Source organism: Ahaetulla prasina, chromosome 7, assembly GCF_028640845.1.
Source record: "Ahaetulla prasina isolate Xishuangbanna chromosome 7, ASM2864084v1, whole genome shotgun sequence".
Classification (NCBI taxonomy): domain Eukaryota; kingdom Metazoa; phylum Chordata; class Lepidosauria; order Squamata; family Colubridae; genus Ahaetulla; species Ahaetulla prasina.
Window position 1 is genome coordinate 2281022 of NC_080545.1, and position 121114 is coordinate 2402135.

The 121114-nt window shown below is 43.7% G+C and overlaps 3 protein-coding genes across 16 annotated transcripts in view; 2 read left to right on the top strand and 1 right to left on the bottom strand.

The window, feature by feature from the left end:
* FRMD4A (FERM domain containing 4A) overlaps window positions 1-32387 on the top strand; it is a 342273-nt gene extending 309886 nt beyond the window's left edge. For 8 of the 10 annotated variants that reach the window (XM_058191964.1, XM_058191962.1, XM_058191968.1 and 5 more), the window contains exons 15-23: window positions 3118-3251; window positions 9482-9604; window positions 12803-13031; window positions 14927-14983; window positions 16705-16942; window positions 17887-18048; window positions 18987-19846; window positions 24925-25024; window positions 28684-32387. In XM_058191964.1, the coding sequence (XP_058047947.1) occupies window positions 3118-3251; window positions 9482-9604; window positions 12803-13031; window positions 14927-14983; window positions 16705-16942; window positions 17887-18048; window positions 18987-19846; window positions 24925-25024; window positions 28684-28786 (2006 nt within the window). In that variant the 3' untranslated portion in view covers window positions 28787-32387. Of the gene's footprint in view, window positions 1-3117; window positions 3252-9481; window positions 9605-12802; window positions 13032-14926; window positions 14984-16704; window positions 16943-17886; window positions 18049-18986; window positions 19847-24924; window positions 25025-26344; window positions 26591-28683 lie in introns of those variants that run through there. The other 2 variants (XM_058191970.1, XM_058191963.1) reach the window with 2 other exon arrangements.
* Window positions 32388-35567: 3180 nt separating this feature from the next.
* On the bottom strand, window positions 35568-53375 carry PRPF18 (pre-mRNA processing factor 18). 3 transcript variants are annotated; one of them, XM_058191971.1, is made up of 11 exons: window positions 53244-53375; window positions 51547-51624; window positions 51410-51436; window positions 49189-49293; window positions 47630-47743; window positions 46401-46547; window positions 42885-42953; window positions 42169-42309; window positions 41266-41337; window positions 37287-37442; window positions 35568-36999 (listed from the first exon to the last, which is right to left on the bottom strand). In XM_058191971.1, the coding sequence occupies exons 1-11, from the start codon at window positions 53307-53309 to the stop codon at window positions 36919-36921; spliced, it is 1056 nt and encodes a 351-aa protein (XP_058047954.1). In that variant the 5' UTR covers window positions 53310-53375; the 3' UTR covers window positions 35568-36918. The 3 variants fall into 3 exon arrangements, with proteins under 3 accessions (XP_058047954.1, XP_058047955.1, XP_058047956.1); XM_058191972.1 differs by lacking the exon at window positions 51410-51436 and having other exon boundaries at window positions 53244-53327; XM_058191973.1 differs by lacking the exons at window positions 51410-51436; window positions 53244-53375 and adding an exon at window positions 52237-52586.
* An 8813-nt stretch (window positions 53376-62188) lies between these two features.
* BEND7 (BEN domain containing 7) lies at window positions 62189-110767 on the top strand. 3 transcript variants are annotated; one of them, XM_058191328.1, is made up of 9 exons: window positions 62189-62649; window positions 70801-70884; window positions 87150-87455; window positions 92660-92797; window positions 94317-94582; window positions 99535-99760; window positions 103731-103850; window positions 108110-108157; window positions 108930-110767. In XM_058191328.1, the coding sequence occupies exons 1-9, from the start codon at window positions 62589-62591 to the stop codon at window positions 108971-108973; spliced, it is 1293 nt and encodes a 430-aa protein (XP_058047311.1). In that variant the 5' UTR covers window positions 62189-62588; the 3' UTR covers window positions 108974-110767. The 3 variants fall into 3 exon arrangements, with proteins under 3 accessions (XP_058047311.1, XP_058047310.1, XP_058047313.1); XM_058191327.1 differs by having other exon boundaries at window positions 62191-62649; window positions 108107-108157; window positions 108930-110766; XM_058191330.1 differs by having other exon boundaries at window positions 62193-62649; window positions 94320-94582; window positions 108107-108157; window positions 108930-110766.
* Window positions 110768-121114: the final 10347 nt, after the last annotated feature.

Sequence of the window (121114 nt, forward strand, 5' to 3'; positions counted from 1 at the left end):
TCACTCCATGTTCAGCAGTTATTAATTTTGGTCTGTTGCAGGGGTCTCCAATCTTGGTCCCTTTAAGACTTGTGGACTTCAACTCCCAGAGTCTTTCAGCCAGCAAAGCTGGCTGAGGAACTCTGGCAGTTGAAGTCCACAAGTCTTAAAGGGACCAAGGTTGGAGACCCCTGGTCTCTTGGACTCCCTTAGAGTTCCCCAACAGAAAGGATTTCAAATTAAAATACCCACATCAGTTGACAAGGGCTTAATGATATGGTAATACTGAAAGGGAGGCATCTTTTTTGTCGTGCAAAGGCGCATTAGGAGTGTGATAGCAAGACACAAGTGGACTCACACAAAAAAATTGATGGGCCTTCACAAAATTTGATCTGTCAGTTCATTCTCGAAAGTCAACTATTTTTAAACTATTTAAAATCATTTTTTAACGGTAGATGGTTAGGTAGGTAAGTAGATACGTGATAGGTGGGTAGGTGGATGGATAGATAGGAAGGTAGATAGAGACATGATAGGTAGGTAGGTAGATTTAAGGGGAGGAATATTTGTAATATATACCGTATATACTCGAATATAAGCCGATCCGAGTATAAGCCGAGGTCCCCAATTTTACCCCAAAAACTGGGGTAAACTGGGGACTCGAGTATAAGCCGAGGGTGGGAAATGAGGCACCTACCGGTTGGGGAAACCCTCCCTCCCTCAGCTGAGGAGGCTGGCGGCTCCCCACCCGCCCTCTCACTGCACCGGCAGGGCTTCAGTCAGTAAAATGTGAAAAAAGAAAAAAAAAACTCAGTATAAGCCGTATATACTCGAGTATAAGCCGAGGGCTTAAAAAAAAACTTGAGTATAAGCCGTATAGACCCGAGTATAAGCCGAGGGGACGTTTTTCAGCACAAAAAATGTGCTGAAAAACTCGGCTTATACTCGAGTATATACGGTAATCAATCCACATTTTCCATTCTAAAATATATTTTTCTTGTGTATAGTCTTTCAAGTAAGCAGAGATTTTTGCCATTTCTGCCAGATTTGATACTTTAACAGTCCATTCTTCAATTGTAGGTAATTCTTCTTTCTTCCAATATTGAGCAATCAAAAGTCTTGCGGCTGTTATTAAGTTCAGAATCAATTTAGTCTCTATAGCTGTACAATCCATAATTATTCCTAGTAAAAAGAACTGCGGGGTAAACTTAATCTTCTTTTTCAAAATATTCTGCATGATCCACCATACTTTAATCCAAAATGCTTTAACTTTTTTGCAAGTCCACCATATATGATAATAAGTAGCATCTTCACAATCACATCTCCAGCATTTAGCCTGTACATTAGGATACATACATGACAATTTTTTGGGGTCTAAATGCCATCTATAAAACATCTTATAAAAATTTTCTCTCATATTTTGCGCTTGTGTAAATTTAACATTCCTCACCCAAATTCTTTCCCAAGTTTCCAACATTATTGGTTGCTGAAAATTTTGTGCCCACTTAATCATACAATCCTTAACCAAATCAGTCTCTGAATCTATTTCTACTAATACATTATACAACCTCTTAATATGCTGTTGACCTTGATCTCTCATTTGTTTTAACAAATTATCCTCAATTTGCTTAACACCTATTTTTTGATCTAATTTCCATCTAGCTTGTACGAGTTGCAAAACATTTTGATGTCAAAGGATCACAACTCCATCTTGCTGAATTCTGACCTTCTTGAAAAGCTGCTGATGAGCTTCCGGTTTTCCCGTTTCCTATTTTGAGCTTGGCGGAAGCATTGCTATCTCAGAATGGAATGCTCCTATGTTTGTTTCATCCCCATTCTGCACAACTCAGAAAACATAAAATACAAAATGGTTTTTTTTATGTCGGGGAATGCACGCCTAGCCTCCCTCGGGATTCCCACATTCCTGGTGTGCGAATGCTTGAAAGTGCCAGGTGGTTTTCCATGTGCACGACATCCAACGAGAACACCCTCCTAACTCCGTGGTCTCCCTACACTCTAGACTAGACTAGACTAGACTAGACTTGAATTGAATTGAATTGAATTGAATTGAATTGAATTGAATTTTTTATTGGCCAAGTGTGGTTGGACACACAAGGAATTTGTCTTGGTGCATATGCTCTCAGTGTACATAAAAGAAAAGATACCTTACAACACTTAATGATAGTTATAGGGTACAAATAAGCAATCAGGAAACAATATCAGTATAAATCGTAAGGATACAAGCAACAAAGTTAACGTCATACAGTCATAAGTGGGAGGAGATGGATGATGGGAATGATGAGAAGATTAATAGTACTTCAGATTTAGTAAACATTTCGACAGTGTTGAGGGAATTATTTGTTTAGCAGAGTGATGGGAAGAAACTGTTCTTGTGTCTAGTTGTTCTGGTGTGCAGTGCTCTGTAGCGTTGTTTTGAGCGTAGGAGTTGAAACAGTTTGTGTCCAGGATGTGAGAGGTCTGTAGATATTTTCACGGCCCTCTTCTTTCGTGCAGTATACAGGTCCTAAATGGAAGGCAGGTTGGTAGCCACTGTCTTTTTCTGCAGTTCTAATGATCCTCTGAAGTCTGTGTCTGTCTTGTTGGGTTGCAGAACTGAACCAGACAGTTATAGAGGTGCAAATGACAGACTCAATAATTCCTCTGTAGAACTTGGGCAACTGACAATGATGAATGCAGTTGTTCTGAATCTTGGGGATTCTGTTAGCCAGGTCTCTCCTCACCTTCTCATCTTGCACTCTTGCACTGTTGTTCTATGTTCCGGCCGGTGTCAGCATTGATGGTGTCCAATGATCGTGGTCTCTGGCGGCCTAGTTTCCTTTTATTGCTAACTCTTCCAAGCATAATTGCTTTCTCCAGTGAATTCCCTTGCATGACTTGGCCAACGTAAGTGAGACTTTTGTGATTTTTGCCTCCCAGTGACATGTCTGGTGTTATGCGCTCCAGTGCTTGCTTGTTGGTCACCTTTGCTGTCCAGACACGGGAACCTTCTCCAGCATAACAGCTCCATTGAGTTGATGCAATACCTGTCCAGTTTGGTTGTCCCGCTTCTCATACAGAAGCCACCCGCCTGGCTGCAGAGATGTGTCAGCTGCCTTAATGCCGTCATTGTTTCCCCAACAGGTTCTCAAGAATCCGACAGTTCTCAGTCTGCCAAGAAAGACATGCTGGCCGCCTTAAAATCCAGACAAGAAGCCCTGGAGGAAACGCTGCGCCAGCGCCTGGAGGAACTGAAGAAGCTGTGTCTCCGGGAAGCGGTAGGCAGCAGAGATGCTTCCTTTCAAAAACTTGTTATTAAAAATTACCTTGATCTAAAACACAGGTGCAAATAAGGATGATAGGAAACTAGGGAAGGGGAAGAGAGGGGGAAGAGAGGTGTAGGTGCAGAGGGAAAGGGAAGGAAGGGAAAGGAAAGAGGAGAGGAAAGGGAAGGGAAGGGAAGGGAAGGAGGAAAAGGGAAGGAAAGGAAAGGAAAGAAAAAGAAAGGAAAGGAGAAGAGAAGAGAAGAGAGGAAAGGAAAGGAAAGAAGGAAAGAGGAGAGGGAAGGGAAGGGAAGGGAAGGGAAGGAAAGGAAAGGAAAGGAAAGGAAAGGAAAGGAAAGGAAAGGAAAGGAAAGGAAAGGAAAGGAAAGGCCCAACTTTTTTCAGCGTAGCAACTACAGAATAAAATTACAACCTCAATTTTTTAACTTCACCAATTTAACAAATACTAGCCATTTCGGTAACAACCAACTGTGCTAATCAAACTCAATGTCGGGGGTTTTTTTCCCATGTCTCAAGCACGAAGTCCAGAAGTGGTTTCCAAGTAGAAGCAAAGCCGGATGGGTTCTTTTCTCTAATTAAAGCAGCTAACTCCCATCACTTTCCATCCATTCTTTTATTGGGAGAGTTAAGGGCAGCAGAGATGCTTCTAATCCTACCCTTAAGGTCCAAGGTTAATTGTGCCCAACATAATCCTTTCAGAGGATGTGGATGTCCTTTGTAATTCCTTCTGTTGCTCTTATTAATTCATTTGAGTAAAATAAAATAAATTGGAGCCCTTCCACTCCAGAAAATAGAAGAATGAATCAACTCGGGAATCCCTTGCGTGTTGAGTTAAAATAGGCAATTTAAAAAATAGTGCGGGAAATGAAGGGCCGTGGGTGGCTCAGGCTTTAAGATAGCCTGTTATTAAAAAAAAAACACAGCTGCTTGCAATTACTGCAGGCTCGAGTCCCACCAGGCCCAAGGTTGACTCAGCCTTCCATCCTTTATAAGGTAGGTAAAATGAGGACCCAGATTGTTGGGGGGGGCAATAAGTTGACTTTGTATATAATATACAAATGAATGAGACTATTGCCTTACACAATGTAAGCCGCCCTGAGTCTTCGGAGAAGGGCGGGATATAAATTCCAAAAAAAAAAAAAAAGCTTGTGACCCCACCCATGGGCTCAGTCCTGTTTCCTATAAATAAGGCGGCCAAAGGCCAGATTTGGCTCTTAATATACTGCAGGCCTGGATTTAATTGAAATGGATCCAGTTTTATTAGCTGGCTGCAGATGAGTGTGACATTTTTTTGTTTATTTATCTGATTCATACCCTCACCTTTCTCCTTAAGGGACCGACAGGTGAGCAAATGCTTGAGTTAGAACAGAAAGGAAAATTGGTTGGACCGACGACGCATGGAAAAACAGTTAGATGATCCTTAATTAAATACGCATTTCACTAAGTTGCAATCATTAAATTTCATTACGCTTGCAGACCAACGTAATTAAAAAGGTTGTTTATATTTATTTTAAAGGATCGTCCGGACCATTTACATTTTGCTTTTAGCATGAAACTCAACAAGTTGCCTACATCACGAACGTGAAATCTATTTGTCTCATCTTGCATAACTTTTTTTCTAAAAGGGAAATCGGCAAAGATCAGCCAGCTCATGATTCCTGAAAATCTTGTTCAGTCTCTTATACTTCTGAGATTTTTCAAGGATAGGGAAGCATATATTTTCCATGACTGGTTATACGTAATCCTCAACCTACGACCGCAATTTCTTAAGTGAGTTTGGCCCCATTTTTCTTGCCACTGTTGTTAAGCGAATCACCATTCATTAAGTTAGTAACCTGGTTGTTAAGTGAATCGGAAGTGTCACAAGGTCGCAAAAAGGGGATTGCGTGACCTCCGGGGCACTGCAACTTTCTAAAGCAGAGGTCTCCAACCTTGGCAACTTTAAGACTTGTGGACTTCAACTCCCAGAATACCTCAGCCAGCAAAGCTGGGAGTTGAAGTGCACAAGTCTTAAAGGGACCAAGGTTGGAGACCCCTGGTCTAAAGTACATGTCAGTTGCCAAGCCTCTGAATTTTTGAGAGCGTGACCCCGGGGATGCTGCAGAGGTTGTAAGTGTGAAAAACGGTCGTAAGTTGCTTTTTTTCAGTGCCATCGTAACTTCAGACGGTCACTAAACGAACTGTTGTAAGTCAAGAACTAGCCGTATTCGCTCTTTCAAAGATCGGACAATTTTCCAGAGGTTGAAATTCTATACTCAGAGGAGTGCAGTGTGACGTTCGTTGCACCTTTAAACAGAACACTATCCAAAAAACAGGATCTTTCCGTTGGTTTTCTTTTCCTAAATCCTTTCTAACCCTAAGCAAAAGAATGGATGGAAATTTCAAAAAACAAACAAACTAGGAAATTTCAGCAGAAATGCTTGACCAGTTCAACCTCACGGGTCATTTCTTTCTTTCTTTCTTTCTTTTTTCTTAACTCCTTCTTTGGTTGGAAAGTCCAGAGGTAAGAGGTCAGCAGAGGTGATTCAAAGGAGATATCTTCACATTTTTGTTTAAAACATCCTTCCTCGTATATAAGTAAATTAACCCTCCTCTCATCCCGCTCTCAACTTCTCTTCTTACTTGGCCATCAATCACTCCAAAGACATTGATTTTCCTGTGGGAATCGCTGGCTCAGGAGGGGGCAATTAAGTCTGGACCTCCCACCCCCTGACTATTTGCAACACTCAAGCATCAGGTTTCTGCAGGCTTCGCTTCGGTTCGTTACCGGCTCTGCTTAAATTACAGGAGCCCGAATGCTAACAAGCTTTGCATTGTTTGGCTCTTCTCTGGATCTTTTTAAAAGACAGAGCCTGTGAGAGAGTCCTAGCACACACACCAAGGCCAAGTTCAAGATAATTAATTTACTCGCAGCCGTGTTTCTGAAACCGGAATGTGAAAAGAGCCTGTGAATTTTAAGACCTTGAAGGAGGGGATAGATGGGGAACTCATCAAATTTGCAGATGACTCCAAGCTGGCAGGAATAGCCAACACTCCAGAAGATAAAGGCTCAAGATACAGAAGGATCTGGACAGACTTGAACATTGGGCGCTAGCTAACAAAATGAAATTCAACAGTGAAAAAAGGAAGGTTCTACATTTAAGCAAAAAAACCAAAATGCACAACTACCGTATATGTGGTACCTTGCTCAATAGTAGTAACTGTCAGAGGGATCTTGGAGTCCTAGTGGACAACCATTTAGATATGAGCCAGCCGTGTGCAGCAGCTGCCAAAAAAGCCAACACAGTTCTGGGCTGCATAAACAGAGGGATAGAATCAAGATCACGTGAAGTGCTAGTACCACTTTATAATGCCTTGGTAAGGCCACACTTGGAATATTGCATCCAGTTTTGGTTGCCACGACGTAAAAAAGATGTTGAGACTCTATAAAGAGTGTAGAGAAGAGCAACAAAGATGATTAGGGGACTGGAGGCTAAAACATACGAAGAACAGTGGCAGGAACTGGGTATGCCTAGGGGAGACATGATAGCAATCTTCCAATATCTCAGGGGTTGCCACAAAGAAAAGGGAGTCAAACTATTCTCCAAAACACCTGAGAGTAGAACAAGAAGCAATGGGTGGAAACTAATCAAGGAGAGAAGCAACTTAGAATTAAGGAGAAATTTCCTGACAGTGAGAATAATTGATCAGTGGAACAACTTGCCTGCAGAAGTTGTGAATGCTCCAACACTGGAAATTTTTAAGAAGATGTTGGATAACCATTTGTCTGAAGTGGTGTAGGGTTTCCTGCCTGGGCAGGGGGTTGGACTAGAAGACCTCCAAGGTCCCTTCCAACTCTGTTGTTGTTGTTTAGTGATTTTATGTTAACTTCAACAATCATTCCATAGAAAAATATAAAAAGTGTAAATATAGACTGTTACTCACAAAGGGGAGGGGGGAATGGATTTGGTTTTGAGGGTGATGTAAACTGTTTTAAACTGACAGATTAACCGAGAGAAGGATTGGAGGGGGAAGGACACATGACAGCAGTCTTCCAGTATTTGAGGGGCTGCCCCAAAGAAGAGGGCGGTCCACTTATTTTCCAAAGCACCAGAAGTCAAGATAAGAAACAATGGATAGAATTTAATCAAGGAGAGAAGCAACCTGGAATTAAGGAGAAACTTCCAAACAGTGAGGACAATCAATCAGTGGAACAGCTTGCCACCAGAAGTTGTGAATGCTCCAACACTGGAGGTGTTTAAGAAGAGACCGGACAGCCACCTGTCTGAAATAATATAGGGTCTCCTGCTTGAGGTGGAGGTTGGACTAGAGAACCTCTAAGTTCCCTTCCAGCTCTATTCTGATTGATTTTATTTGGTCCTCTTTCTATTCCCCAGCTTGGCACCCTACTAAATGATTCATTTCTGGTTGGCACTTGTTCTGTATTGTTCTCATAATACGTCAGCCTGGTCTTCGGCCCTTTGCTTCTGATCCTCCCCAACCTTCCTCTGTGCCAGCATAATTTGGAATTTAGCACTTGATCAAATCAGACGTAAAGCCAATTGTTTCACACTGAATGAAAGAGCACATGGCAGACAAATTTATGAAGCTATTGTTTTACTTGTCACAAAAATTGCTCGAGAGGGTTAGGAAGGATATAAATTATTTTGAAAGTATAAAGCAGATGTAAACTTATAGAGGTACGTACATACCATCTGGGGCTGCAAACAATTGATTTAGACCAAGCGTGAGTCAAGAATGGGAAAGCTAGAATCAAATGAAACCATATAAATTTGACAGGCAGACAAACAGGTGGGTAGCTAGATATGAAAGAGAAAGAGAGACCTGGACTTAGAAGAACTTAGAAGAACTTTATTGTCACTTTGAACGTACGCTATAATCGGCATACGTTAAAATGGAATTTTGTTGCATATAGATCTCAAAGGGTCCCCACCTTAAAAGGTGGAAAAGGCAGGCAGGCAGGCAGGCAGGCAGGGAGGGAGGGAGGGAGGGAGGGAGGAAGGAAGGAAGGTGAGAGAGAGAGAGAGAGGGAAAGAGAAAAAGATTGGTGGTTAATAAATTTTATATATTAAAGAAAGAAAAAGAAAGAAAGAAAGGAAAGAAAGAAAGAGAAAGAAAAAAGAAAGAAAGGATAGAATAGAATAGAATAGAATAGAATAGAATAGAATAGAATAGAATAGAATAGAATAGAATAGAATAGAATTTTTTATTGGCCAAGTGTGATTGGACACACAAAGAATTTGTCTTTGGTGCATATGCTCTCAGTGTACATAAAAGATAAGATACATTCATCAAGAATCATAAGGTACAACATTTAATGATAGTCATAGGGGTCAAATAAGCAATCAAATCATATTAGGAAACAGTCAATATAAATTGTAAGGAAAGAAAGAAAGAGAAAGAAAAAAGAAAGAAAGGATAGAATAGAATAGAATAGAATAGAATAGAATAGAATAGAATAGAATAGAATTTTTTTATTGGCCAAGTGTGATTGGACACACAAAGAATTTGTCTTTGGTGCATATGCTCTCAGTGTACATAAAAGATAAGATACATTCATCAAGAATCATAAGGTACAACATTTAATGATAGTCATAGGGGTCAAATAAGCAATCAAATCATATTAGGAAACAGTCAATATAAATTGTAAGGAAGGAAGGAAAGTGAAAGAAAGAAAGAAAGAAGGAAGGAAGGAAGGAAGGAAGGAAGGAAGGAAGGAAGGAAGGAAGGAAGGAAGGAGGAAGAAGGAAAACGAAAGAAAAAGGAAGGGAAGGGAAGGAAGGAAGGAAGGAAGGAAGGAAGGAAGGAAGGAAGGAAAGAAAGAAAGAAAGAAAGAGAGAAAGAGAAAGAGAGAGAGAGAGAGAGAGAGAGAGAGAGAGAGAGAGAGAAAGAAAGAAACTAACTTATGCACAATTACAGATTATTTCAGTTGGGTCTTTAAGTTGGGCATTTAAGTCAAGCATAAATAAAGGGGTAGTAGGTCCCTCATCATTCAGTTTTACCCAGCATCTTGGGCCCCCAGCCCACCCCAGGATTGGCTGCAGCACCTTGGATCTGGGTGGGAAGGTTACCACCACATTCCTTTCCCTCCTTCACAAACACATCCGTGGATTCCTGAAGGGTATCGGCATGGATTGAACATTGTTGAGCTTGTTAATGTCTATTCGAGGCAGGCTCCCAAAGATCCCTGCTAATTAACTCCTGGCTTTGCTGTGTGATTTCAGGAACTTACTGGAAAATTGCCGAGGGAGTACCCCCTCAACCCAGGGGAGGAGCCCCCAATGGTGAGAAGAAGAATTGGTACTTCTTTTAAACTGGATGAACAGAAAATGCTACCCAAGGGAGAGGTAAATGACCCGATCTGCATTACCAATGTCCAAATAGTTGGTTACTACCAGGCTCTGGAAAATCCAGTCATCCTCTCGCATCTGTCTTTTTCTGTCCTTCTTTCGTCTCTCTATTTATTGCTATGAACTAAGAGTTCATATTGGCTGGTGAGGGAGAATAAGCTGACATGGAACCAATGGTGGGATTCAAAAAATTTTAGCAACCGATTCTCTGCCCAGTTGCTCAGTGGCCGTTGCCATGGGGGTATGGCCTGGTCAGTCTCCTGCACCACAGTAGGAGGGGCGTTTTTGCCCTCCCCAGGCTCCAGAGGCGTTCCTTGAGCCTCTGGGAGGGTGAAAATAGCTTACCTCAGACTCTAGAGGCCCTGGAGGGTGAGATGGATGTCTTTAGCCTCCAAGGAGCCTTACAAACATTACATTTTTTAAGCTGCACCTCAAAACTGGGCTTATAAATGGGATTGTAACAAACTCGTATCCATTCTTGCAGAATCAGAACTTTGTTCTCTAACTTTTTTCTTTGCTTGGAACATGCAACAGTTGTGAAGCTTTTTAAAGCCCCTTTCGAAGCTTCAGACTCTTAGAACTGGGGTGTGAACTTCATCTACAGTTCAAAGATCAAACGCGCTTTTTCAAAAACAAGGCTCGAGCGGTGCTTTTCATCCTTCCTCGCTTTTCATCCTTCGGCTTTCTGTGGATGTGGGAGATTTTTGGGGGGAGGAGGGAGGTAGAGCAGAAGTGTAGGAGAGGACGGGAAGAAGAAAAACGGGCTTGTAGCATTTATGTATTGTGTGAAATGCATATTTAATCAGCTCGCTGTTGACAGAGATTATCAAATCTTCAAAGCGAAACCTTAAGCTCCCGCAAATAATAGCCTTTTGGCCAATTGCAACAAGAGAAGAGCTGTAGTTACGGACTTAAAATAGTGCCAAGTCCTCTTAAACATCAAAAGAGCTTTTTGAGATGAGCCAAGGACAGCCATATTACCTTGATGAAGGATGAAGTCAAACCAGGTCCTCCTCTTCACCTGCACGTGGATAAACTGAAATGGGAAATATCTCTTTGATGTGCAAAAATCAGCTTCTAAGCTTCCAAAACCCACAGCGTGGTTAGGAACAAAGGAATCATTCCCAGTCAAGGAGAGAAGCAACCTTAGAACTAAGGAGAAATTTCCTAACAGTGAGAACAGTCAACCAGTGGAACAGCTTTTCTCCAGAAGTTGCTGGTGCTCCATCGCTAGGTGTGTCCAGGTCTGGAATGGTGTAGGGCAGTGATGGCTGACCTTTTTGCTGTCGTGTGCCAAAATCAGGGGGAGCATGGGGGGAGGGGTGCATGTGTGTGTGCCAACACCCATAATTCAATGCGCCCCGCCCTCCCCCCATGCAAGCACGCGCGACTCCCCTGTGCTCCCCCTGCTTTTTGCACGCGATGGCACAGTGGGCCTGGTAGGCCCATTTTTTGCCCTCCCCCGGCTCCAGAGTCTTTCTAGGAGCCTGGGAAGGGCGAAAAACGGATCTTCCGCTCCCACTGGAAATCAAGAGTCTTTCTAGGAGCCTGGGGAGGGCGAAAAACGGATCTTCCGGTCCCACTTCCAGCTTCCAGAGGGCCTCCATGGTGGGATGAGAAAGCCCCAAAAATCATCTGCTCAGCACGCACATGCGCACTGGAGCTGAGCTAGGGCAACACTCACGTGCCCACAGATACGGCTTCACGTGCCACCTGTGGAACTCATGCCATGGGTTCGCCATCACGGGTGTAGGGTCTCCTGCATGATCAGGAGTTGGACTAGAAGACCTCCAAGGTCCCTTCCAACTCTGTTATTCTGGATAGAAGCAGACGTGGTTTTTAATAGCTGTCAGTTTCTTGGTGGTTTCACTTATTTTTTGTTGTTCCGGTATAATTTCAAGATGGCACGGGAGAAAAATTAAGGTGACCTCTGGAAATACTGTTGTAAGGGTGGTCAACCCCTAACCGGTAGTCCTCTTTGACCAGGGTTTTACCAAACACAGAAGGATGCCTTTCACATTCCTGCCTGGGCAGGGGGATGGACTAGAAGACCTCCAAGGTCCCTTCCAACTCTGTTATTATTATTATTACATACAGTAACTAGCATCCCAACTGTTCAGTGAGATTGGTGATGTAGATAAGACCTCCTTCCGCCAGCTAGTTGTGATAATTGTCAACTCTGGCATCATTCGAAAGTTCAACCTCCCTATATATTTGTTTTTTATTTGGACATCACTTCTGGATTTTGTGCTAGTGATGAAAAAAGAAATGAAATGTTGACTTTCAATTTGCTGATTAGATAGACTGGTTGTGATAGAAATACCTAGTTATATACCCCTGTGTAAAAGTTTTTTAAAAATGAGGTAGTAATGTTATTATCTTGTACCCTGCTAAAAAGAGTCGGAAGTCAACGCCTTTTTCTTTCTTCCCCTGTAGCTCATATTATCTTTCCCCCTTTCTTTTTTTTCTTCCTTTAATTTCCTATTTTTATTTTTCTTTGTATTTTATCCAAGGAGAGGAGAGGAGAGTAAAATGGAATAGGAATAGGAATAGGAATAGGAATAGGAATAGGAATAGGAATAGGAATAGGACTAGGAATAGGACTAGACTAGACTAGACTAGACTAGACTAGACTAGAATAGAATAGAATAGAATAGAATAGAATAGAATAGAATAGAATAGAATAGAATAACAGAGTAGGAAGGGACCTTGGAGGTCTTTTAGTCCAACCCCCTGCTTAGGCAGGAAACCCTACTCCATTTCAGACAAATGGTTATCCAACATCTTCTTAAAAACTTCCAGTGTTGGAGCATTTACAGCTTTTGGAGGTAAGTTGTTCCACTGATTAATTGTTCTGACTGTCAGGAAATTTCTCCTTAGTTCTAGGTTGCTTCTCTCCTTGATGAGTTTCCATCTTGTCCTGCTTCTTGTCCTGCCCTCAGGTGCTTTGGAGAATAGTTTGACTCCCTCTACTTTGGGGCAGCCCCTGAGATATTGGAACACTGCTATCATGTCTCCCCTCATCCTTCTTTCCATTAAACTAGACATAGTTTATATGATACATGATAGAAGTTTGAAGAAAAGTTCAATAGAGGACAGTCCAGTTTTTTTCTGTTGATCCAATGCCGATCTATTGAAACTAGCCCAATGGAAGACCTTGAGACACATTGACCGTTGAAACTTCTTCTTTTGCAGGAAGCTGAGCTGGAACGCTTGGAAAGAGAATTTGCCATCCAGTCCCAGATCACGGAAGCTGCTCGACGCCTGGCCAGCGAGCCCAACGTCAGCAAGAAGCTGAAGAAGCAGAGGAAGACCTCCTACCTGAATGCCTTGAAGAAGCTCCAGGAGATTGAAAACTCCATCAACGAGTACCGCATCAGATCTGGGAAAAAGCCAACCCAAAGAGCTTCGCTGATCATAGATGGTAAAGACAGTTGACCTTCTGTGATATCCTGGAACTTTCTTTAGACGGGATGGGGGTTTAGAGGTTGGTGGATTCCATGGGTCTTGTAGGCCGCGTGAAGAAATAATGGAGAAATGCCTATCTGAAGATTCTCAAAAGTAGGAGTTACGGAAGGCCACCGGGTGACCCTCTCAGGTTCCTGGCCCAGCACCTCTTCAACCCCTCTGCAACTAGCCACTTGAGTATTAAATTCAGGAAATGACAATAGGAAACGGGACTCACTCGAGCGCAATTACGGATTGCAAGCCTGCATTTTTGTGGGTGTGTAATCTCACACAAGAAGCCCCAAAGAAAAATGGGACTAGGAGAAGCAAAGCCGTGAATGTGATTTCGCTGAGCTTAAGCATCCCTCAGTACCGAAAGATTTCTGTGGAAGAGCATTTTTGATCAGGTTTGCACCAAGGGTTGTGGTAATTACGACATAGGCTAAGAGGAGTTATAATTACACACAAAATGCCAATGATAAATATATACGTACAGTACTTCGTTTTGGACTCTTCAAAATTTTATTTTAAGATCCCCGGTTGATTTTACAAACCTGTTAAAAATTCATTTAGTCCTTGGCTTATGACCACAATTGGAACTGCTAAGTGATGTGGTCATTAAATGATTTCTAAGACTTCTTTTGCCATGGTCTTTAAGTGAACCACATGGTTATTTAACAAACCTGGGTTCCTCCGTAGGCTTTGCTCGTCATAGGTCCTCTGGAACAGAGGTCTCTAACCTTGGCAACTTGAAGACTTATGGACTTCAACTCCCAGAATTCCTCAGCCAGCTTTGCTGGCTGAGGAATTCTAGGAGTTGAAGTCCATAAGTCTTCAAGTTGCCAAAGTTGGAGACCCCTGCTCTGGAAAGGTTGTAAATAATGACACTTGTCATGTCGTAACCATCATAAAACCAGGCTGGTCGCTAAGCATGCAAATTCTGATTATCTGAATGATCATAAGAGCGAGAACTGGTCCTTAACTAAACCTTTTTCAGTGCCTCGTTAAGTTTGAACAGTCGCTAAATGGATGGACCTAAGTCAGGGGTTACCTGTGGTCAAATGAATAAAAAATAGGCCCATCAGTGGCTATTTATCGCCAGTGAATTTCATTGTTTAGGGGCAATAGTCAAATTATTGCCAGCATTTCCTGGAAACATTGTTGATGAGAAATAGGATGCTGGAGAAACGATGGAGAAATACGTAGGTGGCCTTCCATCTTTGCTGTCCTACATCCGCTAGAGTCCCTGGCCACCGGCAAGGCTTGCTAGGGCTGTTGGGAGTTATAGTACAGCAACATTCAGAGGTTACTCATCGGGTTTCAAAAATTTTAGCAACCAGTTCTCTGTCCGGTTACTGGGTTGGAGAGCCTACTTGGCCTCCTGCACCAGGACAAGGGGGGAGGCGTTTTCACCCTCCCCAGGCTCCGGAGGCTTTCCTCAAGCCTCCAGGAGGGCAAAAATAGCATTCTCCGGACTCCAGAGACCCTCCGGAAGCCAGAAACAGGGCCGTTTCCAGATTTCTGGTACTTCCAAGAGGCCCATTTTTCACCCTCCGAGCCTCTCCGCAGGCCCTGCATTTACCTGGCATTCAAAATGGGCTGCGTGGAGACTCCTGGGAGGGGCAGAGTGGGGTGGGAGGGCGCAGCCAGTCCTTGCAACTACAGGTTCGGTGAACCAGTTGTAAAATTAGCATCCGGTTCACCTGAACCGGTCCTAACCGGCTGAATCCCACCCCTTGTTACCCATCCTTCAGCTAATAAGATGGGTCTGAAGAAAGGTAGCACATCTTTCATTATCTGACTTTTGGGATGTCGATCCCAATTCCACTTCTTTGTTGATGGGTTCTTCTCTGTGGTCTCTTGGCTTCCTAGATGGAAACATTGCCAGCGAAGATAGCTCCCTCTCGGACGCTCTTGTTCTAGAAGACGGTACGTTAAAAAAAAATGTTGGAGTCTTATCAACTTTTATGTTTGATAAGAATGCTGTTGTTGCAAAAAAAAATTAATTAAAGGCAGTGGTATGTCAAAAGAATAAAAGAGGGAATCTTTATTTCCAGCCACAACAGTGCTGGGCTAAATGATTTTGGTCCAATGATTTAACTGTCTCACCCGTTTTGGTGTGATCTGTATCTTGAGTTGGATTATAGGAAGTGAGGCAAGGGCTTATCTGCAGATCTCCTATCTGGGGTGCACTTTGTCTCTGGGGGTAGTAAGGAGTTTTACCATATTTTTCATAGTACAAAACGCATCTTTTCCCCCCAAAAAAGGTGACAATCTGGGTGCGTCTTATACTCCGAATGTAGCCCCACCCAGCTTCTCAAACGGAGATTTCAGAGGCTGAAAAAAGCATCAGAAATGGAACTTCCGAAAAAAAGCTACAAACGGAGCTTAGAAAAAAAGCCACCAAACAGCTTCCGAATAAAAGCCGCCAAATGGAGCTTCCGAAAAAAAGCTGCCAAATGGAGCTTCAGAAAAAAAAAAACCAAACAGAGCTTTAGAGGCTTTTTTTCAGAAGCTCTGTTTGGGGGCTCTTTTTTCTGAGGCCTTCAAAGGCAGAAAAAAAAAGGTTTTTTCTGTAACAGTTTCAGAAGTTTCAGAGGCAGAAAAAAAAAGCAAGGCACAGAGCTCACAACCAAGGAACCTGTTGCTAAAATTCACCTCTGGGAACAGCTGATTGGGGGTATTCTGGGAGGCCGATCCACCTGCCAATCAGCTTTTTTCTTATTTTCCTCCCCAAAAACTAAGGTGCATCTTACACTCCAAAAAATACGTAAAAATAGTTTAGTTTTGGTTTACTTTATTGTCATTGCCCCTCATACAACAAAATTAGTATTATGATTAGTATTTGTCTTCCTTAGTTTTAGGGGTAATGTGAAAATGTTTGGAAGGGGGCTACTTGGAGCTGGATTCATTTTAAATATACTCCAGCGCTCTGCGTTTCAAGTAATTTTTCTATCTACTTTAATTGGCTGATCTTCTTGCTCGCAATGTCATTTTTTCAAAAAGGTTTTAGCTTTTCATTTGGATGTCACTGGGATGGAACTCTCTTTTTTTTTTTTTTTTTTAACTAAAATGATGATTTCCTTAGTTCATCCAGAAGGTGGTATATGATGTCCATATTTTATTTATGCACAGGGTGTCTGTTTCCACGAGCATCAAGACCCTTTGACTCCATTAAATGTATCTTTTTTGACATTTGATAAGAAAAAGAGGTGCCTTGATGGCAGTCAAGTAATTAAACCAAAGACTTGGGATGAACGTCAGATGGGCTTAAAATCTTCCCTTCTTGTAGGACAGGGGTCTCCAAGCTTGGCAACTTTAAGACTTGTGAACTTCAACTCCCAGCTTTGCCAGCTAAGGGATTCTGGGAGTTGAAGTCCACAAGTCTTAAAGTTGCCAGGTTTGGACACTGCTGTTGTAGGAGAAGAGATGGCAGAACTAGGGGGGTGGAGTCAAGAGAGGTATCAGCCTAGAATCCTTACGTAGCCACAAACAAAGTAAACCCAATTCCCTTTGAGTGATGTTGGCCCTTCTCTAACTCTAACTAGTTAGTTGTTAGTTGAGAAGATTTCTCTGTGTAGACTTTTAGCAGTAAAATCAGTTTGATTGGTCCTTCGTGCCTGACCCTTCTTCTTCTCCTTCCATTCCAGAAGACTGCCCTGTTACCAGCACAATATCCCCTTTACAGTCACCTCACAAAGGGCTCCCTCCTCGGCCCCCCTTGCACAACAGGCCTCCCCCTCCGCAGTCCCTGGAGGGTCTCCGGCAAATGCACTATCACAGGAATGACTACGACAAATCCCCCATTAAGCCCAAGATGTGGAGCGAGTCTTCCTTGGATGAACCCTACGAGAAGGTGAAGAAGCGTTCTTCTCATAGCCATTCCAGGTGAGTCAAGAGCAGGAGAGGCGGGCCTTCCGTCCGACATTGGAAGACTTTATAGTTGCCCTTTTGTAGAAATGAAGCAAAGGTTTGACAGCACATTCCAGGGTCGTGCATAAAATTATACATTAATGTGCCGACGGACATTCTGTAAAGCTTCTGCATAAATTTCTCAGAATAACAGAGTTGGAAGGGACCTTGGAGGTCTTCTAGTCCAACCCCCTTATCAAGCAGGAGATCCTATGATATTGCTGACAAATGGTTGTCCAATTTCTACCTATAAACTTCCAATGATGGAGCACCCACAACATCTGGAAGCAAGTAGTTCCACTGGTTAATTGTTCTCACTGTCAGGAAATTTCTCCTTAGTTCTAGGTAGCTTCTCTCCTTCATTAGTTTCCATGGTTCCTTGGTTAGTTTCCATCCACTGCTTCTTGTCCTGCCCTCAGGTGCTTTGGAGAATAGCTTGACTTCCTCTTCTTTGGGGCAGCCCCTGAGATATTGGAACACTGCTATGATGTCACCCCTAGTCCTTCTTTTCATTAAACTAGAGAAACCCAATTCCTGCAACCGTTCGTCATAACTTGAGGCTTTAACTCTGGAAGAAACAAGGGAAGTATCTATTTTCTGCAGAGGTTCAGTTAACCTGGCTAATTTTATATATTAACATGGTTGCGCCTTACCCAGAGCAAAGCAAAAAATATTATTAAGCAAGGACATGTAGCATTCAGCACTGAGTCATGCTGGCCACATGACCACAGAGACGTCTTCAGACAGCGCTGGCTCTTCGGCTTAGAAACGGAGATGAGCACCGCCCCCTAGAGTCGGGAACGACTAGCACGCATGTGCAGGGGAACCTTTACCTAAAGGTTGTTCCATGTGTATAGGTAGCGACATGCGTAAAATAAAGAGCATGTTTTGAATTCTTCGTCGTCTTTTATCTGCGTTAGTCACAAGCGGTTTCCCAGCACCGGAAGTTGTGTGGAAGGTGGAGGAAGCAACTCTCTTCAGAACAGCCCAGTGAGGAATCTTCCCCATTGGAATACCCAATCCAGCATGCCATCGACACCGGATCTACGTGTACGCAGTCCCCATTATGTCCATTCCACCAGGTGGGTCCGTTTCCTCTCTTTCTCTTTCTTCTGCTGGTCTTCTGGCATAAACTCTTTTAATCCAGGTTCATAGAAACAGGGAAGAGAAGTTGCACTTGAAATGTTTTGAGATCAACGTGGGCTGTTTCCATCCGGAGCTATCGTGGTGCAGTGGTTAGAATGCAGCATTGCAGGCTAATTCTGCCAATTGTCGGCAGTTCGATCCTGACCGGCTCAAGGTTGACTCAACCTTCCATCCTTCCAAGGTCCATAAAATGAGGATTGTTGGGGGCAATAGGCTGACTCTAAACCTCTTAGAGAGGGCTATAAAGCACCATGAAACAGTATATAAGTGCTATTCCTTCCTTCCTTCCTTCCTCTCTTATTCCCTTACTCAATCTCCTTCTTGGTGGCGCAGTTGTTAGAATGCAGTATTGCAAGGTAACTCTGCCCACTGCTAGGAGTTCGATCCTGACGGGCTCAAGGTTGACTCAGCCTTCCATCCTTCCAAGGTCCAAAAAATGAGGGTTGTTGGGAGCAATTATGCTGACTCTGTAAACCGCTTAGAGTGGGCTGTAAAGCACTGTGAAGCGGTATACAAGTCTAAGTGCTATTGCTATTGTCCTCCCTCCCTCCCTCCCTCCCTCCCTTCCCAGTGATTAGAATGCAGTACTGCAGGCTAACTCTGCCCACTGCCAGCAGTTTGATTCTGACTGGCTCAAAGTTGGCTCAGCGTTCCCTCCTTCCGAGGTTGGTAAAATGAGGACCCAGATTGTTGGGGGCAAGAGGCTGTTCTGTAAACCACTTAGAGAGGACTGTAAAGCGGTATATACGTCTTAAGTGCTATTGCTATATGCTGGAATTACCCCAAGGGCCAATTTCCACCAAGAGATTTCCCTCTTGTAGTGGTGTTGAAAATCTTAATTCATTTTCCTTCATTCTATTTCTCTGGCTTACAGATCAGTGGACATCAGCCCTACCAGACTGCATTGCTTAGTCCAGCACTTTAGACACAGGAGTTCTAGTTTAGAATCACAAGGAAAGCTTCTTGGCTCGGAAAACGAGACGGGGAGCCCTGACTTCTATACCCCAAGGACTCGTAGCAGTAATGGGTCGGACCCCATGGACGACTGCTCCTCCTGTACGAGCCACTCCAGCTCCGAGCATTACTACCCAGCTCAGATGAATGCGAATTACTCCACCCTGGCAGAGGACTCGCCTTCCAAAGCTCGCGAGCGGCAGAGACAGAGGCACAAGTCAGCTGGAAACCTCGTCTGCTCCAATTCGGGAAGCATGCCCAACCTGGCTGCCGGGAACGGGAACAGCCATCATGGCGTCTACCTGCACAGCCAAAGCCAGCCTTCTTCCCAGTACAGGATCAAAGAGTACCCGCTATACATCGAAGGGAGCTCGACGCCGGTGGTGGTGCGCAGCCTCGAAAATGACCAGGAGGGACACTACAGCGTGAAAGCACAGTTTAAAACATCCAATTCGTACACAGCGGGGGGCATGTTTAAGGAAAACTGGCACGGAGACGAAGTGGACTCCATCCGGTTGACTCCTTCCCGGTCTCAGATCATAAGGACTCCTTCATTGGGGAGAGACGGCCATGAAAAGGGATCGGGGAGGACTGGGGTCTCAGATGAGCTCAGACTATGGTACCAGCGCTCCACAGCCACCCACAAAGACCACAGCCGATTGTCGCATACAAGCTCCACTTCATCGGATAGCAGCTCCCAGTACAGTAGCTCCTCTCAAAGCACCTTCGTGGCGCACAGTAAGGTAACCAGGATGCCTCCCATGTGCAAAGCAACGTCAGGTAAGCGGGAGAAATTCTGGGCCCAGGTGGCATTTAAACCAGGTTGAAGGAATAAATCCTGGGTCTCTCTGACAGGGCAGGGAGACATAATGTCAGGGAATTGTGCAGCAGGTATCCAAATGGAGTCAAAGAGGCTGTTATGAACTTGTAGTCTATATAAATATTTAATATCCATATTAACGTAGTCAGGCACATCACTCCACTGTGATGTAAATCGTGAGGTAAATCGTGAGGTAAACAACATACAGCGCACACACAGGAAAAAAAAGGTGGGGGGGAGGGAAACTCCCGCCTTTTTTCTTAATGTGTGCTCAGTAAACTGTACTGTGATTTACCTCACAATTTACCTCATGATGGAGCGATGGGTCTCCCTGCAACCAATCATAACATAGATTGCCTCAGGCAGCAACCTGCACTCTCCAACCAATCAACTACGACGGTGTGTTTTGGCCCATTGTACACTTTACTGTTTCAGCTATTAAATATCTGAACGCATAAAGAGTTTCTTTTCTTTTCTTTTTGAATTTTTTTATTTTGTTTTTTATAACAAGATAAAAAGATTTTTATTTGTAAATGTACATTCTCTTATTCATAACTGATCACACATATACATATTTTTTCTTAAGAAAGCATTAAAAAAAACATTTTTGATTACATTCGGGGTTGCTCTTCTACCCTTTCTTTTCCCTCATTTTACCTTTCCTTCTTCTTTCTTTCCCTTCCCTACCTTCTTCTCTCCTCTCCTACTTTCTTCCTTCTTCCTCTTCCCTCCTTCCCACTCCTCCCCTCTCTTCCCCCTTTCTAACCTTCTCTCCTACTCTTTTCCCCTATCCTTTCTTCCTCTCCTTTTCCCTTCCTTCCATTCCTCTCTCTCTCTCTGTCTCTCCTCTCCTATCTTACCCTCTACTCCTCTCTCTCCTTTCTTTCTCCTTTATTGTCCAATATTTCCCCTATTTGGTATTTTTACATAAAGAGTTTCTCATGCTAATAGGATGTTGATGATGATGATGATGATCTTTAAACTGGTTCACCATCCAAACTCTCAATGACTCTGGGCGTCTCGCAGTTTCAATCAATAAAATTGAAATTGACATAAAATCAATATGTCAGCCACAGAGAACCAGAACAACTCAGTGAATGGGCCAGAGTAATTTCTTTTTTGTTGATGTTTACAAGAATCTCACCCTCCTCTACATTCTCTTGGGAACAGGCAGATAAAGGTTTCCCTGGTCTGGCTTATGCCGTTCCTCCCACAAAGCGACTCCATTTTGGCACCTCTCTTTGTTCCCTTCTCTCTTTTAGCCAGCGATTCCGCCACACAATATAACATAAAAAGTAAAGTCTGTGGAGATTCCCGATCAGTCAAATTGTGGTTGTCCCAAAGGCGCTTTTCCAAAAGGCAACTGGAATTTCTTGGGGTTTTTTTTTTCTTTGAAAACCTTTTGCTTCTCATCCAAGAAGCTTCTTCAGTTCTGACTGAATATGTTGTGTCTGCGCCCCCTGAGCCGGGCCTCCTGCCAGAAAGTGACTTGGGAAGTGAGGGGGAAGGGCCATCAGGACTTACCCCGGGAGCACCGGCTTCCCTGGCTCAGCTCCAGGAGCCAGAGGCAGGCCAGGTGGAGGAGATAACGAGGCCTCCGTCCCCAACTCTTTCCCCGCCCAGGCCACGCCTCCAGACCCAGCTGATGGCAATCAGGCCTGGCTGGACCCTAGGTTTCATAGGCAGGAGGCGGGAACAACAGAAGCAGGGGTGGGGCAGGCCTAGGAAGTGCTGAGTCATGGAGCCACACCCCACAGGATATAAAGGCAGCAAGAGCTGCTGTGCCTCTTCGTAGCAGGCAAATCAACTGCTTAACTAAGAGCTGAAGTACTGTTTGTTCTTGGGTGACTCATCGGCGTCGAGGGAGATAACAAGCATTTGGCAGACGCTAGCTATTTTGCAGCCAGAGCTGATAGTGCCGGCTAATTAAGCCATCACTCGGACGGAGGCGAGGTGGGACAGAACAGAATGGTAGAGAATGGAAGGATATAGTATATTCCTTGCAATACTCCAGTCCACAGAGTGCCAATGAGCAGATGAGTGCAAGGAATATACTAAATCCTTCCGATCTCCACCATTCGGTCAGAAGCTGAAGAAGCTCCTTGGATGAGAAGCGAAACGTCTTCAAGCAAAAAAACAAGAAAGTCTTGAAAAAAGCACCTTTGGGACAGCCATGGCATTGTTTAATCCAAGGAACTTGTAGGGCTAACTCTGTGGGGGTCAAATCGGATGTTATGGGGACAGGCAGTCCCTCAACAAGCAGACCTGTGCCATATAAGGCTTTATAGGTGACAACCAACACCTTGAATCGCACCTAGAAATGAAGCAATGGCCAGCACAATGATTTTACGAAGGCCTGTTGAGGCATGCCCATCGTTGCTTGTGCCATTGTACGCTGGACTAGTTGAAGCTTCTGGGTGGTCTTTCAAGGGCCCCTCCATTGATAATCTGCCCCGCCTTTGGTATAAAGCAGAATGTGTCAGCGTGAAGCAAGCAGTGAGTCCCTACAAAGAGGTTACTCCTTGGATCAAACGTCAGGGCGTTGCAGAGGCCAGGCGACTTCAAATTCTGATTTTAATTCTGATCTCAAATAAACGATTTTGTCTCGGCCCATCGTGTATCACGTAGATGATATATACCCCACTCAGAGTGTTCTTTAGATAAGAAACTAAGTGTTCAGAGCAGTGATTTAAAGCTAGAAGTAGATTAAAGATTGGTGCCACCACTGTAATTAAGAGTTTCTCAAATGTGTAAGAACTTGAAGCTGTTTGAAAGTCACCCACCAAGAGCAATCTCCAAACATAAGCAGCAACTTAGCTAATAATTACATTCGGTTAATACTTTATATATCCAGTCTTTTATTTACACAGGCAATTAGGGGCTGAGCACGCCAGCTGGGGCGGAAGGAATGAGGAGGGAGTTAGAAAAAAAAAATAACCTAAAATGCCCACATTAAACGTAGGAATTAGTCCACAAGCATGTAGTATGTCTGGAGTTCCAGGCTGCGTTAACGGAGGGATAGAATCAAGATCACGCAAAGTGTTAGTATCACTTTACAAAGCTTTAGTAAGACCACACCTGGAGTACAGGTAGTCCTCGACTTATAACTGAGCCCAAAATTTCTGCTGCTAAATGAGACAGCGGTTAAGTGAACTTTTCCCCATATTATATGACCTTTCTGGCCAAAGCTCTTAAATTAATCCCTGCAGTAGTAATCCAGTTGTTAATGAATCCTTAACTGAACTCGATACGGCCTGGTATCGATTTAACATCATCATCTTCTTTTAACCAACCCCATAATTCCTTGCGGGGTGGAGTCTGGGCAACTGAATGGAGCTAACAGAGTGTTTTAATGGCCGGATGCCCTTCCTGTCGCCAATGCGGAGTTTTGTTTCAGCAGATATAGTCTAGTGTCCAGAAAGAAAAATATCTGCCTCAACCAAGGATCGAACTCACAGCCTCCTGATTGTGAGGCGGGAGCTCCACCTCTAGGGCACCACTCAGTATCGATTTAACAATTCGCACACATTGAAATATTGCATGAATCGAACACCCGCTCGGGGCTACCCACCTGGCCTCAAACGTGCTGGACCATGAAGTGTGACACATTAAATTTGAAACGCTGAATCACTGAGGGACTTGCAGAAATCAAATATGAACTTTTTGTGACTTTTATTTAGCTACAACCAAATTGGTGCGATCGATCGATCCGAAGAGACGCTAGGTGTTTTACATAAGAGTGTTATGTTTTGTTTGTCCAGAAGGCAAATAAGCTTTTTGCTTGTCAAAGGCTTCTAAAAATCCATTCTTTGCTGATCAGATTATGCTCTACTAATTCCAGAATGCAAGGCACGGCTGCTGCCTCTTGGCATGCATTAAACATTTAGTTATGCCCGTCGTAAACCCGTTGGATTCGAACCTCAGGCAGCATGTCTCTGCTGAAGAGTTTTAACAGGATCTCAGCTGCCTGAAGTTAGGAGATGTGGCTTCTGCTAAAAATAAAGCCACTTCAGTGAGAAATTCGGCCCTTTTATTAAAATTGAGCAGATGCAAAGAGACCCAGAAATCACACAATCAAAGCCTTTTGCAAGGCGGGGGGACTTTGAACGTAGTCACATCTGCCATCTTGACTTTTCTGACCTTCCCTGAGTGCCTGGAATCTCTGTTCTCCACCCATCCATCCTTTTGGTTATTGTATTGATGTATTTATTATCGTTGTGTTCCTTTGTCACTGTCAACTTTATTGCCCTATTATTTTAGTTCCCTTTACCCAATAATTTTTATTGTTGTCGATCACCTCGCATTGTCCCATGGGGAGATAAGCAGTGAACAAGTCTAACAAATAAATACATACAGGTGGTCCTTGACTTACGACCACATTTGAGTCCCAAATTTCTGTTGCTAAATGAGACCGTTAAGTGAGTTTGATCTCATTTTATGACCTTTGTTGCTACAGTTGTTAAGTGAATCCATGTGGTTAAGTTAGTCACACGGTTGTTAAGTGAATCTGGCTTCCCCCTGGTCACAAAAGGAGATCATGGGACACTGCGACCGTCATAAATATGAGTCACTTGCCAAGCGTCTGAAATTTGATCACACCACCACAGGGACGCTGCAACGGTCGTGAATGTGAAAAATGGTCACTTTTTTCAGTGCAGTTGCAACTTCAAATGGTCACTAAATGAACTGTTGTAAGTAGAGGACTATCTGTAAATAAAGGCGAGAGGTTGGAACTGCACTGGCTGTTATTTAGTTGAAAGAAAGAGAGAGAGGAAAAGAAAGAGAGAGCGAGAGAGACGAAAGAAAAGGAAGGAAGGAAGGAAGGAAGGAAGGAAGGAAGGAAGGAAGGAAGGAAGGAAGGAAGGAGAGGGAGGGAGGGAGGGAGGAGAGAGAGAAAAAGAAAGAAAGAGAAAGAAAGAAAAAAGAGAGGAAAGAAAGAGAAAGAAAGAAAAAAGAGAGGAAGGGAGGAGAGAGAGAGAGAGAAAGAAAGAAAGAAAGATATTTGCCATGAGTCAAGTTTGTTTGTTTGTTTTTCCAGCTGCCTTACCTCACCATCCGAGGACTTCAACCACCACACCGAGTGATTGTGGGTCGTTGACCCCCAGCTGTCCACACCACATCTTAGCTTGGCAAACTGGGTGAGTTTGGGGTCCCTTGGGAGGAGGGCAAGAGCTGGGCAGGGATTCCCTTCGGAAGCCCACCTCTTGGTGATCCTGTCTGGGCCAGTGGATCTATCTCAATCTTTTCTTCACCACGGTCCCCCTCTAAATACCTTTCGTGGTCCCTGCTATGGAACCCCAAGACTTAAGCCTTTGCAGACCCCCCTGTGACAAAATTGCACCCCCTCCCAGGGGTCCACGGGCCACAGGTTGAGAAAGTCCGGTGGAGGCTACTCAGACCTTTACAATATTGTTTTTATTTTTACACCGTGCACTCTCTGAATTAACGGCTAGCGTCTCCATAGACTTGTAAAGAGGAAAGGGGAGAGGGGTAAAAAGAAAGAAAGAAACCCACCAAAATAATGTTCCCCTTCGCATTTTTGTGAGCTTCACTGATCTCCACAAATTGTCACCCTGCGAAAAGCCACCATGTGGTTGCATCCGGCACGGATTTAGATCCACGGTGACGTTTTGAAGCGAATGGGGATATTTTGCACGCTGCACAGATGCTGCTTGGGCCATCAATCTCATGTGTCCCAGAAGGAGGGCCATCTCCCGAGCTTTTAATCGGTTATATACCATTTTGCTGGAGCTTTCCGAAGGGTGATCCAGTTCTCTGAATACTGTGATCCAGCTCATGCGCAAAGTTTCTGGAGAAGGGATTTGCGGGTGAACGTTTCCAACAGTTGATCTGGGTTATATGTACAGCTGATTGCTTAAAAAAAAAAATACATGATTTTGCACCCTTGGTGGAGAAAATAAATAACAACCCAGGAATATTTGATCTCTTGAGAGAGGAGAGCTTTTTTTGTTAAGACTAGGAGAGTCTTTTTCAACTTTAAGAAGCGTGAACTTCAACTTTAAGAACTGGTTAAGAAGCGTGGACTTCAACTCCCAGAATTCCCCAGCTGGGGAATTCTGGGAGTTGAAGTCCACGCTCCTTAAAGCAACCCAGGTTGAGAAATACTGTCCTGGGAACCGCGTTGTCTCGTCTGCCAAAAAAAAAATAATGTCCTTTTTTTTTCCTGCTTCTTATACCCTTCCCCAATTCTTCCCGTGCAACTCCCAGCGTCCCGAAGTGTCTTTAGCCAATTTTCCTCCGTCACTAACTCCCTTTTGTCTTTCTGAAATGACTCCCCAACTCGTTTCCCGACGGGTGTGAACCAGCTCTTTGCGAAGTCATGTCTCTGCTTTTCTTTTTTAACAAGGCTGATCTGCTGTTTCTTCTCCCTTTCCTCCCTTTCTCTCTCTCTCTTTCTTTCTCTCTCTCTCTCTCTGCTTTGGTTCTGCTTTGCTCAGAGATGCCCGAGGCAGCTCACCCACTATGGATGAGTCTCAATCTCCAACTCAGCCGAGTACTGATGATGATTAGAGGTATAGTGAGGGGCTTGGGGGATTTTTTTTTTCCTACTCTAAACCCAGGTTTCATCTCCAGTGTGTTGTTCCTTGTTCCTTGTTCTTTGTTCTTTGTGTCTTGGGCTTTGCACCATTTCTCTCGGGTGGGACAGGACCTCCAAATAACATTAGGGAATTAGAGCAGAGCAAAGTTTCTTAACTTTGGCCGGGTGAAGGTGGGTGGACTTCAAGTCCCAGAATTCAGGGGAGGCTGGGGGATTCTGGGAAGTCAAGTCCATCCATGATGGCTGGAGAATTATGGGAGTTGAAGTCCACCCATGCTGGCTAGAGAATTTTGGGAGATGAAATTCACCTATGCTGGCTGGAGAATTATGGGAATTGAAGTCCATCCATGCTGGCTAGAGAATTATGGGAATTGAAGTCAACCCATGCTGGCTAGAGAATTATGGGGAAGTCCATCCACGCTGGCTGGAGAACTATGGGAATTGGAGTCCATCCATGCTGGCTGGAGAACTATGGGAATTGAAGTCCATGCCTCTTCAAATATCCAAGGTTGAAAAACACTGAATTAAGAGATTGCAACGCAAGAAAGCCGAAGCTCAAAGAAGTGAGCAAAGGTTTGGTCAGCTATATAGTCCAGAGTATCGAACTGTACTAAGAGCGTCACAGTTGGCTCTTGGCTCTTGTATAGAGAAATCACAATTTCCTTCTCTTATCCCGAGTAAACAGCATGAAGTATGTGGGATTGGCCTTCCCCTGGTAAAACAACCAAGGTCACCTAAGATTGGCAGAAAGAAACGTAGCGGGCGAAATGTCACACGTAGCGGGAGAGCAAGAGAAGTGAAAAGAGAGTGCTCCAGATTTGCTCTAAATGCCACAAGCGAGCTGGTAGTGAAACTGTTGGTGGAAGTGAACCAAACCAACTGTGAAACAGCGCTCCTATATGTATGCCTCATCCTTGACGTGAATTTCTTCTTGCATGCCTCTCTCCGTCCTTGCTTTCCTTTCCTTGGCGTGTCCTTCAGCTCATGCAACCGTCTCTGGTGCTTCTCCAAGCTTGGCGGTTTTCTTGCACGAAGTTTCATTTCCAAGCTAGGTAACATCATTCATGTTAGTACTGATGATGTTCCCTAGCTGGGTCATGAAACGTCTGCAGAGAAGACTGCCACGCTCGTACAGCATCAAGGACCCCACCAGTCCAACGCTGAGCTACAAATATTATTTTTTCTTCTATTGGTGCAAATATCTCTCCCAAAGGCCGGTCGTGTCTGTGTTTATGTAAGACCAAATGGGATGGAGGGGTTTCCTAGATCAGGGGTCTCCAACCTTGGGAACTTTAAGACTTGTGGACCTCAACTCCCGGAGTCCCTCAGCCAGCAAAGCTGGCTGAGGAACTCTGGGAGTTGAGGTCCACAAGTCTTAAAGTTCCCAAGGTTGGAGACCCCTGTCTTAGATGAAGGGCTGGTAGGGTGGAATCCTCCAAGCCAAACAAGATCTCTTCCCACCCAGGAGAGGTACCGGTGTCCAGATGTGAGGACGATCTGAGTGCAACATCTGTCACTCCACTGATCGCCAGGGTTGGGTACCAGCGTTCCATCTGTACCCCGTCTTGGCTTTCTCCCGTGTCTCTTTCTTAGCTTGTTCTTAAGACTGCAATTGAAAACATAAACCCTTCTAACAATTTTGGAAGTCAGGGCCAAATAGTCTGTAGAGATTCTCCGGTCATCCAGGTCGTGGTTGTCCCAAAGGTACTTTTTTTTTTCAGGAGGCAACTGGGCTTTCTTGCTTTTTTCTTTTGAAGACGTTTCGCTTCTCATCCAAGAAGAGCCTTCAGCTCTGACTGGATGGTGAGGAATGGAAGGGTTTATATCAGGGGTGAAATGCTCCCAATTCAGACCGGATCGCCCGATCCGGTAATGATAGCGGCAGGAGGTTCGGAGAACCGGTAGCAAAAATCCCTGCCCCCCACCCACCCATGCCCAGCTGAGCCACGTGATCATCAGAGGTTTTTTTTTATGTTTTAAAAGCGAAGCCCCACCCTAGCTCTGGGGATAAAAGGCAGGGGGTGGAGATGAATAGGTGTGGCAGACAACTATTCATCTTCCGGACAGACGGACGGACTTATTAGCCTGCAGTGAGAGAGAAACTTTCTCATTGCTTCAACTACAGAGAGCTTGTCGTGTTTGGGGAGCTGGGTCAGAACAGTCACTAAGCGATCCATTCGTAAGTAGAGGACCACCCGTAATGGACATGGACTAACGCAAACTTCCATCTCTCTGTAGGAGCTACAGCGATAGCTGCTACCTGGATTCTGCCCTTTATCCAGAACTCTCTGACGTCCAGTGGTACGGACAGGACAAAGCCAAGCCTGGGACCCTAGTCTGACCTCAGCTGTCCGGATGCATCCACGCCATTTTGGGGGGAAAAGAAGACGAAGAAAAAAAAATCACCTCACTGCCTCTTCATTTGCCTTATCCAGCTGCCCGACACCAGCTTCAAGCGAAAAGCACTTTTTTTTGGCCATCAGACAAGTGAAGATGATGATCACCGAAGGAGCAATTGTGTCAGTAGTGCAAAACACACACACACACACACACACCCCACCATTCTTCAATCCCAGTTCTGCACACTCGTTCCTTCCCCCCTCCCTCCGCAGGTCTCAAGGCGAGATAATAAGGGTGGGCAATCCAAAACCTTCCTGGATTTATCCTTATCCTTCGAGCGGGCAAAAACATATTCTGGCGCGAAACGGTGGAATTGGAACATTCGGATTTGAAACGTAAAACTCAAAGCGGTCGGAAAGAAGGGTGGCAAATGCCCCTTTTGGGTTCAAAGGCAGGAGAGCTGGCAGCGCTTGGTCTCCAGAGACGAGCCGGAAGGTCATCAAAAGCAAATTTGTGGTGGCTGCCCAAGATTTTGGTAACTTGCCAGAAAGATTCGCTTTCCTCTAAAACGGGGGTATTTTTTTAAGAAGCAGCAATAGCCTTTGTGATGCTCTTTTGAGAGCCGACAAACCGTGAACCATTTTAGATCAGGGAATATAAACCCGGGATACAGTGGTGGGGGTGGCCTAGAAGGTGGAGCCCTCGCCTCACAATCAGGAGGCTGTGAGTTCGATCCTAGGTAGAGGCAGATATTTCTCTCTCTCTGTCTGGGCACACTATATCTGCTGAACAAAACTCCGCACTGGCAACAAGAAGGGCATCCGGCCATTAAAACACTCTGCTAGCTCCATTCAGTTGCCCAGGTTCCTCCCCGCAAGGGATTACGGGGCCGTTAAAAGAAGATTAATAATATAAACCCAGGATCTGTTGGGAGAAACCAGTTGGGAGAACAGGGAGGCAGGCCAGGTTATAAGAGGAAGGGGAAATTTAGTAATTTTTGCAACATTTCCCAGGGCAAAAAAATTGCAAGAGCACACCGTGATATTGCTTGGAAAAACCTCATCAGATGATGTGAAAATGCTCCCAAAATGTTCAGGGTTACCAAAAAAAAAAACCCATACAAGGGAAGATCTCAAATTAAGGGATGGATTAAGGGAACGTGGATCGGGATATGTGGAACATGATCTCCAAAGTCTATTATGTATTACTAATTGCAGGAAAGTGGTTTGTGACTTGCCAGGGGAATTTTTTTCTTACACGAGAAAGAGAGAACGTGGCCGAAGTCATTTGCCTTCCCTTCATTCCCAAAACGAAACGTCCACCGTTATTTCACCCACGCTGAATTCCAAAAAACGTCGTTGCTGAGGCAGAAAGAGGGAACAAACACTTGAGCCATGATTTCTACGAATCTAGAAAGCCATCCGACTTCCAAAAAGCCTCAATGTTTTTTTATAAGAAACCCAGACGCCAGCTCCGTGACCCATGACCCATCTTCGCGAGCCCACGGGCTTCCCCACAAGCCGCCATTCCTGCCCTTCCCGACGTTCTCCCTCCTCTTGAGCATTATTAACAAGAGCCAGAATCCGTCTTTTGGGAGGAGTAGTGGGGGGGGCTTTCATTAGCCCCCCCCCCCCTTAATAATCTGGCCAGATCTTGAAGGAAGCAGGCTGAGTCTTTGCCATGGTGCTACTTCGATTTTTTTTTATGGCCACTGGGACAACCAGGGTTTTCCGGCCTTTCGTTTTGTGTGTGTGTGTGTTTGTCCGTCAGTTTGGCAATAGCAAAAAATGAAAATTCAAGAGAGAGTCCAAAGAGCAAAAAATAAATAAACAAATACCCACCAACTGCTTCCATTCATAAATGGCGAGGAATAATCGGGAAAAATCAAAATAACTTGAAAGCGGCTGGCTCTGGAAGCAAATGGAGAATGGTTGAACTGCAGAGGGCGGACAGAAGAGAAAGTAGAGGCACGTTGTTGGATAATGTACAGCTAGTCCTCGACTTACAACAGTTCGCTTAGTGGCCAAGGTTACAACGGCACTGAAGAGAGAGTTATGACCGTTTTTCCACACCTACGATCCCCGTGGTCACGTGATCGAAATTCAGATGCTCGGCAACGGATTCATATTTATGACGGCCCCGGGGGAGGGGGGGGTGTCACGTGATCCCCTTCAGTGACCTTCTGATGAGCCAAGTGAAAATGGGGAAGCCGGATTCACTTAACTGGGTTAACAACTGCAATGATTCACTTAACAAACGGGGCAGGAAAAGTCCTAAAATGGGGCAAAAACTCACAGAGCAACCAGGCTCCGCTTAGCCACGGAAACTTTGGGCTCTGCCGTTACGACGCTGCAACCGTCATAACTGTGAGTCAGTCGTCGAGCGTCCGGATGTCAATCACGTGACCACAGGGGTGGGGGGTGGGGGGAGGCTGCAACATAAGTGTGGAAAAACAGTCTTAAGTTCCTTTTTTTCAGTGACGTCGTAACTTCGGTCACTAAATGAACGGTTGTAAGTCGAGGACGTCCTGCATTTAGGCCATGGACAAACAACAGAGAGCTCCAAAAAAAAATGGGAAGATGGCAGCTGCCCACCCACTCCAGACAGCCATCCCTGGGAAAAAGCAGGCCGTCTAATCTGGAATCGGGGAGTAATTCTAGCATTTCATTCTATGTTGATTTGCACCCAGCTGGGCTATCAAAATGTTTTCTTTTAAATCTGGTCAATCATTTACTTACTCGCTTATCCAAACCAGAAAATAAGCTTTTCGGTAAAGTTTGAACCGCCCTGCTGTGTCATTAAGACATTTCTTTAAGGTTAAAATAATCATCTCTCCATATGCTCATGTCTTTATGGTTTAGGGTGTTTTCCAAGCTCGGCAACTTTTCAGCTGCGTGGACTTCAACTCCCAGAATTCCCCAGGCTTGGGGGAATTCTGGGTGTATGAAGTCCACGCAGCTGAAAAGTTGCCGAGCTTGGAAAACGCTGAATTTTATAGCATCCTTTTGCTTGTCCTCTTATTAGGGGACAAAAAGAACCAGGGTATCGGAGAGCAAGAATTAGCAAAAAAAAAAAATACAATTCTCAGCTTCTCCATCAATCTGTAATTTTTCCAGAGGGAGGGAAGGGAATTGTCTACTATTTTTAAAACATGCAACACACTTTGAAACAAACCACTTCATGGTTTAAAAGGAAAAAGAAAGGAGAAAAAAAAATACCGATTTTTCAGTTCAATCAGCAGCTAGAAATCTTGATTTCTTCTTATTATTTTTAATTTGTATGCCAAATGATAAGCCAGAATGCTGGCAGATGACCAGGGTCAAATGGGAAAGGAATAAACCAGAGTTTCAGGGAGTTTTCCGACGGCCTACAGAATTGCCAAGGTCTTGGGAAGGAACCCAGCAAGCAAACTCACCCACCCACCCCCAGTTCACAAGTTGATGGCGTCCAATGTAACTTTAACAATGTTGGTTCACAGCCAAAACTTCATCCATCTCTGGACCTTCTAGATCAGGGGTCTCCAACCTTGGCAACTTGAAGACTTGTGGACTTCAACTCCCAGAATCCCTCAGCCAGCAAAGCAAAGCTGGCTGAGGAATTCTGGGAGTTGAAGTCCACAAGTCTTCAAGTTGCCAAGGTTGGAGACCCCTGTTCTAGATCTAGTCTACAACGTCAGGTTTTTGGCGTGTGACTGAGCAGAAAGACAAGACAAAACTTAACAACCCCCACACCCCTAACCCTGGCTGCAAAATTGTTTTAAAAAGAAACAAAAAAGCTCACACTTTTCAGCTAGTTTGCAAATTGGTCCTGGGTGGGTTGTTTGCTGGGGGAGGGGGGAAAAAACGGTGTGGGGGGGGTTGATTCCCAATGTTATTTTTATTTCTTTCGATCAAGGCACTTGTGAGCCAGTCTGGTAGTAAAGACAGAAGTTAAGTAAAACAGGTTTTACTGTTTAAACTCGATTCAGTTTGACGGGGAAAAAAATGAAAATAATGTACATAAGAACATTAAATCGAGAGATCGGAATATAACACGAAGGGGGTATTCCTGGTTACTGTATGGCCCCACTTAGCCCCCCTACTCACCCTTGGAATTCTGCTTTTATATAGAGGAAGAAGAAGAAAAGGGTCCTACTAGGTCTAAAAATGCTTTTAGTCTGTATGTAAAAACCTTCCCTCCCTTCTCCTGCTTTGTATATGCATTCGCACCATGTTCAATGGTGGCCAGGGTTTATTTTTTAAACGATATTATATGCAGTTGGGTGTTGAAAATGTTGGGAAGAGAAGAAGAAATAAAAGGAAGTTGGTTTTGGTTTTCAACTCAATGTTAGTTTTGGAAACAGCAGACTCATTCAGGTGCTATTATGATGACCAGTTATACTGCTTAGTTAATTCGATATAAAGAAAGGAACATATGTGTATGTGTGTGTGTGTGTATATGTATATATATATATGCACACACACACATATATATACACACATGTACATACATACACACGTATATATATAGATATGCATATGCATATGAGCTCCCTTCTTTGTATCTTTTATATATATATATATATATATATATATGATCAATTCTAGTTCAACATTTTTTTAAAAGAAAAAAAAAGGACAGAACTCTTCGGAAATTGACTGTAAAGCATGTAAAATGATTTAGACTCCTGTACAGCAGTGATCAAGAAAAACGAGATACGCTGTTAAAGAGTTGCAGAAATTTGTTCTTTTTTTTTTTTAATCCGCTTTTAATTTATTCTTTTTGTATTAAGAATTTGTATAGTTCTCTTTACATTTTGCAAAGACAGTGTTGTCGACACTTCCTTATTAAAGCATTTTCAAGATGAAAACAAAAAAATCTGACCCCGCGTGCAGCTTTTTTGGAAGCCCTTCGACCTACCTGATCGTCTTATTTTAGCCAATTTTGTCTGAAATGGGAAAAAAACCAGCGGGACTGAACCCGCTCAGTCCTAGAGCAATGAAAAAAACACTTCCATATTCCTGTCCCCCCAAAAATAATATGGACATATCCAGGAGGTTTCCAAGAGTCAAGGTGGGGAGCTGGGGAATTTATTTTATACACTATTTTTAAATCTTGCACAAGTCACATTTCTAAGTTTTTATGTTTCTATGTATGCAGGTTGGAATCTAATTCGTGGTCATTTAAATCTAGGACGTTGATGTTTTTCAACCTTGCTGCCTGGGGAATTCTGGGAGTTGAAGTCCACACTTCTTCAAGTGGCCCAAGGTTGAAAAACACTGATCTAAGAAGGACCCACACAAGGGATGTGCCGTCCTGCCTCCAGAAGTTGTGGGTGCTCCACAAGGTTTGTAAGAAGAGATTGGACAACCATTTGTCTGAAATGGGGTAGGGTCTCCTGCTTGAGCAGGGGGTTGGACTAGAAGACCTCCAAGGTCCCTTCCAACTCTCTTAAGTCTATTCCTGTGATGGCAAACCTACGGCACGCGTGCCAGAAGTGACATGCAGAGCCATCTCTCCAGACATGCAAGCCATTGCCTGTTGCTCTTCGGGTTCCGGCACACTGGCCAGCTGGTCTTCAAGTGCACGGGAGCACCGGAAATGAAGAGCAGCCACCCGGCGCGCACATGTTGCACCAGCCAGCTGGTCTTCGCGTGCGCATGCACGCCCGAAACCGGAAGACCAGGTGGCCGGTGCGCATGCACGCACCGGAAACCGGAAGATCATCTGGGAACTCCGGGAAGTGGCCTTTGGCTTTCAGCAGCGAGTTTGGGGAAATGCCGTTCCTTCATTGTACACGTCCCAGAGAGTTGGCTTGCTTAGATATTTCCATCTCGTTGACTTCCACCTTTTTCTAAATAGCAATAGCTCTTAGACCAGGGATCTCCAACCTTGGCAGCTTTAAGCCTGGCGGACTTCAACTCCCAGAATCCCCCAGCCAGCTTTGCTCACTGGGGAATTCTGGGAGTTGAAGTCCGCCAGGCTTAAAGCTGCCAAGGTTGGAGACCCCTGTTTTAGACTTATATACCGCTCTCTTAAGTGGTTCACAGTTGTCATATTGTACCCCAAAATCTGAGTCCTCGTTTTACCGACCTGGGAAGGATGGAAGGCTGAGTCAACCTGGAAAGGCTTGAGCCGGTCAGGATCGAACTGCTGGCAATGGGCAGAATTAGCCTGCAATCCTGGATTCTAACCGCTGTGCCACCTTTCCAGATGGTTTCAGATTGGCCTGACCAGTGATGGGTTTCAAAAAAATTTTACTACCGGTTCTGTGGGTGTGGTTTGGTTTGGTGGGTGTGGCTTGGTGGGCATGGCAGGGGAAGGTTACTGTAAAATCCCCATTTCCTCCCGATCAGCTGGGAGTTGGGAGCTGGGAGGCAGAGAATAGATGGGGGATGGGGCCAGTCAGAATTTTTATTACTGGTCCTCTGAACTACTCAAAATTTCTGCTACCGGTTCTCCAGAACTGGTCAGAACCTGCTGAAACCCACCTCTGGGCCCAACTCAGTCTTCATCCCAGCTATTGCATCTAAGAACTTAACTAGTTTCCATCCAAGTCCAGACATGGTCAGTGCAGTTCTGCCACCCACTGATAGCAACAAATATAAACTTCTCTGTCATTTCAGGCAGCCTGAAAATTCCCTTTGCAAAAATTATTTCCTGAACACATGGAGGATAAGCTTACATGATGCAAAAATATTCAGCAGAAACCAAAAAGCCCCAGTGGTGTGTTTTTTTTCTACTCCAGGCAAACCTGAATCTGATCTTTTCAATCTTTATTCCAACACTTTGATCGCTCCGACTTAATTTTATATATATATTTATTTAGTTTTATCGTAAAAAACAAAACAGAAAAAAGAAAAACAAAACGGAAAAAACCCACCATACTTCCAGCACTGACAACAATGAGAAAGAAAAAAGACTGATGCACGAAAAAGGAGGAAAAAAAATGATGCAAGCATCAAACAAACATTAAACAGAGAGAATCCAACCCGGGTGGATAGTGGAAAAAAAGAGAAATTGATAAATTCGAACTCTTTACATAGCAGGTCTACAAATAGTTATAAGCTTTCCCATCCCTGTTGAACAAAAATACTATATTAAATAAACAAATTCCAAGTGAGGGGGTTTCTAGCTAATACTTAAATTTAACTGCGGCGTTTTAAGTTAGTAAAGTTATACCCTTTTGTTTCATCTACCTTCCAAAATATTTGCCGACCAAAATCACCTTTTTTTCAGCCTTCGGTGTCACAGAAATAATTCTCCAGACTTAATAGGCAGGAAAGTAACTTTATAAATTAAGAAATGCAGAGCAAATGCAAATTTGTCAGTTCTTGAGAGAGAGAGAGATGAGCCAGATCCCTGTTCCTAGAAGGTGCTTCTTCCTGACCTAATAATCAAATTATTATTGCCCATAATCCGTAATAGCTATTTTTTAAAAATCAAGATCAGGACTGCTATAATGAACTTTCGTGACAATATTTGAGGCTCCTCTTAAGCTGGCATTCCAAGTTTAACAAACCACGATACAAATCAGTAGGTGATCGAGGAAAATAGAGAAGGAAAGTGGAGGTTTTAGATCTGAACCCAGAATCGGAGCCTGTCCCAAAGGATCAAACCTTCGAACAACGTGGCTTAAATTTACAAGTTGCACTAGACATTAACGAATCTTGATTTGTTTCGGCGTACTTATCCATAGCTTTGGTTTTTAAAAATGAAATTAACCCTTCCTTTTAAGTCTATTTTTCACCCGCATATGATCATCCTCTGCCACTAACATGAGCTCATGCGCACCGTTTCTCTAAACGTGACCCCCTACCAGATTTTTTTTTAGAGACGATTTCCTACAAAGACTATACAAAAAAAAAAAGATATATACAAGCTGATAGAAGCTTTAAGCTGTGGTGACTGATTGCTTGGGCACGACGTCACACGGTGTTTGTAAGTCTGGCAGCAGGAAGATCCGTGGACTTCAACTCCCAGAATTGCATGGCCGGCTGGGGAATTCTGGGAGTTGAAGTCCAAACAGGTGCCAAACTTAACCAGCATTGACCTCAGCTGTTTCTTCCACGCTTCAGAGGCCAAGTTCGCACCAAGGCTGTTCCGCTCCCGTCTTGCCTGGGTTCCCAAGAGCAGACACAGGTTGCGCCGTTGTCACAAGGCGTTGTACTCCACACATTTGGACGGGTCGGTGGAGAAGTGCTTCTGGCAAATGGTCATCAGCCTCTTCAAACCCTGCGGAGACAGGTGCAAAGAAGGAAGTGGGTCCTTCTCCCAGAGCCCAAGACATCCTGGAGCAGGGGTCTCCAACCTTGGTCCCTTTAAGACTTGTGGACTTCAATTCCCAGAGTCCCTCAGCCAGCAAAGCTGGCTGAGGGACTCTGGGAATTGAAGTCCACAAGTCTTAAAGGGACCAAGGTTGGAGACCCCTGTCTTGGAGGACTCTACTGAGATGCTAGGATTCACGTGGCTTGAATTGCAGAGTCTCTGAAGGACTCGTCCACAATATGGTCCCTCTTTACCTGGATGTATTTCCTCTGAGTCTCGTCGTTCAAAACGTGGGCCACGTGCTTGGAGAAGATCTTCTCGCGACCGGTACGGGCATGGATGCCAACCATGGTGACGCCAATGGGCCAGGGCGCATTCCCAATAGCCATCTGGAGATAGGCGTCATTGGCCTGCAGAAACCACCCAGTTAGTATCATGTAAGGCAAGGCAGAGACTGGAGGTTGGACAACCGTTGGTCTGAGAGGGTAGATAGGGTTTCCTGCTTGAGCAGGGGGTTGGACTAGAAGACCTCCGAGGTCCCTTCCAACTCTGTTATTTTGTTAAGCAACAGCCATTCCACTCTTCAGAAACAGGTGGACAATTCTAGACTCTTAAGAGCTTTCTGCCCCTTGTTCTAAACTTACATTTTTTAAATATGCATATTTATATTTATTAATTTGTTTAAATATTTATATTGTTTAATTTAATCAGTGCCTAAATTCTGAACTTTTCTGCCCCTTATTCTAAACTTACCATATTTCCCCGAAAATAAGACCCTGACTTATATTTTACTGAACCCTGAAATAAGCGTTTGGCCTTATTGCCATGCGTTCAAAAGCCCAGCTGGGCTTATTATCAGGGGAGGTCTTATTTGGGGGGGAAACAGGGTATATTTTTTAAGTATTTAAGTATTAATATTTATATTGTTTAATTTATATTGTTTAATATAATTAACGAGTGGAACAGCTTGCCTCCAGTAGCTGTGGCTGCTCTAGAGCTGGAGGTTTTTAAGAAGAGACTGGGCAGCCATCTGTCTGAAATGGCGTAGGGTCCCCTGCCTGAGCAGTGGGTTGGACTAGATGATCTCCAGGGTCCCTTTCCAACTCTGTTATTCTGGTATTCTATTGATATAAATAATATTGCTCTGAAAAGCACGCTGTTTAGACTTTCAACATCTTAATCCAAAGAAGCTCCGTGTTTTGGTCGACCAGCAGCCTGCAGAGCTGGCAGTGGAGTCAGAAAGTGAGGAGGCTGGGGCGGACAATGGGCCAGTCCTGGAATCTGGGGAAGGCCCGGACAAGGAATCTGCGTCTGAGGCAGAGATGGGGCCAGGGCCATCTGGGAGCAATGCACTGACTCCAGAGCCTCCAGAGGTGGAGAGCAGAGAGGCAGAGGAACAGGAGGAGCCTGTTTCTAGTGCATGCATGAGAAGAGCTGCCAGAAGGCAAGAGCAGCTAAAGTAAAAAGGACAACTCAGGAGTAAGGCCAGAAGATGATTGGCTTCTTTCTGACCGCTACCCACCACCGCAGGGAGACGGAACCAATACGCTGGTTCCGTCCCAGGCGCCTGATGGACCCGGAGAGGTTCCTGACGGAGCTTGGGCCGTTCCCCGAGCACCTGGCCCACGACTCGACTGAAGAGCTAGTTGCGGCCTGGGAACGGGCCGCGGCTGGAGCTTTGGACCGTGTCGTGCCTTTGCGGCCTCTGACCCGGCGTCGGTCTCAACCAGCTCCTTGGTTCTCCGAGGAGCTGAGGGAGATGAAGCGCCGGAGAAGACGCCTAGAGAGTGCCTGGAGATCCAGCCGCTCTGAGGCTGACCGGACACTAGTTAGGTCCTATAGTAGGACCTACCTAGTGGCAATGAGGGTTCTGAGCGTTCTCGTTCCTCCCTCATTGCGTCGGCAGATAACCGCCCGGCTGCCCTGTTTGGGTGACCGCTCTCCTTCAACAGGAGGGGCGGGAGGACCCCCTACAAGGGCGTGCCGAGGAGTTTAACGGTTATCTATACGACAAAATCGTTCAGCTTCGGGACGGATTGGATCAAAATTGGGTAGATCCAGGCGAGGGTTCTGAGGCCCGTCTTGTTGAGGTGGTTTGGGATGATTTGATCCTGTGACTCCCGAGGACATGGACAGGTTGCTGGGTAGGCTGAGCATACCACATGTTTACTGGATCCGTGTCCCTCCTGGTTAGTACTGGCTACTCAGGAGGTGACGCGAGGCTGGCTCCAGGGGATTACAAATGCTTCTTTGCGGGAGGGGGTCTTTCCCGCAGCCTTGAAAGAGGCAGTGGTGAGACCCCTCCTCAAGAAGCCTTCCCTGGACCCAGCTGTTTTAGGGAACTACCGGCCAGTCTCCAATCTTCGCTTCACGGCGAAGGTTGTTGAGAGTGTGGTGGCATGTCAGCTACCCCAGTACCTGGATGAAGCTGTCTATCTAGACCCGTTCCAGTCCGGCTTCCGGCCCGGATACAGTACGGAGACAGCTTTGGTCGCACTGGTGGATGGTCTCTGGAGGGCCAGGGATAGAGGTTACTCCTCTGCCCTGGTCCTATTAGACCTCTCAGCGGCTTTTGATACCATCGACCATGGTATCCTGCTGCGCCGGTTGGAGGGGTTGGGAGTGGGAGGCACCGTTTATCGGTGGTTCTCCTCCTACCTCTCTGACCGGACGCAGACGGTGTTGACAGGGGGGCAGAGATCGACTCAAGGTGCCTCATGTGTGGGGTGCCGCAGGGGTCGATTCTCTCACCCCTCCTGTTCAACATCTATATGAAGCCGCTGGGTGAGATCATCAGTGGCTTTGGGGTGAGATACCAGCTGTACGCTGATGATACTCAGCTGTACTTTTCCACCCCGGGCCACCCCAGTGAAGCTGTCGAAGTGCTGTCCCGGTGTCTGGAAGCCGTACGGGTCTGGATGGGGAGGAACAGGCTCAAACTTAATCCCTCCAAGACGGAGTGGCTGTGGATGCCGGCACCTCGGTACAGTCAGCTGCAGATGCGGCTGTCTGTCGGGGGTGAATCATTGGCCCCGATGGAGGAGGTACGCAACTTGGGCGTGCTCCTGGATGGTCGGTTGTCCTTTGGAGACCATTTGGCGGCCGTCTCCAGGAGAGCATTTTACCAGGTTCGCCTGATCCGCCAGTTGCGTCCCTTCCTGGACCGGGATGCCTTATGCACAGTCACTCATGCTCTCGTTACCTCTCGCCTGGACTACTGCAATGCTCTCTACATGGGGCTCCCCTTGAAGAGCACCCGGAGACTTCAGCTAGTTCAGAACGCGGCTGCGCGGGTTATTGAGGGAGCGTCTCGGAGCTCCCATATAACACCTATCCTGCGCAGACTGCACTGGCTACCTGTTGTTTTCCGGGTGCGCTTCAAGGTATTGGTTACCACCTTTAAAGCGCTCCATGGCTTAGGACCGGGCTATCTATGGGACCGTCTACTGCCGGCTTCTATCTCCCATCGTCCGGTACGTTCCCACAGAGAGGGACTCCTCAGGGTGCCGTCAGCCAAACAGTGTCGACTGGCGGCCCCCAGGGGGAGGGCCTTCTCTGTGGGGGCTCCGACCCTGTGGAACGAACTTCCCCTCGGACTTCGACAATTACCTGACCTTAGGACCTTTCGCCGCGAACTTAAAACTTATTTATTCCGTATGGCTGGACTAGCCTGATTCTTATTTTTATTGGATGGGTTTTTAAAATTCTGTGATTTTATGGGGAAGTACGTTTTTTAATATTTTGGGCATTTAAATTAGTTTTTTAAGGGATGTTTTTAATTATTGTATGTATGTATATTTTATCTGCCTGTTCACCGCCCTGAGTCCTTCGGGAGAAGGGCGGTATACAAATTAAAATATTATTATTATTATTATTATTATTATTATTCTCCCATAAGGCTTAAAAGAACAGCAACGGCTGTTGGGTTCTTGGTAGAAAAGCAACATTGATTCCATTGCTTCTTGTCAGCCTCTCTTGAACTTTGGGGGGGGGGGTTGCCAAGAAAAGCCTTTGGCAGGTTGCCAAAAACATCAAAGGTTGGTGATAAGGTTGATGGGACCAGTTATGAAGAATTTTGTTTTGGACGAAGCTGAGAATGAATGAATTCTCAGCTGTTCTAATAAAATAAGTTGGTTGAGGACTGAATTGTGTTTGGTAATCACTACTTGGGCCTCGGCCACAACACTCCAGAGTTCAAATGTCGTGAGACTTTTTCTAAAAACCAGGCGGTACCTTCACGTATTCCCTTTGCAACATGAACTTGATAATATCTGTGATGGATTCCTTGATGTCGGCAGGCAGAGTCTAAAAACAGAAGAAGCACAGACCCCAAGTGAGGCAAAGCAACATATGGCATTATGGGAGGGCTGTTTTTTGTTTCTTTTAATTTCTGATTGCCAGGGCCACGTTTTCCAAAGGGGGGGGGAAACTGAATTAGACGCATGGCAATTCCAGCTAGTATTTTAAGCAGGTAAGAAGAAGAATTAGCTCTTACATTTGCAAAAAAAAACACTCCACAAAAAACACTCGTTTAGTGACTGTTGGAAGTTACAACGGCACTGCCTTAGGATTGTTTTTCACACTTACGACCGTTGCAGCATCCCCGTGATCAAAATTCAGACCAGTTTGGCAACTGACTCATATTTATGACGGGGTCACAGTGTCCCGGGTTTACGTGATCCCATTTTGGGAAACTTCCGACGAGCAAAATCAACAGGGAAGCCGGATTCACTTAACAACCGCGTTACTAACTGAAATTATTGCAGGGATTCATTTAACCACTGTGGCAAGGAAGGTCGTAAAATGGAGAGAAACTCACTTAACAACTGCCTCGCTTAGCCAACAGAAATTTCGGGCTCCGTTATAAGTTGTAAGCCTAGGGTTACCAGCAAAACGGAATAGGGCCTACAGAATAAAATATGGGTTGATTTTCAAGTTGCCAGAGGTCAATTTGACACAAAACACCCCAGGAACAATTTTATTTCATGATCCAGTACGTTATACACCAGCTGTCAGTTCGACTGACGGCTATACTTTTTACGAAGGAAAAAATGATAATAATAACGGTCGATGTTATGCAAGAATGCCAGAAAAGAGAGGGAGGGAAGGGGGGAGAAATAATCTGGCAGGCGTTACCCTTTTACGGAGTTTTCTGAAGAGAGGCCTCAGGTACGATTCCGTCTGCTTCTGGGTCGCGCTGTTCAATTTTCCCTGGACGCCCCGTTTCAAATAATCTTCTCTCGCATTCAGGTCCTTTGCCCAAACTCCGAGGAGAAACTGAAATCAGGCAAAACCTGGTTAAGCTACCTTTCAACACAGACTAACATAAGCCTCGGTGTGTTTAATCGGCAAGCCAATCCAGAGCTCCCTTCCCCAAGTGGGGGCCTCGAGAGGTGTGAATTTCAACCCCCATAATCCTCAGCCACGTGCATGCTAACTCAGGAGCCCTGGAAGTCAAAGACTCTGAAAGGCACCCAAGACTGGTGGGGGGGGGGGGGAAGATTAGCTAGGGCAGCGCAATAAAACCCACGTATTTTTGAAAATGCCTGGATCTGTTTGGCCTGTGAGTCTTTAACCAAGCCCAGTTAATAAAATTCTTCATATCAGCAGAGGCTAAAAAATGCCAATTGAGGGCCAAAAAAAAATCCCAGGAAAAATGTTTGTATATGACATTTACTGTAAAGATCCCTTAAAAAACGTTCGTTACCAGCAATTTCTGAATATTCATCCCAATTGAAATCGCTAGCAATGTCAAGTTCTTAACTCTACAAATCACACAGGGATAAAATCAAGATTCTCACAGTTTATCAGCAAGCTTACAGTTTTGAGGGGTGTCTTGTTTGGCTTTTTACCTTCAAGAATTTAGTGATGATATCCATATCTTTATGGTCGTCACCTCGACCTAAGGATTTTCCCAATGCCTGAGACAGAACGAGAAAGAAAACAAATTCAGATTTATTTCCAACAATAGACTATGATACAAATGTACTAAATTCAAGAACATTATATTTTAGAGTTGATAGTTAATGCAAGCAAGGATGTTCTGGGACTGGAGAAGACATTTTTTTCAGTTCTGGTACTACTTAAAAAAGTTGGACCCTTTTTTCCCAATGTTTATACAGTACAGTATGAGAGCTACAAAATAATTGAGGGGGGCGAAGGCTAAAATGTCAGAAGTACGGTTGCAGGAATTGGGTACGTCTAGTTTAATGGAAAGAAGGATTAGAGGAGACATGAAAGGAGTCTTCCAATATTTGAGGGGCTGCCACAAAGAAAAGGGAGTCAAACTATTCTCCAAAGCACCTGAGGGCAGGACAAGAAGCAATGGGTGGAAACTAATCAAGGAGAGAAGCAACTTAGAACTAAGGAGGAATTTCCTGATTAATGAGAACATTAATCAACCGAATTACTTCTCTCCAAAAGTTGTGGGTGCTCCATCACTCGAGTTCTTTAAGAAGAGAGTGGACAGCCATTTGTCTCAAATGGTACAGGTCTCCTGCCTGAGCAAGGGGTTGGACTAGAAGACCTCCAAGGTCCCTTCCAAGGCTGTAATTTTGTATTCTGACATGATACCCATCTTTCAGTATTTGAGGGGCTGCCTCAAAGAAGAGGGGGCCCACCTATTCTCCAAAGCCCCTGAAGGCAGGACAAGAAGCAACAGATGGAAACTAACCAAGGAGAGAAGCAACCTGGAATTAAGGAGAAATTTCCTGATAATTAACCCAGAGAACAGCTTCCCTCCTCAACCTCCATCACTGGAGGTTTTCAAAAGAGACTGGACAGCCATTTGTCCAGAATGGTATAGGCCAGTGGTTCTCAACCTTTATAGTGCTGCGACCCCTTTAATACAATTCCCCGTAATGTGGCGACCCCAACCGTAAAATTATTTTCATTTGAATTTATCGCGCCTGAAGCCATATTGGCTAGCGATCTGAACTGCTTGCGATTGCCTTGAGGACGGAGGCATTAAAGCGGAGACTCCTCCCCTATTAAGTTTATCGCGCCTGAAGCCGGATTAGGCTAGCGATTGGGAGTGATTGCAGCTGGCTTGAGAGGGAGACATCAGAGCAAAGATTTCTCTCTTTTTTAATTCATCGCGCCTGAAGCTGAATTCGGCTAGTGATTTGAAGAGCCTGCGGCTGGCTTGTGGAGTCAACCATTGGAGCGCGATTCTTCGACTCGCAAGTATACTTCCCATATTTCCGATGGTTTTAGGCGACCCCTGGCAAATCGTCATTTGACCCCCAACGGGGTCCCGACCCACAGGTTAAGAACCGCTGGTATAGGGTCTCCTGCTCCAGCAGGGAGTTGGACTAAAAGACCTGCAAGATCCCTTTCTGAACCAATTACTCTGTTTTATTCTCCAAAGCAACTGAAGGCAGGACAAGAAGTAACAGGTGGGAAAATCAATAGACATCCAATGTTGAACTGAGGAGAAACTTCCTGACAGTGAGAACAATTGATCAATGGAACGGCTTGCTTTCAGAAGTTGTGGGTACTCCATCAGAGGAGCTTTTAAAGAAGAGATTGGACAACCAGTTGTCTGAAATGGTATAGGGTCTCCTGCTTGAGTAGGGGGTTGGACTAGAAGACCTCCAAGGTCCCTTCCAAGGCTGTAATTTTGTATTCTGACATGATACCCATCTTTCAGTATTTGAGGGCTGCCTCAAAGAAGAGGGGCCCACCTATTCTCCAAAGCCCCTGAAGGCAGGACAAGAAGCAATGGGTGGAAACTAATCAAGGAGAGAAGCAACCTGGAATTAAGGAGGAATTTCCTGATTAATGAGAACATTAATCAACCGAATTACTTCTCTCCAGAAGTTGTGGGTGCTCCATCACTCGAGTTCTTTAAGAAGAGAGTGGACAGCCATTTGTCTCAAATGGTACAGGTCTCCTGCCTGAGCAAGGGGTTGGACTAGAAGACCTCCAAGGTCCCTTCCAAGGCTGTAATTTTGTATTCTGACATGATACCCATCTTTCAGTATTTGAGGGGCTGCCTCAAAGAAGAGGGGGCCCACCTATTCTCCAAAGCCCCTGAAGGCAGGACAAGAAGCAACGGATGGAAACTAACCAAGGAGAGAAGCAACCTGGAATTAAGGAGAAATTTCCTGATAATTAACCCAGAGAACAGCTTCCCTCCTCAACTTCCATCACTGGAGGTTTTCAAAAGAGACTGGACAGCCATTTGTCCAGAATGGTATAGCTCAGTGGTTCTCAACCTTTATAGTGCTGCGACCCCTTTAATACAATTCCCCACGATGTGGCGACCCCAACCGTAAAATTATTTTTGTTTTGAATTTATCGCGCCTGAAGCCATATTGGCTAGCGATCTGAACTGCTTGCGATTGCCTTGAGGACGGAGGCATTAAAGCGGAGACTCCTCCCCTATTATGTTTATCGCGCCTGAAGCCAGATTAGGCTAGCGATTGGGAGTGATTGCAGCTGGCTTGAGAGGGAGACATCAGAGCAAAGATTTCTCTCTTTTTTAATTCATCGCGCCTGAAGCCGAATTCGGCTAGCGATTTGAAGAGCCTGCAGCTGGCTTGTGGAGTCAACCATTGGAGCGCGATTCTTCGACTCCCATATTTCTGATGGTCTTAGGCGACCCCTGGCAAATTGTCATTTGACCCCCAACGGGGTCCCGACCCACAGGTTGAGAACCGCTGGTATAGGGTCTCCTGCTCCAGCAGGGAGTTGGACTAAAAGACCTGCAAGATCCCTTTCTGAACCAATTACTCTGTTTTATTCTCCAAAGCAACTGAAGGCAGGACAAGAAGTAACAGGTGGGAAAATCAATAGACATCCAATGTTGAACTGAGGAGAAACTTCCTGACAGTGAGAACAATTGATCAATGGAACGGCTTGCTTTCAGAAGTTGTGGGTGCTCCAACACAGGAAGTTTTCAAGAAGAGGTTGGACAACCATTTGTCTGGAATGGTATAGGGTCTCCTGCTTGAGTAAGGGGTTGGACTAGAAGACCTCCAAGGTCCCTTCCAACTCTGTTGTTCTATATTCTATTCCGTGAACGTGAGAATAAATACCTTTCCAGAACAAACTGATGACAATTTTCTTATACAGGTAACAAAATGTTCCCAGAAGTGAACTGTGAATAAAGCTGTGGGCCACTTCCTTGTGGATCCTGAAACCTGCCAAAAGTTCAAGGCTCTGTTGACATGAAAGGCTGCATTCAATTCTTGACTTGCTTTGCGGATGAAGAGATAACTGGAGGAGCGCCTGGTTGCTCCTTTGGACTGAACCCCAACCAAACAAGGCACACCTTGTCAACGCAGCAGGAACAGGAATTCCTACAATGCGTAGATTGTGTGGTCCCGTTCGGCTTGTGCATTGTCCAAAATGTCATGCCGTACCTCTAGTTCTTCAATAGTCGTGTTCTCCTCGTGGACTTTGAGGTCATTCTGCGCGTCGTCCTCTCCTTGTTCCTGCCCCCCTACAATCTCGTTCAGGTATTGCTGGTCGATCTTATCCAAAGCCGCCTTCAGGTCGTTCCTCAATCCCTAGGAGAAGGAAACCATGGAAGGAATGCGCCAAATTAACGAAAAGATCTACCGAAGTCCAGACTAGATCACCAAGCCGGTGTACAGGTGGTCCTTGACTTACAACAGTTCGTTTAGTGACCGTTCAAAGTTACTACGACATTGAAAAAAGCGACTTGATGACCATTTTTCAGTTACCACTGTTGCACCATTCTCATAGTCACATGATCAGAATTCAGAGGCTTGGCAACTGGCATGTACTTATGACTGTTGCAGCGTCCCGGGGTCACGTGATCTCCTTTTGTGACCTTCTAACAAAGTCAATGGGATTCACTTAACAACCGGGATACCAACTCATCAACCGCAGTGATTCGCTTAACAACAGTGGCAAGAAAGGTCATAAAATGGGGGCAAGCTCACTGAACAAATGCCTCATATAACAACAGAAATTTCAGGCTCAGTTGTGGTCATAAGTCAAGGACTGCCTGTATTTCTAAGGAACTCAACGCAGGTCTTCAGCTTCAATCAAAATCCTGGAGCTACCCAAGATGAACTGCATCAGTTGGCAGGACGGCGTAAAATACGCAATATACAGGACTCTGGCACATCACAATCTGCACAACTGCAGTGTTCCTGTAGCTCTAAAGTCCAACACAAAAATCTGATGGACACACAAACTGGCCCCAGGTTTTCATGCACTAATACATCTAAACATTTGTCGTGTCAAACCATAAATCGCAACTTAAAACATTCATTCTTTTTTTAAGATTTCCACTAAAACTGTAAAGGATGAAAAGGAGCGTTCAATTTCATGTAAGCTTTTCATCTCAGATAATCAACCTACTCATGATGACTCTGTGTACCTTTCAAACAAACCAGTCCAAATTGAATCTCTGTTAATTCGGATCCTAAAACTTTCTCCCCACCAATTCACAAGCAGAGAAAAGATATTCTGTCTTTCACCAGGGAAGCAAAAATATATTATAAATAAAGTATTGTTTTGGTAATATATGGACAGATCTTTTAAAACAATGGGGAGAGGAGACAAGCTGTCGCTTTATAGGGTTCCTGTATAAATCATTTCAGCCTTTAATCTCTCTTACCTTGTTCACTTCCGGGGCCAGAATTTCTATTTTTCGCAATCGCTGAAAGGCATCATAATCTGTTTCCCCAAACAGTCTGATGGGCTCCCCTCTTTCTCTCAGTCTCCGAATGACCTGAAAACAGTCAGCAAAAGGCTCCGATTTATCAACCGGAAAACACCGATCTCTGAGTTTCTGCAAGGAAGGTGGCTCCGTCTAGGTGAAGGCTCTAAACTGAGGAACATCAAAGGCATTCAAGAAACATCACAACTGGGGGATTTAACTCAGGAGACGTTTCACCTCAAACATAGCTAGATGGATGGATGGGTGGATGGGGAGGGGGGAGGGAGGGATAGTTAGATAGATAGATAGGTCGATAGGTCGATAGATAGATAGATAGATAGATAGATAGATAGATAGATAGATAGATAGATAGATAGACAGACAGACAGACAGACAGACAGACAGACAGACAGACAGACAGACAGACAAGATAGGTAGGAAGAGAGAGAAGGAGAGAGAGATGATAGAGATAGACAGATAGACAGAGACAGACAAACAGACAAAGTAGGTAGGTAGGTAGGTAGGGATAGATAAGATAAATGATAGATATATAGATGGCTAGATGGCTAGATAGATGATAGATAGATAGATAGATACCCTATTTACCCCAAAAGAGACCTCCCCTGATAATAAGCCCAATTGGGCTTTTGAGTGCATGGCAAAAAGGCCAAGTGCTTATTTCAGGGTTCAAAAAAAATATAAGACAGATAGACAGACAGACAAACAGACAGACAGATAGCTACTGTGTTTCTCCGAAAATGTCTTATATTTTTTTTAAACCCTGAAACAAGTGCTTGGCTTTATTGCCATGCACTCAAAAGCCCAATTGGGCTTATTATCAGGGGATAATAATTATTTTTGGGGAAATAGGATAGATATAGAGAGACAAAGAAAGAGAGAGACAAAGACAGAGAGAGAGATGATAGAGATAGATGACAGATGGATGGGTGGGTGGTTTGATGAGTGGGTGGATGGATGAACAACAGAATAGACAGATGAGATCATGATGAAGATAGGCAGGTACTGTGTTTCCCGTAAAATAAGACCCTGTCTTATATTTTTTTGATTTTTTTTTGATTGGGCTTATTATCTGGGGAGGTCTTATTTTTGGGGAAACACTGTAGGTACTAGGTAGGAAGATGAAAGGTGAGAGAGAGTGATGTTAGATATGAGAGAGGGAGAGGGAGGGAGAGGGAGAGGGAGAGGGAGAGAGATGGCCGCAAACTTAATGTGGAATTTCCAATGCCACCTCTGGGGAACCAAGGCAATCTTAATAAGTTGAAATTGGGGGCGGTTTCAGCCTCCTGCTTCACCTTCCTCCTGACCTAGGAGGCGTTGTCCCAATGCGTCCGCTGGACCACAAGATCGGCAACTTGTGGCCCTCTGAAAACTCTCCGTCCCCTTTGAGAGCAGAAGGATGGGCAAGACCAGATTCTCAAGCGTGACAAGTGGCATCTACCAACTACGACGTGATGGTAGCTAAAAAACCCGAGGACGTACAAATCGTTTGGCTTTACCTCTTGCCTGGAAAGAGTCATGGGCAGCTTCTCCTCTGCCAGTTCCAGCTCCAGTACCGGATTGGAAGACGCTGGGTTTTCATCCTTTTCGGCTTCATCGCTGACCTAAATAGTTGTTGAAGGAGCACAATATAACCCACAGCTTTCAATACGAATGCACAACACAGATCTCCCACATCTAACAATCTACAGCCAGGCAGAACAGCACAATCTCCTCTAGAACGCCAAATAAAATGATTTCGTTAGCACTTCCGTTGTTTTTAGGATTGCACCGTTGTTCCAGGCTAACTGGGCCAGGTACAAACCCCATCCAGTTAGAAGGCAACACAACTTCACAAAGAATGTAGACTATCAAACAAAACTAAAAGGAAACTTTTTTAAAAATGTACATAACAACTAATCAAGGAGAGAAACAACTTAGAACTAAGGAGAAATTTCCTGACAGTGAGAACAATTAATCAGTGGAAGAACTTGCCTGCAGGAGTTGTGAATGCTCCAACACTGGAAATTTTTAAGGAAATGTTGGATAGCCATTTGTCTGAAACGGTGTAGGGTTTCCTGCCTGGGCAGGGGGTTGGACTAGAAGACCTCCAAGGTCCCTTCCAACTCTGTTATTGATTTACATATTTCACGTTGGAGGAGTCACATAATTCAGAAAATACTCTCAATTCTTGCTTGCAGGCAAACTCTTGCTTGCACAAACAAAGCTGGCTAGTCCCAAACTAACAACAATCTACGGTTTAATTAAAGGAGGAAGAGAGGGAAATACAAGCAGAGGAGGGGAAAGAGACTGCCTAACCATTGAGTCCATTTCTGTTGCTTTTTCAAGAATTAAAGTACAGGTAGTCCTCGCCTTACGATCACAACTGAGCCCAAAATTGCTGTCAGTAAGCGAGACCTTTGTTGAGTTTTGCCCCTTTTTACGAACTTCCTTGCCATCGTTGTTAAGTGAATCACACCGGTTGTTAAGTTAGTAACGCGGTTGTTAAGTGAATCTGGCTTCCCCTTTGACTTAGCTTGTTGGAAGGTCGCAAAAAGGGGATCACGTGACCCCAGGACACAGCGACCGTCATAAATATGAGTCACTTTTGTACCCTGAATTTGAATTTTGATCACATGACCATGGGGCTGCAACTGTCGTAAGAGTGAAAAACAGTCATAAGTCACTTTTCTCAGTGCTGTTGTAACTTTGGTCACTAAATGAACTATTGTAAGTCGAGGACTATCTGTATCCAACTGAGGCAGAAATACCTCTGGGTGCAAATAATACGACAACGACCCTTCCCAACTCAAAACCACTGGAGAAAATATTGAGTGCATGTTTGTATTAGGCTAACGCAAAGCTGGTACTACAACAACCATCAGTCCCACCTACCAAGTGAATCCAAGACCATTTAAAAAAACTTCCAAAAGGCAATGAGATCTTCAGGATATGTAACAACATCACATGTTGCATTAGTGTGTCGCAAATATAACACGTTCACCCTTGGAAGAGGGAGGCGGCTATGAAAACAGTGGATTTAAGCCCAAGATGGAAAGCAAAGTTGCAAAATCCTTCCATCAGCTGGAGCTAGTTGCAAGCAATGGGTGTTCACAGCAAAAACACAAAAGGTGCGGTTCCACTACTTTCTGTTTTGTAAGCCAATCAAGACATTTATAAGCTAAGGCAGTGTAAGCGAAGCGAAAGCATTTATGATGGTATAACATTATCAGGTGTTTCTGCACTGGGTAACAAAGGTATGAATAGGTGAGGGATTCTGCGTCATTCAGATGAGCTGCAACATCTCAAAAACAAAAAAATGCTTCTTTAGAACATTTTTCTCAGGAAATTTGATTTTGTCCATACCGCTGACAATCTGGGCTAACTTGTTTTCCCCAAACTGAACTCAGAAGGACTAAACCAACTAAATCTTTGATGTTATCTTTCAAGGCATGAAAATACCGATCGATACGAGATTCGTTTGCTGGGTTCTGGAGGGTTTGACAGGCAAAATAAATCAAGCCAGCAATTTTAACAGCTTCCGATCTTGGCTCAAGAGGATTAAATCAGATCCACCCAGCATGCCCAGTGGGCACAACGTAAAAAAAATAAGAGCAGCTCCATTCTCAAGCAGCCTCATGCCCTGGACACAGGAAGCCAAAGTAAAAATAAAGAACTCAAATAGCTGCATATTCATGCATGGCTCTTCCTGCATTGCAAACTTAGCTCGGGAATTCGTACCTCTCTCGGTGGCGCCTCACTTACTGGCTAAAGAGCAGAAGTGACAGAATGAGAGAAATAACTGGGATTAATATATTTTAATACAGGACCAAAGAGAATCTAGATTCAAGTGACTGACTTGAATGGCAAGCCAATACCTTGTATCCGCATCTTTTGAAATACGCCTCTTCCTCCTTCTTTGCTAACTCACTGCGCTTGAAATATTTCTTATTTCCCTGAGAGAGAGAAACGACATCATGTTAAGAGAACTCTTGCAATTTTTCCCCTCAATTTTTTTTTAACAATGCATGTTTAAACATGGAGCGATCAATAACCCCTCCCCACTACGCAATGCATATAAAGTGAGCTGTAACATTTTAGATGTTCATATTCAATCATTCTTATCCCAAAATATATTTGAATAAAAGATACTCTATTAGGAACTGTGGTTTTTTTTAACCAAGTAAATTTATAGGTGTTGCAGTATAAAATGTGGTGAAGACTAAGTTACAATCTGCTTCTGGCATAAACATGTGAGGGGTGTTTTAAACAGGAATGACAATTTTTCAAACAATACCCATTCCTCTGGGGTCCTCGGAGCTCTCTGACCTTGGTTGTTTTCTCACAGACATTTCATGACCCAACTAAGTAACATCATCAGTGCGAGAAGGAAGGTGGGGGAAGAGGTGCTCTTACTAATTTGGTAATGAAATGTCTGCAGGAAAACCATCAAGATCAGAAAGCAACAAGGACCTCACAGGTCAACCCTGAGCTATAAATATCCAATTCGCCCACTGCAAATTTCTGACCCATACCCAATAACCGTTACCAAAACAGCCTGGATTTACCAATAAAGGAGAATATTTGTAGCTCAGAGTTGAAAAGAGGGGTCGTTGATGCTCTCTAAGCTTGGTGGTTTTCTGGCAGACGTTTCAGGACCCAACTAGGTAACATCATCAGTGGTAGAAGGGAGGAGAGTTTGCTCAGAGATCTGAAGCGTGGGGTCCTCGGTGCTCTCTGAGCTCGGTGGTTTTCTGGCAGACGTTTCATGATCCAAACTAGGTAACATCATCAGGCTGGATCTGGACACCCTACTAGGCTAGAACCAGATGGGTTAATTTGTGGATTCATTCGCTGCTGGAGGTCATCTTGAGTGAGTTTCTGATTTATTTTTTCAGACAAAACAATGCTGAGCCTTCGATGGTTAGCTGGCCTGGACTTCGGTCTCTGAACATTTTTTTTAACATTTTAAAAAATGTTTTTTTTAAACATTCTTTTAACATTTGTATTTTATCATGTTTTCTTAATCGAGAAAATATTAATCTACTTTGTTGTATTAGTCTCATTTGCTGTCCGATATGGGAGGATCTAAGGGTAACAAAATAATTAGCATTCTTGGCTATGCCATACCTTAAATAAACCCCTAAATATTGGTTTAATTTCTTCTATGGGGAAATTGAATTCCGGCCTCTTCCTTCCAGGGTTTTCTCCCCCCAAAAAACAGCCCTGCGAGGCAGGCCAGGATGGGAAAGGGAAGCAGGGAGGAGGGACGAGCGGTTCCACACACACCCCACTTTGATAGCAACCCTCGCTTTTAATTAATCCGAATTCCCTCCTCCAAAGGGCCTCCTAAGGCCATCTCCAATAACAACAACCCTGCAAGGCAGGACAGGCTCCATGCACCCCCCCCAAAAAAAAGCCATGGAGGTAAAAAAAAAAAACCCGGTTCTTCCCCCTTTGTTGGCATCTCTTGCTCTAAATAATCCGAATTTCCTCCTCCGGGAGGTGTGGGGAGCCTCCTAAGGCGATCTCCCAATAGCAACAACAACCCTACGAGGTAGGCCCTTCCCCTCACCGCCAGCAGCTCCTTCTCCTCCACCAGCTTCCGCTTCCGCTCCACCTCCGCCTTGAGAACGTCCATCTCGCCTTCCCCGCGGGAGGAAAAGAAAAAAGAAAAAAGCAGCCCAGGGCCGCTTCCGGGTTTGACCGGAAGCCCCGTCGCCAAATAATGACGTCATTTCCGCACAGGAGCGCCGGGACGCGCCGTTCGGGACATAGAGTTTAAAATGTTAGAGGGGGCCGCCGCGTTCCGCCAGGAGCGACTTCCGGGCCCCTTTGTGCCGACACCCTTTCTTTGCCGGAGTGGAGCAGTTGCGATCCTCCGAATGAACTAAGAGATGCGCCGCCTTTGGATCGCAAACTGAACGTTTTAAATAGTTAACATTTTGAAAACTTTGCTATGGGTTATCCTGTTATATTAGGGGCAGGGGAAAGTGGAAATACCCATCAATCGGAATAGAGCCAGAGGGGGACCTTGGAGGTCGTCTAGTCCAACCCCCTGCTCAAGCAGGAGACCCTACACGCAGACAGTCCTCAACTTACAACAGGTCATGGAGTCACGGTTCAAGGGAAAAAAAGGGACTTATAACCATTTTCCACACTTACAACCGTTGAGGCATCCCCGCTATTTGGATGCTTGGCCACTGACTCGTATTTATGACCGTCGCCGTGTCGCTGAGTCACGTTATCCCCTTTTGGGACAAGCAGAGTCAATGGAGAAGCCGGATTCACTTAACAACTGTGTTACTAACTTAACAACTGCAGTGGTTCACTTAAGGACCGCGGCAAGGAAGGTCGTAAAATGGGGCAAAACTCACTTAATAGCTAGATGCAGACATCCCCTAAAACAGGGGTCTCCAACCTTGGTCCCTTTAAGACTTGTGGACTTCAACTCCCAGAGTCCCCAGCCAGCAAAGCTGGCTGGGGAACTCTGGGAGTTGAAGTCCACAAGTCTTAAAGGGACCAAGGTTGGAGACCCCTGCTCTAAAAGGATGCAAATGACCAGTTCTGTCTGCAAGGAATATCAATCCTTCCATTCCCCACCATCCAGTCAGAGCTGAAGAAGCTTCTTGGAGGAGAAGCAAAACATCTTCAAAGAAAAAAACCAGAAAGTCTTGGAGGAAAAAGCACTTTTGGGGTCACTTAACCACTGTTTCACTTACCGACAGAAATTTTGGGCTCAGCGGTGGCCGTACGTCGAGAACTACCGGTGTTCTCCTTAGGCCGCAAAGGACTTCAGCATGCTTTCTGTCACATTCAAATATTATCACAATCCCAGCTTTGCTGCCCGGTTGTGTTTCCTTAGAGAAATGCAACAATGCAGACACCCAAGACTCGATTTGCGCTCTCGCAGATGCAGTTCAGCACAACACGATGCGGGTTGCATAAATATTGCATGTTTCTCAATTTGTTTTTAAAAAGTCATTGCCCCCCCCAATCTGGAAACCAGACAGGCAAGGTAAAACTCTCCAACCCCATCCACATACACACCCCTTAAGATCTTAACATAACTCATGGGTCAGCCCAGGTCAGTAAATAAATCCTGCATTTATTTATTTTCAAATGTGCTTATCTCCCGCAAATCAGGTTTTATTCAAGTTGCTTTGCCCTGCTGCAAGAATGTGGATGGCCCCTAGGGGGTAGCGGGGAGTTGGCATTTTCTCCATCGCTCTTCCGCCCCCTGGTGGCCCCTTGAATTTTTGCAGTCTTAACTTCTGCTCTCTTCATAGCCGAGTCCATGCAATTTTTGGATATTTGGAACCCCCTCAAAAAAAAATCACTCTACAGTTCACTTACAAAAATAATCAGAAGGGAATTAAGATGAGATGCCTCTTTCTTATATATTTTATACACTTTCTTCCTCTTCCTGTGATTGAGAGAGAAAGACTGGCCCAGTGGTGAAATCCAATTTTTTTTACTACCGGTTCTGTGGGCATGGCTTGGTGGGTGTGGTGTGGCTTGATGGGTGTGGCAGGGAAGGATACTGCAAAATCTCCATTCCCTCCCCACTCCGGGGGAAGGATACTGCAAAATCCCCATTCCCACTCCACTCCAGGGGAAGGATATTGCAAAATCTCCATTCCTTCCCCACTCCAGGGGAAGGATACTGCAAAATCTCCATTCCTTCCACACTCCAGGGGGAAGGATATTGCAAAATCTCCATTCCCTCCCCACTCCAGGGGAAGGATACTGCAAAATCTCCATTCCCACTCCACTCCAGAAGGATATTGCAAAATCTCCATTCCTTCCCCACTCCAGGGGAAGGATACTGCAAAATCCCCATTCCCTCCCAATTCCTGGGGAAGGATATTGCAAAATCCCCATTCCCACCCCACTCTAGGGCCAGCCAGAGGTGGTATTTGCCAGTTCTCTGAACTGCTCAAAATTTCCGTTACCGGTTCTCCAGAACCTGTCACAACCTGCTGGATTTTACCCCTGGACTGGCCCCAAATTACCCAATTGGCTTTCATGCCTAAGCATCACTGCACAGATCTCCCTGCTCCTGGCCTTGAACACCACACCATCCTGGATCTCGCTTGCCTGCCTTTACTGCGCATAAATACTTCGATTGCAGAATACACTTTGCACATGCCCAGAGTTCCACCCCACCGCATTCAATTACAATTCAATTCCCACCAAGCCATGAGCTTCATCACTGGAGGCTTTCAAGAAGAGATTGGACTGCCATTTGTCAGAAATGGTGTAGGGTCTCCTGCTTGGGTGGAAGGAGGTTGGACTAGATGACCTGCAAGGTCCCTTCCAACTCTATTAATCTGTTATCGTATCTGATCTGCAGTGCCAGTTTTAATGAGGCATGTTTTTATTCCTTGGCAATTCTGGGAATTGAAGTCCGTTGGCTTAAAATTGCCAAGGTGGAGGAACACAGAGTTAGGATATGTGTGCACAGTTGTATTAAGATTATTGGCCTGTTATTTTTTGTTGTGATTTTAGCAATTGCATCTATTTTAATCTGGAAAGTGCCCATAAGCGACAGTAAATTGGCCAATCTTATATATAATATTTTAAATGTTCCTTTTTCTTGCTGTAGCCATTAGATTTGAATAGGGTCAGCAATTAAACCTTGTAAAAAAAAAAATGAGATTTCCATTTCCAAAAAGCAGATGGTCATTTTAAAAAGTAGTTCTTCTTTCCTTCAAAGGCTTTTTTTTACCAATCACCCAAAATAGGATATGGTTGCTATGTTCATTTAAGGAACTGCATTTAAAACACCGCAGAAAATATAGGTTTTCGAAAAGAAAAAGAAAAAAGCAGTCAGTCTCTTTAAAATGTTATCCTTTTATTGGTTCTGAAGCAGCTCAAGCTTTGCTTGATATATTCATTTCAGGGAGTGTATTTACACCAAAAATCTTTTTTAAAAAAACCTTAGGCAATGACCAAGATTTACTCATAAGGAATATAGTACAGACACAAAGGTCTGTTAATGGCTAATTTTAAGGTTAGAAGGACGTGCGTTTCTTAGGGCTAATAATGTAGTATCTGGTATCTGAAGGATGCTTTTGTTGTTTCTTTTTTAATTTGTTTACTTGGTAATACAGACTATGGAAAAACATGATAAATAGCAACATATTAGTAGATAGATGATAGATACATAGAAGATAGAGAAATGAGAGATGGATGGATGGATAGATAGATAGATAGATAGATAGATAGATAGATAGATAGATATATGATAGATAGATAGATAGATAGATAGATAGATAGATAGATAGATAGATAGATAGATAGATAGATAGATAGATAGATAGATAGATAGATAGATAGATAGATAGATAGATGATAGATAGATAGATGATAGATAGATAGATAGATGATAGATAGATAGATAGATAGATAGATAGATAGATAGATAGATAGATAGATAGATAGATAGATAGATAGATAGATAGATGATAGATAGATAGATAGATAGATAGATAGATAGATAGATAGATAGATAGATAGAGATAGAGGCCCTTGGTGCTCTCTGAGCTTGGTGGTTTTCTTGCAGACGTTTCATGACCCAACTAGGTAACACCATCAGTGCTAGACTGATAATTTGTGGGTCATTAAATGTTTGCAAGAAAACCACCAAGCTCAGAGAACACCAGGGACCCCATCCTCATCCCCACCCCTCCTCCTCCTCTTCCCTTCTAGCACTGATGATATTCCCTAGTTGGGTAATGAAATGTCTACAAGGAAACCACCAAGCTCAGAGAACACCAAGGATCCCCTCATTTCAACCCTGAGCTACAAATCGGTGGTTCGAATCCCTAGTACAGGTCTCCTGAGTAAGCAGGGGGTTGGACTAGATGATCTCCAAGGTCCCTTCCAATTCTGTTGCTTTTAAGCTGTTAAATATTCTCCTTTATTAAATATAGAGATACAGAGATGATGATAGATAGATAGATAGATAGATAGATAGATAGATAGATAGATAGATATATGATAGATAGATAGATAGATAGATAATAGATAGATAGATAGATAGATAGATAGATAGATAGATAGATGATAGATAGATAGATAGATAGATAGATAGATAGATATATGATAGATAGATAGATAGATGATAGATAGATAGATAGATGATAGATAGATAGATAGATAGATAGATAGATAGATAGATAGATAGATAGATAGATAGATAGATAGATAGATAGATAGATGATAGATAGATAGATAGATAGATAGATAGATAGATAGATAGATAGATAGATAGATAGATAGATAGATAGAGATAGAGGCCCTTGGTGCTCTCTGAGCTTGGTGGTTTTCTTGCAGACGTTTCATGACCCAACTAGGTAACACCATCAGTGCTAGACTGATAATTTGTGGGTCATTAAATGTTTGCAAGAAACCCACCAAGCTCAGAGAACACCAGGGACCCCATCCTCATCCCCACCCCTCCTCCTCCTCTTCCCTTCTAGCACTGATGATATTCCCTAGTTGGGTAATGAAATGTCTACAAGGAAACCACCAAGCTCAGAGAACACCAAGGATCCCCTCATTTCAACCCTGAGCTACAAATCGGTGGTTCGAATCCCTAGTACAGGTCTCCTGAGTAAGCAGGGGGTTGGACTAGATGATCTCCAAGGTCCCTTCCAATTCTGTTGCTTTTAAGCTGTTAAATATTCTCCTTTATTAAATATAGAGATACAGAGATGATGATAGATAGATAGATAGATAGATAGATAGATAGATAGATAGATAGATAGATAGATAGATAGGAAAGAAAAGGAAGGAAGGAAGGAAGGGAGGGAGGGAAAGAAAGAAAGAAAAAGAAAGAAAGAAAGAAAGAAAGAAAGAAAGAAAGAAAGAAAGAAAGAAAGAAAGAAAGAAAGAAAGAAAGAAAGAATGAATGAATTAAAATGTAAGGTGATTTTTTTTTCCTTTTGCATAGTTCATTTTTCTCCCCATGGGAGAAGGAAGTGGGCCATCTGCTTTTGTGCTTCAGAGCCATGTTGCTTTGCTCATAATGTACAGGTATAAAAAGTTACCCGATCTTATTCTCCTTAGTCCCCTAGGAAGGCCAATTCTCATGAGAAATGAAGGCTGGCCTATTTTAGAAGGGATGAAGTTGGGGCAATAAAATTATGACCCGGGAAGAGAGTTACTAAACTTGCAGCAACCACACAATGAAAACAGGGAAAAAAATACATTGAAGTTATTGGGTAAGAATATAAGATCTGGTTCCTGCGGTAGTAAAGAATTCAAGTTCCCGGAGGTCATTACTAATTTAGTTGACTTTGATGTATTATTGTCTTTGATCTTTTGAATCTGATTGTGTTGAAGGCAATTATGCTCCTTACCCAATTTTATCTTAGCGGCTGCTCTAATGTGTACATTTCCCATCCACCCCTTTTTCCGTGAAAATACTATCTCTGAAAATGTAACCTTTCCTTGCCATTGGTTCCTGCTGGATTTAAAACAATGTACAACTGTGTTTCAAGCTCGATGAAAAATTTGAATACACTTTCCATGTGACAACTTCATTATTTATCAAGTTTCTGACTTGCACCCTTTAATTCTGGATTTGTAAAATGCCTTTATAGAAAGCTTTCTTGAATACAACTCATCTGTTTGGAATCCGCACTGCATACCGGACATAAATACAATCAAATGAGTCCAGAGATATTTCATAAGAAGAGTCCTCCACTCCTCCGCTCCCAACAAAATACCTTATGCCACCAGACTCCAAATTGTGAGCTTAGACAATTTAGAACTTCACCGTCTTCGGTCTGACCTAAGCATAGTACATAGTACATCATCTGCTACAATGTCCTACCAGTCAATGAATACTTCAGCTTCAACCACAACAATACAGCACGATAGATACAAACTCAAGATAAACCGATCCAAACTAGACTGCAGAAAATACGACTTCAGCAATAGAGTGGTCAACACATGGAATGCACTGCCTGACTCTGTAGTTTCTTCCCCAAACTCCCCAAACTTTAACCTTAAGACTGTCTACTGTTGACCTCACCCCATGCCTAAGAGGTCTGTAAGGGGCGTGCATAAGCGCACCAGCGTGCCTACTGTCCCTGTCCTAATGTTTTCTTTTATTTGTATCCTTTACATGTATTTATAATTAAGTTTACACTTGTACCTGTCATAAAATATATGACGAAATAAATAAATAAATAAATAAAAGCAAATTCTTTAGTAAGTCGTAAGATGACAAGCCAATCCCCTTTTATCTTTCAAACTGTGGAGTCATTCCTTTTTATTTTATTTTTTTCAAATGTGGAAAATAGGTAGGTATTCCAGTTTCTTCAGAGAAATGTTGATTGGAAGAAGGGATTAAAAAAACCGAGCTACATTTATCTCTTAAGTCAACTGACTCAAACGTTTACAGTGTGTAACTGATGACACACAGATCAATGTATTAGTTTTGATTGACATAAGATACATTGTTTCCTTCAATTTCCTTTCTCCCCTGTTGTTTTGTTTGTGTATTGCTTGGATGTTGTTTATTTCTTTAACAAGAAAGAAAGAAACAACATACAAGCAATACTCTCTCTCTCTCTCATCTGTCTCTGGCTCTCTGTGAAAATGAGACAGAGAAAAGGATGGGAAATTTTCAATGCCTTTCAGAAAATGTGCCTTTTATTTATTTATTTATTTATTTATTTATTATTATTCGAATCTTTATACCGCCCTTCTCTGAAGACTCAGGGTGGTGTACAGCCTTCCGAGTGCAATTCAAGGTTTTGGTCATCATCTTTAAAGCGCTCCATGGCTTAGGACCGGGGTATCTACAAGACCGCCTCCTGCCGCCGATGGCCTCCCAACGACCGGTGCGCTCCCACAGAGCGGGCCTCCTCCGGGTGCCCTTGACCAAGCAATGCAGGTTGGCGACCCCCAGGGGGAGGGCCTTCTCTGTGGCAGCACCGGCCCTGTGGAACGAACTTCCTCCAGGGTTACGGCAACTCCCAGACCTCCGGACCTTCAGGCGTGAACTGAAGACTTTATTATTTCAACGAGCTGGACTAGCCTAAGAATAAAATATTTTAGTTAATTTTAATGGGTTTTAACCGGTTTTTACCGCTTTAGTCATTTGGCGATTGAAATATTTTGTTTTAATTGGGTTTTAAATTGCTTATTTATTATTGTTGTATTTTAATATGCCTGTGAACCGCCCTGAGTCCTACGGGAGATGGTGCGGTATAAAAGTATAAAAAATAATAATAATAATAAATAATAAATAAAACATAGATACCAAGACACTTAAAATCCAATATTAGTTAAAAATCTAATTCAATATGCTGAGTAATTAAAATAAATATGTAAAAATTCTAAAAATTTCTAAAAAACCCACTAAAACCCTCAATAAAATCGTTAGGCCAGCCCTGCTTGGTGAAAAAAGAAAGTTTTGAGCTCGCGCTTAAAGACTTGAGTATTTTGGACCCTATTTCGATTTTCTCTCCCTTCTGTGTATTCCAGGGAGTCGAAGTCAGACGGAGAAGTGAATTTCAACCTGCTTGAAAAAGCACCTTTCGCATCCCCAACAGGAGTCCTCCCCCCAAAAAAAGGAAAAGAAAAGAAAAGAAACGCCCGCCCTCTTTGCGCGTATGCTCAGGCACGTGTAAAAAGGGGCAGGGCTTCGAGCACGTGGGCACGGGCCCCTCCTTGGGTACTTTGCACCCCCTTCCCTACGGACCCTCTGCTGCGTCCAAGCCCCTTTCTCCAGAGACCCTCCCCTCCAGCCCAGTCTCCAAAAAAAAAAAATTCCCCGAGGTTTCCCGCGTGGGCCGTCTTGCAAGGACTGTTTCAGGAGGAAGCTCCCGTCCTTTGGACTCTTTACACGTGTACACAATTAAAAGAGAGAGAGAGAGAGAGATGGGGAGGAGAGGGGAGAGAAAACCCCAGGGCAACGTAGTCTCCGCATCCAAAGTGGCCCGGGGGATGGGCGTGGGAGAGGCTCTTTTTGGCTCTCGGTCGCTGGGAAAGGGCAGCTTGGCAGAAAAGTGGGGGCGGCGTTTTCCGGCGCGTGGGCCCCCCTCCTGCTAGTGCACCCCCAAAGCTCCTTCTCGGGGCTCGGCTCTCCCGCGTGGAGCGCGCCCCGTCTCCATCTCGCAGCCAGCAAGGCGCTCGGGCTTTCGGCCAGCCGGGGAGAGAGTGGATGGGAAGGGCGCGCCTGGGTCCCGGGCAGCCCGAGCGAAGAGCCTCCCCGGCTGGTCCAAGCGAGCGGAGGGAGGCTGCGGTCTTTGCCAGGTGGCCGGGATGGAGAGGCCAAGAGCGCAAAGCGGCGCGCGCCCCTCTCCATCCTTCGCCTCGCCTTCTCCCCTCGTTTGGCTTTGCCGGGCACGGCTCGTCCTTCCCGGGGGTGGCGGGCGACCGGCCCTCCCTCGCTCTGCCCGCCGGGCTCCGGAGCCGCCACGGGGTGCGCTGTGGTGCCTGGCAGGCCGGCTTCCCCCAGCAGGTGGCACCGGGAGCCCAGGCGCAGCTCCGGCAGGGCCACCCGCGAGCCATTGCGGCGCCCTGCGCAGCCACAGCCACAGCCAGCCTCGCCTCGCCAAAGCCGGCCGAGCCGGCGCTGCCCTTCGCCTCCTCCTCCTCCTCCTCCCCGAGCAGGGCAAGAGGCTCCCGCAGCATCGCCCCGGGACAAAGTTTGGATGCCACGGCGGGGAAGGCGGCGCTGGGAAGAAGTCCCGAGCCAAGTTGCCGGCGGGGCGCCCAGCAGAAGCCCCGGGGCGCCTCGGCCCTTTGCGCGCCGGGGCTGATGAGAACCGCGCAGGCGGCGGCGGCTGTCCCGGGTCCTGGCGGTTCCTTCCCGCGATCCCTCTGAGCCTCCCTCCCTCCTTCCTTCCTTCCTTCCTCCTTTCCTTTCTTCCTTCTCCTTCTCCTCCGGCGCGCCATGGAGTTCTCGGCCAGGAAGCGCAGCAGGAAATCTCAGAGCTTCAAACTCATCCCTCCAGGTGAGTCCTTGCAGGGCCCGGAGAGAGGGAGGGGGAGGGGGATGTGGGGAGGGGAGGGGAGGGAGGAAGAAGGGGAGTCCAGGATTAGGGGTGGGGTCCCCTGATGCTGCCTCTCGGGGGTCCTCCTGGCAATTCACCCCAAAGGGTAGGTGAATTTGGAAAGGGCTGTGTCCTCCCCACCCACCCAAGAGATGCGCACCCTAAAGTTTCAAAGGCGGAGAAATGTAGCCTCTCCCCGCCCAGAGTCGTGCAGGGGGAGATCCGCTTTTCTTTCAAGATCTGCTCTCCCGGAAGGATCTCAGATCGGATCCCCGGCGCTCTCCCTCCTCCTCTCCCACCGGAGCTTGGCACAGATCGGCATCGCCCCTCTGCAAAGCGCCGATCCGAACCGGCGAATTAATTTGGGGAGGTGGGGCCGTTAAATGGTGACAATCTGCGCCCCTGGGGAGGGGGGTCGAAGGGAGCCCGCTTTCCAGAAGATATTTCCCCAGCAGGAAGCCCCCGGCTCACTTCTTTTTCTTGTGTTGTATAACAGGTGTTCTTGTTGGGGTGGGGGGGTGTTTGAAACTCAGTTTAATTTGATTTTAAAACATGGCTGGGAAAGGAAGGGCTGAGAGCCCTGAGACAAATAGCTCCAGGAACTGTCTGTGTGCCTTGAATGCTAAGTTCAAGGCAGGTAATCGTGAGTTTAATGTTACCAAGGATGGTTATTCTGATTATTGTTACTCATACTTAATAAGCCAGGGTTCTTTCTTGGAAATATTTCATAGAGAGGAAAACTGTGACCAGGATCTTCACAAAAACAAAAAAGGGAAGAGGGGAAAAAAAAAAAGAACATTATTGTTAGGAATCAAAAATCGGCTGAACTGTTGGCTTTTCTGTGTTTTATAACACAGTTGCTACGTTGTTGGGTGTTAATGATCTAGAAATGACACGGAAAATCTTCCCGGAAGGAAAGCAGGACTAATGTATTTCTGAACTTTCTGTTTCCTTTTACAACTTTTAAATGAAGTGGTGTAAGTTAAAGGTAGATTTAGAAAGATCAGGTATATTTTCAGGCTGAAAATTTATGCTGCTAAGCGAGACATTTGTTAAGTGGCTTTTGCCCCGCTTTAAGACCTTTCTTGCCACAGTTGTTAAGGGAATCACTAGAGTTATTATTTATTTATTTATTTATTTTTATTTATTTTTCAGATTTATATACCGCCCTATCTCCCTAGGGACTCACAGGCAATTAAAAACAAACATATAAATACAATTTAAAATCAGACATAAAAAACTTATTCAATAGCCAGATTGATAAAAAAACAATATAAATACTAAGAACCCCATTAAAACCAATAAATTTAAAAACTAATTAAGTTAGTAACATGTTTGTTAAGTGAATCTGGCTTCCCCATTGACGTGACCCTGGGGACCCTGCAGCCGTCGTAAGTATGAGTCAGTTGCCAAGCATCTGAATTGTGATTGTAAGTGTGAACAATGGTCATAGGTCACTTTTTTCAGTGATGGTGTAACTTTGAATGGTCACGAAATGAACTGTTGTAACTCAAGAACTGCCTTTACAGAGAAAGTGCTGTGATTAATACAGTATATGATTCTTTAAGTTCCCATCGTGTAAGGCCCGAGGAATCAACTCTCAGTAAGAAAAAAAATTAATGCTCAAATTAAAATAATTTACGTCCATCTAGCATTTCATCTTGCTTTTAAATTTTCTGCAAACGGTTCTTGTTGTCATAATCTGAGTGAAAATTCCTTTTGAAACTGAAACTGAGTGAAGACTCAGCAGTTGGAGGGTTTTGGGTTTTCTTTTTTAAATGAGGCTTTGAAAATGTGTGAGATGGATTTGACATTCTGGGCTGCCCCTTCTTGTTCTCCTGTTCTCCTCCTCCTGTTGTTTCTCTGTGTCATGTAATATATGTGGGTATATGCATAATTTTGTATTTATTTTGTCATGTGACCCTTTGAGGGCTGTATGCCACAAAATTTCATTTTAATGTATGCTGATTAGTGTACTTTTAAAGTGACGATAAACTGAGTCTATTTTATTCTGTTCTAATGTGTTCTGTCCTGTCCTGTCCTATCCACTATTCTATTTTCTATTCCATTCCATATTTTCTTTTCTATTCTGTTCTGTCCTGTCCTGTCCACTATTCTATCTTCTATTCTATTTTCTATTCCATTCCATTCCATTTTTTTCTTTTCTTTTCTTTTTTTCTTTTCTGTCTTGTCCTGCCCTGCCCACTGTTCTATTTTCTATTCCATTCCATTCCATATTTTCTGTTCTGTTCTGTTCTAATTCTAATTCTACTCTATTTGCACAAACGAGCATTTGTTTTTCTCATAACTGTGCATTAATGAGCATTTCCTTAGCAGAGGGAAAGGCCAGGCCTTTCTCCTTGAACCGTAACCAGAGTATCCAAGGCCATCCTTGCTTGCTGTCACTTCCACAGATGCACATGGCCCTGCAGGCCCCGAGCTGTAGTATCTCTTAAAAATAAGAGGGCCATGCTCTACTCATTTACTGACTCAGAAGTTACAGGGAGTGTGGCACGCATAGCTGCAGCCTTAAATGAAACAGCCACATTGTTTAAAAAGGTTCATGGCGGGTGAATGAGTGTCTGGGTGGTAAATAAATAAACAGACTCGGTTAATGTTTTGATGTGCATCCTGAACCAACCTGAATTGCTCGTTTATTTTTTATTATTTCTGTATAGGTCCCTTCTTGGAAATAATCTGACATGCCATGACAAGGGAGGGGATTTTGGCTTGAAATATACTAAATAATAGCCTCTCTGGAACGTTACCCAGGTAGCCCTTGGCTTACGACCAAAAGGTTGTGTTTCCAAGTGAGATGGTTGTTAAGTGAGTTTTGCCCCCTCTTACGACTTTTCTTGCCACCGTTGTTAAGTGAATCACTGCAGTTGTTAAGTTAGTCACAGGGCTGTTAAGTGAATCAGTTAGTAATTAGGATGCATCTGGCATTTATGTCGGTTTCATGCTGTTCGCACCGTCACCTCTTGCGAAATTTCATGAATGGATGTCAGTTCCCCAGTTTGCTCATTGATCCGGCCTGTCACTCAGGTCATAAATCATTTCTTCTGCATTCAATGGTGGCTCAGTCTTGTGCGTTTCCTTAGGACGCTAAAATAATAATTTTTTATTTTTATTTTTTTTGCATTTATATCCCGCCCTTCTCCGAAGACTCAGGGCGGCTTACATTGTGTTAAGCAATGGTCTTCATCCATTTGTATATTACATACAAAGTCAACTTTTATTGCCCCCAACAATCTGGCTCCTCATTTTACCTACCTTATAAAGGATGAAAGGCTGAGTCAACCTTGGGCCTGGTGGGACTTGAACCTGCAGTAATTGCAAGCAGTTGCTGTTAATAATAGGCTGCATTAGCCTGTTGCGCCACCAGAGGCCCTATAATAATAATAATACCATTAATTTTGACTTCTCTTCAAGAGGTTGGGTGCAATACTATGACAGGTAGTCCTCCACTTACAACAGTTCATTTAGTGACCGTTCAAAGTTACAACGGCACTAAAAAAAGTGAGTTTAGGACCATATTTCACACTTATGACCGTTGCAGCCTTGCCATGGTGTGATCAAAATTCAGACGCTTGGCAACTGACTCATACTTATGACCATTGCTGTGTCCCGGGGTCATGCGATCCCCTTTTGCGACCGTCTGACAAGCCAAGTCAATGGGGAAGCCAGATTCACTTAACAACCAGGTTACTAACTTAGCAACTCCTCCTCCTCCTCCTCCTCCTCCTCCTCCTCCTCCTCCTCCTCCTCCTCCTCCTCCTCCTCCTCCTCCTCCTCCTCCTCCTCCTCCTCCTCCTCCTCCTCCTCCTCCTCCTCCTCCTCCTCCTCCTCCTCCTCCTCCTCCTCCTCCTCCTCCTCCTCCTCCTCCTCCTCCTCCTCCTCCTCCTCCTCCTCCTCCTCCTCCTCCTCCTCCTCCTCCTCCTCCTCCTCCTCCTCCTCCTCCTCCTCCTCCTCCTCCTCCTCCTCCTCCTCCTCCTCCTCCTCCTCCTCCTCCTCCTCCTCCTCCTCCTCCTCCTCCTCCTCCTCCTCCTCCTCCTCCTCCTCCTCCTCCTCCTCCTCCTCCTCCTCCTCCTCCTCCTCCTCCTCCTCCTCCTCCTCCTCCTCCTCCTCCTCCTCCTCCTCCTCCTCCTCCTCCTCCTCCTCCTCCTCCTCCTCCTCCTCCTCCTCCTCCTCCTCCTCCTCCTCCTCCTCCTCCTCCTCCTCCTCCTCCTCCTCCTCCTCCTCCTCCTCCTCCTCCTCCTCCTCCTCCTCCTCCTCCTCCTCCTCCTCCTCCTCCTCCTCCTCCTCCTCCTCCTCCTCCTCCTCCTCCTCCTCCTCCTCCTCCTCCTCCTCCTCCTCCTCCTCCTCCTCCTCCTCCTCCTCCTCCTCCTCCTGTTGTTTCTCTGTGTCATGTAATATATGTGGGTATATGCATAATTTTGTATTTATTTTGTCATGTGACCCTTTGAGGGCTGTATGCCACAAAATTTCATTTTAATGTATGCTGATTAGTGTACTTTTAAAGTGACGATAAACTGAGTCTATTTTATTCTGTTCTAATTCTACTCTATTTGCACAAACGAGCATTTGTTTTTCTCATAACTGTGCATTAATAAGCATTTCCTTAGCAGAGGGAAAGGCCAGGCCTTTCTCCTTGAACCGTAACCAGAGTATCCAAGGCCATCCTTGCTTGCTGTCACTTCCACAGATGCACATGGCCCTGCAGGCCCCGAGCTGTAGTATCTCTTAAAAATAAGAGGGCCATGCTCTACTCATTTACTGACTCAGAAGTTACAGGGAGTGTGGCATGCATAGCTGCAGCCTTAAATGAAACAGCCACATTGTTTAAAAAGGTTCATGGCGGGTGAATGAGTGTCTGGGTAGTAAATAAATAAACAGGCTCGGTTAATGTTTTGATGTGCATCCTGAACCAACCTGAATTGCTCGTTTATTTTTTATTATTTCTGTATAGGTCCCTTCTTGGGAATAATCTGAGATGCCATGACGAGGGAGGGGATTTTGGCTTGAAATATACTAAATAATAGCCTCTCTGGAACGTTACCCAGGTAGCCCTTGGCTTACGACCAAAAGGTTGTGTATCCAAGCGAGATGGTTGTTAAGTGAGTTTTGCCCCCTCTTACGACTTTTCTTGCCACCGTTGTTAAGTGAATCGCTGAAGTTGTTAAGTTAGTCACAGGGCTGTTGAGTGAATCACTGCAGTTGTTAAGTTAGTCACAGGGCTGTTAAGTGAATCACTGCAGTTGTTAAGTTAGTCACAGGGCTGTTAAGTGAATCGCTGAAGTTGTTAAGTTAGTCACAGGGCTGTTGAGTGAATCCGTTAGTAATTAGGATGCATCTGGCATTTATGTCGGTTTCATGCTGTTCGCACCGTCATCTCTTGCGAAATTTCATGAATGGATGTCAGTTCCCCAGTTTGCTCATTGATCCGGCCTGTCACTCAGGTCATGAATCATTTCTTCTGCATTCAATGGTGGCTCAGTCTTGTGCGTTTCCTTAGGACGCTAAAATAATAATTTTAATTGGGGTATTTTAACCATGGGTCAAATTTGACGGTTTTAATCTGGCTGTACACTTGAGTCCTTCGGGAGAAGGCGGTATAAAAATCTAAATAATAAAAACCGACAATACAATATACAGATTTAAAATACGATTTAAAAAACTTATTTAAATTAGCCCAGTGATTAAAATTTACCATACTAAAACCCCGTTTAAAATTAATAAATTTAACATTAAAATCCCGATTTAAGCCAGCCCCGCGCGGATAAAAAGATGAGTCTTGAGTTCGCGACGAAATGTCGATTATGATTATTCCTTTAGCGACCGTTCAAAATTACACCGAGCAAAGGGACTTACAACTGGTTCTTGGACTTACAACCACCGTGGGATGGAAATTCAGGCACTTGCAACCTTCCGAGGGGCAAAAATCAATGGGAAAAGCCAGATTCGCTTTGTGACCGTGTGGGTTGCTTAACGCCCAGAGCAAAACACTTGTAAGATTGGGAGCAACTCACTTACCGACTGCATGGCTTAACGGGGGAAGTCCCAGACCTGATTGTAGTCCTAAATCAAGGACTAGCTGAAGGGGAAGGCTGCTATTTCAACCCTAACTCAGTTTGCCCGGGTTTGCTCTAATTTGCAGTCCTAATTTCTCCTGCTTGGATTGCAATTTGCAAGGGGTTTCAGTGGGAATACTAAATGCCGTATAACCCCATTAAAAGGAAAGCAAAATGTGCTTTCCAGAAGGCAGTGCAGGTAGTCCTCAATTTACGACCCCAATTTATGCTGCCAAGTGAGAAATATGTTAAGTGAGTTTTGCCCCGTTCTACGACTTTTCATGCCGTGTTTCTTAAGTGAATCACCGCCGCTGTTAAATTTGGCACACGGTTGTTAAGTGAATCGGGCTTCCCTATGGACTTTGAAGGTCGCAAAAGAGGGGGTCACATGACCCCCCAGGACACTGCAACCGTCGTGTATATGAGTCAGTGCCAAGCCTCTGAATTTTGATCAGGGGACCTTAGGGATGCTGCAACGGTCGTAAGTGTGAAAAACGGTCACAAGTCGCTTTTTCCAGTGTCGTCGTAACTTTGAATGGTCACTAAATGAACTGTTGTAAGTGGAGGACTACATTTATTCCCAAAGACAGATTCCTAAAGAAGCACGGGGATTTTGACATGGAGAGTCTCAGAAAATAAAGTTTTAATTGTCTTCTCTGCCCTGCTATCCCTATAACTTATCCAGAGAACTGCTGCCCGATATCCCTCTATTTTAAAATATTGTTCTGTAATTCTGTAATGCGATTGGACTTCTAGGAGATGCATTAGTTATGATTTATTACAGACCTTGCATCTTTTAAAAACACTGAAAGTTTAACGTAACTGCTGCAGCCTGCAGCCAGAAACAAAATTCCAGAAGAACAACAAAAAAAGTTTGCCTAACACTTGCCTGTCATAATTCTCCTTTGTCTCTAGTGCGTGTTACTGTTAATTATCCAATTTAACTAACAGTAACCCGAATACTTTTCCTTGGGTGGAAAGGAAGTCTTGACTTTGCCCTTGTGTGCTGAGTTTTATTTGAAATTGCTGTTAATTTCCACTGATGAGCTGCCCCCCCCCCTTAACGCTCCTTGGCAACCTTCCCAAATTAAAAAAGGCAAAGAGATTCTTTGGGACTCCCACTGAGTTTTATTGCAAAGAGAGATTTGCAGAACTCTGCTGGTTTTTATAAGTGCAGCAAAAAATACGAAGAACGGTTGCAGGAATTGGGGATATCTAGTTTAATGAAAAGAAGGACCAGGGGTGACTTGATAGCAGTCTTCCAATATTTAAGGGACTGCCCCAAAGAAGAGGGGAGTGAAGCTATTCTCCAAAGCACCAGAAGGCAGGACAAGAAGCAAGGGATGGAAACTAATCTAGAAATAAGGAGAAATTTTCTAAAAATGAGAACAATTAATCAGCGGAACAGCTTGCCACCAGAAGTTGTGGGTGCTCCATCATACTTTTTATGCAGAAATACGTAAAACATTTTGAGTTAAAGGCTTTATTTTTATTTTTAAGGAGAACTGCCACCGTGGGTGTTTTTCTTGATTTGCATCAAATAAAATACATGTGTAGGTTATGTGATATAGTTTGTCCTCGATTTATGACCGCAACTGAGCGGTTTCCAGTGCTAAGTGAGACATTTGTTAAGTGAGTTTTACGATTCTTTTTGCCACGGTTGTTAAGTGAACCACTGCAGTTGTTAAGTCAGTAACACAATTGTTATGTGAATCTGGCTTCCCCATTGATTTGGCTTGTCAGAAGGTCACAAAAGGGGATTACGTGACCCCAGGACACTGCAACGGTCATAAGTATGAGTCAGTATGTTCAGGTGATCATGGGGTTGTTGCAACAAATCGAGGGCTTCCTTTTATTTTTAATCAGAACTGCTTTGGTGTGTCTTCTTCTTGGCTCCCCCAATTTGCATCGGATAAAATGAAGATGCCTCTGTAACTTGTGAGTTAGATATCCAGTTGTGAGCTCAATGTTCATTTTATTTCCCACACTCCTTGCTCCGAGTTACTTTCTTATTTCTTTTCATTTCTTTCTAAAATTCCAGATTATCATCCGGAGGTTTACAAGATCTCCGACTACAGCAACGATGTGAATGGCAATGCCAAAGAAGCACAACCACTTTATTTAGGTATGTTTTCACGGGGCTTAATTTCCAGACCTTACGTTGGCACGGAGTGAACGACGTGTGTGTGTGTGTGTGTGTGTGTGTGTGTGTGTGTGTGTGTGTGTGACAATGACACAACCAGAAGCATTTCCTGCTCTTCCATAGCCAGACCTTTCCAAAGGCTTGGAGTTATTATGATCTCTTTTATTCATTAAACATGAAACTCAAGTCAATGGAACATTTAAAAATGTATCACAAATATCATTGACTAGTGTTAATGGTTAATACAGCTGCCAGCATCCTAGGTATCGACCAAGCATCCTGTTAAAACGTTGGATGTTCCGAGTAGCACAGTTTTTGCAGTTCTGCTGGTGTTATTGCAGGAAGCAGTAATATTGTTGTTGTTGTTGTTGTTATTTTTGCAGCTTGCCAGCATATCTTTTATTAACATTGGCTAAAAAAAAGTAGTTCAAATGTAAGATGCAAATGGTGTTAATTATCGCTCACCCGGAAAACCAACGCAACCAACGCTGAGTGTGCATTTTGCAGCTCTTGGCTTAACCCATATTTATTTTGCATTTTTGCTGGCGTGCTTCACTTAGCAGAAGTCGGTGTAATTGGGGGTATTATGTCTTTGACATCTGGAGAACAGGAATTCAATTTCCAAGAAGTCGCTCTTGGTTTGATTTTTGCCACGGCCATCGAAGGGATTAATGTGTTGTCTCCATGCAGTGTGCTTTCCCCTACTGCTTATCTCCGTTGCAGCAAAAAATTAAATTTAGTCAGCTGTCCGAAAGCGGCGAAGAAAAATATTAGACCTATTATATGGGTGATCCTTGACTTACGACCGCAGTTGAGCCCCAGATTCCTGTTGCTAGGAGAGACAGTTGTTAAGTGAATTTTGCCCCATTTTACAACCTTTCTTGCCGTTGTTAAGTGAATCATTGCCATTGTTAAGTGAGTAACAGTTGCGAAATGAATCTGGCTTCCCCATTGATTTCCCGGGACCCAGCAACGGTCCTAAATAAGGTTCTGTTGCCAAGCGTCTGAATTTTGATGATGTGACCATGGGGGGATGCTACCATGGTCGTAAGTGTGAAAAATGGTCGTAAGTCACATTTTTAAGTGCCATTGTGTGACTTCAAACGGTCATTAAATGAACTGTTGTAATTCAAGGACTATCTCTGGTTTGCCTGATTGGATCTTGGAAGACGTATCGATAAATTCCTGGTTGATTTTTACGATTTATCTCCTTCTCCACCTCCATCTTTTTTTTTAAAAAAAAATAGCAATTGTATCCAGCATCACAGCGATACATGGAAAGGCTAATATCGACTGCAATAAAAAAATAAAAAATAGAAAGGGCGAAGGAAAAGGGAGGGGGGGAGTCCTTCGGGAGAAGGGCGGTATAAAAATCAAAATAATAAAATAAATAATAAATAAAAAAGAGGAAAATCCAGGAAGTCCTTGACTTATCACACAGTTCATGAAGTAGTGACCGTTCGGAGTTACAACTGCGCCGGGAAAAAAGTGACATACCCATTTTTCACACTTATGACCGTTGCAGCCTCCCCATGGTCACCTGATCAGAATCCAGCTGCTTGTTGACTGACTCGTATTTATGACGGTCGCTGTCTCTGGGTCCTTCTTCCATTCGCCCTTTATATTTTCTCAGGGTCTTCTTTTTGCCTTCGCACCCAAAACATTCCAGCTTTTTTATTTATTTATTTACACATTTTTCTTTAACATGTAGTGTATAAATATTTAGTAAACAGTGTATTTTCTGGATCATTTGCAGATACATAATTGCATATACATAATCCTCGTCATAATAATATTCTTTACTTGTGTATAATAATGTTCTTCCAACTTCTAATTTCCGCATTTATTTTCTAACCATTGATAAAACAAATCCCAAGTTAGAAAATATTGTGTATCTTCTTCGTCCTTTATCTTTAATGTTAACGTACCAAAATATTTCCACGTGAGCTTAGGGCTTCCAGTGTAGGAGGAGTTGCAGAAACTGGGGGCGGAGTCAAGAGAGGCCTTAGCCTAGAATCCCTACGTAGCCACAAGCAGATTAAGCTCAAACTCCCTTGAATTCCTTTGACCTTCATCTAACTCCTAGCAGCTGCTTCAGGTGTAGACTTGGCCTTTCGCACCTGACATCCAGTGAGCAACCTGGTGGTCCTTTGTTTACTATTGGCTGGTTGGATTCTCTTGCTGTCTGAAGTACTTTCTACAGGTAGTTCTCGACTTACAACAGTTCATTGAGTGCCCCTTTAAAGTCACCATGGCAGGTGACTTAACGATAGTTTTTCCCACACTTACAACCGTTCCAGCATCCCCATGTCATCAAAATTCAGATGCTTGGCCACTGACTCATATTTATGACGGTCGCAGTCGTTGATCCCCGTTTGCCGCCTTCTGAGCAGCAAAGTCAACTGGGGGGGAGGGGGGGGAGCCAGGTTCCCTGGCTTTAACAAGCTTAACAACTGTGTTACTAACCAAACAACTGCTGTCATTGGCTTAAACACCGTGGCCGTAAAAAGGGGCAAAACTCACTTAGCAAATGTTACTCCAATTTCATTTTAAATTGTATTTTCTCCAATTCCATTTGAAATGGCTTTTATCAGATTTTAGTAATAATTTGTTTCTGGAACTCTGCACTTTGATGTGGCCCAAGGGCTAATCAATCAATAAAGATAGATAAGATACTTAGCAAACGTCTCACCCCAATGGCTCAGTTGCGGTCGTAAGTTGAGGAAGATCTGCATAATGTTCTCAGAGCTGTTAACTTGTTTTTCCCTCAGAACTTCCAATGGTCCAGGTGTCACCCCCGTATCTTACAACAGGGAAACCTTACACACCTTTGTGTCAACGGGATGCCCCTACCTGTAATATTTCGTCTGAATTTTCTTTTTTCCAACGTTGTTCTACATCCAGTAACAGATGTCTCTTTATTTTACGGAGTCTCTATGGCCAATTAGCAATCCCTACAACGGTTTTATCTCCATTATCCACCAAGTCTCAAAGGAGATATTACATCTGCTTCGAAGAATAATATTATATTAAATGGTAACGCCGAGCGTATTAATGTAACAGGATATCTCCTCATTTTAATTTATGAATAGCTATTATATTCTAGTCTCCCACCTCCGATAACGCCAAAATAGATCTTACAGTCCTGGGGGGGTGGGGAGAAATCAATGCACTTTTGTCGTTGCTTCTGTGTTTTTAGGGTTGCGTTACTTTTCACAAGCACAGAAAGGCATAGCCTTCTCGTACAGATAAAATGAACTTACAACAGTTCATCTAGGGACCATTCGAAGCCCTGAAAAAGGGGACTTGTAACCATTTCTCACACTTACGACCGTTAAAGGATCCCCACGGACGCGTGAATGAAATTTGGACACTTGCAACCTTGGCAATTTTAAGCCACGTGGACTTCAATTGCCAGAATTTTCCCAGCCACGTTCAACTTATCGAAGTTGAGAGATGCTGTCTTACAACAACCTTCCATTGTAGGCCCACCACAGCATTTTCAGGGAGTCCTCAACGTATAACCATTGTTTAGCGAGGGTTGGAAGTTACAATAGCACTGAAAAAAGTGACTTAACGACCGTTTTTCATACTTTTATGACCCATCGCGGCATCCTCACAATGATCAAAATTCGGCTGCTTGGCAATTGGCTCGTATTTATGACGGCTGCCGTGTGCTGGTGTCAAGCAATCCCCTTTTGCGACCTTCTGACAAATTCACTTAACGACCGGGTTACTAACTTAACAAGTGCGGTGATTCATTTAATGACTATGGCAAGAAAAGTCATAAAATGGGGGGGAAATACATTCAATGAATGTTTCACTTAGTGATGGAAAGTTTGGGCTTGCATAAATCGAGGATTTCCTGCAAATGTTATTTTACAACGGTTCTTAACGTGGGATTCAGGGTGCTTCTGAAAGGTTCATGCGGGAAAATCATTAGGCGGGTCTGGTATACAAATTGTGTGAGATCTGTGGAATTAAGAATGAAAAGTTTTAGGGTTTCGTAAAATACAATGCTAGGCGGTGAGCAGCCTTCAGTGGGCATTTTATTTCAAGAACTGCTGAAAAATATGCTTTTATTAGGGATATAAAGTGAGAGTCAGGTATGCTGTGGCACAGGTGTCTTGTGTTTTACAACATTTTTCTCCTGATCAGTTGGACTTTGCCAGGCCATAATTTTGCTTTGTCTTACAAGGAAGGCGTGTATAAAACAACTCTTGCTTAATCTTCTAAAACGTATCATTTTAGAAATCGGCCCTCTTAAATCCACTGGCGTTTGGCTCGTAATGAAAGATAGAAGGCGGCAGAATATTGTGATATTTTTAGCCATCCTCAGAAAAGAAAAGTGAACAGATATCTAGATCAGGGGTCTCCAGCCTTGGTAACTTTAAGACTCATGGACTTCAGGTTTGCTGGCTGAGGAATTCTGGGAGTTGAAATCCACAAGTCTTAAAAGTTTCCAAGGCTATTCTGTGTGTGGTTTTTACCTGGTGCCTGGTTGTGTGTGGCTTTTTAGTTGTCGATTAGAGTGCTGATGGCTGGCTTTTAAGTTGTTTCCTTGTGCTGCCCAGCCCTCACCTCCTAAGTACTTGATAAGCTGGTAGTAAATCAGCATTCCTGTTGACTGTGGAGGGGCCCGTTTCCCAGGCTTCGATCATTTCTCCGGCTGTTTTTGTCCCTGCTCGTCCAACAATCTTCGTAGCAGCAAAATTGAATGTGTGTCCTTATTCATTGCTGTGCGAGGCTACCAATGAGTTCGGGTCTCCTCGTCTGACTGCTCGCTTGTATTCTTGCAATCTGGTGGTTAGCTTCCTCCCCGTCTGTCCTACACGGTCACAGGAGCAATCATTATTTGTAATGTTATTTGTTATTTGCTGTTGCAATAATGGCCTGAGCTGTTAGAACATGGAACTAAGCTGGCTTTGAGAAGTTGGGAAGGCTTCCTTGCTGTTTACGTCTTTTTGAATTCTTTCCTGCTCTGCAAGAGATGAGAAGAGGGAGGAGACTGGACAAAATTAATTGAATTGTTGGGTTCCCAGATCTATAGTTCTGTTTGTCCTACAGCCCGTGGGGCATCTAGGCCCAAGATCCTGTCATTTGTAGCTAAAGCCTCTCTAATTCCTTGCTAGCTATATTGTCACTCTTGTTGACTCCAACTTCATGGCGTTTCATCAATATTGGATGACGAAGGTGACTTCACAGAGTTGGGAGGGGCTTTGGAGGTCTTTTGCACCCCCACATAAATATAGCTTGTTAACATATATCCAGTGGTGGGATTCAGCCAGTTCGCACCACTTCAGGAGAACCGGTTGTTAACTTTCTGAGCAGTTTGGCAAACTGGTTTTTGGAAGTAATCATTAGGGCAGAGAACCGGTTGTTCAATTACTTGAATCCCACCACTGCCTATATCCAATATATATTAAGAAGAGACCGGACAGTCACTTGTCTGAAATGGTATAGGGTCTCCTGCTTGAGCAAGGGGCTGGACTAGAAGATCTCCAAGGTCCCTTCCAACTCTGTTCTATTTTGAATTCTGAATACAATAAACAGCAGTGGTAGTGACGGGGAAAAATTGTCCTACTCGTCACACCAATCAATGCCAGTCTGCCTGCATTATAGGTGCCACATTCTAACTTAATGTTCCGTGTAGATTTTCTTTATTTGTTTGTTGTATTTGGAATAAATCAGCGTCGACCATCTAAACAAGAATTTACATCTGTAATTTCCCAGGCACACATATTTCATTGTACATCAGCTTTGCATAAATCGTGGAACGTTTGGGGTGCTAGTCTTAAGTATGGAAGCTCTAAAGCTTACCTGAGTTCTGCCCCAGGAGGTACCTATTTAAGAATATAAACCGTAGCTGAATGATAGACAATACAAAATAATAACAGAGCTGGAAGGAACCTTGGAGGTCTTCTAGTCCAACCCCTTGCTCAGGCAGGAGACCCTATACCAGAGGTCTTCAAACTTGGCAGCTTTAAGACTTGTCGACTTCACCTCCCAGTGATGGAACACATACAACTTCTGGTGGCAAGTTGTTCCACTGGTTCATTGTCCTCACTGTTAATTGTCCTCACTGGAATTAAGGAGAAACTGTTAGGAAATTCTTCCTTAATTCCAGGTTGCTTCTCTCCTTGATTGGTTTCCATCCCCAGGTCCATTTCTTCAGGTGGTCTGGAGAATAGCTTGACCTTCCTCATCTTTGCCCCATTGGGGAAGCGGTTTGAAAAAAAACCACACGAGGCAGTGAATCTGCAAAATTATGAATTCTATTTCCACCTTCATTTTCTCCTGCCTCCTTTTAATGCGATGCCTGTTTTTCTTTCTAAAATATAGTGACCCTTTTTCCTGACAGCCTAAACAGAGGCCCAGTGTTTGAATCAGCCTTCGTTTTTCTCTTGGACGGCTGCGATTTCCATTCTTCACTTCCTAATTCTTTGGAAACCTTTCTTGGGTGTTTAAATCTGCAAGGGATACGGCCGTCTGCAAGTTTGCTTTTAAACTGTAATGGAATATTTGTTTATTACATTTTTGCTCCGCCTTTAATACAGGTAGTCCTCCACTTACAATAGTACATTTAGTGACCGTTAGAAGTCACAACGGCACTGGAAAAAAAGCGACTTATGACCATTTTTCACACTTATGACCGTTCAAGCTTTCCCCGTGGTCAGGTGATCAAAATTCAGCTGCTCATATTTATGACAGGGGTCATGCGGTCGCATTTGCATCCCTCTGACAAGCCAAGTCAACGAGAAACTGAGGTTCACTTACTGACTTGTTACTGACTGAATCACCACGCAGTGATTCACTTAAGAACCATGGCAAGAAAGATCGGAAAACCCACAACGGCCGTCTTGATTAGCAATGGAAACTCGGCTGCGGTCATAAGTCAAGGACTGCCGGTATAATCCATGGCTACCCAAATCACTGTCTGAGTAGGTTTTGCGTTGTGCTGATAGGCCACTGTTAATTGATTATTCCACTGGGCTTGATAGACTATAAATATGGCAATAAATACATCGGAATAAGCCAAGCAAATAGAGGCGCACTGTTCAGGTTTAAAGCTGTTGCTTCCAAAATTGTAAGAGACTTCCCAGCATGCATTTGCTAGAACAGAATAATAGAGTTGGAAGGGACCTTGGAGGTCGTCTAGTCCAGCCCCCTGCTCAGGTAGGAAACCCTCTACCATTTCAGACAAGTGGTTGTCCAATCTCATCTTAAAAACTTCCAGTGTTGGAGCATTCACAAAACTTCTGGAAGCAAGTTGTTCCACTGGTTAATTGTTCTCACTGTCAGGAAGTTTCTCCTTAGTTCTAGACTGAATCTCTCCTTGATTAGTTTCCATCCGTTGCTTCTTCTCCTGCCCTCAGGTGCTTTGGAGAAGAGCTTGACTCCCTCTTCTTTGGGGCAGCCCCTCAAATATTGGAAGACTGCTCTCATGTCACCCCATCGCCTGGACGTCCAATTATGCAGCCACTGTGATACCCCCATAGATGTTTTACTTATAATTACATATAATATATACATACATACATACATACATATACATACATACATATACATTTACATTTACATATACATATACATATACATATACATATACATATACATATATATATATATATATATATATATATATATATATATATATTTGTTGTTCGGGTTTTCTCCCGTGTAAAATTGGAAGTGTCTTGGTGACGTTTCGACGAAATCCCATTTGTCATCTTTAGGCTATGTTTTCTCCTAGAAGCACGAAGCTGTAAACACCTAGCCTGAAGATGACGAATGGGATTTCATCGAAACGTAGCCAAGACACTTCCAATTTTACGTGGGAGAAAACCCGAATAACCAAAGACATACATATAAACACCCGCAAAAACCTCAGAATATATATATATATGTGTGTGTGTATTTCCTCCTCTGTTATGTTCTCATCATATGCCAAATAATAATGGTGTCAACCCCTGGTCCTTCTTTTCATTAAACACTACATTGTACCAAGAGAAATTCGCTGTTTGCGAGTGTGAAGAGGCACGCGGATAGAGTCAGCCCAATTTATTTATTTGGACTTTCAAAGAGCATTTCCGGCCCCTTGCTCAAGCAGGAGATGTTCTGTCTATGTGTCTAGCGATGGCTCATGTATCAGAGGGAACATGAATGAAAACGAAAGAGGAAGTCGGATTTGACTAACTCGATATATATCCTTCTCGTGTTTCTCTAGACGGCTTAGCAATTCCGGTGAATTTTCTGTCTTCGCTCTTCCTCGCTGAGCAAGGCAAATATTGGCTTTTGTGCTGACGCTAACACAACTGATGGGGTGGGGATTTTTTTTCCAACACAGTCGAGCCTTTTTTTTTTTTTTTTTTTGCGTTCAGGTTGTCTAATCCGGGAATCGTTTTTAATCCAGGGAGCGGTGTTGAGGTGCAGAAAAGGAAGACGGATTTTGAAGATGAGCTGGATGGATCCAGCTGGAAGCTATGGGAGAGAGAAAAACAACCCACCAGATTCTCCCAGTGGGTCTCTTGGGGGTCAAGGATGGGGCTAAATCCCCCTTTTTAAGTCCTTTTCTGGTGACACATAACCCAGAGAAGAACTACCTTAAGGGCTCATCAAACAGCCCTACCATTGAGCTCAAAATTTCCGTTGCTAAGGGAGACACTTCTCAAGTGAGTTTGCCTGATTTTACGACCTTTCTTGCCACGGTTGTTAAGTTCGGGTATTGACGAGGCAGGAGACCAGGTTAGTGACAACAGCTCTTTAATATAGTGTGACCCAGCAAAACTCTGGAGAAAAACCTCTCCTTATATACACTTCAGCCTGAGGCTGCAACCAATCAGGAACGAGATATTTCCCGCCTAAAACTCCCGCCAAAACTTACAGTAATACATTACACTCCTTCCCTCCCAGAAGGCACTTTGCCAATATTTGCATATTACTTCTCTACGTAGTCCTGCAGGTACGTGGGGCGTCTCCTGACTCTCCCGGACCTGCGCAGTTCACTTTCTGGAGTTGAGTCGAGCTTGCCGGAGGGACTTTTCGTTCCTCTGAGCTCCTCCTCCCGGCCATCCGGCCCTGGATTATTCGCCGGCTCGGACCTGCTGTCCTCTAGAGGGACCAGAGGGTGTCGCTGGACCTCGCCTGACTCAGATAAGTCTCTGTTTGGTTCTATGCTTTCTGTTTGTTCTCGGCTCCAGTCAGCTGTGGGGTTAATTAAATCATAGTCAGGGCTGTCTCGCCTAATTCTGCCTTATCGCTCAATCTGTTTCTTAATTGATCTATGTGGCGCCCAAACTCTGCCATCGCCTATTTCCACTAGATACGATTTGGGGCCCGCTTTGTCTATGACTATCCCCTCTTCCAGTTTGGGCCGTCGCTATAATTATGGGCCCACACTGAGTCTCCTATGTTTAATTCCCGGAGTCTATCTGGTTTTGTTTTGAACCCGCCCTGCACGTAGTTCGGTGTAGCCGGTCTAGCGGGCACCTTAGCTTCCGCCCATTAATAGCTCGGCTGGGCTGCGGCCGGTGGCCACACAGGGGTCCTGTGTTGGACGGTTAGGAATGCGCCGATTTGTGCCTGCCAGTCTCCGGGCCGCTTCGTGATAGCGCTTCTTGCACTCCGAACAAAACGTTCAGCAAGGCCGCTCGACGAGGGTGGAACGGGCGCTGAGAGGGCATGTCGGATGCCCTCTTCAGCCAGGTACCCTTCAAATAATGCTGCAGTGAACTGTGGGCGTTATCGGACACGAGGGTGTCCGGTAGCCCGTGCGTGGCGAATAGGTGTTTTAGTGCTGAAATGACAGCTCCAGCGGTTGTGGATTTCATTAGGATGATCTCCAGCCATTTGGAGAATGCATCCACCACAATTAGAAATGTTTGGCCGTGGAAGGGCCGCAAAATCAATGTGAATGCGGGACCAAGGGCCTTGGGGTTTCTCCCACTCCAACACTGGGGCCGAGGTGGTAGTGGTCTGGATTCCTGACATACCTGGCATCGCCAACCCTGTCACCGATTTCCTGTCCATTAGGGGCCACCAGACATAGCTCCTGGCTAGCCCTTCATCCTTACAATTCCTGGGTGACCTCATGCAGTAGTTCCAGGACTTTTTCCTCAGCTTCTCTGGAACTACCACCCTATCCCCCAGAGCAGGCACCCCTTGCACAGACAATTCCCTCTTTTCTTTACAAATTCTCTAAAACGGTCGCCCGCGCAGCGGCCATCCCTTGAACCCAACTGATTACAGTTCTTAAGACAACGTCCCGGTAGGAGGCCGAGCCACTTCCTGCGATGTGACTGGCCCAGAGTCCCAAGAGTCAATTAGTAGAACGGGGTGCCCGGAGTAGGGTCCTCGATTTCCCGGCAATGGGCATCTGCTCAGTGCGTCCGCATGCCCCAGCTCTTTCCAGGTCGATGCTGTAGTTTGTAAGAGTAGGCGGCCAAAAGATAGTCCATCTGGTCAGCCGGGTGATAGTGCCACTGGCGTTGGGCGGTCGCCAGCCAGTAAGCCCAATAGTGGTCTGTGGTCAGTGATAATGTCAAAGTCTCCCAAAACGTATTCGTGAAATTTTTCACCCTGACACTATTGCGAGAGCCTCCTATCTAGCTGGCTGTAATTTCTCTCAGCCGGGACATCGCTCGTGAATAGAACGCTATAGGGGCTTCAGTGCCGCTTTGGGAGTCTGTGGCTAAGTACAGCTCCTACTCCATAGGGGACGATCACAAACCAATACTAACGGCAGCCTGTTATTGTATTGTATTAACAGGCTATCGCTTGATAGCAAACTTTTACTGCCTCAAATGCCCTATTCTCTGACTTCCCCACGACCAAACAGTGTTTTTCCAAGCAATTTATGCAACGGTTCAGCAACGGTTGCCTTGTCTTTTAAAAACACGGCGTAAAGTTTACCAGACCCAGGAAAGCCTGGAGTTCTGTCTTGTTTTTGGGTGCTGGGGCTCTCTTTATCGCCTTGACTTTGCTCTCAGTGGGTGAATCCTTTTGTCTATTCTATAGCCCAAAATTCAACAGATTCGACCCCTATCTGACACTTGCTTGCTTTGACTTTTAATCCTGCCGACCTAAAATGGCCAAAACTTTCCTTAATCGCTTCCCAGTTCTCTTAAATCTTCCCTGATACCAACACATCATCGAATAGGGCACGACTCCGGTAACCCTTGTAGGAGTCGCTCCATCAAATTTTGAATAGCCCGGGCCACACTCACCCCGAACTGTAACCGGGTGCACTTAAAGGCACCCCGGTGCGTTACAATGGTCTGGGCTTCCGCTGTGCTAGCATCTACGGGTAGCTGTTGGTACGCTTGTGCCAAGTCTAATTTGGCGAAAACTTGTCCGTGCCCTAGTGAGTGCAATAAGTGTTGCACTACTGGAACTGGGTAGGCGCTTTTGCAATGCTTTGTTCAAAGTAGCCTTGTAATCGGCACAAATTCTTATGGACCCGTCTGGTTTCATAGGGGTGACGATTGGCGTCTCCCATTTGGCATGGTCAACTGGCACTAGTATCCCCTGGCTGACTAATTTATCTAACTCTTTGTCGATTTTAGGTTTGAGTGCAAAAGGAACCCTCCTTGCCTTTAACCTAATGGGAGCTATTTGGGGGTCTAAATTGAAGGAGATAGGGGTCCCTTGTACTTGCCTAAACGGTCCTCGAATCGTCTGCGAATTCCTCCATTAGGGCGTTTTGCAGGTTGCATCCGCTCCGGTGGACGCCAGTCACCCCATTCCCAACGCCTGAACCAGTCTAGCCCCAGCAAGCTTGGCAAGGTTCCTCGACTAACGTGATGGGCAGGGTCTTTTCGTATGTCCCGTACTTGACCTCGACGGTCGTTGTCCCTCGAACAGGGATGCGGTTGCCCTGGTAATCCTGCACCCGGAGCCGTTGTTTCTGTAGCTTGCGCTTTGCGATGTGCGGCAAGGCTTTCACAAAAGTGTCCCAGGACATGATTGTGATAGCTGATCCTGTGTCTACTTCCAGTCGGCACGGTACGCCTTCAATTGTCGGGTTTGTGAAGATCTTTTCTTCGATGCGGGTAGCTGCGTGGTCTATGGTAACAGTCATTCGGTTTGACTTCGCTTTTCTTTCCTGGCCAATCGCGGGTCGCCTTGCCGATCTCGCGCTCTGATTGGCTGGTTTGAAATTTCGGAATGTGGGGTTTGCATCTCTGACTCAGAGCCGCTCTGATTGGCCGATTTGAATTTTCGGGGAAGGTTGGGGTGCTCGGCAGACTTGGGCCAGGTGCCCTTTCTCTCACACCGCCGCAAATGGCGCCCTGAACTTACATCTTTGGCGCTGATGTCGCCCGCAACTTCCGCATTCCTCCGGGTCTTCCTTGTCGATTTTCCGTGTAGTGGACTTCTTCCTCCTCTTCGCTGGTTGACTCACGATAGGTTTCTTCGTGGTGGACTGTGCTCGCTTTGCGCCCGCCATCGGCGTGAGTCGCTTTGTAAGGTGTCTGCTGCATGGTTGGACATCTCATGGGCTCTGGCTTCGTCCAGAGCGTTTGCCAATGTCAGGTTGCTCTTGGCTAGCAACCGTCTCCTCAAACGGATGTCTCTGACCCCCCGTATAAGTTGTTCCAGCAGCTCTTCGTCCAGATCGCGGTACTCGCAATGCTTGGAGGCTTGTCTCAGGGCTGCCATGTAGTCGCTGATAGACTCGCCTTCTTGTTGCCTGCGCCCCAAACTCGTGCCGTCGAACGTATTTGGACGGGCTGGTGCGAAGTGATTCTTCAGGAGGGTCTGAAGGGTCTGCCACGACACGGAGTGTAGCGGTGTTGGCTCCGCCAGGGCTTCTGCGACGGCGATGACTGCGGACCCACAGTGGCTTATGAAGTAAGCCCGTTTGCGGTTGTCGGAGGCTCCCTGTAACTCGGTTGCCTCCAGGGAACTTTCGAAACGGGTCATATATATTCCCCATGTTTCCTGGGCAGGGTCAAACGGAGTGGGTGGCGTGTAGCCGGTCATCGCTGCATTCGCTATCACCTTGCTGGGTTTGATTCTCGTAGTGAGTTCAGCTCTGTTCTGGTGCTCTGCCTCAAGATCCCATCCTCGTCGCCAATGTTAAGTTCGGGTATTGACGAGGCAGGAGACCAGGTTAGTGACAACAGCTCTTTAATATAGTGTGACCCAGCAAAACTCTGGAGAAAAACCTCTCCTTATATACACTTCAGCCTGAGGCTGCAACCAATCAGGAACGAGATATTTCCCGCCTAAAACTCCCGCCAAAACTTACAGTAATACATTACAAGTTTGCCTGATTTTACGACCTTTCTTGCCACGGTTGTTAAGTGGATGCCCGTAATTGTTAAATTGGTAACAAGGCTGTTAGATGAATCATGAGTCAGGAGGTCACAAAAGGGGATCATCTTCTCAGCCCAGGGCACGGCGGCCGTCATAAGGGTGAGTCAGTTGCCAAGTGCCTGAATTTTGATCATGGGGATGCTGCAGCGGTCGTAAGTGTGAAAAACGGTCCTGGGTCATTTTTTCTCAGCGCTGCTGTAACTTTGGTCACTAAGCGAAGCGTTGTAAGTCGGGAATGGCTTGTACTTGGATGGGTGTGAGCTTTATGACTGTGTCACGTGCCAATTCCACACACACACACACACACACACACACACACACACATACACACACACCTCCTCCAAAAAATATTCTTGCCATTCTTAATTTGAAAGCTCTTGGTTAAGAGTATCAGCCGTGAGATTGGGGTCAAAGGAAAAAATATATAACACAGGCAGAATAATCAGGTCAGGAGGAAATATTTTTGTTCCTGCCCTGGTTAAAAAAAAAAAAGGATTTATCTGGATAACAACAGCCTTTTACTTTTGTTCTTCTTGCTTGTATCTTTGCAAAGTATTTAAGGAAGTCCTCCATTTACGGCAGGTCGTTTAGGGACCTTTCAAAGTTACATCATCACTGAAAAAAGTACTTTATGCCTGATTTTCACACTTACGACCGTTGCAGCCTCCACCTGTGGTCAAGTGATCCAAATTCAGGTGTTTGGCTGCTGACTCGTAAATACAACGGTTTTGTAGCATCCCTGAGGTCACGTGATCCGCTTTTGCTGCCTCCTGAGCAGCAAAGTCAAGGGGGAAACCAGATTCACTTAACAACCGGGTTACTCATTTACCAACTGCAGTGGTTCACTTAACGAACGCGGCAAGAAAAGTCGTAAAAATGGGGCAAGATTCTCTTAACAAATGTCTCGCTTAGTGATACAAATTTTGGGCTCCATTGTGGGTCTTAAGTCGAGGACTATCCTGTATTTGGGTCCAAGGGGCGGCCGCCAGACTAAAAAGGGGTATTAAAATAGCCGATCAGATTGAGGAGATATCATTTTATGTACGGTGTTTTTCGCCGAGAGATTTCGGTGGGGGGAAATCCATCTTGTACGACGGCAGTTGGTTTTCAATATCCATTTTCGCTCATGCTTAAAATGCTTGATGGTTTTTTTCCTTGTGAGTTTGCGTCCCACTAATGAAATGTATTTCCATGCCCCAGCAGGCAAAACAGCCTGCTGGGCCTGCAAACATGCCGAGACGCAGAATGAAATAAGTATGATCATAAATAAAATTAATACTTAAATGAGGCCGGGGACGTAATTGTTTTTAAATGGGCCATTTTGTAGCTTTCTTTCTTTCTTTCTTTTTTTTTTACATTAATGCATCAAAGGTCTTGGACGGATGCTGCGTTCTGGACATTAAATAAAATGTGGTTTTCTTTTTCCCCCCCGATTAAATTTTCTTTACTTCCTCATTTGATGCACCACCCCTGCTACCTATCCAGTTACTGCTGAGTCTTCTGCAAAAATAATACCCATATTTTCTTAATTTTAACTAGAATACAAGCACAGGGAGATCTCTCTCAGTTCTTGTAACGAGAGCAGGCGTCTGTTTTTGGAGAAATGAATCTGGTTCTCTTGACAGCTGGAAATACTGCGGAGAATAAATTGCAGGGAAGGGTTTTCAAATTTGCATTCAGAGAGTCCTTGATTTACAACCCAGAATTCAGCCCAGAATTACAATCATAAATTGTACTGGTTGTTAAGCGGCTTGTCACACGACTGATCCAGTTTTAAGACCGTCGTTATGAAAAGCCCTTGTCTACAATGTGTGATTTTTGCCAGAAAGCAGGAATAAACACCCATCTTGGCGTTAACAACTTGACCAATTGACCGCCGGACGCTGCAAACCGGTGTAAATGTGGGCCAGTGACGAAGGGCGCAAAATGTGATCACGTGACCACGAGGGATCGGCTGTCAGAATTTCTAATCTGGGTCATATGTACCTATTTGGGGGGAGGGGTGTCTTTTGCCATTTCAAATGGTCACTAATGGTGATTGGTCATAAGTGAAGGACACTCTTGCCGGTGTGTACAGCGGCGTACAGGTAATCCTCGGCTAACAACAGTTTGTTTAATGACTGTTTGAAGTTACAATGGCACTGAAAAAAGTGACTTACGACCATTTTTCACGCTTACAACCTTTGTAGCATCCCCACGGTCACGTGACCAAAATCTGAACGTTTGTTAACTGGCAAGGGTTTAAGATGGTTGATTCGCTTTATGACCAGTGACCCACTTTAAGACCATTGTAACAACAGTTGTAAAATTGAGTCTGGCTTCCTAACGCCTCGACTTATGACCCCAATGACTTACCATTGAAATTCCCGGGTCCTTTGCCGTTGTACGTTAATGACTAACTTCATATGTATATAAAAACCTTTTTCTATGGGATACAGTAAAAAAAAAAGAAAAGCCATTTGAGATGTATTAATCAGGAAGTTCTCAACTTACGACTACAATTGACCCCCAAATTTACGTTGCTAAGTGAGACATTTGTTAAATGAGTTTTGCCCCATTTTTACAACCTTTCTTGCCACCGTTGTTAAGTGAGACATTGTAGCTGGTAAATTAGTAACCCGGTTGTTAAGTGAATCGGGCTTCCCTCTGGACTTTGCTCGTCAGAAGGTCACAAAAAGTGATCACGTGACTCTGGGACACTGCGACCGTCATAAATGTGAGTCGTTTGTCAAGCATCTGAATATAAACCACGTGACCAACGGGATGCAGCGTGTCACTTTTGGGCGAAAAATGCTCATCAGTCACTTTTTTCGGCGATGTGGTAACTTTGAACAGTCCCTAAGCGAACTGATGTACGTCGAGGACTGCCTGTGGAGCAATGTTGTCACATTCCCCGATTTACAGTTTTGTTTTTGGTTTGATTCTAGGCGATGAAAGCCGAGAGATTAAAAAACAGATCACGGGGATGAGAAGATTGCTGAACGACAGCACGGGACGGATCTATCAGCGAGTCGGCAAAGAAGGAGAAAAGCTGAAGGAAGAAGAAGTCCAAGAGTTGGAGCTTGCCTGGACTCCGCGTCTCAACCCTCCCGCAGACACTCCTGGACACCTCCAGCCATTGCCAAGCGGGACCTGGAACGAATTGTCTGCCCAGACCGGACACTATTCAGGGCAGTACGGCACCCGCTCCAAAACCTCCTTCCAGAACCAGGCCAGAACCATGGGCGCAAACGGTACGATATAGATTTTTTTTTTGGCAATTTCAAATCTTTATTGTCAGTGCACAACATATGTGCAATGAGATTGGTTGAGCTCCCTCAGTGCATCCCCCAACACAACTCACAGTGAAGACAGAAAATCCCTAACCCAATAAATCATATTAACAAAATACCCAGTCCTATTGCACCAGTGTGAACATGTTACACGTTGCGCTGGCCCTGCAGTCCATCGTACTACGTAGTTATGTTGCTATTTCTCATTCAGGAGTCTTGACAGCCCACGGATAAAAACTATTCTTCAGCCTGTTGGTGCGGCCGGCTATACTTCTCTATCTCCTTCCCGATGGTAGGAGGGTAAAGGAGTGGTGACCAGGGTGGGAGTTATTCCTGAGGATTTTCCTCACTCTTCTAAGGCAGCGAGCCCTAGCGATCTCATCTAATGGTGTCAAGGGGATAGCGCACCATGTTTTGTGCTGTGCTCACCACCCTGTGTAATGTTTTTTCTATCCATGGCTGTCAGACCGGCATGCCATACCGTGATGCAATAAGTGAGGACACTTTCTATTGTGTGGACCGGTAAAAGGAGGTCAGCGGTTGTTGTTCCTGTTATGTCCTCCTCGCCTCCGTCCGAACGATGGCTTAATTAGCCGGCTCTTATCAGCTCTGGCAGCAAAAGAATCAGCGTCTGCCAGGAGCCCTCGTTAGCTGCCAAGACGCTGGTGAGTCACAACCTTCAGCTCTAGTCAATCCGTGGATTTGCCTGATACAAAGAGACACAGCAGCTCTTGCTGCCTTTTATATCCTGTGGGGTGTGGCTCCATGACTCAGCACTTCCTAGGCCTGCCCCTCCCCTGCTTCTGTTGTCCCCTTCTCTCCTGCCTACAAAACCTGGGATTGAGCCAAGCCTGATTGCTGTCCGCTGGGTCTGTAGGCGTGGCCTGGGTGGGGGGAAGAGTCAGGAGAAGGAGGCCTCGTTATCTCTTTCACTTGGCCTGCTTCTGGCTCCTGGAGCTGAGCCAGGGAGGCCGGTGCTTCCGAGGTAAGTCCCCCTCACTGTCCAAGTCACTTTCTGGCAGCAGGCCTGGCTCTGAGTCACTTTCTGGCAGCAGGCCCGGCTCCAAGACACTTTCGGGCATGGGGCCAGGTTCGGGGGCGGGAGCCACAACAGTTCCACTCTGTTTTTACGCAAGGCCCTAAGGAAATGGAGTCTCTGTTGGGCCTTCCTGGCCACCTGGATCGTGTTGCTTTTCCAGGCGAGGTCTTCCCTGAGATGGACTCCCAGGAATTTAAAGGAGGAAACTCTCTACACAGCCCCGCTCGATGTAAAGTAGGGCAGGTTCCTCTCTCTTCTTCCAGAAGTCCAACAGCATCTCCTTGGTCTTGCTGATGTTCAGGTGCAGGTTGTTTTGTAAGCACCACGTGGAAAGTTTCTGAACCTCCCCCCTGCACGCTATTTCGTCTCCACCTGTAATAAGACACAGTATGGTGGTGTCATCTGCGAACTTAATGAGCACAGTAGATGGGTCTGACGGTACCCAATCATGTGTATACAGTGAACACAGGTAGGGACTGAGCACGCAGCCCTGTGGGGAGCCAGTGCTAAGCTTCAGGGGGGTGGATGTTTCCAATTTCGGGTGCTCCCTTTTGGGCTGCAAGGGGCTCCTGCGGTGTTCATGCAATTGATAAATGAGGTGCTCCATGAATATTTGTTTAACAGGGTTCTGGTTTATCTTGATGACATCTTTATCTACACAGAGACAATGGACAAACACGTGAAACTAGTAAGAGCCGTACTCAAAAAATTACGGCGACCGTCATCAGTGTGAAAAATGATTCTCAATTAATAAAAATCGTCTAAAAAAACTTAAAATTATGGTACCCATATAGCTGACTTGTTGACTGGGAGTGGTGCGGTGGCCTGGAGATGGAGATCTCACCTCACAACCAGGAGGCTGTGAGTTCGATCCTAGGTAGAGGCAGATATTTCTCTCTCCGGGCACAATGAGAATATATCTGCTGAACAAAACTCCACACTGGTGACAAGAAGGGCATCTGGCCAGTAAACATTCTGATAGCTCCTTTCAGTTGTCCAGTCTCCACCTTGCAAGGGGTTATGGGGTCGTTAAATGAAGATGATGATTAGCTGACTTGTTGATTGAAACAACCTATGAGGATCAAAGATAGAGGGAAGATTATGGGATGCTCCAGGGGGTTGTATGAACCTCATCATGGTGCATTGAAAAGCTGGAGATGATGGCTCTGATGATGCAAGTGGTCCTTCTATGAATATTAAAAAGTCTTTCCAACTTCGCAAAGTTGCAGCTGCCACTTTGAATTCCACTTGAAGGGCCAGGATGGAGTCCAGTTTAGGTTGGTTTCTCTTTGTGATGAGAGAGAGGCCTTACTGTCCTTGCTTCTTGAATTAAATATCTAATGGCATGTATCAGTGCCTTTAAAAAAAATGAATATACAGATGAACCTCAACTTACGACCCCAATTGAGACCAACATTTGTGTTGCTAAATGAGACTGTTGTTGAGTTTTGCCCCATTTAACAACTTTTCTGGCCAGAATCTTTTAATGAATCATTGCCATGAAGTTTGTAGCAAGTTTGTAGCATGGTCATTAAGCGAATCATTGAAGTTGTTAAATTAGTCATGGGGTTGTTAAGTGAATCTGGTTTCCCCGTTGACTTTGCTGGTCAAAAGGTCGCAAAAGGGGGATCACATGACCCCCGGGGCACTGCGACCGTCATACATATGAGTCAGTTGCTAAGCATCTGAATTTTGATCACGTGGAGATAGTGCAACAGTCATAAGTGCAAAAAATGGTCCTTTTTTCAGTGCCCTTGTAACTTTGGTCACTAAACAAACTGTTGTAAATCAAGGACTGCCTGCATTATTTTCATTGTCATAAATGATAAACTAGGTAGCACAATAATATGAAGTTGATGTAATGCAGTCTGCTCTAATCTTCCGAATAAAGATTGTTTTTAAAAAAAGAAGTTCATAAATAATGTATGGTGTTAACAGAGCCCTACTTTTGATTTAAAATATTAGCAGTTTTCTTTCCTTATTTTTTTCTTCCTATTTATTGTACATAAAGGAGATTTACATGAGTAATTTCTGCCGATGCTAATGGGAATGATAATGTAATTCTCCTGTGCCCCACTGGGAAAATGAACGTTTCATTTATTTATTTTTCCTCTTTGGGGCTGTTTGGAGCTTCACACCCTCATTAGGAATGCATTATATTTGCCGCAGAAAAAATGGAAAAATTAATTTCAGCATATTTGCCTTTGTGCAAACGTGGCCACCGTCCTCATCAGAATATTAAGGAGTACGAAGGATCAATACGGATAATTTTGGGTTACAATCCTAAGGGGGACCTTGAATTTCTATTGCTAAGTTAAGCAGTTTTTAAGTAACTGCACCACTTAGCAACAGCCATTGCGACTGTGGATAAGCAGGAACCATGCAGTCATTAAGTGAGGACCATAGCAATAGCAAGAACACTTAAGACTTATACAAGCAGTCCTCCACGTACAACGACAATGGAGCCAAAATGTCTGTTGCTAAGTGAGAAATTTGTTACGTGAGTTTTGTCCCATGTTACGAATTCTCTCGCCACGTTTGTTAAATGGATCGCTGTAGTGGATTAGTTAGTAAGACCGTTGTTAAGTGGATCGGGCTTCCCTCTTGACTTTGCTTGTTTGATGGTCACAAAAAGGGATCGCGTAACCCTGGGACACTGCAACCGTCAGTTGCCAAGCGTCTAATTTTGATCACAACGGTCGTAAGTGTGAAAAATGGTCCTAATTCCCTCTTCTCAGTGCCGTTGTAACTTTGGTCACTAAACAAACTGTTGTAAATCAAGGACTGCCTGCATTATTTTCATTGTCATAAATGATAAACTAGGTAGCACAATAATGTGAAGTTGATGTAATGCAGTCTGCTCTAATCTTCCGAATAAAGATTGTTTTTAAAAAAAGAAGTTCATAAATAATGTATGGTGTTAACAGAGCCCTACTTTTGATTTAAAATATTAGCAGTTTTCTTTCCTTATTTTTTTTTTTCTATTTATTGTACATAAAGGAGATTTACATGAGTAATTTCTGCCGATGCTAATGGGAATGATAATGTAATTCTCCCGTGCCCCACTGGGAAAATGAACGTTTCATTTATTTATTTTTCCTCTTTGGGGCTGTTTGGAGCTTCACACCCTCATTAGGAATGCATTATATTTGCCGCAGAAAAAATGGAAAAATTAATTTCAGCATATTTGGCTTTGTGCAAACGTGGCCACCGTCCTCATCAGAATATTAAGGAGTAGGAAGGATCAATACGGATAATTTTGGGTTACAATCCTAAGGGGGACCTTGAATTTCTATTGCTAAGTTAAGCAGTTTTTAAGTAACTGCACCACTTAGCAACAGCCATTGCGACTGTGGATAAGCAGGAACCATGCAGTCATTAAGTGAGGACCCCATAGCAATAGCAAGAACACTTAAGACTTATACAAGCAGTCCTCCACGTACGACGACAATGGAGCCAAAATGTCTGTTGCTAAGTGAGAAATTTGTTACGTGAGTTTTGTCCCATGTTACGAATTCTCTCGCCACGTTTGTTAAATGGATCGCTGTAATGGATTAGTTAGTAAGACCGTTGTTAAGTGGATCGGGCTTCCCTCTTGACTTTGCTTGTTTGATGGTCACAAAAAGGGATCGCGTAACCCTGAGACACTGCAACCGTCAGTTGCCAAGCGTCTAATTTTGATCACAACGGTCGTAAGTGTGAAAAATGGTCCTAATTCCCTCTTCTCAGTGCCGTTGTAACTTTGAGCGGCTGCTAAATGAGCCATTATAACTTGAGAACTACCTGTATTATGTCGTATTCTCAAAAGCCGGACAAGCAAGGGCGGCTCGCAAAAATGAGGTGTGGCTGTGACTTCCGTTGTACTCCTCACGAACTCCGCTCCACAACGCAAAGGCAGCCCGCTGCGTGCTTCAAGGAGAGTTGCCGTTTTTGTGGTCTCCTCTGCGTGTTTACACAATTTGAAGAGGAAAGCCATAAACCCAGGCCTGTCACAAAGTCACGCTGGAAAGATTTAATTTCAGGGTTTTGGCTTCCCGGCTGCAAGTAGCAACAGCTTTCCAGAAGCCCGTGGAGATGTTGCGTAGGGAAAGGAGGACTAATGGTGTGAATTTCTTTCATTTTTCAGGAGAAATCCCAGCGGCCAATGCCACCACCGCCTCCTCCTCTTCCGGATCGAATTGTTGCACTTGCAATTGTCAACCTGCTCTGCAGGCCATTCTTCAGGAGCTGAAGACCATGAGGAAGATCATGCAGATCCAAGCCGGTAGGACAATCGGTCGTTCAAACCAACATACAAACTGTGTGGGATATTCTCAGACTTTCTCGCTCTCGTTTTACAGGGTTGGCCTCAAAGAAAATGTCTATGGAGATTGTCCCATAAGTGCCTTTTTTTTCCCCCGCAAGAGGCAACTGGACTTTCTTGGTGTTTCTTTGAAGAGGTTTTGCTTCTCATCCGAGAAGCTTCTTCAGCTCTGAGTTGATCTGAACTGAACTGAAGAAGCGAAGAAGCTTCTGGGACGAGGAGCGAAGTGTCTTCAAGGAAAAACCAAGGAAGTCCAGCCGCCTTTTGGAAAGACATCTACAGAGATTCTCAGTCATCCAAGCCATGATTGTCCCACAGATGGTTTTCCAAAAGTCAACTCTTCTTCCTTGGTTTTCTCTGAAGACATTTCACTTCTCATCCAAGAACCATCCAGTCAGAGCTGAAGAAGCTTCTTGGATGAGAAGTGAAACATCTTCAGAGAAAAACAAGGCAATCTAGTTGCCTCTCGGAAAAGCACTTTTGGGGCAACCATGACCTGGATGATGGGGAATCTCCACAAACACACAACTTCATGACTTTCTTTAACAATTTTCTATGGAGGTTCTCCATCATCCAGGTCACGGTTGTTCAAAAGGTGCTTTTCCAAAAGTCAGCAGGATTTCTTGGGTTTTTTTTCCTTGAAGAGGTTTCGCCTCTCATCCAAGAAGCTTCTTCAGTTCTGAGTTGATTTGAACTGAACTGAAGAACTGAGGAAGCTTCTGGGACGAGAAACAAAACCTCCTCAAGGAAAAACAAAGTCCAGCTGCCTTTTCAGGGGAAAAAGCACCTTTGGGGCCTCAAAGAAAATGTTTACTAAAGAAAAATAGGGGTGGGTTTGTTTTTGTTTTTTTGCTTTTCATTGACCAAGTGTGTTTATCGTCCTTGATTTACGACCACAAGCGTTCCTCAGTTTTGCTTGCCTTTGGTTCCACAGAAGACATGTTGCTTTCCTTAGATCACTTGGCAACTTGGAAAGTGTGTTGAGTTGAACTCTCAGAATTCCCCAGCCAGGGGGATTCCCAGTCAGGGGAATTCTGGGAGTTGAAGTCCACAGATTGACATCCACACTTGCCAAGGTTGGACATCCTTATGGACTAGGTTCATCCCAAGCATCAAGTCATAAAGCAGCTCAGTACAATTTGACTTGGAGCAGGGGTGCCCGACTTTAGCAACTTTAAGACCTGTGGGCTTCAACTCCCAGAATTCTCCCAGTTGGGGAATTCTGGGAGTTGAAGTCCACCGGTCTTAAAATCGGCAAGGTTGAAAAACACCGCCTTAGATGTTCTATCGACATCTTCGCTCGTGGTCATTCTTGCAGAGATCGCTCTCTGTATCCCCATCCTTGTTTCCTTCCGGGAATCTGTTGGACTCGTTGGGTGGAGGTGAGTTTTGAAGGGCTAATGACGAGACAGAGATGAGAAGCAAAATTTGTCAGCGGATAAAACTAGTTTTGCATGCTTCTGACCTCTTTTTTTCTCAGCAGCTGCCCAGAACAGACAACAACCTCCGGTTCCTCTGGCTACCTTGCAGAAATCCACAGTTACAAGAAAGAGGAATAAAAAGAAAAAAGCGGCCCCAAAGACTGTTGAACCCCTTACTGTGAAACAGAAACCCGGCGCTGTGGAGAACGACAGAAAGTTACCTGCGAATTCGGACAGGCTGAGCGCGGAAGGGGCCGAATCCTCCTTGAAAACGGAGCCGCCGGTTTCAGGATTCGGCATTGTGCTCGAATCTTCATCTTCGGATGTAAGTGGACGAGATGCGATGGATTGCAGGGAATCCTTGACTTACAATGGTCTGTTTAGCGACCGTTCAAAGCTACGGCACTGAAAAAAAGTGACATACGACCATTGTTCACACTTAAGACCATAGGAGCCTCCCCGTGCTCACGTGAACAAAATTCAGATTTATTTATTTATTTTATTTTATTTAATCATATTTATATACCGCCCTATCTCCCAAAGGACTCGGGGCGGTTAACAGGCACTTAAAAAACATATAAATACATAAATACAACATAAAAACAATTAAAAAACTTATTCTAAAAGCCCGATAGTTAAAATTATGATTAAAAATATAAAACTAAAACCCAATTTAAAACCCATAAATTTAAAATCTAACTCAGTCCCGCGCAAATAAATAAGTGTGTTTTAAGCTCGCGGCGGAAAGTCCGAAGGTCCGGAAGCTGACGAAGTCCTGGGGGCAGTTCGTTCCAGAGGGTGGGAGCCCCCACAGAGAAGGCCCTTCCCCTGGGCGCCGCCAGACGACATTGCCTCGCTGACGGCACCCTGAGGAGACCCTCTCTATGAGAGCGCACGGGACGGTGAGAGGTATTCGGTAGCAGTAGGCGGTCCCGTAAATAACCCAGCCCAATGCCATGGAGCGCTTTAAAGGTGGTCACCAAAACCTTGAAGCGCACCCGGAAGGCCACAGGTAGCCAGTGCAGTCTGCGCAGGATGGGTGTTATGCGGGAGCCACGGGGGGCTCCCTCTATCACCCGCGCAGCCGCATTCTGGACTAACTGAAGCCTCCGGATGCCCTTCAAGGGGAGCCCCATGTAGAGAGCATTGCAGTAATCCAGGCGAGACGTCACGAGTGCGTGAGATGCTTGGCAATTGATTCATATTTATGACGGTCACAGTGTCCCGGGGTCAGGTGATCCCTTTTGCGACCTTCTGACGAGCAAATATCAAGGGGGAAGCCAGATTTCACTTTAACATCCGTTTTACTAATTTAATAACTGCGGTGATTCACTTAGCAACGGTGGCAAGAAAGGTCGCGAAATGGGGTAAACTCACTTGACGAATGTTTCACTTAGGAAGTTTGGGCTCAGTTGTGGTCGTAAGTCGAGGACTTATCTGTATTGAAAACCTTCCATTATTGGTTAAAAATAATAATAATCTTCACGACAATTCTGGCCCGGTGTCCTACATTTTCCTAGCAATTCTTAGAACAACGTTACTTTCCTAAGGGACATTTCACTAATTCATCAGAGGGAGCATCAAAGCTAATCAAATATATGCTGTATATTTTCTTAATTTTTTTTCCCCCAGAAGAGATTGCTGTGCACTGGGTGACTTTGGGCCAATCACCAGGAGATGGGGAGTTCTAGTTCCGCCTTAGGCATGAGAGCCAGCTGGGTGACTTTGTAAGTGGAGGACTAGCCATAGTTTTGCAAGGGGACTGTGAGAGCTGGAAAAGCGGTATTTGATATATTTTTTCCCTTTGGAATCGGACGTTTTTTCGAACAATTGTCTGGGAAGGAGAAAAACCACTTTGGAGCTTTGTTGGATACGAGGTTGGCAAAGTTCACTGTGGAGGAAAAAACTCAGCCTTCGTTTCTTCAATGGACTCTTTTTTCATTTCAAGAAGACAGTTTCCAATTTCCTAAGTGCGCCCAGATCACAGAACCTAATTAAATTCACTATCAGTGATCATAAAAGACAGGAATTGTGTAGAGGATACAGTGCCTTTCTATGGAGAAGTGTAAACTAATAATGCCAGAGGAGGAGCAGTCTGATAATTCACTTACAGGGGGGGCCAGCTCTACCTGGTAATCAGATTAGTATCTCATACCCCTAAGATCGATGCATTATTATTTTTGTGCTGCTGGTCCTGTAATTAAAATTAAAATGTCTGGAAGGAGGAGGGGATCAGAAACTTCTCCTTTAGTTTTACGACTTAGTCTGAATTTTGTTTTAATTTTGGTCTTCGGTTTGATCAGAATTTTGAACACGCAGGCTCCATTTTTTTGAAGCAGATGGATGCAAAATTGAAGTCTGGTTGAAAATCTTGGTTTTCTAGACTAAGACCTTGCTCTTGTGACTTTTTGGATTTTTTAAAAAATAAGTTTTAATTGAGTATTTATTAAAGCATATAGTTCGGGCTACAAATGGACATTTCTCAATGAAGATTTCAGAAGTGCTATGATGTTTGCTTTGGTTTCATCTCAAGAATACAGCCTTATGTGAATTTGAGTCCAGCAACCGATGGACAATTTTCCTTCTAAATATATATTGTTTCAATGAAAGGCAAATATGTCAAACTCGCAAAGAAGGTAATCTGTTAATCAATTACAACATTTTATAAATGCTTAGGGTTAATTCTAATGGTGGTTTACTCATTTTAGCCCAACGAAGTTGAACAAATATTAGTGTTAATTATGTACACAATTGCCTTGATTGTTTTCTGTTATCAAACTCTTGTTTAACTGTAAAACCATACTTAGAGAATGGACGTGAGAAGCTCAATTGGGTACTGATTGCTTGCAATTGAAGGATAACTCCCCACTAAAGGAATCTGGAATAAAGCAGCATTTTATTTTATGTGACTGGAATACAGACGGATTCATTTAGGTAACATACACAAAGAAAATTGCAGATCACTTTAATTGGATCTCTAATTGAAGCCTGATCTTCCCTCTGCAGTGCCTCGATGAGGAAACTTATTTCAATCTTTTTCTAAAATAAGATTTTTGACAGATTGATAGTCCTGCTTTTTTCAGGATTATTGTTGTGGTGATATGATAGCCTCCTCGTTAGAAACTGCAGTTATAGAAGATAATGGGTGCTCGTTATAGAATATTATCCAATTTTATTCTGAATTCTGACACTGCCTTGGAATTCACTAATTACGCTGCTGTTTTTATCCTGGTTTTGGTCTGCCGGGTTGGAAGCCGAAGTGACTAGCCTAATCTCAGATCAAATCTGCAAAATTTACAATTGACATTTGAGTATTGGCTGATTATTAATAGACAGAGAAAGGGACGGTTCACAATCCAGGGCTTTGTGCGAGGGTCTCTCCAGTTAAATGTGTGTGGTGGTGTCTCCTGGGCAAACTTTTTCTGGAAAGTTGTGACTTCCAAACTCGCCCGTTGTTTGTTTACTGGATAACTGTGTTCTCAACTGCGAAATTCATCTACAGTAAGTAGGGTTTGCAGTAACCTAAGGTCAACTAGTCCTGGCACAGGAAATCCTTGACTTACAACCACAGTTAAGCCCAAAATTTCCATTGCTAAGCGAGACATATCTTAAGTTTTGTCCCCTTATGCGATCTTTCTTGCCACCGTTGTTAAGCAAATCCGTGCAATTGTTAAGTAAGTAATATGGTTGTAAAGCGAATCCGGCTTTTCCCTGGTCTTTCCTTGTCAGAAGGTCGCAAAAGGGGATCACGTGACCCCGGACACTGCGACCGTCACAAATATGAGTCAGTCGCCAAGCGTCTGAATTTTGATCACACGACTCTTGGGAGGCTGCAACGGACGCAAGTGTGAAAGATGGACATAGGTGACTTTTTTCAGTGCTGTTGTAATTTCGAATGGTCACTAATGAATGGATGTAAATTGAGGATTATCTGTAAATATATAAGCATGCAGACAATCATCTGAATGATAAGATATAAGATAATATCGATCCTTGATTGATGTTATACTATAGCTAGGCCATGTGTAATTGACAGATTGGATGACAAATTGCGATTTTAAAATACATTTTGTCTGTTATTTATTATTTTATTCTAGAATTTTTAACTGGATATTCCTTGACTGTTTTTATTTGTTCTGGTCTCTGGTCTTTGACTATAAGAAATTTGATTTGGTATAAGATATATAGGTTAACCTTTGCTGTCACTTTTTTCTATGAACACACCGGCACACATTAAAAAATGAAACTCTGATACCTGTTCTCAAAAGAAAATAAATATAGAAACACACACACACACTCTATCTATCTATCTATCTATCTATCTATCTATCTATCTATCTATCTATCTATCTATCTCTATCTATCTATCTATCTATCTATCTATCTATCATCTATCCATCCATCCATAACTATAACTATAGCTATCTATCCATCCATCTCTCTCTCTCTCTCTCTCTATATATATATATATATATATATATATATATATATATATATATATATATATATATATATATATCTATCTATCTATCTATCTATCTATCTATCTATCCATCCATCCATAACTATAACTATAGCTATATATCCATCCATCTCTCTCTCTCTCTCTCTCTCTCTCTCTCTCTCTCTCTATCTATCTATCTATCTCTATCTAGCTATCTATCATCTATCTGTCTATATCTATCTATCTATCTATCTATCTCTATCTATCTATCTATCTATCTATCTATCTATCTATCTATCTATCTATCTATCTATCTATCTATCTATCTATCATCTATCCATCCATCCATAACTATAACTATAGCTATCTATCCATCCATCTCTATCTATCTATCTATCTATCTATCTATCTATCTATCTATCTATCTATCTATCTATCTATCTATCTATCTATCTACCTACCTACCTACCTACCTACCTACCTACCTACCTACCTATCCACACACATAACTATATATATTAACCACAGTCCATTTTGAATACATAGCAAAAAAAAAAGTCTTGAGGGTTAACAAGCTTTTCCCTGGTTCTTAACATTTATTAACGATAATAATGTGTTGACCTGATAGGGAATGTATTATTTCCTACTCACATTTTAAATGGAGGGTTAACACTGTCAATCCAATGAATGAAAACTCTTCTGGCACCAGTTTAATAGATTTGTGTTGCTGTGGGTGCGTAATACGCCCGTATTTGCGCCAACTTGGTTTGTCTGCAGAATGATGACGTTGCTAATCCTACCTTGTTATTCCCTTTTTTCCTTTTTTCCGATAGCCAGAAGTACAGCTCGCTGAAGGTTTTGACGTTTTTATGCCTAAATCACAACTGGACTCTATCTTAGCAAATTACACTCGCTCAGGAAGTCTCCTCTTTCGAAAACTGGTCTGCGCGTTTTTTGATGACAAGACGTTGGCCAACTCTCTGCCGAATGGCAAAAGGAAAAGGGGACTCAATGACAACCGGAAAGGATTAGACCAAAATATTGTGGGTGCAATAAAAGGTATTTATATTTCCCTACTTTTGTATACCCCTACTTTTCAGAAGTCTCCTAAACACGGAGATCTGGAGAACAAGATACAGGTAGTCCTGTCAGCACAATTGAACCACGAATTTTATAGCTAAGCGAGACACTTATGATGTGAGTTTTACGACTTTTTTTGCCACAGCTGTTAAGCACGTTGCTGGGGTCATTAAGTTAGTAACACGGTCGTTAAGTGGAACTGGCTTCCCCATGGACTTGGCTTGTCGGAAGGTCCCTAAAAGGGATCACGTGATCCCCAGGACGCTGCGACCGTCGTAAAGACGAGCCTATTGCAGTCATTTACAACCATTTATTTAGTGATAGTTCAAAGTTACAACCTTGTAACTTTGTCATGAAAAAAAATGTGATTTAAAGCTATTTTTCGGACTTACGGCCGTTGCAGCGTCCCCATGGTCACGTGATCAAAATTCGGCCGATTGGCAACTGGCACGTACGATACTTATGACCAAGATCACCTAGTCATCTTTCTAACAAGCTAAGTCAGTGAGAAAGCCAGATTCACTTAACAACCAAGGTATTAATTTAACGACTGTGGTGATTCACTTAACAACTGTGGCAAGGAAGGTTGTAAAACATGGCAAAACTCGCCTCACGAGCATCTCACTTAGCAGTGGAAACTTTGCGCTCAACTGTGGTCCTAAGTCAAAGACTGTGTGTGTGTGGAAACTTTGAGCTCAACTTTGGTCCCAAGTCAATGCACACAGAGACTAACACATCTCAAATATGTATCTGAATCAGTTTTCAGTCCCCTCCCGCTGCCAATCTCCCTCAAGTGGCACCAGTAGGCACCGTTCTGAGAAGAAGAAGACCTCCTTTTATTGACTGGAGGGTGCCACCCGAGTGACGGGACCTGAGGAAGTCTTCTTGGCTTCAGCAGGGACTCCCCTAGACAGGAGTAGGAAGCGATGCGGTGATGGGACTCCGCTCTGCCTGGCTCCATTCAGCCAAGCTGACCTTAGAAAGCTCTTCTTCAAGAGACTGTAGACCCATTTATTTCTCCTGGTGGCTCCATCGGCCTTCAGTCACATTAAGAATCAGAAGGTCTTGTTGTCCACTTGGCAGAAAGCGATGCCTTCCAGACGGTCTGACCCCAAACTTTGCACTGCTCTTTCCCGTGAGTCCAGATGGAGCAGGTTGTGTCCGATAAATCAGTTAGAGGGGCGGGTGTAAAGACTTTTTGGCAATACAGTTCGTTTCATTTCCGATTTCCCTGTGGTGCATCTGGAGAGGAGCCTTGTTTTATTACTGGAGAGCTCATCGGCAAAGAGGATGCTAATAAGGCCATTAAAAGTATTGTGGTTGAGTGGAGTTTTTGACGTCACACCTGGGTTGCCTTCCAAACTGAATTTTTTTCCACATATTTTTATCCTCTGCTGTTCCTTCTTCTCTGTTAACCCTTTTTGTCTCTGTTCCTCGCCTCAAATACATTCTTAAGTCAGATCTCAGCTTCAGAGGTCTGGTCTAAAACTTATTTTCTAAGGCGTCCTTAAAGTTCCCAATTGTGAAAAAAATTGGTTGCATAACTTTCCACACCTCCTCCTTCCAAAAATGGGGGGAGAGAACCCTCAAACCCGGCTAAATCCACATGTGTGATGTGACTCCTGCCCAAACAACCTGAGTTGTGGTCCTCAAAGATCAAAAACAGGCTCATTCCTGCTCAGTCTAGTTCTTTTTAAACAGCTATGTTAGATGGTTTGCTGTAGCTTATGTTTTGCTCCATTTCTGAAATGCTCCTTAATTAAGGAAATATATTGGCCTCTGGCTTCCCAATACGTTGAAACGTACTCGTAAGCCAAAGAAAGGAATTGTTGGTCTGTTGATCGATGACATCATTCCTCATTTTCTCTTTTTTCATTTTTTCTGATGGCTTTTCCAAGTGGAGTCCTTGGTGCTCTCTGAGATTGATGGTTTTCTTGCAGTCGTTTCATGACCCAACTAGGGAACGTCATCCGTGCTAGAAGGAAGGGGGGTTTGCAAAGAGGAAGAGAAGGAGAGGAGAAGGACTGTGGGGTCCTTGACTTAGCGGCTTTCTTGCAGACATTTCATGACTCAGAGCTAGGTAACCTCATTAGCGAACCCCATTTCTTCTGATGAAGTTACCTAGTTGGGTCATTAAACGTCTGCAAGAAAATCATCAAGGTGGAGGATTCGTTCTCCGAGCTTGTGGGTTAGTTTCTGAATGTTTTGTTACCAGGCTAGATAACATCTTCAGGGGAATTTAGGGAAGGTCAGCTTATAAGGACTTTGTGTGGTCAGTGGGTCTTGTGGATGGGGAGGTCACATCAGGTGAGGATCTGGTGTGGGTCACATCAAGTGAGGGTCTCACTTGCTGCGACCCACACCTGACCCATCACAAGACCCTCACCTGATGTGACCTCCTCATCACAAGACCTGACCCACACCTGACCCATGATAAGACCCAGGACAAGACTCTCACTTGACACAGCCAAACCTGACCCATCACAAGAGCTACTGACCACAGAAGCCCTTATAAGCAGAACAACATCAACACTGACCTCCTCTCAAGTCCACTGAAGACGTTACGTAGCCTGGTAATGAAACGTTTGGAAACCAACCGACAAGCTCGGAGGTCGAACCTCCATCCACATTCTACCCCCGAACTACAGAAATTCGCCCCCATCGTAAAACCCCCAAGTGGTCAGAGAGCACCAAGGACCCCATAGTTCAACCCTGATCTGCCGAGGGCCAAAGCCCACACTTCTTAGACGTTTCTCTTCTTCTCCAAGTGAAAGTTCAAAACTTCTCCTGGGTCTGATGACTTCCTCTTCCTCCAGAGCTTCTTCTCAATTTACATGTCTGGGAAACAGGATGTGAGAAGCGGTGGGGGTGGGGGAGAGTTGGGGGGGGGCATCGTCTTAGAAGAGACGTTTTGTCTGCGTTTGCTTGGAATCATTGGACGCTGTCCTTTATATTTATATTTTATATTTCTCTTTCCACTTATGACTGTATGACTGTAACTTGTTGCTGGCAATCCTTATGATTTATATTGATATGTTGACCATCAATTGTGTTGTAAATGTTGTACCTTGATGAACGTATCTTTTCTTTTATGTACACTGAGAGCATCTGCACCAAGACAAATTCCTTGTGTGTCCAATCACATTTGGCCAATAAAGAATTCTATTCTATTCTATTCTATTCTATTCTATTCTATTCTATTCTATTCTAATCTTTTCTTTTATGTACACTGAGAGCCGATGCAAATTCCTTGTGTGTCCAATCACACTTGGCCAATAAAGAATTCTATTCTATTCTATTCTATTCTAATCTTTTCTTTTATGTACACTGAGAGCATCTGCCCCAAGACAAATTCCTTGTGTGTCCAATCACACTTGGCCAATAAAAATTCTATTCTATTCTATTCTATTCTATTTTATATTTTAGGAAATTTATATTGCCGCCTGTTTGCACACGGCGACTCAAGGCGGCTTACAAGAATATAAAAACCTTGTATATAAAACAATAAAACAAATAACTGATTGACTTACAACAGTTCATTTAGTGACCGTTCGACATTACAACGGCACTGAAAAAAGGGACGTCATTGTTTTTCACGTTTATGACCACTGCAGTATCTCCATGGTCACGTGGTTTGTATTCGGATGCTTAAGAACTGACTCTCATTTATAACGGTCGCAGCGTTCACACGATCCCACTTTTGTGACCTTCTGATCAGCAAAGTCCACGGGGAAGCCAGATTGGCTTAACAACCGTGTGGCTAACTTAACAACTGCAGTGATTCGCTTAACAGCTCTGGCGAGAAAAGTTGGTAAAACGGGGCCACTTAACTCCCTTAACAAACCTCTCGCTTAGCAACAGCAATGTCGGGCTCAATTGTGGTCGTAAGTCGAGTCTTGTTCTGTTCCGCTTCCTCAGTTTTGTTTTTGTTTTGTTTCCGCCGTTGCAGTGTTCACAGAAAAATACTGTACTGTAAACCACGTGGATAAACTTCCTGGCCCGAGGGACTGGGTGCAAATTCTGCAGGATCAAATCAAGCTGGCCAGAAGACGGTTGAAAAGAGGATCAGGTGAGTGAGAAGAAGCAGGGAGGGAGGGAGGGAAGGAAGGAAGGAAGGAAGGAAGGAAGGAAGGAAGGAAGGAAGGAAGGAAGGAAGGAAGGAAGGAAGGATGGAGAAAGGCAAGAAGCCCCGAGGATCCTATCACAAATTTTGAAGAAGGGAGAGTTTAGGTTCCTAAATACAGGGTTTTTTTTTATTTGAATTTATATCCCGCCCTTCTCCGAAGACTCAGGGCGGCTTACACTATGTCAAGCAATAGTCTTCATCCATTTGTATATTATATACAAAGTCAACTTTATTGCCCCCCAACAATCTGGGTCCTCATTTTACCTACCTCATAAAGGATGGAAGGCTGAGTCAACCTTGGGCCTGGTGGGGCTCGAACCTACAGTAATTGCAGGCAGCTGTGTTAATAACAGACAGACTTAGTCTGCTGAGCCACCAGAGGCCCCTTCTTTATCTTCTTCTTTTCCTCCATATTCCTCCATCTTCTTCCCTTCCTCCATATTCTCAGTCTGGAGTGAAGGCGGGAATCACCTGGATCCAGAAGTTCTCCTTTGGAGGAGAATTCAGAGGTTTTCCATGGTATCTTGTCTGGTATTGCTTTCCATGGGCGTGAATCTGAATTATCTTACGGGGTGGACTGAGAGAACTGTCGTACTCTTCGTGTACGGTCCCCTTTTTTCAGTGCTGTGGTACCCTTGAACGGTCACTAAATGAACTGTTGTAAGCCGAGGACTATGTAACAGTTTGTTTAGTGACCGTTCGAAGGTACAACGGGACTGAAAAAAGTGAGTCGTGACCATTTTTCACACTTATGACTGCCCAGCATCCCCGTGGTCACTTGATTTACATTTGGATGCTTGAAAACTGACTCACATTTATGACGGTCGCAGTGCCCCAGGGGGTCACCTGATCCCTTTTTGCGACCTTCTGATGAACAAAGTCAATGGGGAAGCCGGATTCACTTAACAGCCGGGTCACTGATTTAAGAACTGCAATGTTTCACTTAACAAATGTGGTGACAAAGGTCGTAAAATGGGGCAGAACTCACTTAAGAAATGTTTTGCTTAGCAACAGAATTTTTGGCTCCATTGTGGTCATAAGTCGAGGACTACCTGTATTTTAAAAGTCTCGGTATCCCAGCATCCTGAACTGGTGGGGCATTATGGAGGTTGCAGTGCAAAACATGGCGGGCTACAGGTTGGGGGTATGCTGGCTAGTTTCTCTCTCATCTCTAACTCCAAAATTCTAGCAGATAATAATGAGGCTACAGAGCATTTAAGATTTTTTTTAAAAAAAAATTAAAAATGCATTTGGTGCCCTTTGAAGTTAATCCATCTCCAGGATTAATGTTCCCCAGGTAACATTTCAAAGCAAAATACACAACTCCTCAAAAGAGCATCATTCGCATTTTTTAAAAAAAATATTTTTTCTCCGTTCTTAAAAGAATAGGACACAAATGGAATCAAGTAATCCCTGCTACATTAACATTTCAAACAGCAGCAGCAGCAGGAGGAAAGAGAATAAAAATGGTTTTTAAGCCCATCAAAAGACAGACTAACAGAGCTGGAAGGGACCTTGGAGGTCTTCTAGTCCAACCCACTGCTCAAGCAGGAGACCTTGTATCATTTCAGAAGAGTGGTTGCCCAGTCTCTTCTTAAAAACCTCCAGTGATGGAGAAGGAAGGAAGGAAGGAAGGAAGGAAGGAAGGAAGGAAGGAAGGAAGGAAGGAAGGAAGGAAGGATGGAAAACAGAACAACAAAGTTGGAAGGGACCTTGGAGGTCTTCTAGTCCAACCCACTGCTCAAGCAGGAAACCCTCTACCATTTCAGGCAAGTGACCGTCCAGTCTCTTCTTAAAAACTTCCAATGTTGGGACATTCACAACTAAGAAGAGAGGTGTATGATCACAAGTTCACAGGTTCTCGCTGCTTTTACCAAAAGAATGGGAATGACATCACAAATGTTGCATTGCAAATTCCATCCTTTCTGGGTATACAGGTAGTCTTCAACTTACAGCAGTTCTTTTAGTGACCGTTCGAAGTTACAACGGCCTTGAAAAAGGTGACTTGGAGCTCTTTTTTCACACGTATGACTGTTGCAGCCTCCACGTGATGAAATTTCAGAGGTTGGCAACTGACTCCTCTATTTGTGACAGTCGCAGCGTCCCAGGGTCACGTGATTCGCTTTTGCGATCTTCTGACCAGCGGAGTCAATGGGGAAGCCAGATTCCCTTAACAATTGTGTTACTCACTGAACAACTGCAGTGGCTCACTTAACAGCCGTGGCAAGAAAGGTCCTAAAATGAGGCAAAGCTCACTTAACAGACATCACGTTTAACAACAGAAATTTTGGGCTCAATTGTGGTCGTAAATCGAGGACTACCTGCACTTAAGACAAAATGCCGCAGACGAAGGAGCGACTTAGCTGCGGTGCCCTCCGGCTCTGCCTCCGCTGGCATCTCCAGAAGCATTTTAAGAATGAGGAGACAGGTGGGGACATGTTTGGATCGACCCTTAAGAGCCAGAAAAGGATTTTGCAGTGAAGGTTTTAAATGGGAAATAATCTCAGCTAGGCTGAATCACTATAAAACCAGTGGGGCGATTTAGCATTGTTTCCATTTTAAAACGGCAAAGGCCAGGCCTGTAGCCAGAACAAGAAGCAACGGGTGGAAACTCATCCAGGAGAGAAGCAACCTGGAATTAAGGTGAAACTTCCTAACATTGAGGACAATTAACCAGTGGAACAGCTTGCCACCAGAAGTTATGAGGTGCTTCATCACTGGAAGTTTTTAAGAAGAGACTGGGCAGCCATGTCGCAAATGGTATAGGGTCTCCTGCTTGAGCAAGGGGGGTTGGACTAGAAGACCTCCAAGGTCCCTTCCAACTCTGATTGACTGATTGACTTTTCTGATGCCCCTAGAAACAGCCCTGCCCAGATTTACTTTGGCCTTTCAGAGTTTTGCGTCGTTTTGTCAAGCGGTAGTTATGGTCTGCTGCGTACCTTTGTTTTCAAAGTTTGGCCTTTTTCCTAGAATTCATTGCAGCAAAGAAAGGTTTGGCTGAGAAAAAAATGTTATCAACAAAAGTGCACTGAAGTGGATTTTTGGAATGCCGCTTTAGGAATTTAAAGTCATATTTTCCACTTTGTATCCTTAATGCAGTGGTGGGTTTTTTTAAAAAAATGTAATTAAAGTATTTTTATGTGGCTTGGCATTTTTCCTGCTCAGTTCAGTTATTGATTTACATCCGAAAAGGATTTCATGTATTAGTGTGTGTGCATAATGTAGCAGTAAAATCCTTTCCACTTTAAAAGTTGATTAGCCTTCAGTCAGGGACGAATTTAACTTTGGTTGAAGCAGCTCTGTTACCCAAATCCCCTTAAGCAGAAGTAATACAGGAGCAGTGTTAAAAAAAAAAAGAGGTAAAGTTGGCAACTGCACAACTGAAGCTCTGCTCATACATGCATGAGTCGGGTTTTTTACCTTCACTGGATGACAAATTTGGGGGGGAAAATACACAAAACTAAAGAAAGTACTAAAGTGTTAAAACCAAAAACAACTGTGAAAAAAGAAAAGGATTAATCATAATCAATAACCCCCCAAAACAAAATTCTGAACAATCTAAGCTTATCGCTTATATATCAAATGTTAAACAATATACGATATACTGATGAGGTTACCTAGTTAGGTCACGAGATGTCTGCAAGAAAACAATCAAGCTCACAGAGCACCAAGGGCACCACAGTTCTCCTCCTCCTCCCCACTCCCACTCCCCCTCTCAGCAAACCCCTCTCCCTTCCAGCACTGATGATATTACCTAGTTGAGTCATTAAACGTCTGCCAGAAAACAATGATGTTCAGAGAGCACCAAGGAGCCCAGTTTTCTTTCCTCCTCTGAAGAAACCCCATCCCCTTCTAGCACTGATGCTGTTACCTACTTGGGTCATGAAACATCTCAGGCAAACCACCAAGCTCAGAGAGCACTGAAGACCCCACAGTTCAACTTGAGCTACAGAGGGTTGAAGTCAACTCATCTTAAAGTTGCTGAGAAACACTTTAAGAGAACATCCATAATTCCTTGACCAGCTTGGTGAAGATGGTACCGGGGTGGTCTCTGAAAAAAAGGAAAAAAACCCTAGACAACAGTTCACTATTTTTAAATAAACATCCATGTTTCATATCTTTTCCGCAATTACTCTTTTTTAAACTCCCAAGTAAAATAGTTGTAGAATAATTTTCTTTTCTTTGTTATCTGTCTTCAGCAGAGACGGCTGATGGTGATGAGAAACTGGACATTTCTCTGCTAGAGGCAGGTAAATGGCGCCGAGGTTTGTTTCCTTGTTTAATTTTGTTTAATGTGAGATATACTGTACCACTAACTGCTGGAACTTCTTGGCAGCTTAGCAAGAAAAACAAATTTAGTATCAAGAACACTTAAAATAAACAATGGAAAACAAGTAAACCCAAAAGCCTGTTAGAAAATAAGTTATTCTGAGGACTTTTTAAAAAGGAAATAAAAGCGGGAAGGAGGAGGCCACCAGATGAGTTCTCAACAATCCCTTGAGATCATTTCCTGGAGCAGAGAGGTTTGTGGAGAAAGAGGTCCTCTTTTTCAGACCACCTGCAGCTGAGCCACGGAGGGCTTCAGCGCTAATGGCCAGTCCAAGAAATCAGGTGAACTGTGGCCTCCTGCTTTTTCTGAGAGCAGCTCAATTGTCAAGTCTTCTGCCAACTGATTTATAGATTAGATGCTTGTCAAGAATATGCCTCTTATCAATAAAGGAGAATATTAGTAGCTCAGGGTTGAAATGAGGGGTCCTTGGTGCTCTCTGAGCTTGGTGGTTTTCTTGAGGACATTTCATGACCCAACTAGGGAACACCATCAGTGCTAAAAAGGAGTGGGTTCTATTATAAATAACCAAAGCGCAAACCCCACTCCCTTCTAGCCCTGATGATGTTACCTAGTTGGGTCATGAAACGTCTGCAAGAAAACCACCAAGCTCAGAGAGCAGCAAGCAACTCTCAACAGGCATCATAATTATAGTTGCTGAAAATGCTAATTTTCAACTTTTAACTCTTTTTCAGGTACCCTCCTTGAAGCCACGCCTTCTGCGCCAGTGTTTCATTAGCATATTCAAACCTTGGTTTGAGATGATGCCAGCAACCTTTCTAGATTACTTCACTATCCGTGCTCTCCTATTTCATGATCTCCGATCAATATTTTTTTTTCATGCTTTTCTAATGTGGATAATAATTAAGTGACAAATCACTTTTCCTTTGGATTTAATCAAGATAACTAGATTTGTTCGTAGAGAGGCTCTAGTGCAATTAGTCTGGTAACCAATGTGATAGGATGAATTTTGATTTTATGATGGCATTTTCCCACATAAATACATGCGTGCTAGCTCTTCTATTTAAATAGAAAAAAAGAGAAATTAAAGTCTCCTCTTAATCTTACAAACAGCTCTTAACACCTCCATTTCATAAAGAGTTTTTGGTGCAGAAGTTATGGGATCAAAAATAAAACTTCTAAAACATTTAGTGTGTCTTAATTTAATGAGTTTCTGAGTTGAGCCTTTCTTTCCACCCCCAGAAAGTAAATTTCTACTTGGATAAAATTATTTTTTTTCCCAGAAGCAGAATTGCTGTCATTATATTTGACCATAAGATATTAATTAATATTACTTGTGATGTCCCATTTAATTTAATATTCCTTGGATGGATACAGGAGTGATAAATAATGTATTTTATTCCTTTTTTAATGAACTAAGAACAATCAACTCTGTGTGTTTAGATTCCATTCTCCTTTGTTTTGCTAATTTATGGGGATTAGAAATTGTGAGAACCTTTTTGGAGGATACAACTTTGAGAAGATTCTTTCCATCTGCACACATTTCCTCTCCTTATTCCATCCTTCAGAGCTGATAAGATATTTGGGGGTCTACGCTAATATTTCTCTTTTCAAACAAAAGCCGGCAGGAGTATGGCTAGCAACTCTCCACAAATCTTCAAAACTTTCCGATATCTCATAAACACCATCTGAATTTATTGGCATTTTTGTTACTCCCAGTATCTCCTACATTCTACATGAGAAGGTCTCTTCATACCTTAGATCGGAGTCTCCAACCCTGGCCGCTTTAAGACCTGTGGACTTCAGTTCCCAGAATTCCCCAGCCAGCCTTGCAAGGCTAGCTGGAGAATTCTGGGAGTTGAAGTACACAAGTCTTAAAACAGCCAAGGTTTGACACCCGTTTTACATGAAGGGTTAATGCCACATACATGACAAATTCATTGATGCCATCGTAGACATCTCTAGCAGAGTCTAATGGTGTGTTTAGGAATCCTCTTCTTCAGCTTGCTAAAAATAATCATTTCTGCAATTCAATAATGTTTTTTATAAATTTCTAAACTTAATGCAGTACAAACAACTTACCATTGAATTGTGGTTGTCTTTGCTTGATGACTTGATAAACCTGGGCTAGTGCTGTAGTCTGTAAGGATCCCGCATCCTCTTTTGGATGGGATTTTCTTCCACAAATGAAATTTCTTGGTCTTTTCCATAAATCTACAAACAAAGCGTACCTGTTGTAACCATTAACCCACAATCAGCAGTCTTACAAATCTTTAAAAACAATTGTACTTGTGTTGACTTTAACTGTGACTACTATTAAAGCTTTTTTCCGGGCGTCTTTTTTTATAGGTTTTATTAGGAAAAAAAAATCATCCCATATTTAGGTAAAAGTCTCAATCTTATGTATATATGTTTTATTAATATGTACATATTTAGCTATTTTTTAAATTACTATGTTCTTAATAAAACCAACAAGGGACTAGTTGTGAAATGGTGCATTAAGATTGTGTCGTGTTATCAATCTCTGGGAATCTTTGTCAAGTTCAGCAAAATAATAATAATAATAATAATAATAAATTGCTCTAATTTAATCAGAGTCCTTATGCTTTTTTTCACAGATTTTTTAAATTACTGTACACGTTTCTAAACAACTATACCTCTCTCTGATTCCTTCATGTGATTAATCCATTGTTGTATCAGCCAGGAAATTAGCAATAAGGCTGATAACTAGCTGCCCCCAAGGCAGGATTAAAACAGTGTTTTGCTTGTCTGTGGAAGGGATGGAATTTGCTCTTAATTTATAACCTGGGAATGACTTGTCCATGTAAGACAGGATGGGGAGAACGAAAACAATTGTGGTTTTGTTTATTTAAATAATGGCACGCTGTGATTGTGTGTGATACATAACCAAAGGCAAGATGCAGGTAGTCCTCAACTTACAACAGTTCCTTTAGTGACCCTTCAAAGTTACAACATCAAAGTGACTTATGACCATTTTTCACACTTACGACCATTGTATCATCCCCATGGTCACATGATCAAAATTGAGATGCTTGGCAACCAACTCATATTTATGACGGTTGCAGTGACCTGGGGTCCTGTGATCCCCTTTTGTGACTTTCTGACAAGCAAAGCCAGATTCACTTAACAATCGTGTTACTAACTTAACAACTGCAGTGGCTCAATTAACAACTGTGCCAAGAAAGGTCGTAACATGGAGCAAAACTCACTTAACCATCTCACTTAGCAGCAGAAAATCTGGGCTACAATTATGGTTGTAAGTCGAGGTTGGAATGCAGGATTGCAGGCTAAAATCTGCTGACTGCCAGCAGTTGGATCCCGACCGGCTCAAGGTTGACGCAGCCTTCCGTCCTTCCGAGGTGGGTAAAATGAGGACCCAGATTGTTGGGGGCAATATATTCACTCTGTAAAACTGCTTAGAGAGGGCTGTAAAGGCAATGTGAAGCGGTATAGAAGTCTAAGGGCTATTGTTATTGCTACCTGCATTGTAAACTGAGAGCAAAATCAGAAATACTTGGGAGCCAGCCAGCAGCCAGCAGCCGAGTTCATGGAGAGAGGATCCGAGAGAATTGTAAACAGGTTTGGCAGGCAGTGTGCCCCGAGCATCACAACGTGGCCATTACTGGACCAACCGGTTTGTAATGTCATCTGGTAATGCCAGCTACGAAAACCTCCTGTCTTAAAATTAGCCATTTTGCCAGACCGCCCTTTCACTGGGCTTCCCTTGGGAAAGCTTCAAGAGACGGCAAGAAGAGTTATTTTCATCCAGATTTGGGACACAGAACAAGAAGCACCTCATCTGAGAACAACAATAATTCCACATTCTGAAGTTTTGCGTTCCCACCTAGATCAGTTTTGCAAAACTGTCTGAGCCACAAGTACACAGTAGCTTCCTCCATAACTTTCTCTTTTCAGAGACTCCTGCAGCCAAGAGACCAAAAATCCGGGGACAATCCTGAATTTTGCAACCAGACCTGCTAAGTCTTAAGCCAATATCTATTTCCTTTGTCTTATTTGCTGCCAGCGTTTCCTTGTTTTTCTTTTGCCTTGCCACTTTTGTGGATGCCTGGGAGACGTTATGTGTTCGCCACAGAAACAACAATAGTGCGAAATAAGGTGAGACAGAAGGGCAGCATTAAAACTCACAAGGAAAACACAACAGCCGCTTTGTGTTTGAAGGCGGGGTGTGTGTGTGTGTGTGTGTTACCCAGCAAGCCCACTCTTCTATTGCTCAAAGTGTCCAGGTTTTTTTTGCGCAGTTAATAACTCAAGATGGTGGGCACACAATAGCTTTGTTCTATATAAATTAACCTCAGAAAATCAATTATGGAAAAATAGTCTCCCTGCTCGATCTGTAATCACAGCAAATGAGACAACCGAGAGGATTTATTTGGAGAATACCAATGTAAAGGATTTAGAATATTAGAACACTATTAGAACAATATTAGAACACTCAGGGTGCCGTCAGCCAAACAGTGTCGACTGGCGGCCCCCAGGGGGAGGGCCTTCTCTGTGGGGGCTCCTACCCTGTGGAACGAACTTCCCCCTGGACTTCGACAACTATCTGACCTTAGGACCTTTCGCCGCGAAGCTTAAAACCTATTTATTCCGCCTTGCTGGACTGGCTTGATTTTTAAAATTTTTAATTTGATTTTATGGGTTTGAAATTTCTGTCAATTTTATAGGGCATTATTACATTTTAAATTTGGCCATTTGAATAAGTTTTTTAAGGGTTGTTTTTTAGTATTGTATGTATTGTTTCTTTTGTATTTTATTTTGGCTGTTCACCGCCCTGAGTCCTTCGGGAGAAGGGCGGTATACAAATTAAAATATTATTATTATTTATTATTTATTATATATTTTATTTTTTATTTTTTATTTTATAGAATTTTATTGGCCAAGTGTGATTGGACACACAAGGAATTTGTCTTGGTGCATATGCTCTCAGTATACATAAAAGAAAAGATACGTTCATCAAGGTACAACATTTACAACACAATTGATGATCAATATATCAATATAAATCATAAGGATTGCCAGCAACAAGTTATAGTCATACAGTCATAAGTGGAAAGAGATTGGTGATGGGAACTATGAAACGATTAATAGTAGTGCAGATTCAGTAAATAGTCTGACAGTGTTGAGGGAATTATTTGTTTAGCAGAGTGATGGCCTTTGGGAAAAAACTGTTCTTGTGTCTAGTTGTTCTGGTGTGCAGTGCTCTATAGCGTCGTTTTGAGGGTAGGAGTTGAAACAGTTTGTGTCCAGGATGCGATATTTTTTATATATATTTGTTTTCTGAGGTTTTCGCGGGTGTTTGTATGTAGGTCTTTGGTTATTCGGGTTTTCTCCCGCGTAAAATTGGAAGTGTCTTGGCGACGTTTCGACGAAGTCTCATTCGTCATCTTCAGGCTTCAGCTTCGTGCTTCTGGGAGCACTTCGTGCTTTGGACTGGTGGTCATATATCCAAATACAAACGAGATACAAGAAAGGTGCAGAAATATACGGATTCTATAAAGAACCCCTAGAATTAGATCAGATATTTCTAGGGACAGGTGATAAGCTAATAAAGAAATTATATAGCTATTATTGAATTTTAAAATGGAAGAAGAACATGTAAAAGAAACCATGACAGTATGGGCCAAAAATTTTGGATATACTATTGGTAAAGGTAAAGATTCCCCCGCACATGCATACTAGTAGTTTCCGGCTCTAGGGGTGGTGCTCATCTCCATTTCTAAGACATCTCCATGGTCATGTGATCATGGTCATGTGGTCATGACTACATGCCGAAGGCGCACGGAGCACTGTTCCCTTCCCATCAAAGGTGGTCCCTATTTTTCTACTTGCATTTTTATGTGCTTTCGAACTGCTAGATTGGCAGAAGCTGGGACAAGTCACAGGAGCTCAACCCCATTACGCGGCATGAGGGATTCGAACCGCTGAACTGCTGTCCTTTCGATCGACAAGCTCAGCGTCTTAGCCCCTGAGCCACCACATCCTACTGGATATACTATAGAATTAGGGCAATTGGCAAAAACTTCGGGAAAGAAACTACAAGCTAACGAATAAAACCTTTACAAAATGTTCTACAGATGGCATTTGCCACCAACAAAAATGGCAAAGATGTTCCAAAACACATTGCCAGCATGCTGGAAATGTAAACAGATACCGAGTTCCTATTTCCACATGTATTGGACCTGTGGTGGAGTATTACATTGTATGTATTATTTTCATATTATGAGAAAATGATTGTCATTATGGTGTGTATAAAACTATGTGTATTTAAAAGAGATGTGATACAATGTACAGTTATATACAATTAATATAACTGTACATTGGATGAGCTGTTTGATATGATTGTAAAAATGAAACTTTTTTAGCAATAAAAAGAGATTTAATTGCAGTAATACTAGAGCAACTAATAGATTTAAACTTAATGTCAACCGCTTTAATCTAGATTGCAGAAAATATGACTTCTGTAACAGAATCATCAGTGCTTGGAATACTTTACCTGACTCTGTGGTCTCTTCCCAAAATCCCCAAAGCTTCAACCAAAAACTTTCTACTATTGACCTCACCCGATTCCTAAGAGGACCATAAGGGGCGTGCATAAGCGCACAAACGTGCCTACCGTTCCTGTCCTATTGTTTTTCTTTTCTTCTTTCTATATATATGCTTATACCTCCTTATATTTACCCATATATGTTTATATACTATATAATCTTTTGTATGATTCCTACATATATTGTTGTGACAAAATAAAATAAATAAATAAAATAAATGTGATACAGACAGTACACTGTCGTTACAGAAATAGAATGTTATGTGTAACAAAGGAAAATGCATAATAAAGACAGTTTTAAAAGAAAAAAAAAGAAATTGGCACAAACACAAGCAGATATTTGTGGGAGGGACAGAGTTTCCCTTCCATTTCCCCATCCCCGTGTAAAAATAAATCTGATCATAGGAAGTTCTTCCCTGTCTGCAAATGAAAGAACAATTTTCTCTTCTCTAATAAAGCCCAACAGCCTCTGCTGCAGCTCCTCCCGATGACAAATGGCTCTTCAGCTAATGCCATCTCGTGGCACCTGACCTGTTATGCATTCATTTCACCTGTAATAGTCTCCTTTCGAATACTCCCAGGCAATTCTGAAAAGGAATGGAAACGAATTAGAAATGCCTACAGCAGATCCATTAGCATAAATCCAATCAAGAAGGCTTTGTTTAAGTTGTTCAGGAGGATTTTAACTTTGCAGCCCTGTCAAGGGCTGTAAAAAAACGTGTGTGTGTGTGTGTGTGTGTGTGTGTGTGTGTGTTGTTTGCTTGCCTTGCTTAAGATTGGAAACAAAAATGCTTTTAGGTTTATGTAATTCTGTTACGGAAATAATAATAGCAATGCTGAAAATAGGTGAACGGTGTAGAAAACGCTGGAAAAATCATACCCTACCAGAACAACGTACAGATAATCCTCAACTTAGAAGCATTTATGTTGCTAAGTGAGACATTTGTTAAGTGGGTTTTGCCTCATTTTACAACCTTTGTTATGTTGTTAAGTGAATCGCCGTAGATGTTAAGTTAGTCACATGCTGGTTAAGTGAATCTGGCTTCCTGATTGACTTTGCCTGTCAGAAGGTCACCCGAAGGGGATGATGTGACTCCAGGAAGCTGCAACTGTCATACACACCGGTCAGTTGCCAAGCGTCTGAATTTTGATCATATAACTATGGGAATACTGCGATGGCTGTAAGTGTGAAAAACGTAAGTCACTTTTTTCAGTGCCGTTTGAACGGTCACTAAATGAACTGTTGTTAAGTCAAGGCCTCTCTGTATTATATATAGAACGTGGCTTATAAGTGTTCTTCCTTGATTCTTCCTTTCAAAATGATTTAAGGGTTAATAAACACTCTTGCCAACCATTTACTGCTTAAAACAAACGATATATTTATCCAGATGTGCTATATCACAACCTCACCCCGATTCCCCCAAAGTACGATAAGCAGTTCTCAGTAAATTACAAACGGCGGGAAAGGTCATTTTTATAACTAAAGCACAAACTGTCACAAAGCACATTTCATAATATGACTCTGAATGATTCTTATCTCTCGATGAAGCCAAAGCACATCACTCAGTTATGGCCACTGGCTTCACAGTTAAACCATGGTTTAGCAAATAATCTACCAACCATACATTGTTTTTTTACAAACCACAATGACTGAGTTCATAAAGCACACTAAACAAACAACTTTTGGGTTTAAAGATCTGTGTCTGCTCACTGTGTCATCTCTTTTATTAGTGTTTATTGCCTCTGTTCTGAAGGAGGCTCAAGAAAGGCGATTCTTTGGTTGTAGCGGCTGCTGGATCTGTGGGTGGCTGCAGCAAATTGCTTCAATCACCTTGTTTTCAGCGGACACATTGAGAGAGATAGAAGTGCATAGCTTGATGATGTCAAGTTGACAATGTCCAAGTTAGCACGTTGGGCAGAGGGGGAAGGAAGGAAGGAAGGAAGGAAGGAAGGAAGGAAGGAAGGAAGGAAGGAAGGAAGGAAGGAAGGAAGGAAGGAAGGAAGGAAGGAAGGAAGGAAGGAAGGATGGATGGATAAGGGAGGAAGGGATTTGATGGTTTTTAAAAATATATTTTTATATGTATGTTTTGATAACAAAATTGCAAGACATCCTTTGTAAATAGAAGGCTCTCTTTATCAGGCGTGACTTGGACAAATTTTATTAACAATTCCTCTGTTTGGCACGTTTACCTTCACCAGAGACTTGAATGTTTTACTAATTAATATGAGAAATTGTATAGTTTGCCAGCCATTTCCCTGAGTGGAGATGTACCAGGGACTGTAATGCTGATTTTGTCACTATAAATGATACACAGCAAAAACCAAGAACAAGAGAGGGAAACAAGTATTCTTTTAAATTGGATTATTTTGCTCACATATACCTCCCTGTCTCCTTAGCTGGAGACTTTGTCATCTTTTCAATTTAAAGAGTAACTTTTAAGAAATCATTTCCTAACTCTGTCATTCCATGGACAGAACATCTAAAACAATGTTCAACTTGAGCCAAAAAACCTGCTTGACAAAAGAATGGTCCTCACTACAAATAGAGCTGACAAAACGCAGAAAATTCGCTCAAGAATTTCATACCCCACTCAAGTAATTACAGTACATAGGACTGTTCCACGAACCAAATATGGGGGGGTGGGGGTGTCTCAAATCCTAATTTTTGTGGCGGCTGATCTGATGTTTTTAAAAATATTATTTGAAAGGCCAAGTTAAAGATTAAATCCCCCACATTAAGCCTCGGTGACTAACTTTTGGTCCTGTCTGGAATTTCAGATGGCAAAAGGTGAAGTCAACAGTCCGAGGCTGAGAACCAACACTGGCACTTCAGTAGGAAAGATTAAAGTCCAGTCCAGATATTTATCTAAAGGTTCAAAGATTCAGAGGATAAGGTTGTAAATCGAGGACTATCTACATGGTTGTTATGAGTTGATACATTTGATGATCCATGAACTCAACACGCTATTAACAGCTCCGTAAACCTCCAATTTAAGATTTTATACGCTGTCTAGAAATTGGCTCCCATCAAGTCTGAATTAGCTAAAATCTATATTTAAAATAAATATTTTAATAGAAAACCTGAGTCAGAAAAATACCGGTCACTGATTCTTTGAAACTGGGTTCACATGTTTAATGGCTGTTAGCTGAATTAGCTGAGGTTCCTACAATATGCAAAGTCAAACCCAAACTATGTAATTCTAGGTACAGCCTTTGAATTCAACGATCTGGCCACAAGCAAGATCCCGTCGTAATTTCCTCGGCGGCTTGGCCAAGGTGTAAACTTTCTGAACGGTAGCCAAAATAGGAAGACAATGAAAGAAAAAAGTGAATGTGCACACAGGGCTACTTAATGACATTCCATAAATTGGCATTACTTTTAAAATAAAGGTGGGCTGTCATTTTAATCTGGGAAATCAATGAGTAAGCTCTGAGGATCTTTTAAAAACAACTTTTCAAACATTTACAGTCACATATTTATATGGAACAAAATTATCCTTGCATATTTTCTTTGCTGCATCAATTCCGGTTTAGGTGCGATTACTCAGGATGTATTCATTGGTTTGAGGGTTTGATTTATAATTCATCTATAAGAGCTGTGGCAGATTACTATGGGATCGTCCTTGTCTTGTTGCAACAGGAATCCTACCAGGTAGGTTGCCAGGACTGAAAATGACTGGCCCAAAACCACCCAGTTATAGGTAGTCCTCAGCTTACAGCAGTTCATTTAGTGACCGTTCGAAGTTACAACAGGACTGAAAAAAGGTACTTATGACAGTTTTTCACACTTAACGCATCCCCATGGTTCTGTGATTCACCTTTGGATGTTTGACAACCGGTTCATATTTATGACAATTGCAGTGTCCCAGGGAATCAGGTCATCCCTTCTTGCAACCTTCCGACAAGGAAAGTCAATGGGGAAGCCAGATTCACTTAACAACCGTGTTACTAACTTAAAAACTGCAGTGGCTCACTTAACTGTGCCAAGAAAGGTTGTAAAATCACTTAACAAATGTCTTGCTTAGCAATGAAAATTTTGGGCTCAATTGAGGTCGTAAGTCGAGGACTATCCGTAGCGTGCATGTCATCAAGACTAGATCCAAACATTGTACTAATTTTGCTGAATTACAGACAGTTCAGCTGCCAGTTTGGCTGGGCCCTTGCAATTTGGCAAGGCTAAAAATTCTGCACTTGAAAATCCCGGAGCTGCATTGTGCAAATTACAAGAAATACTTTCCTTTCTTTTTTCCCCTTCTTCTTTGCCTACTTTGAGAGAGGAAATGCGCTCCGCCAACAGGCATAGATTCTTGGCAATCCCATATCCGTATTAAAGGGTTGTTCCATGAGCTTCCCTGGATGTGCTTCAAAGGATTCAGCCTAAATTGCTAGTAAATAAGGTCAGCCTGTCTCTTTCAGGCTGGAAGCGCGTTACGCACGGGTGCACCGAGAGCCAGGCATTCTGGTTTTGCCACGCAGAAGCCCTCTGCACATGCTTAGCAGAATTCAACCTGAGGAAGACAAGGGGAAAAAAGGGTGGGAGGGCTTATTTGCATGACTTTATTTATTTTTGTCACAACAATATACATAAGCATCACACAAAATGGTTATATAGTATATAAACATATATATGAGGAAGTATGAGGAAGTATAAGCATATATGTATAACAATAAAAAAACAACAGGACAGGAACGGTAGGCACGTTTGTGCTCTTATGCACGCCCCTTATAATTCCTCTTAGGAATGGGGTGAGGTCAATATTAGAAAGTTTTTGGTTAAAGCTTTTGGGAGTTTGAGAAGAGACCACAGAGTCAGGTAAAGTGTTCCAAGCACTGATAACTCTGTTACAGAAGTCATATTTTCTGCAATCTAGATTAAAGCGGTTGACATTAAGTTTAAATCTATTGGTTGCTCTTGTATTAGTGTAATTGAAGCTGAAGTAGTCTTTAACAGGATGATTCTATGAGTTAAACTTAGGTCTTGTCGAAGGCGATGGAGTTCTAAGTTTTCTAAAACTAGGATTTCAAGTCTGATGGGATAAGGTATTTTGTTGTTTTCAGAGGAGTGGAGAACTCTTCTTGTAAAATATTTCTGGACATGTTCAATTGTACTGATGTCAGAAATGTGGTATGGGTTCCAGACAGGCAAGCTGTATTCAAGGATTGGCCTAGCAAATGTTTTATATGCTCTGGTTAGTAGTGTGGTGTTTTTGGAAAAGAAGCTACGCAAGATTAGATTTACAACTCTTAGAGCCTTTTTTGCGATGCAGTGGGCTTTGGGACTTAGATCATTTGATATGAAAACTCCAAGGTCTTTAACAGGGTCGGGGTCATCTGTAAGGTAATGTCCATCAAGCATGTACTTAGTGTTTGGGTTCTTTTTTCCAATATGTAAGACTGAGCATTTGCTGGTTGAGATTTGACTTCAAGCGGCTTCTTTGAAAATAGAAATCCGGAGACAGGTAGGTGAGATTTAGTGACATTTGAGATCCCTTTCAATGCCAGCTGGGCCCAGCGCTTTTCTTTCTTTCTTTCGTCTTTTTCTCTTTCCTTTCTCTATCTCTCATCTCTCATCTACATACCTACTATAACCTTCCTTCCTTCCTTCCTTCCTCTATCCATCATCCCTCTCTCATCTATCTACATACCTACTACCTTCCTTCCTCCCTTCGTTTCTTTCTCTATCATCTAGCTGTCGTCTACATACCTACTTATCACCCTTCCCTCCTCTCCTTTCCCATCTCCTTTCTTCTTCCCTTCCCTTCCCTTAGTCTCAACTTACAACAGTTCATTTAGTGACCGTTCAAAATTACAACCGCCTCAGAGGGGAGGGGAGGGTGCTGAAAAAGTGATTTATGACCATTTCTCACACTTGGGACCATTGCAGTAGGGGTGGGTTGCTACCGGCTCGGTCGAACTGGTAGCGGCAGGAGGCTCCGCCCACCTGCCCGGATGTCTCTGCGCACGCGAAGCGTTGCACTTGCGCCCACGAGAAAACCACTATTTATTTATTTATTTATTTATTAATCATATTTATATACCGCCCTATCTCCCGAAGGACTCAGGGCGGTTTACAGGCACTTAAAAATACATAACACAAATACAATATAAAAACAATTAAAAAACTTATTCTAAAGCCCGTTATTAAAATATAAAAACAGAACCCAATTAGCGACGGGATTTGAATCTCACCCACCCACCCATTGGCCAAGTGACCAAAATCCAGACTCTTGGCAGCCGATTCCTATGTATGACCGTTATAAGTGTCATGGGTGGGTGGGTGTCACGCAATCTCCCTCTTTCTGCCTTCTGACAAGCAAAGAGAACTGGGAAGCC

Bases quoted from the DNA above. Each gene is read 5' to 3' on its own strand.
- PRPF18 (XM_058191971.1), bottom strand. From the start codon at position 53,309: ATGGACGTTCTCAAGGCGGAGGTGGAGCGGAAGCGGAAGCTGGTGGAG. The intron at 41,338-42,168 runs GTAACGCCTGCC...TTCTGTTTTTAG, and splicing joins TCAGAAAACTCCGTAAAAGG to ACTCTGCCTGCCGACATCAA. The intron at 37,443-41,265 runs GTACCGCCTGGT...TGGTTTCTGCAG, and splicing joins TGCAAAGGGAATACGTGAAG to GCCAATGACGCCTATCTCCA.
- BEND7 (XM_058191327.1), top strand. From the start codon at position 62,589: ATGGAGTTCTCGGCCAGGAAGCGCAGCAGGAAATCTCAGAGCTTCAAA. The intron at 87,456-92,659 runs GTACGATATAGA...TTCATTTTTCAG, and splicing joins CAGAACCATGGGCGCAAACG to GAGAAATCCCAGCGGCCAAT. The intron at 103,851-108,106 runs GTGAGTGAGAAG...ATCTGTCTTCAG, and splicing joins ACGGTTGAAAAGAGGATCAG to CAGAGACGGCTGATGGTGAT.